The 144,179-nt window shown below is 38.1% G+C and overlaps 1 protein-coding gene and 2 non-coding genes across 6 annotated transcripts; 2 read left to right on the forward strand and 1 right to left on the reverse strand.

The window, feature by feature from the left end:
• Positions 1-29,206: 29,206 nt before the first annotated feature.
• On the reverse strand, positions 29,207-109,341 carry RBBP8 (RB binding protein 8, endonuclease). Of its 4 annotated transcripts, XM_043889299.1 has the most exons (20): positions 109,212-109,341; positions 89,934-90,034; positions 86,360-86,565; positions 76,880-76,922; positions 73,624-73,719; positions 66,249-66,361; positions 61,861-61,927; positions 53,820-53,995; positions 51,655-51,762; positions 50,179-50,264; positions 48,509-48,621; positions 45,119-45,998; positions 44,910-45,036; positions 42,647-42,735; positions 41,630-41,744; positions 37,979-38,122; positions 35,797-35,866; positions 33,787-33,883; positions 30,955-31,096; positions 29,207-29,609 (listed from the first exon to the last, which is right to left on the reverse strand). In XM_043889299.1, exons 3-20 carry the CDS (start codon positions 86,466-86,468, stop codon positions 29,512-29,514), a joined length of 2,673 nt encoding a protein of 890 aa, XP_043745234.1. In that variant the 5' UTR covers positions 86,469-86,565; positions 89,934-90,034; positions 109,212-109,341; the 3' UTR covers positions 29,207-29,511. The 4 variants fall into 4 exon arrangements, with proteins under 4 accessions (XP_043745234.1, XP_043745231.1, XP_043745233.1 ...); XM_043889296.1 differs by lacking the exons at positions 89,934-90,034; positions 109,212-109,341 and adding an exon at positions 89,312-89,519; XM_043889298.1 differs by lacking the exons at positions 89,934-90,034; positions 109,212-109,341 and adding an exon at positions 89,212-89,519.
• On the forward strand, positions 36,144-36,250 carry LOC122685119. Its single transcript, XR_006338284.1, has one exon. It is a non-coding gene; the product is annotated as a U6 spliceosomal RNA (small nuclear RNA).
• Positions 109,342-116,460: 7,119 nt separating the features above from the next.
• On the forward strand, positions 116,461-116,567 carry LOC122685126. Its single transcript, XR_006338290.1, has one exon. It is a non-coding gene; the product is annotated as a U6 spliceosomal RNA (small nuclear RNA).
• Positions 116,568-144,179: the final 27,612 nt, after the last annotated feature.

Genomic DNA, 144,179 nt, shown 5'->3' on the forward strand with positions numbered 1-144,179 from the left:
CAGATTTGCAGCAGCACTATTCACAATAGCTAAATGGTGGAAAGTAGCCCAAATGTCCATCCATGGATAAACAAATCATCGTATACACATACAACAGAATATCATAAAAGAGAATATCATCCCATCATAAAAAGGAATGAAGTAGGGGTACTCTTCTGGCCCCCTTCTGATGCCTATGTCAGAAGCTTTCTCTATCTCCTTTATACTTTAATAAAACTTTATTACACACACACACACGCACACACACACAAAAAGAATGAAGTATTGATGCATGCCACAATGTGGATAACCTCCAAACCATGATGCTAAATGAAATGTGTGACTTCATTTATATGAAACCTCCAGGTTTATTTACTCTCATTATTTATAAGTAAATAATAATATTTATTTATTACTTGTAAATAAATAGAGACAGAATGCAGATTGGTGGTTGCCAAGGGCTGGGGAAGGAGGGCAGGGGAGACATTGCTTAATGGGTACAGGGTTTTACTCTGGAATGATGGAAATGTTTTGGAACTAGAAAGAGGTGGTGTTGTACAACACTGTGGATGTACTAACTACCTCTGCATTGCTCCCTTTAAAACAGTTAATTTTCTGTTACATGAATTTCACCTCAACAAATTATTAAAAAACAACAACAACAAAAAAAAAAATAGGCAACAAGGTGCATATGGCCCGTGGACAATAATATGCCAGTTCCTGTTACAAGAGAGAGAATAGGATGGTTCAAAGACAGAGTTTTTATTGTCAAGCATGTTTGTTGTTATAATTATTTATCCTATCAAGGAACAGAAATAAAGCCATTTTCCAGGTGTACTATTTTCAGGGCTAAGAATATTGAATGAGAAGAGGTCTCCAGGTGGGTTTTGGACAAGTTTCAGACACAATTTAAATCCAATGACTCTTTGGGTAATGACCACATTCATGTGGATGGGCTTTAACTATTTTTAGAACCTATTGGACATCTCCCTTCCCATTCTGGGGAACTAAAATAAATGTTTGGGGCTTTTTGTCAACTTCCTGTTTCTAAGGAAGAAGAACCTAGAAAAGTCTAATGTAAAATGTGCCAGATGCTTTTGGAACTTCAAAGAATTCCCAAGAAACAAGGGAGTTTGTTCATTGTAGAAGAATCTGAAAGAAGACACTAGATAATTTTATTTAATAAATACACAAGATGACCCTTTCTCAAAGATAATTTAAGGGACTTAATCCATTTGGGGTTCAGTGACCCCTAAGCCATGTCTAATTCAAGCACGAAAACAAGCTGAGAAGTCCATGGAAAGATGAGAAATTCTCATGTGAAACTGAACAGCTTGGCCTGATAGGGCTCCCTCCTGTTTGAATTCACTTCAACAGTTAGGAAACATGAGACAAAGAAGCTTTTTTTCCAAAAGAGAAGAAGGTAGAAAAGAAATGATGTCTGTGGTTTGACTTGTGAGTGCCAGACCAGCTTTCCCAGGTGATGGAGGTAGCAGAGCGCTAATTCACAGAGAACAAGCCCCTTAGGTGGCTGGTTCACAGAATAGCCATGTCTCAAGTTACAACAGGATCTATTCAGGCTTTAAAAGTCACTAACAAGAAGGGCTGCCTGATGTTAGAATGGCTTGTTCCTGAATGAGGACCGTCTTTCATGGCATCCTGCTTCCTAATTCAGATGCCTAGAGTTATGGACTTCCCCCCACTTTCTCCTTGCAGAAACTTCAAACAGACCTCATTTACATTTTAGTGTGAATGAATTTAAGGCAATGGGTATTTGTCCTTAGGCAAATTTCACTGTGAAATGACAAGTGCTATTTCCTGAGTTTTGGTTGTAGGGAGTGGATTGAAACAGGTATGTCTGGACACAAGCTTCCTTGGGGACCCTTGGACATTCACTTTATAGGGGCTCCCAGCTCTGCTCAAGACTAAGGCTGGCACAGGAAGGGTCAACAGGGGCTCTGGGATTGTGGATGAGGAACCCTTGGCGTGAAGGGCAGACACCAGAACACTTAAGGACATTCCTTGATCCTAGAAGATTCATTTGGCTCCAGATTTATTTAACTTTAGGTTGAAAAGCTGTTCACAGCCAGGTTGGAGGAGGTTATTTGTGATTCTTTTCTTTTTCCTTTGCGCTTAGCTGCATTTTCTGTAATGAGCAGTATAACATTGTTTGTATGTATGTGTTAGTTGCTCAGTGGTGTCCAATTCTTTGTGACCCCCATGGACTGTAGCCCGCCAGGCTCCTCTGTCCATGGGATTCTCCAGGCAAGAATACTGGAGTGGGCTGCCATTTCCTTCTCCAGGGGAGCTTGGACCCAGGGATTGAACCTGGGTCTCCTGCATTGCAGGCAGATTCTTTACCATCTGCGCCACCAGGAGAGCCCATCCAAGCCACCAGGAAGGCAAACTTTAGTAATCAGGAAAAAAAAAAAAAACACTGAAAAATGTAAAGTTAAAAACCATTTTCTTCCTATAAATTATTTTCATTGGTCTGCAGATTTTCATTCAGTTTGTCATTGCCGTCCTTCTGAAACTGCTTCTTAAAATAATTGCAATAGGCACATTCCAAGAATTGCTCTGGCTATAGCTTTTGCTCGGATTGATCGATGTTTTCTGTCTACACGGCCATGGAGATTTGGAAGGATTAGATGTTCCGATCACACTGGGGCGCGGACAGATCACCACGCTTGGTTTGATTGAAAGAGACAGTTGGAATAGTTGTTGGAAGGATTCTGCCCCTGTGTGCAGGCACAGTCTTACAAATAGATGGTCTTTTGTACCCCTCCCCACATCCTTAAGCTGAAAAACCACAAACAACCAGCTCATTGTTTACAATCTTATCTGATTGAGGATAAAGGGGAGGGTTGAGTGAATGAGGACATCAGGATACTGTATCATCATGAATTTCAAGAAGATATGGATTAGAAGGAAAAGGAGCCTTTAGGAAATACATATGCTAAATACGTATAAATGAGATATAATAAATATAGATACATTTAATAGTTTAAAAATACATCCATGTCGATGCAATGGGGTCTCCATTAATCCATCCCTAAGAATATATTTGGAGACGGTTGCATTGTCTTTCAAATCCTTAGTATGTACTGTTGATGAGTTTTATCCTCAATCTCCATATTTTATGCTTTCGTTGCTATAAGCATAGACGTCTTAGATCAGTGTCAATGTCTGGAAGAACGAAGGAATATTTTACTGTCAAAGAAAGTTGTTGGGCCTCGCTTTACTGTTGAGAGCTACAATAAAGTATCTAATTACCAAGCCAGACTCACTTCACCAGCCACTTTCATGTTAGTGCAGTAACAGCACGCCAGCCCATCCTGCGCCTGCTGGTTTAGATTATGTGAGGGCAACGGACGGGTGATCCACATGCCACAGGCCATCAGCTCAGGACTCATCAGCTCAGTCTGCAATGAGGCTGAAAGCTGTATCATGTCAGAATGGCTATAATTCTGTTTTGGAGATTTACGTTTTGTAGTAGGAGTATAGCATCAATGGCTCAGGCTTCAAATCTTTCATTGATGACTTTTTGTGTGTGGGGGGGTGGGGAATGGGGGTTTCTCTTCTTTCCTGGGAAGTTAGGATCCTTGCCAATGCATTCCCCATCTCATGCTTGAGATCTGTGCCTGTATCTAGTGGAAGGCATCTTTGTTTCTATTTATGAAAGGCAAGCATGAAAGTAAAACTTTCAGATTGAAACAGTTTGCATTTCTGCAGGAACTGGCCATTTGAACTCCACCTATCACTTCTCTCTTCCATTTTGGATTTTGCATATTTGGAGCCTAGCATCTTGCAAGGAAAGCATGACTTTGATTAGCTGCCTGGGTCAACCAAGGGCTGGAACAGATGATCTCTTTGGTAATCAAGAAATTTAAGTGAGAGTCCAGCCATCTGTTTCAGCCTGGCACCCTCAGGGTGACTGTATGTTGGAAGAGTCACCACATTCCCCACTCTTAGCTTTGCAAGTTCAGATACTCAGCATCATCAGATCCCCAAGGGCAAATCAGGCTTTGGGAGACCGATCCCAGTAATCAAACTCACAAAAGTTTGATGGATAAACCTACCTCATCGTGTGCTTGTGAGAATTAAATGAGAATTTCGTATAAAACTTACTTACCTCTGACCTGACACATACAGTAAGTGAAAGAAAGTGTTAGTTGCTCAGGTGTGTTTGACTCTCTGCGACTCCGTGGCCTGTATTCTGCCAGGTTCCTCTGTCCATGGGATTTCCCAGGCAAGAATACTGCAGTGGGTTGCCATTCCCTTCTCCAGGGGATCTTCCTGACCCTGGGATCTTCCTGACCCAGGGGATCGAACATGGGTCTCTCGCATAGCAGGTAGATTCTTTACTGTCTGAGCCCCCAGGGAAGCCCGGCACATATGGTAAGTGTCCTATAAACATTGGCTTTCCTTTTATCCTATGATCTGTCAAATAGTATCTACAGTACAGGATAAACACTGACCGACCAGTAGTTACTTTTTGGCTTGTTCTCCCAGTTCTAGAATTCAGACATAGCCCCATCCTTCTAATGAGCAGTCAGTCATGATGTGATAAAATAGGTCATTTTTTTAAAGTTCCAGGGAATTCCCTGGTGGTCCAGTGGCTAAGACTCTGAGCTCTGAATACAGATGGCCCAAGTTTGATCTTTTGATCTTTGGTCAGGGTACTAGATCCCACATGCCCCAACAAAGATCAAAGTTCCCGTGTGCCACAACTAAGACCAGGCACAGCTGCATAAATAAATGCATTGATACAAAAAATAAAAAGAAAAAAGTTACAGTCCTCAGGAGGCGTGGGCACCCAAACTCTAGAGACACTTCAATCCACTAGCATTCATGGAAAGTGGCTCTGGGGGAGGCTCTCTGCTGATGCTGTGGTTAAAAGATGAAATACCTCTCGTCTTCTAGGAAATTAGCATTGAATAAGGGTAACATTGGTCTGTATAGAGCTCTAGTTTTGACAAGCAACAGCAACCACACAAAACTAAGGATTAGAATCAACAAAGAAATATAGGATCTAATTGAAAAAATGGGCCAAAGGTATAAACCAGTAATTCACAGAATAAATAATAAAAATGATCAAGATTTATATACACTGGTGCTCAGCCTCACTTTAGCGGAGGAAATTCAAATTCATTGAGTATACTCATGCTCAGCTGGAGGGAATATGGGTGTGAGTACAGCCAGTTAAGAAGTCATTCTGAAATTGAACAGCAATAAATAATATTTAGTCTTTAAAAAAGAGGTCACTTTGTATAACCCACTACCCTGAAGTTCTACTGTTAATTGCTACCCCAGGGAGAAACTTAAATCATGTGCTGAAGGAAGCAAGTACAAGCATCTTCTTAACTGCATTGTTATTTGTAACAGTGGAAAAATTCAAAACAAGAAATATTCATAAAAACAGGAATGGCTAAATAAATAACTGTGCACCGCTTTTATAGAAGACCGTGTGCTGCTACATTCTAAAATGAGGTATACCTAATTGTACTGACATAGAAAGTTGTCTAAGCCACGTTGTTCAATGAAACAATAGATGGATCACTTCTGTTAAGACACACACACACACACACACACACACAGATATCTTTCCTAGGGGCAACTACTTAAAGAGAAGCCTGGAGGCATATACATTATATTGCTAACAGTGACTGTTTGTAGAGAGGGGACTAGACTTGGAGGCACTGGAAAGGGAAAACAATAACAAAGAAAAAACCCAAACAAAACCCATTGATTTGCAAATCACTCTTTCCTGTAAACTGTCACTTACTCTTTTGTTGTTGTTTAATTGCTAAGTCCTGTCCCACTCTTTGTGATGACCCCATGGACAGTAGCCCTCCAGGCTTCTCTGTCCTTAGGATTCTCCAGGCAAGAATACTGGAGTGGGTTACTATTTCCTTCTCCAAGGGATCTTCCCAATCCAGGGAAGGAACATGAGTCTCCTCTCTTTACCACTGAGCCACTAGTGAAGCCCCACATACTCCTTACGTTGATCTCATAGTGTAAGCATCATTTCCACTTACCTATGGGGGAACCACAGCTAAGAAAGGCCAAGCAACTTTTGCGAAGTCACACAACTAGTCGACAGAGACATCCCTGAGCTTGCTCCCATACTTTCCAGGTTCCAGAAGGAATCGGCAGTTAGGTTAATTGGAATCTGATGTCTTTGTCACTTCTCACTTTTAATTATTTCTCACTGTTTCAAGTCAAAGGCACTTCGAGGTACCTCAGATAGCCCTCTGTGTATCAGAGTGAGAGGGGCAGGAAAGGAGACAATTTGCAAGTGATCAGAAGACAGTCCTGATATTTAAGATTCTCTTACTTTTCATTTTCCGGGTGAGGTCTTAGATTCTCTTACTCTTCATTCTCCAGATGGGGTCTTAGACATCTCAGGGCCAGGTGCCAAAGGGCCAGAGTATCCACAGCTCGACTCTCTCACTGCTGGGGTCTCCTACCAGGCTGGAAGCTTGGGGTGGGGTATGGAACTCGGCCCTCCAGTCTTAGGATGGCCAGGAAAGAAGAAAGGCACTGGGAACAAAGACTGAGCTTTGACTTGATGGCAGCTCAGCTCCCGTTCCTGCAGTGGCCATGGGCGCCGGGGGTGGGGGGCAGTTAGGGAGGGCCCCTCGGTGACTTGCGCCTTGCCTTCTTCATAAACTCCAGTCTAGTCTTATGACAGCTGCAAATGAGGTTAGGCATACAGTTGTAACCATTAATTTGTTAAATGTGAACAAAATATATCACATTTTTGGTAACTCTTAGCACCTAGCAATTTTCTTCTTTCTGCTGTCCCTCTGCTTCCCCTCCCTCCTTCCGTATCCATTCTCTCTCTTTTCTCCCTCACCCACTCCCTCCATCCTTCCCTCCTTCATTCATGGAGGATTCCTAGTACCTTTCCTTTCCTTTAATTTCATCCCAAGTTTGCTAGAGATTTGTTAGTGTAGCCTCTATTGGCAGTGTACTTGCTATTTTAAATCTTAAAAAAAAAGTTGTAAGTGGATGATGGATAGTTTTGAGATAGTAATTTGCTTTATTTAGTATTTATTTATTTGGGTACACCAGATCTTAGATGTGGCATGCAAACTGTTAGTTGCAGCATGTGGGATCTTGTTCCCTGACCAGGGATGGAACCTGGGCCCCCTTCATTGGGAGTGCAGAGTCTTAGCCATTGGACCATGGGGAAGTCCCAAGTTCTGTTTTTCTCCATGTTTTCTTGTACCCATTGACCTTCTCTTACCACTGGGAACATGGGGTAGGAGCTTAAATGTGGTACCCTCAGGAGAGAGTTGACCGAGAGACAAACTCTTAGCTCTGAATTCTATAACAGGTAAAATAAAAGACAAGACTTGAAAGTCAAGGCTTCTATTGTCAAGAGCTGGATTTTTAAGACAGAGAAAGATTTTAAATTCTGGAAGTTTGGCTTTGACTGTCAATAACCAGTGGCCTCAACACCCGGGGGCGGGGGTGGGGGGGGTGCCTGGGTGGGCCTGCACCTATTCCTGGGAGCTGACTGTAGCCTCTCTTCTCAACTTCTCATCCAGTAGCTTGAAATCAGCCGTGGCAGAAGTGTCTTTAGCACAGAAGTTGGCAAATACCACAAACCTGGACATTTTTTTTTTCCTGGAGGTCTGTCATTGAGGTTTCTGAAGGAGGGGAAGTAGGAAAAGAAAGCGTGGATGAACTGCTGGGTAGACTTTTCCTGGGCTGAATCCAGGGGAAGGGGTGGGCTGCAGAAAAATGTTCAGACAGGCCTGGAGCTAGGAGGCTGAGATACCGCATCTCTCTTTCCACCTGCAGCTCTGTGAGAAGGTGGCAGCTACGCAGAGAGCTTGTGTGAAAAGGCAGAGGTGAGAGCAGGGCAGGTCCGACGGCAGTGAGGACGACCTGGGAGAGCTGGTCTGCTGCTCCTTGTCCCCCCAGCTTCCCTCGAGTCCGTTGGGGCCGAGCAGTTCATAGAGACTTCTGTTTGGACACCAGGATGGGGCGAGATCCGCTCGGAGACTTGGAGTGCATGGCCAGTGGGGTCGAGGACCTTCCCTCAGGCTCACTAACTTTTTCCTCTGATTCCTTCTGTGCTGTGTTCTCACAATAATGAAACCCCATTTAAAGGGCAGCCATCCCTGGGATCCTCCTGGAGGAAGACATGGCAACCCACTCCCGTATTCTTGCCTAGAGATTCCGAGGACAGAGGAGTCTGGCAGGCTACAGCCTATGGGGTTGAAAAGAGTTGGACACAACTTAAGCAACTTGGCATGCACGCACGCACAACTAAATACATTATATTTAAGACACAAAATACTAAAAACTCATCATGTTCTAATAATTTTAGCATATTTACTATCTATACATCTATCACTCTATGTCTATTGTGTGAAAATACTATGCAGTGGTTGTCACTGCATGAAAGTGAAGTGAAAGTGTTAGTCACTCATTCATGTCGGACTCTTTGTGAGCCCTCCCCGACTGCCTTCAGTGACTTCACATTGGTAGATTGAAATCAGCCACAGTAGAAGTATTCACACTGTGCAAATCAGCAAAGGTTACAAATCGAGGCTTAAAAATACTGTTTTATTGATTGCTTAGATGCAGTAATATGGCAGAGACAATAATAATATAGATTCAGCTTAAAAGCATGTTGTGCCTGTGGCTGTTACATTCTGAATAACACAAGAAATTGAGGAAATATTCTTCCACTATTCAAAAACCTTCATCCGATTCATTTGAAAAATTGCTTACATCATTTCACTTGTGTCTTATTAAAATGCATGAAAATATCAGTCAACATTTTCAGTAGAACTGTACTTGTGTATCAGTTGCCACTATCATTGGCTGCAGACACAGGAGTTCTGCAAGTCAGTGAAATTCCATGAAAATCAATTGCTTTGTGGAACTTAGAATGTTGTATGTTTTATTAGCAGTAGCAGTAATAAATTCAGTAACTCATTATCCTTTACATCAGTAAAATTTATACTAAACTTATGTACCAATATTTGCACGTGAGTATTTTTTGTTCTTGTTGGAGAGCCCATTGTTAAACATTTACCAGCTCATCACTGGGTAATTAAGTCATTAATCATTGCTTCATTTAGCAAGCATGACACCCAGAAGCCTTCCTTTAGAAAAGGACCTGGAGGCAGTGAAAAACATAAATATATTTAACTTCCTTTTTAAAAAATTATGGTCAAACATACATAACATAAAATTTAACATTTTAACCATGTTTTTCTTTTTTTTTTTTTTTAATGAAGAAAGGCTATTTTCTTTTTAAAAAAATATCTATTTATTTATTTGGCTAGTTGCAGCATGTGGAGATCTCTAGATGTGGCATGAAAACTCTCAGTCATGGCCTGTGGGATCTAGTTCCCTGACCAGGGATCAGACCCTGCCCCCTGCATTGGGAGCACAGAGTCTTAGCCAGTGGACCATCAGAGAAGTCCCCATTTTTTTCTTTTTCCCTGATATATTTATCTTATGGGAATTGGTATATGTAGGTATCTATAATGAGGAATACTATTATTTCTTATTTTTATTTTTTAAGTTAAATAACAAACTTTTTAAATTAGATTTTTCTTTTTAATTGAAGTATAACTGACATACAATGTTATGTTAGTTTCAGATGTACAAAGATTCAACATTTGTATACATTGCAAAATGTTCACAATAAGTCTAATTACCATCTGTCATCATACAAAGTTACAATTTTTTTTTCTTGTGGTGAGAAAAATTGCAAGAAAAAAAGATTTTCTTTAAGATTTACTTTCTTAGCAACTTTCAGATTTGCAAAACAATATTATTGACAATGATTCCCATGCTATGCATTACATCCCTTTGACTTATTTACTATATAACTGGAAGTCTGTATCTCTTGACCCCCTTGATCCATTTTGCCTAACCCCTAACCCCCTTTTCCCTCTGACAACCACCAGTCTGTTCTCTGTATCTATCAGTTTGATTCTGTTTTATTTTTTCATTTGTTTTGTTTATTAGATTCCACATGTAAGTGAAATCATATGGTACTTGTTTCTGACATTTCACTTAGCATATCCCTCTTAAGGTCCACCACTGTGACCATTTTAAGTTTGTAGTTCGGTGGCATTAAGTACATTTACATTATTATTGCACAACCATCACCATCATCTTCAGACTATTTCATCATGCCAAAATGAAACTCTCTACCCATTAAACAACTGCATATTCTCCACTTTCCCAGCCCCTGATAACCTCTAGTCTACTTTTTGTTTCTGCAAATTTAACTACTCTCAGTACCCTACATAAGTGGAATCATACAATATTTGTTCTTTTTGTATCTGGCTTATTTCATTTAGCATGATGTCTTCAAGATTCATCCATGTTATAACATATATCAGAATTCCTTTCTTTTATATGATTGAATAATATTCTGTGGTATATATATATATATTTGGCATTTTAAAAACTGAAGTACAGTTGATTTATAGATCCCTAGGTTGGGAAGATCCCCTCGAGGAGGGCATGGAAACCCACTCCAGTTTTCTTGCTTGGAGAATCCCAAGGACAGAGGAACCTGGGGGGATGCAGGCTATAGGATGGCAAAGGGCCAGACATGACTGACGCAACTTAGCATAGCTGATTTATAATATTGTGTTCAGGTGTACATCAAGGTGACTCAGTTATATATTTATGTTTTTCAGATTATTTTCCAGTATAGGTTATTACAAGATATTGACTATAATTCCCTGTGCTATACAGTAAATCCTTGTTCCTTATATGTTTTATGTATAGTAGTTGTCCTTTGCCTTTAGTTAAAGGCAAAGGAGAAAAGGAAAGATATACCCATTTGAATGCAGAGTTCCAAAGAACAGCAAAGAAAGATAAGAAAGCCTTCCTCAGTGGTCAATGCAAATAAATAGAGGAAAACAATAGAATGGGAAAGACTAGAGATCTCTTCAAGAAAATTAGAGATACCAAGGGAACATTTCATGCAAAGATGGGTTCAATGAAGGACAGAAATGTTATGGACCTAAGAGAGCCACCAGGCTCCCCCATCCCTGGGGTTCTCCAGGCAAGAACACTGGAGTGGGTTGCCATTTCCTTCTCCAGTGCATGAAAGTAAAAAGTGAAAGTGAAGTCGCTCAGTACGAACAAAGCTAGTGGAGGTGATGGAATTCCAGTGGAGCTGTTTCAAATCTTAAAAGATGGTGCTGTGAAAGTGCTGCACTCAATATGCCAGCAAATTTGGAAAACTCAACAGTGGCCACTGGACTGGTAAAGGTCAGTTTTCATTCCAATCCCAAAGAAGGGCAATGCCAAAGAATGTTCAAACTACCGCACAACGGCACTCATCTCACATGCTAGCAAAGTAACGCTTAAAATTCTCCAAGCCAGATTTCAACAGTACGTGAACTGTGAACTTCCAGATGTTCAAGCTGGATTTAGAAAAAGCAGAGGAACCAGAGGTCAAATTGCCAACATTCGTTGGATCATCAAAAAAGCAAGAGAGTTTCAGAAAAACATCTACTTCTGCTTTATTGACTATGCCAAAGCCTTCGACTGTGTGGATCACAACAAACTGTGGAAAATTCTTCAAGAGCTGGGAATACCAGATCACCTGCCTCCTGAGAAACCTGTATGCAGGTCAAGAGGCAACACTTAGAACTGGACATGGAACAAGAGACTGGTTCCAAATAGGGAAAGGAGTATATCAAGGTTGTATATTGTCACCTTGGTTATTTAACTTCCTTTTTTTGAATGCCTTTAATTCTGGAGGCCCTGGAGGGCAGATGAGAGCTGGATGGGTCAAAATGAGGCCCTAGGGCCCATCTTATCTCTGTTCTCCCTACACACTTGCTGGCTGTTTCTGCTCCCTCTTCTCCAATGAGAGGCTGTGTGCTTTGGGAACAGCAACCCAGAGAGGCCAAAAGCCTGGCCACTGGTGCGTGACACCACCTCGTGCCTTTGCTGATGGCTGGGTTACATTCAGTAGCCCCCCAGTGTGAACCAGCATGGCCCCCACCACAGCCACCCTGAAACTGCTGACAGAAGCCACGGAGGAGTGGAGGGCTGGTGAACGAAATGTCTTTGGTATTGTGATAGGCAAGTGTCCCCAAGGTTTGAGGGTTATAAGTTACTCCGTTGTGTCTCACTCTGTGGCCCCATGAACTATATAGTCCATGGAATTCTCTAGACCAGAATACTGGAGTGGGTAGCCTATCCCTTCTCCAGGGACTCTTCCTAACCTAGGAATCGAACTGGGGTCTCCCGCATTGCAGGCAGCTTCTTTACCAAGTGAGCCACCAGGCAAGCCCCAAGGGATGAGAGGAGCAGCCAAGGGCTTGGCCCCTCTTTAGGGTCAGGAAATGCCAATGACACTGAATGACCAGTGCAATGTGGATCTAAATAAACTTTTTTTTTTTAAATGCTGGAAATAATCCATCCTGATTCATGCCTGGTTGTTGAACATGCCATCGGCCTTTTCCCAGATGGAACAAATTATTTGCTATTAGAAATTCTTTTAAAAATAGCATAACCAATCAGGGTGTTTCCCTGTCCATGTATCTTCTAAGAGGAACTGAAAAGAGAGTGCAAATGGGAAAAGTTTTGTCTTTTTTAATTTTTTTTCTTGAAGGAGAAAGCAGACATCTTCAGTTCCTCTGAGCAAGTGGTAGAGTTGTGTTCAGCAGGACAAGGTCAGAGTGACGAATCTTTTTATGTGACATCAAAGGATGGGCGGACAGTGGAATCAACGCTTGCAATGAAGAGCACTTCCAGATCCATTTTTAAAGTCTTTTGTCAGGCTTAGAAAAGCTTTCCACATTTTGGAGTGCTGGCTGGTGCTGATATGGTAAGAGCCTCGATAAGGTAGGTAGCGGCAGAGAACTGAAGGATTGGGATTGCTGACTAAGGTCGGATAATACACACCAGTCACCTTCCTCCACGCCGACTGCTCTCCAGTTCCTAGCCTCCAAACCCTGAGTTTACAGGCATCTGCCCTCCATTCCTTAACTCTTGTCCACATCCCTTGGCCATGTGACTTTGGAAGCTGAGTCTTGTCTGGGCCCAGTTTCTACAGAGTGAGCTAGTGATCACCTGGGAGGACCCTGCTCAGCTGTGCCCAGGTGATCCTCAAGCCCCTCACTGTGGAACAGAGCGGGCAGGTGCTCTGGGCAGAAACAAGCTGCTTCAGTCTCTATCTTCACCTGGGCTTGGCACCCTTTTGCTCAGAGAAATGGGTATAAATCAGCAGAGTTGTGGGAGTGGTGTGTGTGTGTGTTGTGAATCTTTATCTCTAGAAGGTGGGAAAACTTAAGCATCTAAGGAGTCAACATGCTTTATTGTTTTCTGATCCTATCTTAAAAACTGGTACTAGGACTTCCCTGATGGTCCAGTGGTAAAGAACCTGCCTGCCACTACAGGGGACATGGGCTCAATCCCTGCTCTGGGAAGACCCCACATGCCACAGAGCAACTAAGCCCCTGCCCCACAACTATGGAGCCCAAGTCCTAGAGCCTGGGGACGTAACTACTGAAACCCGTGAACCTACAGCCCATGCTCTACAGCAAGAGAAGCCACTGCAATGAGAAGCCCAGGTACCACAACTAGAGAAAGCCCTTGTGCAGCTATACACCACAGCCAAAAAAAAAAAATGATTAAAAAAAAAACAATCCTAGTACTTACCAAGCGGGCATAAACAACCCTCAGCACCCCCTCTGAAACTGCTCTAGGGTAAAGCTAACTTCCAGTTAAATGAATTTTACAAGATGGACTTCCTAGTGAGAAAAGTAAGCAAATTTCCACTTCAATAAAAACCAATTTTCAACAGTTAAAAAAAAAAACCCAATAGGAAAATGGGCAAAAGCTGTTCTGAATACAGATGATATACAGATGGCAAATAAGCACATGAAAAGATGTTCAGCATCATTAGCCTTCAAGGAGATGCAAATGAAAACCACAATGTGCTATCACTATGTATCTGCTGGAGTGCCTAAAATAGTGACAACAATTTGATGTTTGGTGTTGTTGACAAGGATGAAGAGAAGTTGATCACTCATACATTGCTGATGAGAATGTAAAAGCTACAACCATTCTGGAAAAGAGTTTGGCAGTTTCTTATAAAACAAATCATGCTATTATCATACGATCCAGTAATGACACTCTTGGGCATTTTCCCAGAGAAATGAAAGTTTGTGTTCACACAAAAATCAGTGCGTCAATGTTCATAGCAGCTTTATTTGTAATAGCCCTTAAGTGGAAACAGCCCAGATGTCCTTCAACAGGATAAACAAACTGTGGTCCATCCACACTGTGGAACAGCAGTCAGCAATAAGAAGGAATGAAGTATTAATGTGTGCAACAATTTAGATGAATTATGCTGAGTGAAAAAAGCCAATCCCAAAGTGTTACAGGCTATATATTCCACTTTATGTAACATCTTTGAAATGAGAAAAGCTTAGCAATGGAAAACAGTTGTCAGGTGACTGTGGTGGATACCTGAGCATATGAAAAAACTGTAGAACTAAATACACACACACACACACACACACACACACACACACACACACAGAGGTGTACAGATGAAACCTGGGAAATCTGACTAAGACGGGAGGCTAGTATTGAAGGCAGTATCCTGGCTGTGATACTGGGCGATAGTTTTGCAAGATGGTACCATCATGGGAGCCCAAGTTAAGTGTTCATGAGGTCTCTGTGTAGTATTTCTCACAACTGCAAGTGAAGCCACACTTATATCATTACGGTTTTCACTAAAAGAGCATAAATCGTAAGTGTGACAGCTGGGCTTGCAACTCAATTGTACAAGTGCTTTACCTCAAGACAACCATCTCTATACAGAATATTACAAAGGTGATACAATTTAATACAATTAATATAGATATTTTACTGCTTCAGCAAGGACACTTGTAAAGATTAATTTATTGTTTACTTATTGTTGGCTGTGCTGGGTCTAGCCGCGTGCAGTCTTTCTCTAGTTGTGACGGGCAGGCCTGCTCTCTCACTGTGGTGTGAGGGCGGCTCACTGCAGTGGCTTCTCTTATTGTGGAGCATGGGCTCCAGGTATGCGGGCTCAAGGGGGTTGCAGCTCTCGGGCCGGATTCCACTCCACTGCAGTTTCTCGGTAATTCCCTGATCTCTCTGCTCCACAGAGAGTACACCGGACCTTGTATTCTTCTCTTCAGCTGTCACCATCCAGAAAACCCTGCCCCAAAACACCTTTCTCCTTTTTCAACGTGGCAGCTGGTTCCCTGAGAAATGAATTGCTGTCCTGCTGAGAATGACCATTAGCGTGTTCTGGGTGGGAGGTAGGCACGCTCACATCTGAACAGGAGCCTCCTGGAGTTCTGTAGGAAACCGACCAGAAAAAAAGAATTCTGTGACGAGGAGCAGTTCACTAGGATCACAGGCATATGGGGGTGATTCTGGAGCCCTGAAGTGGCATCAGGGGTCTGACAGCTGAGAGCAAGTCAGAGGAATCGACTGATTAAATGATTGGAGGAGGGAGAAGAAATCCACATAGCAGTGGGTTATCTCCTTGTGACGAAAGGCTGTAGGTTTTTATTTCAGCTGCTAATGAATGAAAAACATGCAATATTTACATGGTCAAAGGACACGCAGATCCACGATGTACATCTTCACTTACACAGCTGGTTTCCCGGGTGATCATATTTCTAACATTTCCACACTGTTCTCCCTTGAAGGTGTTTCTTTTTTTTTTTTGCTAGTTGCTCAGTCTTGTTCAACTCTTTGCAACTCCATGGGTTTGTAGCCCACCAGGCACCTCTGTCCATGGGATTTTGCAGGCAAGAATACTGGCGTGGGTGGCCATTCCCTTCTCCAGAGGATCTTCCCAACCTGGGGATCGAACCCAGGTCTTCTGCATTGCAGGTGGATTCTTTACCCTCTGAGCCACCAGGGAAGCCCTTGGAGGTGTTTGGACATTACTTATGTAGGTCATGTTTTAGTATTTTGGGGGGAAGTCTCCTTGACATACCTCCCACTGTAGTTTTCCGGATGAGGAGGCTTTCGTCTGTTTTCTGTGTCGAAAGAGGGGGCAAGGGTTGTGCCAGGGAATGTCTAGATAATTCAGCATCTGTGTCAGGTTAGCCGAGCTACCCCTGTCCCCCAACTTACTTTCCTGGGCATGCCAGCAGACACTTTGTACCTGAAATGCATACCCATGAGCTGAGTTATCAGCCTCCTGAGTGCTGCTTCTGCAGATAGGCCACCTGGCTTCTCTTTCAAGCCCTGAATTATAAAACAAGGTTGTACACGTTTTGGAAAATCCCTTTGTGTGTGTTCTTCTAAAAGTGCTGCTGCTGCTGCTGCTAAGTCACTTCAGTCGTGTCCGACTCTGTGCGACCCCATAGACCAGGCTCCCCCGTCCCTGGGATTCTCCAGGCAAGAACATTGGAGTGGGTTGCCATTTCCTTCTCCAGCACATGAAAGTGAAAAGTGAAAGTGAAGTTGCTCAGTCGTGTCCGACTCTTAGCGACCTCATGGACTGCAGCCTACCAGGCTCCTCCGTCCATGGGATTTTCCAGGCAAGAGCACTGGAGTGGGGTGCCATTGCCTTCTCCGTCTAAAAGTGCTACTTTGGTCTTTTTCATCTGTGCCTGGGAAGACATTTCTACTTTTGCCTTTGGTCTCTGCTGACTTTAATATGACCTAATGAGTAGTGGTCAATTCATATCTGTGGAATAAAGTTTATAGAACTAAATTAATTTTTCAAAAATGGCAGTATTTGAAATGACTCTATGGCTTAGAAGTGACACCTGCTCTGTATCCATCCTCCAGAGTTTGAACATTTAGGAACATTTAGGAAGTGGGGAGGATCCAGTGGCTTAGAGAATATTGGGGTCACAGAGCCTCCTTTGTGCAATTTTCCTTAGAGATCTCAGCTTAAGCACCCATGTGTGGCCTATGGGCTATGACTTCCTTGGTCTCTCCCACCTGGTAATTCTCTTTTCCTTGGAGCCCCCACCACTGCCTGAAATACCCCTCTTGTTCTCCTGCCTCCATGAACCTTTTCCTGTATGACCCCTGTCTCCCATCTTGCTCCCCTGGTTCTCTGTAAATCCTGTGTGTGTGTGTGTGCACGCGCGCGCTCACTCACTGAGTTGTGTCCACTCTTTGTGACCCCATGAACTATAGCCTGCCAGACTCCTCTGTTCATGGGATTTTCCAGGCAAAAACACTGGAGTGGGTTGCCATGCCCTTCTCTAGGGAATCTTCCCAACCCAGGGATTGAACCCACATCTCCTGCAACTCTTGCATTGGTAGGCAGGTTCTTTACCACTAGCGCCACCTGGGAAGCCCCCTCTAAATTCAACCTAGTTGTTAAGGCTCAGCTCAAATTCTGACTTCTCCAAGAGGCTTTCTGGTTCATCACTACCACCTCTGCAATACTGACAATAATGATAACAGCTCTCAGTACTTAAAGAGTTACTATGTACCAGGCCCTGTAGTAAGTTCCTATAGTATCTCACTCAATCCCTGCAATAACCTTGTACCTTGAAGGTGCAGAAAACTTGGAGAATTTGCACACACTGGCCATGTCATACTCTAAGTGACAGAGCTGTAACTCCTGCCCTGGTTTGTCTGGCTCTGAAGGCCATTCTTTTAACTCCTCTACAGTCTGCCCTCCTGAAAAGTGTCAGTTATTTCATTGTGAGAAGCTGATGAAGCTAGGTGGGACTGCCAAGGTCATATTGTCCACTCTTCTCATTTTACAGTTTTTCTGGTTCTCAATCTTGCTCATCATTTATTCATTCAACAAACATATATAAATCCTTCCACATTTAAGGCATTGTGTTGAACCCTGAGTGTCTTTCCTGCTGCATGCTCTCTGGGGGCTCCTTTTGTGAGCTTAATGAAGCCACACCCAAAGCCATCTTAGATCGGGGATTGAGTGAAGCCCCCGCCTCCTCTGAGTGTGGGTCTGTGCAGAAGTGCCATGCACCACTGATGCCGCAATGTGGAACCCTGCTCATCAGCCTGTCTCACACTCAGAGCAGCTACATTGGAGCCAAAAACTCTGGAGTGACCCCTAACTCTGGATAAGGGAGCCTGGTGTGTGGCAGTCTATGGATTGCATAGAGTTGAACATGGCTTAGAGACTAAACAACCACAACTAACTCTTCATTTACCTTAGACCTTTTAAAATCACTCAGGGCTTCCCTGGTAGCTTAGTTGGTAAAGAATCCACCTGCAATACAGGAGACCTGGGTTTGATCCGTGGGTTGGGAAAACCCTTGGAGAAGAAGATGGCAACCCACTCCAGTACTCTTGCCTGGGAAATCCCATGGACTGAGGAGCCTGGCGGGTTACAGTCCATGGGGTCTCAAAGAGCCAGATGTGACTTAGTGACTAAACCACCAGTAAATCCTATTGATGCTCAGCCTTCAAATAACCAACTCTTAAACCACCATCTTGCACAGGACAGCTGCAGTAATCTATGACTCTCTGCTCCCACTGTGCCCACCACTGCCCCCCAACCCCCACCCCGTTATCTCAGCCCTTTCTCGCATAAGCTTGAATAATCCTTTTAAAACAGGCCAGGTCAAATCACATCCTCTCTCCTTATGATTCCATTTATCACTTAGACTAAAGCCCAGCCTTTTCGGGACACAAGGCACCACATCATCTTGTCCTTGCCTTTCTGACCACATCTCCCCGCAGATTCGCTGGTTCGCTCTGCTCCAGGTAAGAGCTGAACATGCCAACAACACACCCCTACCGCCTGGGCTCAATGCCGCTATTCTGTTTGAGAAGATCTTCTCCCAGAGATTCCCATGTTCACCTCTCTTCTTTCTGATCTTCTCAGCAAGGCCTTCCCTCACAGCCCCTGTTCCTATGTCACAGTCCACCAGGCTTTCCAACTAAGAGTATGGTAGTTAGTCAATCTACTAAGTTAGATAACTGTTTCAACTAAGAGTCATGGGAAGTCCTGAACTTTGTTGGTCTCTTTAGCATCTTGTGGCTCAGTGGTCAAGAATCCACCTGCCAGCACTGTTTATAATAGCCAGGACATGGAAGCAACCTAGATGCCCATCAGCAGATGAATGGATAAGGAAGCTGTGGTACATATACACCATGGAATATTACTCAGCTGTTAAAAAGAATTCATTTGAATCAGTTTTAATGAGATGGATGAAACTGGAGCCCATTATACAGAGTGAAGTAAGCCAGAAAGATAAAGAACATTACAGCATACTAACACATATATATGGAATTTAGAAAGATGGTAACGATAACCCTATATGCAAAACAGAAAAAGAGACACAGAAGTACAGAACAGACTTTTGAACTCTGTGGGAGAAGGTGAGGGTGGGATGTTTCGAAAGAACAGCATGTATATTATCTATGGTGAAACAGATCACCAGCCCAGGTGGGATGCACGAGACAAGTGCTCGGGCCTGGTGCACTGGGAAGACCCAGAGGAATCGAGTGGAGAGGGAGGTGGGAGGGGGGGATCGGGATGGGGAATACGTGTAACTCTATGACTGATTCATATCAATGTATGACAAAACCCACTGAAATGTTGTGAAGTAATTAGCCTCCAACTAATAAAAAATAAAAAAAATTAAAAAAAATAAAAAAAGAATCCGCCTGCCAGTGCAGGAGCCGCAGGTTCGAAACCTGGATCAGGAAGATCCCTTGGAGAAGGAAATGGTGACTTGCTCCAGTATTCTTGCTTGGGAAGTCCCATGGACAGAAGAGCCTGGTGGGCTATAGTCCATGGGGTCACAAAGAGCTGGATATGACTTAGTGATTAAAACAACCACAACCACAAATTAGTATCAAAGATAGTCTTGAAAACTTAAAAAAAAATTTTTTCTTACTGTGATAAAATCCATAAAGTTACCATTTTAGCCATTATCGTAAGATTTTTAGCACAGCTTTTAGCCTCCTTCTAGTGTAACTTCAACAGGTGACTGACACCTTGAGGGGAAAGCTGAAGGAGCTCCTCAGTCTCCAGTTCTGTCCCTGCAGCCTTGGGAGACCCCCAGCGGTCCTGTTGGGCTCTTCCCTCTTCCTGGAAGAGACCCTCTGATTGGCAAGGCCTGGCAGCCTCAGCCTCCTCCCCAGGGAAACATGGATAGCAGAATACAGCTCCCCTGTTGGCATCTTGTTTCTCTATAACCTTAGTATTTCCAGCCATTGTCTCTTCAGCAGCTCAAGGGCACTTAGAGATGATTTTTGTCTAATCTGTCCCATTTGGAAATCTGAATTCCCTTCTCTCATTTAAATGTAGAGGCTTTCTCTAGCTTCCCTGTCTCTCTTTTTCTAAGAATTACTGACTTAGGTTTGTTAAACCATAGGCTGGATCACTAGAAACCCCTTTGACCCTTATTTTGAGTCCACTTTTTTTCCCTCTCAGCTACCTTACTGAAGTATATCGTCTGGTCCGTATGGTCAGGCCATTCAAGGTGACTGTTGTCTTGCTCTTTGTATGGACTAGCACCCTGCTCATGTGAATGGGATTGCCTTCTGTCCAGGCTAGTGATCGTTCTAGTCTTTAGGCCAGAACGACTCCACCTGCTAGTTTTTGAAAGGGAAATATCTACCCTTGTGATGGTGGTTAACCTGAGGGGCTGGGAGAGACCTGCCCTGGTAGTTGCCCTGGTAACTGATGAGCCAATCTGAGGTCAATTCCCCCTATAAATAAATGGTAGCTTCCTCCCCCAGGTGGCAAAGGTCGGTACCGTGGCCTGCCTGCCCAGAGAGGGTGGAGTGTCCCTCCAGGACCCTTTGTTTTGGATGAGTAAGATCCCCCTGTCTGATAAGTCATTGTCTCTGGGCTTTTTTTCTAGCTTCAAGGCTGGGCAACCATAAGGCTTTCAGACCTTTGGGGTGCAGCCCAACAATTGGTGAGCAAATAGGAGGCTGAGAAAACTTGTGTAAACCCTGAGATGGTGGGAAATAAAGATGAGGAATGGGACATTGCTAGGGAAATCCTGAGGTGGCCGTCTACTAGTATATGGGGCCCTGTGGCAGCTGACCACCATGGGAGATGATGGAAGAGAAAGCTCTTCCATTATACTGATGATAGCCTGTTAACCTCAGAGTCTCTTAAGTTTAAAAGTAGCAGCACCATCGCTTGTGGCTCATCTGACTGCAGGCTGATGGCTGGTGAATACAGACCAGATGCAAGGATCTGTACTGTCTAATCAAATAATTGGGTGTTCCTTGGTCAGGTGAGACACGCATACCCCGTCAGACCCACCAGTCCTAAACAATTACAGACACTGGCTTCAGGGATATTAACCCAGGGCCAGGCTTGTGGATGTGGCCAGAAGGGTCTAGTGGGGACCTGAGGCACTGGCAAAACAATGAATGAGTACTCTTGGGCTTCTGGTCCCACCTCTGAAATGGGGCAGAGCAGTGACAGAGCATGACGGGACAATAGCCATCTGTTGCCTACACTGTGTCACAACAGGTGGAAGACGTTACAAAGGGCCTACTCGAGTTGTTGAGCAACACGAAAGCCACCATGTGGGGTCTCGAACAGCTGTGCATGACATATGGGACCCCCTCCACCCACCACCATCACTATGGGCATAGACGGGGACCAAGGAACCCACTTCACTGATCATGAAGTTCAGGAATAGGCTGATTAAAAACAACGTTCACTGGTGTTCCTTATTATCGCCCTGCTGCTAGGCAGTGGATGGGCTGCTTACTGATTACTTAATGATGAGACAGGAACCCGGCTCTCAACACGAGACATGTCCCAGGAGCAAGAGCCTCCACTGCATTAACCCAGAAGCAACTTGTCAACACAAGCGGAGATCACCCGTTGACCACTGAAGGACTGTTGCCAGCTGTTGGTCAGGACAGTATCTTACCTTTGTCCTCGCCGTAGGCCTACCCACCAGGGGAACATGTTATCAAGTGGCCTTGGGATTGGCAGGTAAGTCTGGGTGCTTTATGTTTGTTGCCCCAGAGGAAGAAGATTAGAAAGGGACTTACAGATTTCACCTGTCTTCTACTCGGCCCCACGTAAGAGTGCTAAAATAATCTAGGTGCCCTTTGGGAGAAAGGCACCGCTGTACCATATTAACCTGTGGCTGGTTGTCACACCACCTCTCCAGCCTTCGGACTAAGGGCAGCTGAGCTGTACGGGTCTGCAGGCCAGGACTTGGTTGCAGAGGTGGTATAATCTCAGAATGCTGAGACTGCCGGTGTTCTGTTTACTGGTCATGACCGTCCCTGAAATGAAATCTTAAATTTTATCCCTAGTCTGAGCAGAGGGAATCTATCCGTGGAATGAGCAACAGTGGTGGCCTCACTGTGAAACTGAGTTTGACTGCTGGAACCAGAGTGAGATTCTGTATTCTGGAACTCCTTGAAAAGTGACCTGACAAGCCACGGGGCTCTGCAGTTTGTCCTCTTTCTTAGATTCTTGATACTCGAGAGCTTATGCTGTCTTATTGCCTTTGCAGTATTTGGTTGCAGGGCACAACTATGTATTGACTCCACGGAGGGATATCTCAGAAGAGGGTTAATCAAAACTGTAAGGGTCATGCAGGGTATGTGGGATGGAGGGTAATGGTCAGGCCACTCAAGATGGTTGTTCTCTTGCTCTTTGTACATTCCCTGATCAACCAGTCCCTGCTTACAGGAACAAGCTTGTCCTCTGCCCCAGCTAGTGATTCTAGTCCTCGGGCCAGAACAGCTCCAATTGCTAGTTTATTAAAGGAAAACAGCTACCTTTGTAATGGTGGTTCACCTGAGGGGCTGGGAGGGACCCGCCCCAGTTGCTGGTTTCCCTGGTAACTGATGAGCCAACCTGAGGTCAGTCCCACCTATAAACAGTAGCCTCCTCCTCTGAGTGGAGAAGATTGTTGCCATGGCCTGCCTGTCATCTGTCATCCACGGTAGGGTGACCCCTTGTCTCAGACAGGTAGGATCCCCTATCCAGTAAATCACTGTCTCTCTCCCTGTCTTGGGGCTCTTCCTTCAGTCTCGAGGCTGGGCAACTACAAGGCTTGTAGGCCCGTGGAGTGCAGCCCAATATGACCTGAGGTTCGTCTGAGTTTCATCTCTTATTAGTTCTTACCAACCTTCGGAAACGTTAAATAAAACTGAAAGGGCCCAGAGTCAGCGTGAATGAGTGATTATCTGAGTCAATAAATAATAGAAGGATAAATACTAAAGAAAAAAATGTCTCTTGGACATATCTTCAGCTGGATAATAGGCATCCTTGAATTTGAGTGGAGAGTGACATTTGAGAGGGAAATACCTTAGAAGGGAACTCGAGGCCAGCTGTTGCTGCCCTATACGTTAATCTGGGCTATGATTTAATAAATTCCTTTTGTTGGGCAAATGTTCATGAACTGTTGCTGGATCCTCTAATATGTAAAACTTTGCTTTAGAATTAGAGATGCATCTAAGTGTTTTACAATATAAATGACGTAAAACTAGGGTCTCTTCCCATTTCCAGTGGGAGACCCCATCCAATTGATTCTATTGCCCTAGAATCTATTGATTCTATGTTATGTCCCTGGTTACCACTGAGTTAATTATCAGCTCACTGAGAAACTGTCATATTCATCTTCATATCCTCCCTCAGCTGCCAAATTCTGGTAACAATCAGTAAGTGGTGGCTTAAATTTCTTCTCCATTCCTACTGCCATGTTCTTGGTCCAGATGGTCTTCTTCCTTGGTGTGCATGCTAAGTCTCTTCATTTGTGTCCGACTCTTTGTGACCCTGTGGACCGTAGCCCACCAGGCTCCTGTCCATGGGGTTCTCCAGGCAAGAATACTGGAGTGGGTTGCCATTGCTTTCTCCAGGGGATCTTCCCAACCCAGGGATCGAACCCACGTCTCTTATGTCTCCTGCATTGGCAGGCGGGTTCTTTACCACTAGGGCCACCTGGGAAGCCCGATTCCTTGGCAGATTACTAAATTTGTTGTTGTAGTTCAGTTGCCCAGTCGTGTCTGACTCTCTGTGACCCCATGGACTGCACCATGCCAGTCTTCCCGTCCTTCACCATCTCCTGGAGCTTGTGCAAACTCATGTCCATCGAGTCCGTGATGCCATCCAACCATCTCACCCTCTGTCATCCCCTTCTCCTCCTGCCTTCCATCTTTCCCAGCATCATGGTCTTTTCTAGAGTCAATTCTGTGCATCAGGTGGCCAAAGTACTAGAGCTTCAGCTTCAGTCCTTCCAGCCGGACACCAAACAGTAGCAGTAATGTGCGTGATTACTCCTTTTTCCATACACAAACTCATCTTATGTATACGGCTGCCTGATGATTATATCTAAATGAACACATTATTACCCAACTCAATCTTTTTGTCAGAGGATGTTTGAAAGTTCAACATGTTGCTATTTAGTTTTTGCTGTTGTCTTAAGCAGTATTTCTTAGATTTGACTCATAGTAATCTAAGAATTTTAAAATTCTCACAAGCGAGCCCAAGAATCTCTATTAAGTATCTGGGTGACTTTCATAATTAGGTACTTGTGGTTATTTAGTATCATCTGGGAACAGTAGGAAAATGTAAATTTGGGGCCCCTTCTCCCTTTGGGGTTGAGCAATCTGATTTAATAAATCTTCCATGTGATTCTGATGTACACTAAAGTTCAAACACAATGTAACTAGCCTGCAACAGTGACTTAGGGTAGTGGTTCTCAGATGTGGCTGCACACTAGAATCACCTAAGAAGGTTTAAAAAAAAAAAACCCAGAAAACTGATGCCTAGACCATACCCCCAGATACTCTGATTTAATTGAATTGGGGCACAAGAAGCATTTGATTAGGATATCATGGATGCTGAGGCTGATGTAACCAGCCGTCCATAATTCATCTCAGAATTTTGTGTTTATCTAGCCTCAGTGATTGGGGCTTCCCAAGTGGCTCAGTGGTAAGGAATCTGCCTGTCAATGCAGGAGATGCAAAAGATGCGGGTTCAATCCCTGGGTTAGAAAGATGCCCTGGATTAGGAAGAGGCAACCACTCCAGTATTCTTGCCTGGAGAATCCCATGGACAGAAGAGCCTGGAGGGCTACAGTCCAGGGTTGTAAACAGTCAGACATGACTGAGTGTGCGTGGGTGCACACACACACACACACACTGATTGGATTTATAAGGGGACAGATTTGAATGCTTAACATAAATATGTGCATTTAAAATACTGATTACTGATATTCTGTGTAAACTGATTTAATTTGAATAATGGGATCTGCTATTAACAGTTTGAAAACCACAGGACTACGGACTCAAATCCAAACTCTGTAAGACTTGCCTTTAAAACGCAAGTTTGTTGCCTCTCTCGCCAATAACGCCACGTGGCCCTGCTCTCAGGCTCTAACTTATCTGTGGGCAGTATGCTTCAAGGGGAAAGAGCACCAGACCGAGGCCCCAGACTAGTGTTGCTCCAGGCTGTTGGGACCTTGCAAGTCACTCTCTTTGGGCTTTTCTCTCCTCATTACAAAATGAGGGGCCAGAACCAAATTATGTCCAGAGCTCCTTAGTATTTTAGCATTTCCACATTTGGGTTCATTTCCCAACTTAGACTGTGTTGTCTCTTCTTCTTGAGGTTAACTCATCCGAAGGCATGGTTCAAGTTCTAATTATCCTTAATATTTCTTTGGCACTCAGTCCAAGCTTCTTTGGCCTCTTGGGCATCTTTGTATGTTGATGTCTGGTCTTCTACTGGATAATAACTGATGTCACATATCTCTTGTATATAAATGCCCAGTGCGTAAGTTCAGTTCAGTTCAGTTGCGTCCCACTCTTTGCAACCCCATGGAACTGCAGCATGCGAGGCCTCCCTGTCCATCACCAACTCCCAGAGTTTACTAAAAATTCATGTCGCTTGAGTCGGTGATGCCATCCAACCATCTCATCCTCTGTCATCCCCTTCTCCTGCCTTCAATCTTTCCCAGCATCAGGGTCTTTTCCAGTGAGTCAGTTCTTCGCATCAGGTGGCCAAAGTATTGGAGTTTCATTTTCAGCATCTGTCCTTCCAACGAATATTCAGGACTGATTTCCTTTAGGATGGACTGGTTGGATCTCCTTGCAGTCCAAGGGACTAAGAGTCTTCTTCAACACCACAGTTCAAAACATCAATTCTCCAGTGCTCAGCTTTCTTTATAGTCCAACTCTCACATCCATACATGACTACTGGAAAAAACGAAGCTTTGACTAAATGGACCTTTGTTGGTAATGTCTCTGCTTTTTAATATGCTGTCTAGGGTGGTCATAGCTTTTCTTCCAAGGAGCAAGCGTCTTTTAATTTCATGGCTGCAGTCACCATGGGCAGTGATTTTGGAGCCCCCCCAAATAAAGTCTGTCAGTGTCCACTGTTTTTCCATCTATTTGCCATGAAGTAAGGGGACCGGAGGCCATGATCTTAGTAAGTACATGTTTGTTATTTTTTTGTCAGGACCATGAATTATTTGCCTGTCATTGGTTTAATCAACAACAACTATGTCGAAAGCTTTTTGCTAAGTGAGCTCTCATTACTGTACCAAATTTCTAATTTATATCCTATTTAGCCTATAAATTTTCTTCTATAATAGTGTTCAGTCCCTAGTTCCCATTGATTATTTTCCAAAAATAGCTCTCTTGTGGCCTCTGCTGGTTTGACAGCAGACAACTGCTTCACTAATTCCTTAAGTGCATTGTAAAGAATCCAAGTGTAAGGACACTTCAGTTTTCTAAGGAACCATTCTAACAACATCAACTCAGCAAAGAGAAAGATTTTGAGATGTCTTAAACTGCCAAGGCTTGCTGATAATACACACCTGAATGGTAAAGCTTATTTTAAATGCCTATTCTGAAGTGGCATTTTTCAGAATTAAACTCATGCTTGTTAGGGTGTCAGGAATAACTGAGTAAGATACACAGGTGTGTTCTTTAAAACTTGCCCCTTTGGGAAAAAAAATTGTCAAGATTTGCCTGATTCTAATACTTGTATGTATTATACCTCGTAAAGATAAACGTGCTTTGATGAATGCTTAAGAAACGTGTTGTTCATTCACTAAACTGTGTCTCTTTGCAACCCCATGAACTGCCAGGCTCCTCTGTCCTCCACCATCTCCCAGAGTTTGCTCAAATTCAGGTCCACTGAGTCGGTGATGCTATCTAAACCTACTAGTGTTATGTAATAGCTTTTTGCAACACTATTTCTTTTTGGCAATTTCATTATGAATTAAAGATGACCTAGGGAGAAATCTTTGCAGTCTTTCAGAGTTGTTTTAGAGGGCCTAAGAATGTTCTCCAAGTTTTTAAATACATAAGCTAGATGCAATTTAAATTGAGTTCCTAATACGTTAAGCCTACTAACAGCTGCCTTTCCAGTTGGATTTGGGGAAATTTTTCACTACATGAAAGGTGTTAGGAATATTCCTCTGCTTCACTTGTTCTTTTCTCTAGGTAGCATGTTATTATCTTCTGTATGTATCTGGGTACCATGATTAACTCATTCAGACTACTACCTCTGACAACCTTAGGTTTCAAATGGTTTAATCAGAATGCCTGTCACAGGCAAGAAAAGTGTTAATCTAATGTTAAGTGCTAACAGAGGTTTTGCATGTTTTCAAACATTTAAATCACAGGTCTTCAACTTTGAAAAGCTCACAGGTAACTTGAAACTATGTAACTACATACAAACAGTGACACATGTTTGTATGAAAATACAGTTTAACATGTATGATGCTTTACAAATGAAGACAGGCTTTTCATACATATTAAATACCAAACTGTACTTCTCCATTTAAATGTGACAAGTGTTTTTAAAAAGTGTCTATTACTTCATTTAAAGAGAGCTGATCAGCGGCAGATAAGAGACCTCAGCTTACCCAATCTCACAGAGTAATTGAGGAAAAATGAAAAATGCTGCTTAAGGGGTTGGAATGCTGTCAAGTCACTATCAAGTAGACAATCTCCTATTGTCCCTGCTTATGCTCCCTTTAAAAAAACCAAATCACTAGACGTATACAGCTATAACTGCTCATCCTGTGGTGCCCTGTTCCAATTCGGGTGTTTCTGACTCCTGCCTGTCAGAAGCACTACACTAAACAAGCTGATTCTTGAATCAGGCAACCCTGAGCTCTAACTTCACCTGTTATTAGAGGCAGCCGAATCACTGGGAAGGGCCTTCTGGAAAACTTTCTAAAGAGGGACAAAAACAAATGATGTGTGCTTTTTTTCTTTTCTCTTCTACCTGCCTAGAACATGGACATGATGCTAGAGGTGGCATAACTAATAAAAGAATGGAGGCCACATATATAGTATGAAAGAGCAGAAAGCTAGAAGAAATCTGGGTCCACCATGAGGGCACAGACCAGCTTTGGACCACTGATCTCCAAACTTTTCAACATTAGAAAAAAAAAACTAGTCATTTGTTATTTAATCTGATTTTGGGGTCGATTTTTTTCTATAGCTTAGTATTAAGTTGATTCATAAATTCACAAGATTAGTTGAAGATTAAAAAAAAATATATATGAAAAGTGTAGCACAGTTCCTGGCACATAGTAGGTGACCAGTGAATGGCTATTATTGGGAGAGATTAGTTGATTGCCAGCAGAGAACAAAAATCAAACACAGGATAAATAATCTGAGAAGGGAAGAGAAGAGAAGTGCTGAATAGAAGCTATAATAGAGCTGTTTAAAAAAAGAACTAAGATCACATTCAGAGCCAAACAATGTACAAAGAGGGTCTAACATATAAGTAGATACTAAATATAAGTGATTTCTAATCCTGTGAAAACATAAAACTGATGTCATTTAATTCACATGAAAACCCTGACCAATGAGGAAGATGAGGCTGGAATATTATGATCAGAAGATGTTAATCTATAATACATGGCAAAGGAAAGAAAGTTATTTGTAGTCACTTTGAAAGGAATTCACTACAGAATACTGTGTGTGTGCATGCTAAATCTCTTTAGTCGTGTCTGACTCTTTGCAACCCTATAGACTATAGCCCACCAGGCTCTTCTGTCCATGGGATTCTCCAGGCAAGAATACTGGAATGAGTTGCCAGTTCCTTCTCCAACAGAATAGTACTTGAAGTTAATGAACGAAAGAAGCTGAAAAGTTAAAGGAGTATTAAAATTTAGCATTTTTAAAAAGACTTGAAAGTTGGGCATGAGAATGATCTACATAGGAGAATAAAAATCTGTAATGTTAACATGAAGTCACTGCTGAATGTGAATAGCAAGGGAAGATGGAGTAAAAAGAAGAGAGGAAACAAATCAGACTATAGCTATTGTATTTTCAAAATTGTAATTAGGTATTACCAAATAAAGTAATATACAACTCTTAATTTAGAGTGCAAAATAAAAGCACCTCGTTATTTACAAGGTGCAAAAACAAGAAAATACAACATAAACTTATCCACATTTTTAAATAGTTGTCTGTGTGATGAGTAAATGCCATTTAAAAACACTTTCAATAGAAAAATGATTTATAAACCAGTTTACAGAAGATCAAAAAAAATCAACGTTTAACACCAACTTTAACTATAAATAACTAAAAAGAAAATTGTCCTCTCTTCTGTTTTTGCTTCAACATTTATGTCTTCTGCTCTTTGCCTTTTGGAGAAAACATTGCATTGTAAGGCTGCCGTCTTTTTGGACGAGGACAAGGATCAAGGTCTTCTTTAATGTAACCTTAAAAATAAATCACAAATTCAGAAGACTATATTTGCAACATACATATTTTAGCATATATCCAGTCAACATCTGTCTCATGTCATGCCTTTTAAGTTCACATGATTTTTCTATTAGCTGCTTGTGATGATGAATGATTTTACTACTTAGCATCAGTTTTCTCATTTGTACTAAAAATAAATGCAGACATTTATCAAATGTGCTGTATACAACATTGTCTGGGATAACTCACAGTCCTCTGCAGTAGCTTCCACTACGCCTATTTCACAGCTGAGCTTATGGATACCCAGGGAAGTCCGATAACTTGCTCAAGTTTCTAGAGCTGGGAAGGAAGTGAGTGGGGACTCTGCCAACATCTCACTCCAGAACTGGGGCTCTTAGGCACTTTCCTATTCTACCTCCCATTGGGTGCAAATGGGGACAAGTATTAAACATGATCTTTCGATTATAAGGATAAATTTTGGTGCTTATCAAGAAGACTTTTTTTCAGTAGCTATTCGATGAGATGACATGGTCCCTATACTCTTCAGACTATTTGATTCTCCTAAGGGTGTAGTTTTCAGGAAAGACTGTGTCTGCCAAACCCTGAGATGTAGTTTTCAGGAAAGACTGTGTCTGCCATACCCTGAGACCATATCAGGGGTGCAAACACAGGCTATATCCAGACTAATTCTATCTGATGAGCAAGCAGAGACATCACGTCAAAGAGGACCTGCTAAAAGGGAGAGTGGAAGTATGGTAACAGCTATAATAGACTTTGCATCTTTTGGAAAAGTTTCTTATGGCTAAAAAATTTGGAACTTTAAAGCTGCCTATGTTCTTCAGTTCTATTAAATGTAAGCACTGTATTTGAAGGAGTGAGTTGCATGCTAACAGTTTTCCAAACAAAAGTCTTTTTTACTCAAATATGGTTTATAAATAACTAGCATTCTTGATTAAGTGAAGTTTTAACATCCAAATTCACAGCAGCCTCTTAAAAAAAAAAAGATGCTTTTCAACAATATAAATTTGGCAACTTTTGTAAAGTTACTTTATTAAAAGTCATTTCAATGACTAGACAGAAGAGAAATTACTTTCCAAAATTTGAATGATAAAAAAAGCAGGTTAACACATACACAGTTCATTAACATGCTTGTAAACAATGATTCCAATGAAGTTATTTGAAGAGTTAAACGTAAACCTTTTATCTTTAGGAAACTGTATCTGTGCCACAGAACTGGCTCTCAACTTATAGCAGAAGGTAAAGAACCATGAAGAAAAAGTTTAATGTTTAGACTTGGGTATATATATGTTATACACAGTATTTTTTTAAAGAGTTCCAAAATGTCATAAGCTATACTCTCACCTCTTTCCATACAAGTCTGAGTAGAAGGAAAACCAACTTCCCAGAAATTCTCTGGTGTGTTGGGTGGAATGTAGCGAAATCGGTGTCTTGAGCAGGAAGCCAACTTCTTTTCTCTTTCTTCTGCTGGAAAATCTGCATAATACTGATAATAAAACTGGTTAGGTTTTCCACTGAGGAATAATAAATGTAGTGTTATGCTTATTGATTAAAAACCAGAAGCTAAAAAAACTACTAATTATTATTCAGCAAGCTAAGGAAAATGAATTCTTATGGATAATATTAGTAAGTTATACCACCTACCAGTAAATTACTACCTATAAATTACTGATAATAATTAGTGGTCTGTGAAATGTTTGCTCCACAAAGAAGAGGGCTCGTATAACAGTGTCAGGAAACATGCTGTTTCCTTCATCAATAGTATCACAATTAAAAAAAAAAGCCAGCTGAACTTTACAGTGAGTGTGCTCAGTGGTATAGCAGATTTACATACATACAAACTATTAATTTCTCTCAGACCAGTAACAAAAAAGCCAAGACCTGTGCTCTGAACAGCATATTTCTCAACTGTTATTTGGATATAGCGTGTGTTTTGAAGTAATTTTCCTTTCACTACAATTTTTTAAAATAAAAGTTTAGCTTTGAAGGTTGTAGGCTTCAAGACTTTGCCCCTTTAAACTAGATCTATCAATTAGGATCAAAAGCATATTATTTTTTGCAACTGTGACCATAAAGAACCTAAACTTCATGCAAAGAAAGATAAAACTTGTATGTGAAAACTATACAGGTCTTCAAGCTCTAGATCCAAAGAAAACAAAGCAATGGTGTAAAGTTTGATAAAACACAGATGACTGGATCACACAATCCAGCTAATTCTGTTTTACACTTGAGGAACTGAAAATCAAAGTGATATTTTACCAAAGGTATCACCTATTGAAAGTGGCAGACTTAGGATCAGAATTTTTTTTTTGAAGTGAGGGTTTTTAATATATTTTTCTTTCACACAGACAAAACAACAATAGGTGAGGGTGGCTGTAACACAGCGGGCAGGTGGAAGAGTGCTAGAAGATGAAGTCAGGAAATGGGGTGTGAGTTTGTTGTCCTTGATAAGGGCTTTGATTTCATTTCTTAGAGAAGACGACATTTAAGGATTCTGGGCAGAAGACTGACATGATTTAACTTTTATTCTAAGAAGATCATTCAGAAGAAGAGACTATTTATTGCTGTGTTCAACATACAATCAATAGCATTTGCTGACAGATCCATTACTGAGATATGAGAGATGAAAGAAGATACCTAAAAGATCTCTGGTTTAAACAACTAGGAGAATGGACATATAGAAGGCTCAGAGGTAAGGGCTGAGAACAGGAGGTAGAAAGTGTATGCTCGCTTTATGATGTGAAATTTGAGGTGACTATTACACAGCCATACATGTGCTGCATGTTCACTGAATATTTCACAGGGAATATGAAATAGGAAATAGTTCAGAACTGTAAGTAGATAGATAGTATTTAGATACATGTGACTGGCACTTTCACTCTTGGTCATGAAGGAATAACAGGGAACAGATTTATACTCTATCTTAAAAAACTAAAAAAAAAAATGGAATAAAACACATGAAACAATGTTTTCAGAAACTGGATAACAGCACAAAAAAATGATTTCTGAGAAGGAAAGTAAACTGTTTCCAGTGAAAGAGTTTTTTCTAATTGGTAATTTCAGTTCCAGTTATAACTAAAAACTGGAGGTTCAGTTAGTATAGATCACATGATATATTCAATTTGTATTATGAAAACTCATGATACATTGAGGGTTTGCTTGTTATCTCCAAACTGCTTTCCAAATTAGTGATCTCAGTGTACACTCTCACTGTTAGTTTATGAGAGCACGTCTCACCAAATGCTTACCTGCACTGTAACCTATTCACACATAACTTTAATGTGCTTGTGTGTGTGTGTGTGTGTGTGTGTGTGTGCATGCACTCAAAGTCACTTCAGTCGTGTGCGACTCTGTGTGACCCTACGGACTGCAGCCCACCAGCCTCCTCTGTCCATGGGATTTTCTAGCTATAATTTTTAAAAAGAAAATTTAAGGGGGAAATAAATACATTGCTGGAAACAAGTATCCAACAGCTAAAGGACAGCAAGGGAAGAAACAAAAACAGCAAGTTTCAGAAAAACACAGAACCTCCTAGGACTCTTTAGTAACAGAACAATTAGTGCAATCTACTTCAAGATACACATCTAGTCCAAGACACCCAAAATAAAAAAGGAAAATGCAGGTGGGTTCTAAGGATGGAGTAGAATCTGTTCATTCTATTTTTAGAAAGGAAAATGTTTAGGGGAAAAAAAAAGAGCTTATGGTTATACTGGTTATTTAGAAAAAACAATCATGAGTATACCTCATTTCCTGAGTGCTGATGTTTAAGTAAAAAATATTACAGCAAAGTTTCTGACTGAAATATCAAAATTTTCCCCAATAGTATATGTATTAAAGTCTCCACTATAATATAACACAAGGGGAAAAAATTAAAAGAAATACAAATAAATATAGAAAAAACAAATGGCATAAATGTCTTAAGCTGGAAGTAAGAACTAGTACTGAGGCTCCACATTCACTTAAAGAGAATCTAAGAGAAATGGAGGGCTTTCCTTTTCATCTATCTATATCTCTCAGGTCCCAGCCAGTCTGTATACTCTATGTATTATTCTGTTATTCTTGGCTCAAACTTGTTTCTAGATACAAATATGGTTTATATCTATGATTTTTAAATCATGCATATGAAGTCATAACTTCAAAAAAACCCCAAATGACAGTGTTTACATTTGTACTTACAATTTCACATTCCTTACATGTGTGTCCAAGTAATTTTCTTCTCTCTTCTTTCTTCCGAACAACCTCAATATGAGGAAAATTTTGTAATTCAGTCTCTCTGGGGGAAAAATAAATTAATGTTACTATAGAGACCTTTGGTTTACATTTTAAATTAGCAAACGTGAGCATCCAGAGGAAAAATAATCCCCATTCATTCATTTTATTTGAAATGCTTCTTCAGTATGTGAGAGACAAAAGCATTTCTTCATCTCTCTTCACTAAAATATTAAGTGCCTACTACATATCAGATATTTTTACAGATACTTTTCTCTAACTGAAAAAGATAACTATTACTTCCTATTTTTGCCTCTGGCTGGCTGAAATTAGTTATTAGGTTGTGTGGTAAACTATAAAACAACCTAATTAAAAAGGAATGCTGTATTATTAAACTCAGTAACTGGTATTCAATAACATAACTGAAAGAGACTACTGCCTCTGTTGACTCAGTTTCTAGTACTATGAAACCATATATCAGGGCTAACCTGCTTCTCCCCAAAGAACAGATTCATTTGTCTGCATGTAATTTGCTATTTTCTCTAACAATTTCTTTTGTTGCTTCTGTCCACCACCTTAAATTCTTCAAAATATTAGACACAACTATCATTTGTGCTTGGGTGGCTCAGATGGTAAACAATCCGCCTGCAGCACAGGGGACCCAGGTTTGATCCCTGGGTCTGAAAGATCCCCCAGAGAAGGGAATGGCTACCCACTCCAGTACTACTGCCATGGAGAATTCCATGGACAGAGGAGCCTAGTGGGCTACAGTCCATGGGGCTGCAAAGAGATGGACTGAGTGACTAACACTTTCGCTTTAAATGGATCAGATCCTACTATGAACCACTGGAAACCTAGGAAGGGTCAAAGTTACTGAGGTATTACAGATTAATGAGGTATGCAGTACTTTGGTCAGAAAAAGCAATCAGGAATCTTTATTAATATACTTGTGTCCTGCTTTAAGAAGCCCAATATAGAAGACTCAAAACTTAGAAGTAAGTGAAGACTTACATAACATCATCATTTGTTTGTAATAGAAAATAACCCCAGTGAATTTAAACAGTCTGACTAAAAAAAAAAAAAGATATTTTAAAATGACTTGTGGGTATCAGATCTACTCTTTTGAGGTATTTTGATAGGTGGCAGTGCTGTTCTTCAAAGGAAAGCTTTAAATGCTCTATTTCAAAATGTGTAAGGTTCGAGGTCCTTACTGTGCATAAATCCAACAACTCTCAATTATGGATCAACAGTGAACTTAAAAAGGAAGACTAAGAAAGAAGAGATAAAACAATATTGCTACAACTATACTTTCTTTCAAACAGTTTATGGACTCCTAAGTTTATACAGAATTTAGTCATGTCCTTTGCTCAAAATCTCATCTGTTTCTGTTTAAATTTTTTTTAAGATTTAAAAATTCTCCTAAAATAATTCTGAAGCACAAACCTAAGGTTTGCCACCTAGTTAGTGAGTGAAAGTCACTTAGTCTTAGTCGTGTCCAGCTCTTTGCGACCCCATGGACTATACAGTCCATGGAATTCTCCAGGCCAGAATTCTGGAGTGGGTAGACATTCCCTTCTCCAGGGGATCTTCCCAACCAGGAATCGAACCCAGGTCTCCCATACTGCAGGCGGATTCTTTACTAGCTGAGTCACCAGGGAAGCCCAAGTTACAGTATTCAACAAATTCCTGAAGTTCAAATACAGTTCACAATAAAATAGGATAAGAATGAAGTATGTTATAATAAAGCAGAAAAAATAACTGTCACCACCATCCAAAAAAGGGTGTGATGGTAAAAAAAAAAACTTCCTTATTTTAAAAATTTGTCATTTTTTATACCTGAGTTCCAGTTTTGTTATGGTCGGAAGGGGCATTCTATTTTAACCAAAGTAGCAATTTTCACAGTTCAGAGATGCTCTGACAAAGATAGTTCTGTTGTACTTCCAATCATATTGCTGGTATTAACCAAGGCCAACATACCTATCATCACCTTTAAAATATGGCTCCACAAATGCTTTCTGTTTGACTTTATCTTGTTTATCACCAGGAGCTATAAACAAAACAAGCATACCACAAACTTATTGTAGAACTTACTGAAAAGTAATTTGGTTTTTCTGTGGGGAAAAAAAAGACATATGCCAAAACATCTATTTTTATTGGATTTCATACTCTAGGCCCTAGGCAATTAGTTTAAGTTCTCTGTAATGAATTCTTTCCTTTCTTTTTCATCTGCCTAATAAGAAGAGTGCTGATTATCTCACCTCAGAATTACTGAAGAGATAAAAATCATAACCATAAAAATATTTTAGACTTTAAAGAACTACTTAGTGCTCGCTTCGGCAGCACATATACTAAAATTGGAACGATACAGAGAAGATTAGCATGGCCCCTGCGCAAGGATGACACGCAAATTCGTGAAGCGTTCCATATTTTTAGAAGTATCTAAATAAAAAAAAAAAAAAAAAAAAGAACTACTTAGATGCCTATTATCATTTGGCACCAAATGACAATAACAAGACAGGTTTTAATCTGTTCACTTATTAGTCCTGTTGACTTTTATAATGTGACTTTAAGGTAGTTGATAAATAGGAAATAAAAAGATTTAAAAATTTTTATTAGAAAACTGGTGACAGAATAGGAATGAAAGCCCCTGGACCTGAATTTCAAGTTGTCTAGACTCAAATAGCTAATTGCTATCATCTGTTCAAATTATGAAAATTTATTGAGCATTGTGCTAATGTAGAACTGGGGAGGCCAGGTCTGCCGTCTTCATGGAATTTACACTGTAGTGAGGGAAATAGACATTAAGCAAGCAGACAGCTGAGGCTACCTGAATATCTCAGGTAATAACTGATGATTAAAGAGAAGTCAGTCATGACAAGAGTACGAATGGTGAATGTTCTAGGTAAAGGTCCTCAATGGCAAAAAGTCTGGTACATTATACAATGTATAAGGAGGACAGTGTGATTAATTCAGCCAAAAAAGGGAAGTGTTGGGAAAGATGGGGGCAGGGTTAGGTGTTGGGTGGGCAGGTACCCAACCATGATGGGCCTTGGGAGCCAAGAGAAGGAGTTTGAATTTTAAGTGCACTGGGAAGCCACTGAAGACTTTAAAACCATCTACTTTATTGAGGCATAATTTACATATACTGAGTTTAAGTGCACTAAGATGAATTTTGACTAGTGTATATTCCAGAGTAGAAAGTGAAAGTGAAGTCGCTCAGTCGTGTCCAACTCTTTGCAACCTCATGGACTGTAGCCTACCAGGCTCCTCCGTCCATGGGATTTTCTAGGCAAGAATACTGGAGTGGGTTGCCATTTCCTTCTCCAATATTCCAGTGCAACTGCTACGCAAATCAAGATACTAAACATGTCCATGCAAGTTACCTATTCTGTTGTCTCTCACGCACAAGAACATTCTCTTATGTCTCTTCCCTCCCCTACAGTCACTCATTTAATTTCTATCACTGTAGCTTAGTTATGTCTGTTTTAGAACTTCATATCAATGAGATGATATACCATATATTCTTTTCCATCTTTTGCATTTGTCTAGCTCAACAAATTTTGGAGACTAATCCATGTTGCTGAGTCTAGTAGTTACCGCCTTTTCGTTGTGAAGTAGTATGAACATGTTTTCATTTTTTGTGGGTATACACCGAACAGTGGAATTGCTAGGTCACAACACAGGTATATGCTTAACTTTACAAAAAACTGACTGACCTCAATAAAGCTGTTTAAAAAGCCCCCTGCTGAACTGGTTTCCAAAGTATAACCAATTTTCTACTCCATTAGCAATGCGAGAGTTCCAGCTGCTCTTCACCCTTGCTAGAGATACATGTTATCCACCTTTCCAACCATTTCTGTGGGTGTGAAGTATTGTCACCATCCCTGATGTTCAAGAGTGTTGACCAGCTTTTCATGTGCTTACTGGCCATTCAAATATCTTCTTTTCATTGAGGCATAACCCTCTGAACTATTTTTGGTAACTCTTCTATTACTCTGAAATTATCTTTAAAAAAAAACTGAAAAAAAATTTATTCAATAAACATCAAGTTTTAATTGTTAAGATACCTCATTAGGCCTCTGTTAATAAGACTGATAACTTACTTTACTAAAATCAGTGTAATGGAAAAAAAACATAATTTGAAAGAAAATTGCCTTACTGTTTGTTTTTTTTGTAGTAGTTGACAATTCCTTCTCTTCATCTGCTACCTGGGGGAAGCTCTCTGCCAAACAGGACTTATATTCTTCATGTGTCGTCCGATCAAACATGTCTTCCAAGCTATCATTCATCTTTCTTTCTCCATCTATGTGAAAGAGCATCGGCTTAGGCCACAAGTAAGTGTTTTGCTTTCTAGGTAGACTAATACATAGAAACTTGTAAGAACTGCCACAAAATAATTTAGATGTGTATTAGGCAAGAATAAACCCCAAGTCTGGGTAATTACTGTACATTTACAAAGGTTTTTAATGTTATGCCTTCAACTGTCCTTTATTTATGTGAAGAAAATGCTGGTTTTTTGTTACTGTCATTATAAATGTTAAAACATCTTTTTCTATCAGCTCATGTATAATTCATAGTAAACCAAAAGGAACTACCAAAGGAATTGTGAGGAAGAGAAAATACAGCAATAATAAATGGTGAAAACTATGAAGTTTAAATAAACTGTATAAATAACTGACATAAAAATCTCTATAGAGTTTTGTTTAGTTCTTTTTCTAATGTAGCAGAAAAGTATGCTCTTGCATTATTATGAACACTTGGTAGTTCAGTGTTATAGAAATAGTGAATTCAATTCCATATTTGATGTGCAAATGCTAATTTCATCTTCAGAGTACTAACTGTTAGGTGGGCCAAAAAATTTGTTTGGGTTTTTCTGTAAGATGGTATGGAAAAACCCGAATGAACTTTTGGGCCAACCTAATACATTTCCACTATATAATCACATTTTTAAAAACACCAGTTTACCAAAAATAGAAAGAAATTCAGTTGGCTAACAAATGTGACAAAACTGGAGCCTGCCAGGATTACTCTATATAATCACTACCGCCTCTCCCAGTGCAGATGCTCTAGCGCCTCAGCCCGTTTTCTCTTTCTCCAGCACTTACCATCATCTAGCACTTAACACTTGTTTCTCCCCTATTACAACGTAAATTCCATGAGAGGCAGGTACTTTTGTTTACAATTTGCTCCAGTTCCAGATATAGAATTGTGTCTCCATAATTATTGAATGATGAAACATTTGTTCATTTTTCATTCTGAGGATTAAATTTGTAAGTAAAAATAATTCCTGTGTGCTAGGCATTCCCAAAGCATTCTGTATATGCTGTCAGTAAATCATAGTAAGTTAATGATTTCTTTTTGTTGCTGACTTCTGACTGTAAAATGCTTGAGGACAGACTACATCCTTTTTTGATATATAAGGATATATATCTACCATAGCATCTACTAAGTCAAACACAGATATAAAAAATTTTTTTTGAATTGAATATTAGCAGTACCATTTAATGGTATGTTTCATCTTTAAGTTTATATTTCATCAATTCTAAGTATGAAAAAAACCCACCTTATGGGTAAAATGGGCAGATTGTTTTTTCCTAAGTATGGGCTCAACAGTATCTCCTATCCCACCTGCTGTTCTTATAAATGTGATCATGGCACTCCTCCTATTGAGTCCAGATCATAAAAATGCTGTGCACTTCTACCTTGCTCTTTGGGGATGCTTACTCTGGGAACCTAGTCTCTGTGCGGTAAGGAAGCTCAAACTAGCCCACATGGAAAGACTGTATGGAGAAACCCTGAGACTGAATGATGAGAGAGCAGCCAAGAGTCTCCCATCTATCTAGTCCTCTGCTGTTCCAGCTCCAGCTACTATCTGTATGAGAGAGACCCTGAGATAGAACCACCCAGCCCAGCCCTTCCTGAATTCCCGAGGCACAGAAACTATGAAAGATAAAAAAAATCGTTATTGTTCTAATCCTCTGCTTTACTGGAGTGACTTATTGTACAGCAACAGTATTATGCCTTATTTAGCCGAAATTATCTCCACTCATTAGCTTAAGTTCTAATTTCACCTCCATAAGTTACTTGTTTCAAATGTATTTGGGAAGCTATCATCTTCTTAGATTAACTAGATAAATTAGAAGCCAAAGCTGCCATACTTTAGTTTTGCCCTTTTCTACAAAACTGAGGAAAATATCAGGAACTGGTAGGAACAAAATAATCTTAAAAGCAAAATCATCTTCTTAAGAAGAAAGTTACGTAAGTGTCATTCACTATAAAAAGACAGTAAATCACTGTTAAGGTTTTCCTTTTAGTAACTACTGTCCTTTTCACCATAGGCAGCCAGCTGTTTGATTGTATGGATAATTATTCGTTACTAAACAAAGAATTAAGGAAAAGGCTGTTAAAATTTTCTTACTTACTGCATTTACTGAAGTGAGAGATAAGGTTTTTTTTTTTTTTTTTTTAATATTGTAGTGGTTTTTGTCATACATTGACATGAATCAGCCATGGATTTACATGTGTTCCCCATCCCGTTCCCCTCTCCCACCTCCCTCTCCACCCGATCCCTCTGGGTCTTCCCAGTGCACCAGCCCTGAGCACTTCTCTCAGGCATCCAACCTGGGCTGATGATCTGTTTCACCCTAGGTAATATACATGTTTCGATGCTGTTCTCACGAAACATCCCACCCTCGCCTTCTCCCACAGAGTCCAAAAGTCTGTTCTGTACATCTGTGTTTCTTTTTCTGTTTTGCATAAGAAGCAAGAACAAGACCTGGGACCCTGAGCAGGTAGACTGGAGAATACAGGAAATGCACAAACAGTCTTGAGTGTCCTCAGTTTCTAATAGAGGATCATTGGAAAATGCCTCTGCTTTTAGCCCTGCATCCTGATATGGCAGGTCCTAACTCTTCAACACGTGAGGGTGATGAAGGACAACTATTCACAGTCTAGTTGATCTCGTGTCACATGCCTCTATATCAGAAACATTGCTAAGGTGGTGCCAACCCAAATCTTTCCACTGTTCCCACCTCTTTCAGAAAATCAAGGCTTTAGATGAAGAATTATCAGTTTCTTACTACAAAGGGCTGTAGACCCCCTAGTTTAGCCAAATCTCCTTTTCTACAGAAAAAGAAAATGGCAGAGTCACTCATCATATACACTATTAGTCTGAGTTTACCGCTCATTTGCAAATCTGTACTAAAGAGTGTCAAAAGAGTTGGACAAGACTTAGCAACTGAACAACAACAACTAATACTTCTACGTAGAATCCACCCTTTTTCTCCTTATCACATTGCTTTGGAAAATAATATTTCTAAAACAGGACTCTCAAGATTCCCTTTATACCTTTTATCGAAAATATTATCTTAACAAGGGATCAGGAAACTTTTTCTTAAAGGGTCAGGCACTAAGTATTTTAGGCCTGTGGGGCCATAAGGTCTCTGCAGAAACTACTCAATTCTGCTGCTGTGTCACACAGGCAGCCGTAGGCAATAAATTAAACAAGTGAGTGAGGCTGGGTTCCAGCAAAAATTTACTGACAAAACTGGCAGCTGGTTGAAGTTTGCTGACCCCTGGACACAACTTGAATTCTTTTGAAAATAAAAATATTTTTTACTAAAGGTTTTTGTTTGCTGAAATATGGAAACTAAGTTTTACTAAAGAGAAGTCTACTATTAGTAGAACGGGGGGAAAAACTGATTTATGGTGAAAAGGTCATTTATGCTCTTCAGTGCAATGGTATGACTATAAACTTCCTTCCACTTTGTATTAAAATTAAAAAACAAACAAACAAAAAAACAAATCTTACTTGGACTCTCTTCTCGCTTCTGCTCTTGCTTCTTCAGTTTTAACAGCATGGTTTCACTAACCAACGTACAGTCCATGTCCACTGTCTCTCCTGCTAATCTTGACTGACTGCCATCCTGAATAAATGTTTAAAAATTCAAAATTTTAACCGTTATCCCTTTATGACCTTATAGTTACTTTTTGGTGGAGGGGGGTGGTAAAAATATACATAACATAAGTGTTACCATTTAAACCATTTTTTAAGTGTACACTTACACTTTAGTAGCATTAAGTAATATTTACTTTTACCCAAAGGAATATAGATATATTATATTTTACAGGCATTTAAACCTAATGTATTAGCTTTGATATACAAGCATCATCTCTCAAGTCCAGGAAAAGGACTGCTGCCAAGGAAGAGAGAACTGTATGTTACCAAAATCCCTGGAGCTTCCTTCCTCCCTAATCTGCTTCACAGAAATGAACATCAATGTACACTGAAAAGTTCGTAAGTCAAATTTGACTTCTTGATGGCTATGGATTACTCTAGCAACTGTTAAATATTTTATTAATATGCTACCATGTGCAAGAGAACTTCTCAAACTATGTAGAACCTAAATACAAGCCAAAAAAGTAATTTCTGCTATGAATGTTAACTAAAAAGAAAATACACAGCATTTAAAGAAACAGCCAACTAGGAAAAATGAAATTTTTTTCTTGAAAGTATGTTTAGTTAATCAATGCATATGATAGTTTTGATAAAAAATTAAATTATTTAATATGTAATTAGCATTTGACATTATTTTAAAACTATATTTTTCAGCAAACGTTTCTAAAAAGTCAGAAAGTATTATTACCCTTTCAAAAATACCATAAAATTGGAAAATAAATGTTATTATTTTGTAGTTTTCTGAATAAATATATGAAGGTTGTAAGAGGTGTGTGACTATCTCAAGGTCACAGAATGAATCAGGGGAGCAGGGTGACTAACAATACACTAGAATAACCACATGGGCTCTGATTCTACTTTCTAACTTACCTTTGTATCATCTACAGTAACATTTGTTTTATACTGAGAAAGGTCTGCTCCTGGATCTATACTCCACTGGATATTTTCAAAGGATACATCTTAGATAAGGAGAAAAAATACACAATTAAAAACTGATTTTTAAAATTCTCATCACTTTAAAACATTACAGGACTCACAGAATGAGAAAAATATTTCCAAATCATGTGTCTTAATAGGACTTATACTGAGGATACATAAAGAACTCTCACAATTCAATAATAAGACAACCACTCCAACTGAGAATAAGTAAAGGACCTGAATAGACAATCCTTCAAAGAAAATGAAAATGGCCAGTAAGCACATGAAAAGAAGCTCAACATCATTAGCCATCAAAGAAAAGGCAAACCAAAAGCACACGAGATATATTAATAACTTCACACCCATAGGATGGCTAGAATCAAAAAGACAGACAATGAAAACAAGTGTTGGTGAGAATATGGAGAAACAGGAACTCTCACATGCTGCTGGTGGGAATATAAACTGATGTAGCTCCTTTGGGAAAAGACAGATAGCTCCTCAAAAGGCTAAACATAGAGTTAGCATGCATGTGCTGTGCTTAGTCGTTCAGTCCTGTCCGTCTTTTTGCGACCCCGTGAACTGTAGTCCGTGAGGCTCCTCTGTCCATGGGGATTCTCCAGGCAAAAATACTGGAGTGGGTTGCCATGCCCTCCTCCAGGGGATCTTCCTAACCCAGGGCTAGAACCCAGGTCTCCCGCATGGCACGCAGATTCTTTACTGTCTGAGCCACCAGGGAAGCCCCAGAGTTAGCATGTGGCCCACCAATTCTACTTCTAGGTATAACTCAAGAAAAATGAAACTTACATCCACACAAAATTGTATATCAATGTTCAAACCAGGATTACTTGTAACAGTGAAAAACTGAAATAGTGAAAGAAGTCATGAAATATCATATATTGTACAATTCCATTTATATGACTACTTCAGAATATGCAAATCTATAGCGACAGAAAGTAGATTAAGTGGCTGCTTAGGACTGGGGAAGACGAGAGAGAAATGGAGGCTGACTGCTAGCAGGTACTGTTCTTTGTATGGTGATGAAAATGTTCTAAACTTCAGAGTACAGTGATGGTGACACAATTGTGACTACACCAAATTATACACTTTAATGACTGATTTTTATTTCAATAAAAAAAAAATTTAAGTTAAAACTAACCCTGGAGGAGGTTTCAATGTATGTTAATATACATGACAACTACATAAGGTACAGTTATAAAGTGGTACAGTATTAACTCAAAGTAGATTGTGAAAGGTTAAGTAAGTATACCACAATCCCTAGAGCAACCACGGAAAAAATAAAAATAAAAACAAAAAGATTAAAAAAAAATCAGGAATAAGAGTTTAAAAAAATGTTTTCATATAGAGACCGAAACCCTCACTGGAAGAATTACTAAAGAATGAGCTTCAGGAAAAAAGGAAAATAAACGTTGATGAAGGAATAAGTTTCCAATAAGGAATAAATACTGCATATGAAGTAATGAAAGGGCAAACAATGTTTTCAAACAAGAAGTTTAAAAACCCAAATAAATTTGTATGTACAAACAGTTGAGAGAGAGAGATATATATATATATATATGAAAATACAAAAAAAAGGACTGGCTATCTATATGGTGAGGAACAAGGTTTGGATGATAAATTTCTACTTTTATAAATTTTAAAAATCTGTATAGTTTAAGATCACCAGCCCAGGCTGGATGCATGAGACAAGTGCTTGGGCCTGGTGCACTGGGAAGACCCAGAGGAATCGGGTGGAGAGGGAGGTGGGAGGGGGGATCAGGATGGGGAATACTTATAAATCCATGGCTGATTCATGTCAATGTATGACAAAAACCACTACAATATTGTAAAGTAATTAGCCTCCAACTAATAAAAATAAATGAAAAAAAAATTAAAAAAAAAATCTGTATAGTTTAAATTTTTAAAGCTTTCTTTTTGTAAAGAAAACAAGAAACAACTACATAAAAGAATTAAATCTATAAAATTACCTATAAAAGTAGGTATTAAAGATGTTGATTTATTTTTTCAAAAAGTAGAAAAGCAGGAAAATTTTAAGATGAAACCAGTAAGAATTGTACTATAAACACAGAAACACGCAGGGATAAACTATTTTTTCCAGAAACAATTAAATCTATCCAAAGAATGTAAATAATAAATTATAATACTCAATATAAATTCATTAAAAAGAGGGTGGAAATGCTATTTATAGTTTACATACCTTGGTTGTTTTGTAGAGGTTTTGTTTTAGCAATTCTACATGGATTTAACTGAAGAACTGATGCAACTTCACATGCTCCACGGATGGATCTGGTTTTTATCTTTATAGGCTCATGAGAACCAGCACCCTAAAACAGAAAAAATTATTAGCATCTAGGAAAAATCACAAACCATCATTTTAATCAAAACCCTTGAATACTGAACACATACCTTTGTGTCATTAAAAAGATTCTCTGTCTCCAAACTTTCACGTGGACGAAGAGGGATTTTAAATACTGGGTTTTCTTCCTTTATTTGTAACAGTGTTTTATTATCTGGAGATTTACTCAAGGACTGGAAAAGGGACTCCTGTAAACAGGGCTCTTCTGGGGAGTCTTTGGTTAGCTCACAGCTCCTGCTCAAGGCCTTGCAGCTTGAGGAAGAGTCCCTTGGAACGGGCTTCAGAGCCTCATAGAGAGTCACTTGCCTAAATCTGATTTTAGAGTTCTCACTTCCTTGGATCTTCTCTTGACGTTGGATAGCTGAAAATCGATCAGACAGATCCAGAGGTTTATCCATCACATAGTCTCCATTCATGGAAGAATGACTATCCAGTGGAAAAGGAAAAGCATTTTCTTTATCAAAGGAGGCTTGGGGACAGATTACTTCATCTTCACTTTCTTCCTCAATTTTCTTCCTTTTGGTTCTGCCTCCCAGTGACTTCAGGGGTACCACATGTTTATCTTTATCAGTATCTTTAATGTGATCAATACTATCCTGCTCACTTAGGGGTTCACTTGTATTTTTATTTATAAGCATCTGCTTATTAGAAGATGACTGATTAGGGATCTTGTTTACTTCAGTCCCAAGAAGATGATGTGTCATAAGGGCGCCGTCTTCAGATTTTGACCTAGGTTTCTCTAGTCCAGAAGCACAAGTGTTGCTGAGGGGCACTGTTTTCAGATGGGTTTTTTTCCCAGTCTCTAAAAGAGAAGGGGACAAACTTGTATTCAAACCTAAACTACTTTTCACGTTAGAGGTAGCTCCAAATACAGGAGATGATACCCGATTAGTCAATTCTTCTTGAAGAGGAGTCTTTGAATCTGAAAACCTAAAAAAATAAAGAGTGGTAAAAGTTTTTTCCTATTAAAGAAACAGGGTAAAAATTAAAAGATAAGCATAATGAGAAAACTTTTGCTAATACAGAATTATTAACAGTAAGGTCTTATCTACATATTAGAAGCAGATCATTGACCAAAATTTAAGATATGATTCAGCTGCTGGCTTCTCTTTATTTGGCTGACAAAAAGCAGAGGGAAATGATACAGCAAACCTATCTCAATAACCATGATATTCCTATCTATAAATATTTTTCCAAAGTAACTTAAATAAATACACTATATAAGAAAATATTTGAACAAATCCCAAATTCTTTTGTTGTTATGAAATCTTATCAAGAGTAACTTCAAGAAATAAAATTCTTATACTACAAAATAGAACATAACTCGTGACCCAGCCTGCCTGTAGCAGAGGAGACAGCTGGGGTAGTAGAAAGATCACTAGGGTTAAGTTTGAAGAAGTAGAATGGCTAAGAGCTCCGACTCTCTTACTTAAATAGTTGTGTGTGCAGGCTAAGCTGCTTCAGTCATGTCCAACTCTTTGTGACCCTATGGACTGTAGCCCACCAGGCTCCTCTGTCCATGGGATTCTCCAGGCAAGAATACTCAATACTGGAGTGGGTTGCCATGCCCTTCTCCAGGGAAAATCTTCCTGACCTAGGGATTGAACACGCATCTTACATCTCCTGCAAAAGCAGGCAGGTTCTAAAGAACCACTAGCACCACCTGGGAAGCCCACTTAATAGTTGTGTGGTCTTCACCTCCCAGAATATTGGAAATAAAAGCAAAACTAAACAAATGGGACCTAATGAAACTTAAAAGCTTTTGCACTACAAAGGAAACTATAAGCAAGGTGAAAAGACAGCCCTCAGAATGGGAGAAAATAATAGCAAATGAAGCAACAGACAAAGGATTAATCTCAAAAATATACAAGCAACTCCTGCAGCTCAATTCCAGAAAAATAAATGGCCCAATCAAAAAATGGGCCAAAGAACTAAACAGACATTTCTCCAAAGAAGACATACAGATGGCTAACAAACACATGAAAAGATGCTCAACATCACTCATTATCAGAGAAATGCAAATCAAAACCACAATGAGGTACCATTACACGCCAGTCAGGATGGCTGCTATCCAAAAGTCTACAAGCAATAAATGCTGGAGAGGGTGTGGAGAAAAGGGAACCCTCTTACACTGTTGGTGGGAATGCAAACTAGTACAGCCACTATGGAGAACAGTGTGGAGATTTCTTAAAAAACTGGAAATAGAACTGCCATATGACCCAGCAATCCCACTCCTGGGCATACACACTGAGGAAACCAGATCTGAAAGAGACACATGCACCCCAGTGTTCATCGCAGCACTGTTTATAATAGCCAGGACATGGAAGCAACCTAGATGCCCATCAGCAGATGAATGGATAAGGAAGCTGTGGTACATATACACCATGGAATATTACTCAGCTGTTAAAAAGAATTCATTTGAATCAGTTCTAATGAGATGGAGGAAACTGGAGCCCATTATACAGAGTGAAGTAAGCCAGAAAGATAAAGAACATTACAGCATACTAACACATATATATGGAATTTAGAAAGATGGTAACGATAACCCTATATGCAAAACAGAAAAAGAGACACAGAAGTACAGAACAGACTTTTGAACTCTGTGGGAGAAGGTGAGGGTGGGATGTTTCGAAAGAACAGCATGTATATTATCTATGGTGAAACATCACCAGCCCAGGTGGGATGCATGAGACAAGTGCTCGGGCCTGGTGCACTGGGAAGACCCAGAGGAATTGGGTGGAGAGGGAGGTGGGAGGGGGGATGGGGAATACGTGTAACTCTATGGCTGATTCATATCAATGTATGACAAAACCCACTGAAATGTTGTGAAGTAATTAGCCTTCCAACTAATAAAAAATAAAAAAAAAAAAATAGTTGTGTGGTCTTAAAAAGACATTTGATCTCTGTGGGGTTGCATTTTTGTTGACTGTAAAATATGGGGGTAATAAAACCTACCCTAATGACTTAGTATAATGACAATTAAATGTGATATATGTATTTAATACTGAAAACTCTTTTAAAAAGCAAAATGCTACATAAATATAGTATTGTTAGTTAATGGATGTTCTAAAATTAGTAAAAGCAACAGTGTATCCCAATCTTGAAAGCTCATCGGAGCTAATGATGGATTTCATACAACATTCAGTCTTAGAAAATACAAATCCAGGAGGGATGACTGGATCCTAAAAAGAGATGAGGCCGGGACCTCTGAAGCACTGCTTGATAGAAGTACAGAAAGAACCTAATAGTAACATCCTGATCTCTACATTAACGCAAAACGCCCTCAACAGGTCATAAACTGGGGGAAATATTTTTTTTAATAAAAATTAATACAACCAGAATAACAAGCTGAGGGAGAGAAATAGTTTAAATCTGTGGAACTCATTGCAATGGAATTTCATTGACAGTTTATAAGTTTTTACCAAAGTGCCCCAAATTACCTTAAATTATCTTCACTATTTCTTCTACATTCCTCAAAACCTTGTTTTTTGTGATCCCCTTCCAGACAGCGGTAGAGTTCATCACCAACAGGGCTCCGAGGGCCTTGAGATTCCTTCAATAATAAAATATAAGGTACATAAATACAATGGAGGATTATTCTTAAAAAGGAATGAAATACTGATACATGTTGTGATGCGGATGAACTCGAAAACAGGCTAAGTGAAAGATGCCAGACCCAAAAGCCACATATAATTCCATTTAAATAAGTTATCCAGAATACGTAAATTCTTAAGGACAGAAAGCAGACTGATAGTTGCTAATTCTAAAAAACCAGATTAGTTAGATGATAGGAAGGGAACAGAGATGATTATTTATACTTATAGGAGATGAATTTAAAAGGATCTTTAAAGAGCAAGTGCTTCCCAAACTTTTGCATACACACAGATCAACTGAGGGTCCTATGAAAACAGAAGTTCTCGTTCAGTAGGTCTGGGCTGGGTTTAAGATTTTCTATCTCTCACAAACTTCCAGGAATGAAGATGCTGTTGGCCTGTGGATCACACTTTGAGCAGCCAATCTTCAGAGATCAGTTCCCTCAATGGATTTGGTGTCTAAACTACTGACATGCCAGGTTTATTGGTAGGAGGGGATTTTAAAAAGTTAAAACATGTTTAGAGTTCAAAGGGTAAAAACTAACCACCATCACTTGAAGTTAGTTCTAAAAGTAGAAAGAACCTCACCCCACCCCCTGCAAAAAAAACATTCAAATGTAATCAAAAGTCAATTCAATTTTGGAAATTCAACAGCAAGAAAACTTTATAAGAGCCTATATAATTTACTGACTAAAGCAAAGGGATATGTTTTAAAGCTGTAACAAAATGAAGCTTCCTTAAGATTGATGAATTCAAGGCTTCCATTTTTTAGAGACTGGTTAAGAAAAAGAGTAAATGTTTCTGATGTAAGGAAGCACTAAATAATGAAAAGAAAATCATGGGGTCAATTTCTCAGTCAATCCCTAAGGATGTGGTCTAACTGGATTGGCATTTGTAAGGACAAAGATGAATTAAAGCATCTGTAGTAGACCCAAGAATTTAGTCTGTTTTCCAAATCAAAGCCCAGTTTAAAGGATGTCAAAAAGATCCAATAAACTCTGAACTCAATCTAAAGGTTTAAATCTTCTCTTTAAGTTGTAACAGGGTAGGGAGGAGAGGGGATAGGGAAGAGGTTTGGCTAAATCCTCTAAGCCATGTAAGTTTTTTTTCATTATTTAACTTTTTATTGGAGTATAGCCGATTAACAATGCTGTGATAGTTTCAGGTGGACAGCAAAGGGACTCAGCCATATATATACACATGTATCCACTCTCCCCAGACTCCCCTCCCGTCCAGGCTGACACATAACACTGAGCAGAGTTCCCTATTAAGCCATCTAAATTCTGACTCAACCGGTAACCTATATCCAAAGAATTCTCAAGACTTGATAGAGTTTTCTGTAACTGCCTGGAGTGAATAATATAAATGAGCCTTTTCTAGTGACATCAATTTTGTTCTAGGCCTTTATCTAATAATCATTGGATAAAAATTTTTTTTCTCTTGCTTAATTCTCTAAAAACTGACCTCAAAGGACACTAATTAATTCATATTTATTACCAAACTAAACAATTACTTACAGATTCTTCTTGAACACAAAGTCCAAGTGTTTCAGCAACTACTGTAGCTAAACTATCAGGAGGATAACTGCTTTTTCCATGTGGTTCTAAGTTTAAGGAAAAAAAAACACGAACAATTATACAACTGTAGACACTAGCCATATGAAAACGTACAAAAAAGCAAAGAAAAAGCTCAAAGGACCACTTTACAAAATGGCACTGAACAATTTTAAAAATTATGTTTTATAAAGCCCAAAATACTTACTATAAATTGCAATACGTTGCAGGCTTATTGCCACTGAAAAAATTATCATTAAAAATATTTAATTAAATGGATTTCTTGTGCTATATTAAAATTCCATGGAGGAAGTAATTGGAGGGGAAAAAAAGTCTAAAATGGCCAGATGGGAGTGACAGTATAATACAGTTGAAAATCATTCCTTTCCATGATGGAGAGCCTTGTGCCTAAGTATTGGAACTACTTCTCCTCCCATCATCATTCACTTCCTTGGCAATCTCACCCAGTCTCATGGCTTCAGATCTCCCCTACATGCTAACAACCACCTCTATCCCAGACTCATCTATATTCACATTCACCTACCCATCAAAATCTTTACCTGAATGGCTACTCAGTATCCGAAACAATGTATTTTCAAAAACAAACTCCTGATTTCTAACCACCCCTACCCTCAGCTCCATCCTGCAAACCTCCAGCTACCAGTCTCTTTCCTCTTAGAGTTGCCCAAAACAATCTCCCATTCACTCACTCTGCCCTGCCCACAAAGGGCTCCTTAATGTTCTTCAAACAAATCAAAGAGCACCCTCACCCCAGGGGCTCTGTGGTCACTGATGTCTCCACCTGGGATGCCCTTTGCCCTGAAATCCACATGACTCACCTGCTTCCCTCAGTCTCTGTTCAAATGTTACTTTATTTTAAGGTGAGACTTTCTAAAATCTCTTCTTAGCCTGCTTTATTTTTCTTCAGAGATCCTGCTTCATCTAACATATATTTACTTTCTTTCTCCCCCAATGAGACTGTAAGCTCTATGACGTTAAACATTTTATTTTGTTTAGTGCCCGGTATACAGTAGGCACTCAAATATTTGTTGAATGAATGAGTAAACCACGGTAAAGGCTTATTTACTTAAAATTACTAACAATTTGTATTAAAATGGATAAGGCTCCTCAGTCCATTGACTTTTCCAGGCAAGAATACTGGAGTGGGTAGCCATTCCCTTCTCCAGGAGATCTTCCTGACCCAGGGATTGAACCTGGGTCTCCTGCACTGCTGGCAGATTCTTTACCATCTAAGCCATCAGGGAAGTCCATGGATATTAATACGAACTCATAACAGAATACATTACTGTTCAATATGAAAAAGACTATTTAAACAATTAATACAAACAAAATTACATGGAAAATATTTTAAAATATTGTCTAAATTCACATGGTTGGCCACTCTTGCCCACCAGTTTATAATCTTAGTATCTTGCTTACTAGCCACTGGAGCTTGACTCTGATCACAAGTGTCAGCCACTAGAATTTCACTTTCCTTATTAGGCTTATGTTGTGGATGAGCTGAAGACTTTGGTACTTTTCTCAATTCTAAGGGAAAAAAACAGGAGAGATTACAAATAAACATACAATCATGATAAAATTAATATGCCAATACAAATCTATCTTTAAATCCACTGGAAGTCTATTTTATTGATATAACTTCAGCAGTCTAATAAAGAGGTTATTCCTTTAGTTTCATTAAAGTTGGAAGTTAAGACAGTGGGGGAGAAGAGGACTGGAACAGATAACCTTCTTCTGACCTAAGCCTACTAGAGTTGTAATATTTTAAGGTGACCTTTCCTTGTGTAATGCTGGAAATCAGTGGGTTCATCTGCAATGAATGCTGCATCATATTGCTTTTCAGTCTTTATTTCAGAGTTTTCATTTTCTGGAAGGAAATCTGAAACATGCTTTATCAGAAATCATCCCACTACCTAAGGATTTAATTCAAAGAAAACCAAAAGAAGGACAAAGTAAAGGGGAATAGATTTTTACTAATTATAACTAGAAATTATCATTAAAAAGCATAAATGACAACCTACTCCAATATTCTTGCCTGTAGAATTCCATGGACAGAGGAGCCTGGTGGGCTACAGTCCACGGAACCACAAAGAGTCGGACACGACTGAGTGGTTAACAGACACACACACACACACACACCATTTTAAAATTAACAAGCATGGGTGTTAGAAAAAGAAAAGGAGTAACTAGTCATTAAATTAGTTTTAAAATAATTTGCATGGCTCAAAAGTGGTATTTTAAAACCAAAATTTCATAGTCCAAGTAAAAATGATCAGAACAAGATTAAAACTGACATGGTTTTAAACAGTTACAAGTTATTCTCATAAAACAAAGAGATAAACCAAGAGCATTTGTACAAGATGACTTTCCTGAAAAAGAAAATTGCTGTTTTGTTTTTCTGGATATTCTTTCAGATAGATTTAAACATGATCTAAACTATGCTGATGCTTATCTGTGGTTATTCATGTCCTATATGATATTAGACTAAAAGGCCCACAAGTGTTCATTCTAGATCCAAGATGTTACATTTTACTTTAGTTCTTAATTATGTATAAGATTTTTAACAATTCTTTTGTTTTCCACTAGATGGTGATGCAAGCTCATATAAAATGGGGAAAAACTGTGTCAATTTTCTAATATCAAAAATTAAGACTACTATTTTTTTTTAAAAGGCAGAGCTACTGTCAACAATTTACCTGCATTATAAAAATATCTCTAGGACTAGATATACTCCTTCCCCTCAAATGCTTTCCTTGTTACAAACAGTTTAGGTTAAAGATGGAAGCTCTAAATACTGATTTACTTTTAGATCAATATTAAAAGGAATTAGCACTGTGACACACCACAGGATAAATTTCAGGACTATATGAAAATGCAGTTTCAAAGTATGTACCAGAAATGGTAAACTGGCCTGGAATTAATAAATATGCCACTGATAAGCCACAAACTAGAAACATTATAAAACCATTTCCTGATTTACCACCAAGTGCTACACATTAGAAAAATTAAAAATAGCTAGTTAAACCTTTGATGGGAGTAGCTATGGATAATACTTCCAAAGTACAAAAATTTAGAGGCAGGAAGATCTATACTTGAATTTTGACTCATCCACTTGACAGGCTATTTAACTCCTCTTAGGAACAAATCGTTCCTCTTCTATAAAACAAAGGTGCTAGAAGCTACCCCACAAACCTGTCGTGAGAATTAAAATACAGTAATAATGTATTCAAATCACTCAGCATAATAACCAGCATACAGGAGGTGGGACTCAATGTTAGCCTACCTTCCTCTTTCATTGTATCCCACTCAGATATACACATAGGGATATTTTTTAAATAAAAAGGAAAAAACTATTCCCTACATTTGTAAAATGTTGAGTGCTTACATATTCAGATGAGCAAATCATGTCTATACATAACACAGGCAAAAGATACCTTCCCAGTCACTTCACTGATGGCAGTTAAGGTTATAGTTGTAACGTACGTTACCCTGAACAGTGACTATCTTCCTAACAATAGATGAATACTCGTTTTTTTTTTTTTTTTTACACAACTAGGTAACTAAGCTACAACTCTAATCCTCACCATGTGCACAGCCAGAGTGCTCCAGTTTAGCATGTGTTTGCTCTACATATCGGACGCGGAGGTTCTCCTTTCTTCGTAGCCGATTAGTGCCAGAAAATGAAAAGGTTGTTATTGGTGAATCTGGAATAACATCTTCCTCGGATTCAAGATCAGTTGCTTTATGTGGCTGATCATTCCTAGAGGAAAATAAGGAAAATTAAATTAGTTCAGTAAATATTTATTAAAACATCTACCATAAGATATGAGCTATAGCAGAACACTCTCAGGAAGATCCCCTGAAGGAGGAAATGGCACCCCACTCCAGTATCCTTGCCTGGAGAATCCCATGGACAGAGGAGCCTGGTGGGCTGCAGTCCATGGGACTGCAAAAAAGGAGGACATGAAGACTGAGTGAATAAACAACAGCCAAACACAGGTATGAAGTTGGAAGAGAAATAACTCCTTGCATCTAACATTCCTAAATACAAGGATCAGAGAAATACTCAAATGACTAGAATACCAGATGGAAAATATTGTGAGAGGTAAAGTAGAAAGTGTAGCTGGTGGTACTTGAGGTGAAAATTAAAAGAATTTTAAATGACAGAGAAAATCCACTGAGGAGCCTTCAAGTTTGCGAAAGGCAGGCAGTAGTACCATGTACTTGTGTTAGAGACGGACATGCTGGAACTACATGAAGGAGAGCCTCGAGTAAGTATCCACATCATTTAGAAAGCAAGAAGAAAGGAATTAAGGTTTTAGAGATGGCAGTAATGTAACAACCTAGCCAGCAGGACTGTGCAAGATTGGCTGGGACAGAAAGAAAGGAAGCAGTGGCTGTAATAGTCCAGGCAGGAGCATCTGCAGGTTTGAGCTGGAATTCTGAAGATAGGTATGGAAAGGAAGGGATCAGTGTTAAACACTGTGACAATAGAATCAATAAGTTTTCATTTCAGTTCAGTTCAGTCGCTCAGTCGTGTCTGACTCTTTGCGACCCCATGAACCGCAGCACGCCAGGCCTCCCTGTCCATCACCAACTCCCGGAGCCTACCCAAACTCACGTCCATTGAGTCGGTGATGCCATCCAACCGTCTTATCCTCTGTAGTCCCCTTCTCTGCCTGCCCTCAATCTTTCCCAGCATCAGGGTCTTTTCAAATGAGTCAGTTCTTCACATCAGGTGGCCAAAGTATTGGAGTTTCAGCTTCAACATCAGTCCTTCCAATGAACACCTAGAACTGATTTCCTTTAGGATGGACTGGTTGGATCTCCTTGCAGTCCAAGGGACTCTCAAGAGTCTTCTCCAACACCACAGTTCAAAAGCATCAATTCTTCGGTATTCAGCATTCTTTATAGTCAACTCTCACATCCATACATGACTACTGGAAAAACTATAGCCTTGACTAGACAGATCTTTGTTGGTAAAGTAATGTCTCTGTTTTTTATTATGCTGTCTAGGTTGTCTAGGTCATAACTTTCCTTCTAAGGAGTAAGCGTCCTTTCATTTCATGGCTGCAGTCACCATCTGCAGTGATTTTGGAGCCCAAAAACATAAAGTCAGCGACTGTTTCCCCATCTATTTGCTATGAAGTGATGGGACCGGATGCCATGATCTTAGTTTTCTGAATGCTGAGCTGTAAGTCAACTTTTTCACTCTCTTCTTTCACTTTCATCAAGAGGCTCTTTAGTTCTTCTTCATTTTCAGCCGTAAGTCCACACTTACGGACTGATGTGTCATAAGCACATCTGAGGTTATTGATATTTCTCCCAGCAGTCTTGATTCCAGCTTGTGTTTTCATCTAGCTCAGCGTTTTTCATGATGTACTATGCGTATAAGTTAAATAAGCACAGTGACAATATACAGCCTTGACGTACTCCTTTTCCTACTTGGAATCAGTCTGTTGTTCCATGTCTACTTCTAACTTGCTTCTTGACCTGCATACATCAATAAGACTGGCAAATGACAAATTCAGTGTCTGAGATAATACGAGGCTGTATACTGTCACTCTGCTTATTTAACGAATATGCAGAGTATATCATGAGAAATGTTGGATTGGATGAAGCACAAGCTGGAATCAAGATTGCCGGGAGAAATATCAATAACCTCAGATACGGAGATGACACCACACTTATGGCAGAAAGTAAAGGAGAACTAAAGAGCTTCTTGATGAAAGTGAAAGGAGAGAGTGAAAAGGTTGGCTTAAAATTCAACATTCAAAAAACTAAGATCATGGATTCTGGTCCCATCACTTTATGGAAAATAGATAGGGAAACAATGGAAACAGAGAGAGACTTTATTTTTTTTTTGGACTCCAAAGTCACTGCAGATGGTGACTGCAGCCATGAAATTAAAAGACGTTTGCTCTTTGGAAGGAAAGTTATGACCAACCTAGACAGCATATTAAAAAGCAGAGACATTACTTTGCCAACAAAGGTCCATCTAGTCAAAGCTATGGTTTTCCTAGTAGTCATGTATGGACGTGAGAGTTGGACTATAAAGAAAGCTGAGCGCTGAAGAACTGATGCTTTTGAACTGTAGCGTTGGAGAAGACTCTTGAGAGTCCCTTGGACTGCAAGGAGATCCAACCAGTCCATCCTAAAGGAGATCAGTCCTGAACATTCATTAGAAGGACTGATGTTGAAGCTGAAACTCCAATACTCTGGCCACCTGATGTGAAGAACTGACTCACTAGAAAAGACCCTGATGCTGGGAAAGATTGAAGGCAGGAGGAGAACGGGACAACAGAGGATGAGATGGTGGGATGACATTACCGACTCAATGGACATAAATTTGAGTAAGCTCCATAGTTGGTGATGGACAGGGAGGCCTGGTGTGCTGCATTCCATGGGGTCACAAAGAGTCAGACACGACTGAGTGACTGAACTGAAGTAATACGAACACTGATAACCACCAATGTTAGTTGCAGGTTTGCAATGGCAGGCACTCTTCAAAGTGCTACATGTATCAGTTTAAGCATAAGATATTACTCTCACTTTACAAAGGGAAAAATTAAGATATAGAGATTAAGTGACTTACTAAAATAAAAGTAGCAGTAAGTAACAGAAACAGGATCTAAACCCTGGCAGCCAGACTCCCAAAGACAATACTGTTATCCTGGGTATAGACCATGGGACTAATGACTGACTACAAGTAGGACTCAAACAGTCCCATTAAAACAAGTCATACTATGCCACTCTTCTGATTAAAATCTGCCACATCTTCCCACTTAACTGAAAACACAAGCCAAAGTCCTTAGAATGATTGGTTTATCTCTCTCCCCTTATTACCTATCTGACCCCTTTCAAATTATATTCTACTCCCGCCACCCTCAATGCCCCAAGGCTCCTCAGACACACCAGGCACACTCCTGCTTTATGTTCTTTGCTCCAGCTGTCCCATCTGCTTGGAATGCTCACCCCCAGATATCACAAGGCTAATTACCTCATCTTTTCCAAGTGTTTACTGGAGTTTTACCTGCTCATCATTGCCTGCCTTAAACGTGCTATTTAAAACTGCAACCCCCTTTCCACACCCTAGTACTCCTGTTCCTTATTCTTATTCCGATGTAACTTTATCTGCAGCAGTCATTGTTTTCTAACCTAGTACATAATTGGTTTGTCTACTGCTCATTGGCCAGAACTGTGAGCTCCAAAAGGCTAAGGCTCTTTTTGGCTCACTGATACAGCACACGTATCTGCAACAGTGGGTACCTGGTACATGCTCAATAAGTATTTATTGAATGAATGAATATGGAAGATTCCCGATTCCACTAGAAAAATAAATTCGTACTGATCTAGGCATACGTTCTTGCCCAATTCAAGACTGAAGATACACAAAGACTGGGTTATGACTGAATTGTGGGTATTGAGTAAAATAATTCATTTTAACTCAACTGACTTTCCCATGCCAAACCATTTTGGACCTTATGTGCCAACAATTTTTATCAGTCTGTCAGGCATTTAAGTTTTACATGACAAAACCAGTCTTTTCTAATATAGTCCTATCAATTTGTACGACTACATATTTCCAAACAATGAGATTTTTATAAACTATGACCAACATAGTTTTTTTAATTGAGATTAATTTTTCCTAACAGATTTATATCTAAATTTTCTAGATAATATCAGTATTATTGTGGTCTATAATCCTATGCTACATTCCAAGGAAAATCTTTAGAACTAATATCTACCTACAATTACCATTTTATTCTGGAAAAAACAAAGTAAGCTAGTCATATGAGAAACTCTTACAAATTAATGGAGTGTGAAATCTATCTGACCTTGCTTTAACTAATCACGTCATAGGCTACCTGCCTATTAGTCATAAAAATTCAACCTGAAACATGAATGAGTCACGAGAAGAAATTGATTTCCTGGCAGTCAACCTAGAAGTAGCTGGGATCACAAAAGGGAACCCCCCCCGCCCAAAACCAGCTCTAACTAGAGGTGTCTAAACTAAGTAAACAAGTACTGGCTTTGTCCTCCTTTGTCCTTTGTCATAAAAGAAAAAAGGAAAAATACAACTTTCCATGTCTTAACTAAATTAAAGCATTACGTCTCATTCTGATTTTCTGAGAAAAGTTAAAAGTTTATGCCACACCTTTTGGTTAATTAGGGATTGAACACAGGTCTCTTGCACTGTAGAAGAATTCTTTACCATCGGAGCCACACTTACTAGTCATGTTGGGTAAGTTAGCTAACCTTTCTGAGTCTCAGTTACCTCATCTATTAAATTAGATACAGTACTGTACTTTCCTACTTCATTTTTCTGGAAAAGTTGAAAGAAATGATATATGTAAAAATGTAATGCAATGCCCAGAAAATAGTATTTAATCAATATTGCACTTATTTTACAATGAAGACTCCTTTGACGTAAGGTTTCTGCAACAACTCCTACAAAGTCATGACTCTAAAGTCCTGTATTTTTATACCACCACAAAAAGTCTACAAGTAGAGGAGAGGAGAAGACTTTGACTTGAAGGTTCTAGTTAGCAGTAAACCCAGTAAGGTCAAAATATACCTATCTTGACCACATTAACATTAGGGCTTCCCAGGTGGGTCCGTGGTGAAGAATGCGCCTTTCAATGCAGGAAATGTAGGAGATGCAGGTTTGATCTCCACATCAGGAAGATCCCCTGGAGGAGGAAATAGCAACCCACTCTAGTATTCTTGTCTGGAGAATCCCATGGGCAGAAGAGCCTGGTAGGCTACAGTCCATGGGATCACAAAGAGTTGGACATGACTGAACAACTGAGCATGCAAGCACATACAATATAAGTAAAGAAACAGAAAAATGGAGTGGGCAGTACTACTCTACTGGTCAGACTATACCTAGAAGACTGACTTAATTAAAATATTGACAAACTGAAACATTAAAGAGAAATAATTGGAAGAGTCTTCAAGTAATGTCTCATGAGGAATAGTTAATGAACAGAAAATATTTACTCTGCATATTTACCTACTTATGATGAAGACACAGGAAGGTCCCATACCGATCTTTAATGCACACAAAGGGCCATCAAGTAGAAGGAGGGGTAAACTTGTTCCAGATGGTCCCAGAAGTTAAAATCAGAATCAACAAGTATCACTCCGTACAGTGATCTCTACCCAGACTTAGAACTTTCTAACAGTATCATCTCACTAAAATTAAATACACTTGGGAGACAGCAAACCTATATAAAAGGTATTTAAATAATGGCGATTTAAGTTATACAAGGAATTCAGTTTAAAAGAGAACAGTGAGGGAACTTCCCTGGCCCAGTGATTAGAATTCTGCACTTTCAATGCCGAGGGTGAGGGTTAAAAAAAACAAACAAAAAAAGAAGACTCCTTTGACTTTCACTCACCCAGGACATTCATTTCCCAAAACAAAGTGAGTCATGTCCTCAAAACTTAATTATTTTCTTTCTGTGACGGGTACAGTTGAATATATATTTTTAACTTCATAACAGCAAAACTTTTTCTGAATAATTTACTATACTGTCATTGAACAACTGTCCTACCTTAAAAGGTATCTGTAACATCTAACTCAGATTAGGTGAATCAGAATTACAGCATTTAGCAAGAAAAAATATAAATAAAATAATACTTTCTTTCTAATGATCAGAGAAACTTCAGACAAGATAATACTTGCTTTTTTTCTGATTGAAAGCAAAAGGGAATATGTTTGAGGAGAATAGCTGGCTTTTGTGAATAACTGTCTTAAATTTCAGGAGAGAGTTGAAAGACACAGCAGATTATCCCCTATACTGTCCTGAGGGAGGCATGTACTAAATAAAAAATACATGCCCTAAACTGATTGATATGATTGGGGTGACCTTTACTTCACAGAACATAAATTAATGTAGGTCAACCACCACTCATCTGAAATCTTTGAACCAGATGCAATTCAGAACTCAAGTTCTTTTTAAAAGTGAAGGGTAATACAGAGAATATACAGTTTGTTACAAAACACGTTCAGTGGAGCCTGAGGTACCCCCTGCAGTCAAGCACACAGATCTTATCACAGGAAAGCACAGGAATGCTCACAGAAGTGGGACAGATAAGGAAGACAGTAATAAAAACCGGGCTTCCCTGGTGGCTCCGCGGTAAAGAATGTGCCCGCCAATGCAGGAGATGTGGGTTTGATCCCTGGGTCAGGAAGATCCCCTGGAGAAGGAAATGGCAACCCACTCCAGTATTCTTCCCTGGTAAATCCCATGGATAGAGAAGCCTGGCGGGCTACACTTCATGGGTCACAAAGAGTCAGATGCGTCTTAGGAACTGAACAACAATAATAAAAAGTATCTTGTCAGTTGAGGTGAGGGTATGTTGTAATGTTTCAAAAAAAACATTTGAGGCTTTGGAATCATATAGAAATGATTGTGAACTTGTGTTCTAGCCTCACTTCAATATTCAGCACAAGTAAAATCAGTAAGTGCTGACATCTTCATACACACTTGTTTAATAACCTCAATCTGGCCCCAAATCCTTCTTTCCTCATTTGTTATCCCCCCTCAAAATTCTCCTTGGCTACCAATATTCAGTGGACTGCTAACATGGCAGGAATATCAAAATCTTTTTGGACACCCACTACTGAAAAAAAGCACTGATATGATAAAGATGCTAATTCCACTTGGGACATGTGTTTATACATAAGATAATAACTAAGGCAAAATCATGTTATGTCTACATAGTTCAGCAAAATTTTCAAAGATGTCCACTTAAATGCAACAGTCTTTAAAAACCCTGGAAACCATTAACATGATCCTGAATTGTAACTCTTAAAAGATATTACATAAACTTGACATAAATGGGAACTAAGAACTGGCCATATCTCTTGCTCTGTATCAGACTAGATCCAGAAAAACAGATTCTTTTTTTGAGACACTGTCAAATAATGGAGAGGACAGAGTCTTCTAAGTCAGAAGATGGGGTTCTGAGTGATGTCTCGTTATCTACTAGTTGTGAGACCACGGCAAGTTATTTGACTTCTGTAAGATGTGGATTCCTTGTCCATAAAGTAGAGACAATAAAACTACCTTGAAGAATCACAGTGAGGATTAGAAATAATAAACACAGAACACCAAGAAGAGTAACTGGTATACAGGATAAAAGTTATTATTTTTATTAACAAAAAGTGGGGGAGAGGGGGAGAGGAAAAAGAAGTTCTTCAGGCCTGAGAAATGTGTAAGAGGACATAATCATTCATATTACTTTTATTAAGTTTCTAGAACAGAGCTGGAAAGGTGGTAACAAAACTCAAGTATTTGTTTAAAATAGAAGTATTTCAAATTATTTGAATAATTTATTTATAATAGTTATAAAAATGAAAATGCTTTAAAATGTTTTGATACTTTATACATTCAAATACTAAGCTAAGAGATGCATACAAAGTCTTCATATATACTTCCAAAACAAAAATACAGCGATTTTCCTTGTATTTTCAACTGCAGAAGAGTTTATAATTTTTAAAAAAGAAATCTTTGATTCTTAATATACCTTTACAGTTTGCATAGCTAAGTAAAATGAAGAAAGAGAAGGTAGGGGAAAATAATTTTTTTGCCACAATTAAGAAAAAATACTTACTCAATTTTCTGCTGCAGCTGTTCAGAAAGCTTTTTATTTTCTTCCTGCAGAGTGTTCTTTTCATTCACTTAAATATAATGTGAAAAGAAGGCATAAATTATAGCTATATTAGGATGCATGTCAGGCTCTTTCAATAATTTCAACAGTCATGGAGAAATTAGGATTTCAGATTCTAAGTCATATGTTAGTCAGGGTTAATGCTACTATTCAAAACTAATTTGTTACTAGGTAGTGATTACTACACCTCACACTGTGCCAGTTTCACATAAATGATTAACTGATAATTTTATGTAATGCTTGTGGGCAAAAAGGAAAGAGGACCTCATGTACTGGGCAGTATAGTTTAATTATTCATGTGAGGACAAGAAAGCATTCCATCTGGTTACTCAGTCCTACTAATTTCAAATACCATTTTATTGAGTCATTTATCTCAAAATAAATCTAATCATAAAATATAACAGTGAATATCAGTGTAATTTTTTATAACAGAAGCACACTTAAGTAAATTTTCTTTCTTAGTCATACTCTATGTTTCATGAATAATTATGGTATCAGTAACTTAATATACCACTGAAGCAGCATTTCCTTGTTTGACTCGACCTTGGCTAAATTTTCCTATCCATCCTTATTTATAAAGCAAAAACTCAATTTGGGGCTATAATTTCTATGGCTGCCAGAACAAAATTTTTATTAATCCTTGATACTATGTCACTGCTTAAGCATGTGTTTTACTAGGAGGAATATATCAAAGAGATCAAGTCAGAATAAGTTCAATTAACCTTTCATAAAGAAAGTTAATCACACTCCAAAAATCTGTTAATAATTTAGTGGTTTACAATCTCAACATATTTTCTTACATTGAGTAAATAAAAATTTGTTGACTATATACAATATGTGAGGGCTACTAAACTGCCTCCTTTGGAGGATCGGGGAAAAAACTCCAAAAAAACCTTAAGATATGACAGTGACCTAAAGGAAAGTACAGTCTAATAAGACACAAGATATTATATAAACTATTTTTTTTTAACTGCTGAAAGTAACAAAGATGTTAAGAGAAGCACAGATAAAATACTAAATGAAATTCCAAGGAAAAAAAGGTTTACTTTGGGCTGTTGAGAAAATCAGGAAAGGATCCGAGAGGACAACTGAGCCAGACACAAAAAGAGACATCCAGGAGACTCCCACACCACTGCCACAATCAACAGCAAAAACAAAATGTGAGTGAAACCCAAGCAGAGTAAGCAAGTGGTTGTTGGTATCAGCACTGGTGGAGGGACTGAACTTGAAATTTCCAGTTCAAGCCTGAACTCCTGAGTGATCCTAATTCAATGACCACTACAGTCAGTAGAAAATGACTCATATATAGATTTCCAAGTATTTCAGGTAACAGCATTATCTTACATAATAATGAAATGTTTAAAGATTTAAAAGACGGAAGACCTCGAAGTAACATGATAGAAGTGATTACCAAAAGAGAGTAGGCAGACAAGACTGAGGTAATCAGTATCAATAAAATAACATAACTGACACACTACATACATAAAATTCCACGTGTCTGTTATGCTCAAAACAGAGAAAGCCCACTCACCTCAAAAGCAAAGTGAAACGTAACATATGCAACACATAATACCTCATTTGTCACCATTGTAGGTAACTATTATATAAGATCTTATTCTGAAAACTGGCAAAAGGGAAAATATTAAGATGCATCATGCCTTTCTAGTAGGAACTACATCCTACGGTAACTAATAGCCCTAACTGATGAGGGAGAATTCTTGTTTATAGAAGAATGCCAGCATATGAATGTAAGAAGAATAACAGAAATGGAAAATTATCATTTTGTAATCTGTAATTAAATAATTGATTCAGGCCAGAATCAACAATAGATACTAAAATTACTAAAGAAAGATTGAGGGAGAATTGTATTTTTGCAAGATTTCAAAATATCACACATCTATCCTTCCAACTCAGACTACTTGGTACCAGGGGAAGATTCAACTGTATAATGGAGAAATCTGACAGTCAACCCCAAAGAGTGGAAGAACCTGACAATACCTACATCCTGATAGGATGCAATATAAAGTAGACAATTTTACCCATGAAGTACTGCTGTCAAAAAGGTTTAATTTGGACCTATCAAGCTTTCAGATCCAGTTTCTATTTTATAGGAAATAAAGAAACAAGGTAAAGAAAATGATGAGGATTATTCAGAGGGTGGCATAATTTTAGGAAAACAGTCCTACTTCTTCAAGAAGTCAGTGTCATAAATGTAATAGTTTTCTACTCACTGATAACCTTATACTCCTAAATAAATGCATGCATACAAGTATTCATACACACCACAAAATCTATGGGTCTAAACCTGCCTCTTGAGAAACCTGTATACAGGTCAGGAACCAACACTTACAACTGGACATGGAACAACAGACTGGTTCCAAATAGGAAAAGGAGTACATCAAGGCTGTATATCGTCACCCTGCTTATTTAACTTCTATGCAGAGTACATCATGAGAAACGCTGGGCTGGAAGAAGCACAAGCTGATATCAAGATTGCCGGGAGAAATCTCAATAACCTCAGATATGCAGATGACACCACCCTTATGGCAGAAAGTGAAGAAGAACTAAAGAGCCTCTTGATGAAAGTGAAAGAGGAGAGTGAAAAGTTGGCTTAAAGTTCAACATTCAGAAAACTAAGATCATGGCATCTGGTCCCATCACTTCACGGCAAATAGATTGGGAAACAGTGGAAACAGTAGCTGACTTAATTTTTTTGGGCTCCAAAATCACTGCAGATGGTGATTGCAGCCATGAAATTAAAAGATGCTTACTCCTGGGAAGTAAAGTTATGACCAACCTAGCTAGCATATTAAAAAGCAGAGACATTACTTTGCCAACAAAGGTCCATCTGGACAAGGCTATGGTTTTTCCAGTGGTCATGTATGGATATGAGAGTTGACTGTGAAGAAAGCTGAGCACCGAAGAATTGATGCTTTTGAACTATGGTGTTGGAGAAGACTCTTGAGAGTACCTTGGACTGCAAGGAGATCCAACCAGTCCATCCTAAAGGAGATCAGTCCTGGAAGGACTGATGTTGAAGCTGAAACTCCAATACTTTGGCCACCTGATGCAAAGAGCTGACTCATTGGAAAAGACCCTGATGCTGGGGAAGATTGAGAGTGGGTGAAGGGGACGACAGAGGATGAGATGGTTGGATGGCATCACCAACTCAATGGACATGAGTTTGGGTAAACTCCAGGAGTTGGTGATGGACAGGGAGGCCTGGCGTGTTGCGGTTCCTGGGGGTCACAAAGAGTCAGACACGACTGAGCGACTGAACTGAACTGAAATATATAAACATGTAACAATTTCTTACAGTCTAAAACAACATATGTCAGAACAAGAAAAATATTTTGGAGATGATCCTTTTAAAATTTAAAAAAGGAGAGAGAGGAGGGGGTAAAGTGAAGGACAGAGGTAAACAAAAGATGGACAAACTTGGACCTGGAAAGATATTTATTATGTTCTTAATAGTAGTTACCTCTGGGAGCAAAACAAAATTATGTTTTTTCTATCTCATTTTATAATAATGAGAATATACTCATATATTCTGCTTGAGGAACCAGAGGACAGCAATATAATTAATAGAAAAAAATAAAGTCAATATATGGAATTAGTTTGGAAAGGAAGATAAATGTAAGAAAATCCTACATGAAATGGGGAAGTAGACTAATCTGAAAATGATATACTTGGGAATCCCTGGTGGTCCAGTGGCTAAGACTCTGCGCTCCTGATACAGGGGGGCTGGGTTCGATCCCTGGTCAGGGAACTAGATCCCACATGCCACAACTAAGACTCTATGCAGCCAAATGAATAAAAATAAATGTTTAAAAAAAAAAAAAAAATGATATACTTGTAACAGTGTGTAAAAAAATAGTGAAAATCAGGAAAAGCATACATCTTTGTACTACATTGTCTGCTTTGTGTCTATATTTACTAAATATAAATAATCAAATTACATGAAATGAAACCAAAGAAGCAAATATGTATATATCCAAAGAAAATGTGCTTCTTGTCTTACAGCTGGTAAGACTTTAAGGCCAACATGGACAGTATTTGTATAACCTTTCTACACCCTCAAAAATTCCATGGACAGAGGAGTCTGGTGAGCTACAGTTCATGGGATCACAAAACAACAATCTATACCCTATTTCTTACTAAAATAAGCATGAGATTACATCTACAAAAAGGGAAAAAAATGACTTCTGACCTTGTGTCTAAACGAAGAAAACATGTAAACAACCCATCTGGTTGTAACCAATTTAATAATAGGTGTTTAACAGTAGCATACTATGTTTTAAATACTTAGTAAGTGAAGAAAGGAAACTCACTAAGCTCTGTGATAAGTTTAAGATTCTGCTGCCGAATATTTTCAAACTCTTGTTGCTTCTTCCGCATATGTTCTTCAGTTACTGCACAGCGATCACACAATCCTGCTCTTAATCTATGAAACAAAAGCAAAGTATTTTTAGAGTACAACTAAAATGTTCTCATAAACAAATAAACATAAAAAATATGTGAGGTGATGGATGTATTAATTTACCAGATGGTAGGGATCCTTTTTACAATCTATACATTTATCAAATCACTATGATAAACATTTAAAAAAATTTATTTATCAATTATGCCTCAATTAACTGAAATAAAAAATATTTGTCAACTACTATAAGATACTGCTCCATGTATTAATTTCAGGATTTTTATACTTTAGGAAGAATTAAAGAATTGAATTGGAAAATACAGAGAAAATTAATTAGTTATAATGCCTTTCACATATTCCCATATAGGCTGAAATCATGCTATATCATTTTCTACAGGCTGCAATTCTGAGTGCAATTCTATAAAAATCTGCTAATTTTAAACTCTATTCGAGGGGAACTTATTTATTGAAGAAACTGACCTTATTTTAATTTATTAGACCCAAAAATTGAACCCAGTCCAGTACCAATGGAATGGATGCAAACTTGCATCTGCTTTGCCCAGCATAGCATATCACACATAATGAGTGTTCAACAACTTTTTTAGTTGAATGAATACTAAAGGTCAAAGAATACAAAGTTTAAAAAAAAGTTATGTTCTTTCAGTTTTAAAAAAAAAGACTCCAGTGTTAGATTACAAAATAGATTTTATTATCTTGAGGGCTGAAGGGAAGAGGGAATATATACATGAAAGGGGTGGGTGATGAAAAGAAAGGTATTTCCCAAAATGTTACTAATAGTTATCTCATAGGTACCAATAAAACAGAAGATTTTCTTCTTAGTATTTTGCTTATTTTTCAAAATTTTTCTAATTTCATTATTTATATAACCAGGAAAAAATATTGTTGAAAAAAAAAGACACATATCCCACTTTAGGAATTTAGCAAATATAAATTCTATATAATAATTTTAACTCAATAACTTAATAAGATACTAAGTATACAGAAATGTCTATGGGAGTAATAGCATAGTAGGACATACCATGAATTCATGAAAACTGTACAACTGAAACAAAAAGAACCGAGAGATTTTTATGTAAAACTCCTATCAACAAGTGTTGATATGGGTATAAAAAATAAAGATTAGAGATCATAGGTTGCATTAATACGACTAAAATGTCTAGAACAAAGGATAAAGAACTCGACGTCATGGTTTAATTGGAGTACATTCTAGAGACAGGAATTAGGACAATCAAGATCTAAGAAAAGATGACAAAGTGAACATTTGCATCTACTATGGCTCCCTCCCCAAATCCCACAAAGCTACAGTAAAGATTTTATATATATATATATATATACACACAGACACATATATATTTTTAAAGACACAAGACTATGAAGATGGAAAATGGGAAAGAAAGCAAACAAATTGAAAGCAATTTCAATTGCTGGTAGATGAACAGAAACTAACTTGAGAATGCTGAATCCTAAGTCAGTACTGGGAAAAGTCGAGAACTGTGGTTCAAAATGGTAGCCACAAGCCACATGAATCTATTTCAACTTAAATAAATTATACTAATAAGAGAGAAGATAAAAACAGAGGATTAGGTGCTCTAGTTGTGATCCTGTACTTAACAGCTGCTGCTACTGTTGTTCTTGCTATTTGCCTTTAAAATTCCAAAGGAAATAAAGATAAAGTTCTCTCTAAACTATTCCAAACCAAGACATTGTTAAACTGTTATAAGAAGAAACTTGGCTGGTGCACTGGGAAGACCCAGAGGAATGGGATGGAGAGGGAGGCGGGAGGGGGGATTGGGATGGGGAACACATGTAAATCCATGGCTGATTCATGTCAATGTATGGCAAAAACCACTACAATACTGTAAAGTAATTAGCCTCCAACTAATAAAAATAAATGGAAAAAAAAAAAAAAGAAGAAACTTAATTTTAACTATTTTAAAAAAATACTTCACATTTCATATTTCTCTTTCAAACATCTATTCAAATTAATAGCTTGGGCTTCATGCAATAACATTCAAATAGTTCTGATTGTAGGTAAATAATTTATTCACTTTAAACTATTAAACTCTAGAACTATTAAATCTAGAGGCCAAAAAGAGCATTGACATTGAAAAGTCACTGAAAAACACTGAAGGAGCTAAGTGGCATTCATCAATTCTAACAAAGTATTTTTTAAACATTACCCTACCATTTTCCATATTGTTTCCAAGAATTCAACTCTGATATGTTAAAATGTCATAAGATATTATGGAACACAACCTCTTGAAACCCTTAGTTTCCAAGCTTAAAAATGTCACTGGTATAGGCAGTCATAAAATGAAGCAATATTCCCCAGCTTGTTTATTACTTCTAGTTTTCTCCAGTTTACTGCCACTTTTAATATTAAAGTATCTGTAAAGAGTCAACTCCTGATTGTTCACTGATCCTAGCTTAAATTTAAATGGATGTGAGAAAATAGGATAGTTCCTATTTCCATCAGTAGGATTCCACTTCTTTCCTCTTGCCTACCTTTAACTGCTGCTTCAGAGAAAGAAAAAACAGCCTCAATTTCATAGGAGAATGCAATTTCAGTAGCTATAAGCAGGTTAAAAGGGAAAGGAGTAATTCTACTTTAACAGCCAAAAAGCATTAGGCATTCTGAGTTATATTCCACCTTGTTCATAGAGATGAAGAAATAGAAGCTTTCATTTTGCAGTAAAACTTACCAGATAAACAAGTATGTTCAATTGTTTGCTATACCCTAAAAAGACTTCCTCAGATTTATTCATTTTCATTGAAAAGGGTTTCACTAAACACCTATAATGAGTACTATCAGTGCTAAAATACAACAGTGACCAAGATAATGTCACTTCTTTTAAAGGGTTTACAGTCTACTAGAAAAAGACAGACAATCAGTTCAGTTTAGTTCAGTCACTCAGTCGTGTCCGACTCTTTGCGACCCCATGAACCGCAGCACGCCAGGCCTCCCTGTCCATCACAAACTCCCAGAGTCTACCCAAACTCATGCCCATTGAATTGGTGATGCCATCCAGCCATCTCATCCTCTGTCGTCCCCTTCTCCTCCTGCCCCCAATCCCTCCCAGCATCAGGGTCTTTTCCAATGAGTCAACTCTTCGCATGAGGTGGCCAAAGTATTGGAGTTTCAGCCTCAGCATCAGTTCCTTCCAGTGAACACCCAGGACTGATCTCCTTTAGGATGGACTGGTTGGATCTCCTTGCAGTCCAAGGTACTCTCAAGAGTCTTCTCCAACACCACAGTTCAAAAGCATCAATTCTTCGGCACTCAGCTTTCTTCACAGTCCAACTCTCACATCCATACATGACCACTGGAAAAACCATAGCCTTGACCAGATGGACCTTTGTTGGCAAAGTAATGTCTCTGCTTTTTAATATGCTATCTAGGTTGGTCATAAGTTTCCTTCCAAGGAGTAAGCATCTTTTAATTTCACGGCTGCAGTCACCATCTGCAGTGATTTTGGAGCCCCAAAAAATAAAGTCTGACACTGTTTCTACTGTTTCCCCATCTATTTCCCATGAGGTGATGGGACCAGATGCCATGATCTTAGTTTTCTGAATGTTAAGCTTTAAGCCAACTTTTTCACTCTCCTCTTTCACTTTCATCAAGAGGCTTTTTAGTTCCTCTTCACTCTCTGCCCATAAGGGTGGTGTCATCTGCATATCTGAGGTTATTGATATTTCCCCCAGCAATCTTGATTCCAGCTTGTGCTTCTTCCAGCCCAGTGTTTCTCATGATGTACTCTGCATAGAAGTTAAATAAGCAGGGTGACAATATACAGCCTTGACGTACTCCTTTTCCTATTTGGAACTAGTCTGTTGTTCCATGTCCAGTTCTAACTGTTGCTTCCTGACCTATAAGAAGTATTTAAAATAAAGCATGACCAGGTGGCACAGCAGTAAAGAATCCACTTGTCAATGCAAGAGACACAAGAGATGTGGGTTCGATTCCTAGATCAGGATGATCCCCTGGCGCAGGAAATGGCAACATACTTCAGTATTTTTGCCTAGAAAACCACAGGAGCCTGGTGGGCTACAGTTCATGGTGTCATGAATTGGACATGACTGAGCAGACACATGTCCAATGCATAGGATTGGACACAGGCATAGGATTCACATTAAAGTGGAAATACAGGACACTATGAAAGCACACAGCAGAACTAAACCTAGTCTAGGAAGTCAGGGAAGGTCTCCTGAAGAATAAATTTAAATTCGAATCTATGAGTAAGAAGACTTAGCAAGACAAAAGAAGACATTTGGTTCAGTATTTGAAACCTAGAGAACCACAAATCCTCTGATTATGAGTACCGATTTTCCCTTTTAACAACAGTTGAAACATGTGTTTCCTATGACTGCCAAAAGAGCTTTTAAAGATATTAAAGTCTATCAGACAACTATGGTTTAACTGCTTAGTTCAGATTTTTTTAAAAATGTCTTCTATCTACTTCTTTAGCACAGTGACTGTTCCTTAGATTAGGGGAAATACTTTGCTTCCTTGAAGGAAAGTCTATAAATGTAATATAATAACAGTACTAGTAAAACACAAACAAGCAAGCCACATTAAATTAGAACATTTTACTATCTAATTTATCTTTATTGCATTAATTCCTTTCATCTAAACCTCTCTTGATGTTTTCACAATATTAGGCTAAGAAGTAAGAATCACTTCATCTTATGAACAGTAAACAGCAAGTTGCAGAACTACCACTAAGAAATTTTAATGAAATACATGTTGTTTTTTAAAGGTCTCAGAAAAACTTGCTCTAGACTATCATTCATTCTTACATATGACATAAAATTAAAGTAAAATTTTAACTAAGTAGAACTTTACTAAATGGTACCTACTTTGACATTTAAAGGTAGCATTTAATTAGTAGCAATTTAAAAGGAAAGTAACCAAAAACAAACCAACCTTCCAATAAAACAAGACTATGATAATAGGCAATGTTGAAGACTTAATATTTCAGAGTACTTGTTTTAGTAACTTGATATCAAACATAAATACTCTGAGATAATCAGTTAAGTTGTAATTTACTTATACAACATTTATAAAATTAAGACAATACATAGCAAACAGTAGAAATCAGGAAGCTTGGGGATCAAATTTAAACTAATTATTCATTAGCTATGTGATCTTGGGAAAGGTTAACTCTTTGTCAGCATTGTTTCCTCATTTGTAAAACTGATTTATCATCTACCTCACAGGGTTAAAGTGAAGATCAAGTTCTGGATACCTGGGTATAAAGTGAGCCCTCAAACCTATCAGATACTGCATTAAAAAAATAATGGTCAGATCTAGATCATTCTCAGTTTCATTAAATGAAGCTTCATAGAATGAGGGACAAACATTAAAGTAATCCCAGAAGGAAATTTTAGTGTTGAAGAACGGAGAGAAAAAGCATGTGAATAAAGGAATGAGCTACCCTCCTTGTCCCACCCCCAGATTAACACCATGTAGTGAATTATAGGCTCACCTGCCTAATAATGTAACGGTGAACAGAATGAAAGACAACAAGAACATTTAGGAATAAGAAACAGTGGAGAAGTGTAATACCCACATGAAATCAGTTACCACAACCAATAAACAGAAAAGAATCATTTTTAAAAACTGCAGAATAAAAATGGTAATTTTAACAATTAAATGTATTCACCAAATAAAGGAGAGTAATTTAGAAAATGCTTCTACAGGAAGTGTAGGGGCACTCATCCACTGTCATTTCTTCTCAGAACGAGACAGGAGAACAACTCACTTAAAAGAAGCATAAGATGCAAAGAATAACAGAACAGCGAAAACTTTAAATCACAAAGTGAAGAAATGTTCTGAATATGTTAAAAAGGAATATCTTCAAAAGCTAAAATGGAAGACAACTATAGCTTGGGGATGAAATGGAGAGCCAATGGTATTAAGCCAATTAATGCAAAACATAATGAAAACTTTATTTTGTGATTTTTTTCCTCAGTGTACTCATCTTGAGTCCTAAGCAATTTGTGAATGATCAACTAAACAGAAAGAGTGCTGGAAATAAATACAATCAGTCTTTTAGTGTGGCAACCACAAAAACATATCTCCTATTGTGGGAAGTAAAATCACTGGTTCCAACTGTTGTGCTCTGAAATCCTTCACCTGTTCAGACAGGTGACCAAACCAAGCATCTCAGTCAGAAGCCAGCCAATGAATGAGCAGAGCAGAACCCCCCACTGGCCTTGTCAAACCTTTCCTAAAATACAATGCAGCCTAAGAACTTCCTTTTTCCCTTTTTCTCAAAAGGGTTAGATGTATGGATATTTGATAGGTCCATGGTATACCTAGAGGGATGGCATTATTCCTAGCCCCTAGAGCAACACCTAGAACATGGTACAAGGCTCAACTATTTATTATTAAATTTAATTAAGGCTATAGTGTGAAACTGGAATTTAAATTCATATCTCTGATTAAAGCATATGGAGTTTTATATATTCCAGAACAGGCTGCTTATTCCAGTAAGTGTACATCCATGGAGATAGCAGTCGTGGATGACAGAGTACTCAACTTCAGTTTGCATGCACACGGAATATTAGACTATTCCACCAGTAAAGGCACAGTGGCAAAATCAAACTACCAGCCCTCTTGTAACATATACAGAAATGATAATAAAGGAAAAATATTAACTATAAATAAAGCAAGAAGAGACATTGTTTAAGTAGTTCAAGGTCCTAAATAGCACTTACAGTTCAGACAAGGGAAAACAACAAAATCTCAAAGTCTTTTCTAATGTAGTGTTAACTTCATAGAAGGGGGAGGAAAGAAAGTCGGTAGGTGGAGGTGAATAGCATTATCTCGGGAATTCTCAGTAAAAAGAATCCCTAGAATGCCTGAAAGTGGAGAAATACGCAAGGAAAAAAAAGAGAATGGCAGGACAGGAGTTAGATAGGAACAGAACTGTGAAGCAGTTGCCACCTATTCAGAAGTAAAAATGGAATTAAAGCATCAAAAGCATTAGAACACTGCTATCCTTGAGCTTGTCTGATATCAAACACCAGATAAAGAAACATCATTTAAAAGATAAACTGATGTAATTGCTATAACTAATGAAAAAACAAACCTGTAAGGGAACATCCTTAATTTCATAAGCTATTTATCGAAAGTTGACCTAAAGTTGGAAAAATATCACTTTAATTAAGCCTCAGAACTGATAACAAATGAACACCAATGTATATTCTCTGTTAAGAGGGAAACCACCTGTTACTCAAGAGGACCCAAGAACCACACTCACCGATCTTCTAACACTTTAATGGTTTCATGAAGGACTTTCTGTTGCTCTCTCAGCTGTTGATTTTTGGTGAAGAATTCTTCTAGTCTTTGTGCATCTCTGAAAGTCAAGCAGTAAGTTGTTTTTTTCCTTTTTAAGGGAAAAACACTCTTAACAGGACTACTCTGTCATTAAGAACTTCAAAGTATGATCTCACCACTTACATATTATGAATCTGTTGTATCAAAACACAAAAGGTGAGATTTGAATATCTTGTTAATCAGAGATCAAATTATATTAGAATTTGCTCTGCAGTATTTTTATGTTCTATAGAAATATCTTCCTAAGCACTAGGTATTCATTACACAATGTTGGAACACAAACAGAGTGAATTCTGATGCCACCACTGACTCAACATAGTCAAAATTACTACTGAACTGTACACTTACTGGTTATTTTTATTATTTTATATACATTTGTCAATATAAATAGCAAGTAACTCTACTCATATTGCTTCTATTCCAACTATGAGGGATTTATACTTTGTGTTTTTACAAAGTTTTGTGTTGCTTAAACTTTTACCTGGGATTACTTTTAAGCCAGGGTCTACTGTGAAGTAGATGCAAACCAACCCTGTTCTGATGCCTCCTAGGTTTGAATCTCAGCTGCCAGGTACCAACTGTGTGACCTGGTGCAAGTACCCTAAACTCTCTGTACCCCAAAAAAGATACGTTAGTATCTACCTCATAAGGCATTTGCAAGGACTAAGTAAGTACTAATGAATACAAAGCCTGCAGAACAGTGCTGGCAAATAGTAAGCTCTATTTAAGTATTTACCATTTTGATTATGGTCAGGAAAAAACAAAGACATCTAAGATTTTCTTCTGGTAGGCTATCTAGTTATTTTCCAAGGCTGTGCCATATTTTACCCCTCCGTCATTATTACCTTTCAGGGAAAAAAATCACATATATAAAATATGCATTTATTTTATGAAAACCCATTAGAAACTGAACTGGGACTCTCTGTGTGATGTGGAAGCTGAAAATACAAGATAAGAGAGTGGTTCAAACACCTTCCCCCTGACCTCTCAAGGGTCAAAAATATCAAATCAAATAAAGGTGACAAACAAGGAGATGTCCATATGATGGTATCAAAATTGCTAATGAATGTAGTATCACTGGCAACAAAACAGGTGAGCAAAACAACTAAGTCAAAATGTCAGATACCAATGAGGGTATGTCTTAAATATTGGTTGAATATTTGATATTGAATGACAAACCAACACATCTAAGAAATATTGTTCTGGTAGCATATGTATAGATACTAAATTTTGGAAGTAAGAAATAGCTGAAACTAGTAATTAAAAAACTCCCAATACTTCTTGAAAATATATTTAATTCAGAAGCAGCACTAGGTTTTCACTGATTCTATTTTGGAAGCATTCAACAAAAATTCAACAGTCAACATTTCTACATGTATAATTTTGTAAATGAATTTGTGTAAAAGAGATATATTAGCTATATACAGAGACAACATCAGAACACAGGCCTAAAGCAATACATGATAGACAAATATAATATAGTTACTGATTTCTTTTCTAACTGCTTCTTTCAGGTGGGAATTCCTAAGGACTGAGATAGTTTACAAATAAAGCTGTTCTAACAATATGGAGACCAGACATCTTGTTACTGTACCACGGCAGTCTATTGTAAAATATACTTGGAAAGGGGGGTTATGGTAACACAGGCAAATCCAAGTTCCTGGTCCCACAAAGCAATGACCTATCCTTCTGAAAAATGAAGCATCCCTTTACTTCTCTGATTACTCAGAGGGATTTAGTTACTTACCCATGCTTCCAAAATGTGTAACCCCAAGCTACCTAAGGTAGGCAAGGCACAGAGTAATCACAATATATATTAAAAGGCTGCTAAGAAGATCAAATGACTGTGAATCATACAGTGAAGTAAAGCATAGATTTAAAAGTGTTATAGGTGACTTTTGAGAAAGTAATATTCAACACTCATTTACAAATTTAAGATTTTTCCTGTGGTTGTTTGGTTAGACATGTGGAAAAATACCTCTTGTATAAAAAACATATCCTAACTAATAAGATACACATCCTGAAATTTAAATGTTTAAAATGACATCTTTAAGGTAGGAACATGTTGACTTTCAACATGCAAAGTATTTAAAAGTGCCACTAATTAAGAAGAATCATAAAATTATTCTTTAAAAAAAACGGTTTTAAAAATTTATGATTTCATATTTCTGTATCTAAATCATCTTCCAAACATCACTTTCTAGTTGTAATGGAAAACTTCACAATTTCTGATTTCAGATTATAATAGAAAAAATAGTGAGGCATGTTTTGATGAGCAGTTGGTAACTCCAGCTTCTGGTTAAAGCCTTGGAAGATTCAGGAATAGGAAAGAACTGAGACCTACTGGTATATATACTGTAAAGCAAGTACAACATTATTAGTCACAATGATGTTAAATTTTGTTGTGCATAATAGTATTCTACTAGGCCATCTGTTTCAGATTTCTGAATGTAGATGTTCTAAAAAACGATGAGTAAAATCTGCTCCTGACTTAGAAAATCAGATCTGATTCTGGGGTTAATAACCAAAACAATTCAGGGGAACTGCTGGGAATTTCAAACTAGTTAAAAGGTGTCTCAGAATATCCATTTAGTTCCCATTTCTTATGAGTTAGAAATCCCACAATTATTCTGCTCCCCATCCTGTAGTACCTTAAATTCCAGGTATTAACCACAGGTGAGAAAAAAAATGCCATTAACAGATCAAAATGATATATAGATCAGTTTCCATCATAATAAGTTTAAGGAAAAAGATTATATATATATACTAAAATTATATTAAAATATAAATATATTCAAATACTACCTAAGGCTGAAAGTGAAAGAAAGTGAAGTCGCTCAGTCGTGTCTGACTCTTTGCGACCATGGACTGTAGCCTACCAGGCTCCTCCATCCCTGGAATTCTCCAGGCAAGAATACTGGAGTGGGTTGCTATTTCCTTCTCCAGGGGATCTTCCTGACTCAGGGATCAAACGCGTTGCATTAACCTCTGAGCCACCAGGGAAGCCTTACCCATACTCTTATTATTTATAATTATTGATAAATTATTATTCTTTTTCCTTTAGAATTTTGAGTAACTTGCTGTCAGCTATATAAGGTGCACACTAAATAGGTCAAATAGAACATCAATATCAATTACCCCATAAATAAGACACCAGTATTATATATACTGATACTTACAAAATTCGTTCCTTTTTCAGTTTGGTTACTTTCACTTGTAAACCTGAAAAAGAAAAAAAACCCCACAGTATTTTATTTATACATTTTATCATTTCTAAAGCAGTTAATCTAAGGTTCTTTATGCCTCTAATGCTACACTATTAAATCACTTGAGTCTGGCCTCTGAACAATGAGCCAAGTCCCATTAGTTTGAAGAATATACTTCCCTTATTCACACCCCTAAGTCACAAAATATCTGCAACATTGTTGCTCCGAGTCTATTGTATGACAGCCAAATAGAATGAAATTTTCTCCACCAAAGTTACTTCCTAATAGCATGAGCAAGCATATAATTAGATGTTCACTATGAATGAAGGTTTATGTTCTGGCATAGCCTATGTATTTTGCTAACAGCAATACTGCTTATATAGGCTCAAATCTTCTGGGATTAAAACAGATTGTGTCAGGAAGTCCTGGACTAGGAACACAACTGCTGACAAAAACATACTTAACAAAAGGCACTACTGTATCTAGTTCAAGATATGTATTACATGTGTTATATGTATTTTTGAGTCAGATAACAAAATATAAAACTACTCCCTATGCTACTGTGCTGGGCTCAGTCGTGTCTGACTCTTTGCCATCTCATGGACTGTAGCCTGCTAGGCTCCTCTGTCCATGGGACTTTCCAGGCAAGATACTGGAGCAGGTTGCCATTTATTTCCTACTCCAGGGGATCTTCCTGACCCAGGGATGGAACCCACGTCTCTTGTATCTCCTGCACTCCAGATGGATTCTTTACCACTGAGCCACACAGGAAGCCCATACAAGATGTTATCACCACTGGGGTAAACTGGGTAAAGGGTATACATACAGTGTGAATCTGTAATAAGTTCAAAATAAAGAAAATTTACGGAAAAGTATTGAGAGAGTTGGAATACTGTGAAAATGTAAAGCATTATAATAAAAGGAAAAATTTTTTAATGTTAAAAATAAAAACTGGTATGATCTTTTGATTTTCAAAAAATCTTTTCCATCTGTCAAGTTAGTTCCCTAGCTGGGGAAGATTTCTTCTTTTTCAGGTAATGATGACAACTCAGAAGACCTTTAAAGTATTTAATAAAGCATTAACTCATTTTTGAGGAATTAAGAAAAAAACTTGTTACCCCACTAGGCCAAAGACTAGAGTCAGCAGTTTTCTACTCTCTTCTACCCTCCCCAAAGTGTGTGAAAATTTAATTTTGGCTGACTTCTAAAACCCAGGTCTGCCTTTAGAAGTGAAAAGTAGCACCCAAGATGAAATGGATTATTGCTATGAACCATTTTAAGAAAAGGAACAATGAGATAGAAAATCCTTAAAAACTTCAAAAGAAAATTCTTGGGAAACATGGAAAGACTACTCTTTTATCTTGTAAGCATTCAACACCTGCGAGGCATTTGTTCTGTCATGTAGACCAGCCCTGAAGCAGGTTTATGTTTGTATGTGTATGTATGTGTGTTTAAATTTTAGCATTTGCTATTCATCAAGTCAATTAGGCATCCACAATTAGAACCCCTATAAAGTGTGCTTTAATCCTGCTCCACACCCATCGGAAGGAATGAGGCTATACGACAATGCAGCTCCTGTATGAACAGGCAGTCTGTTCAAAAAAGTATTTGGGATTGTTAACGCTGGAAACCTGAGACACCTAATGAGAAAACAGTGCTCAAAAGACCAAAAGCACTGTACACCCAACACCCACATGTATATGAATTTTGGACAAAATGAAACAATTAAGGGCCCACATGTGTACTCACGTAACAGAAGAAACAAATTTAAGTAAGAATTCAGAAATAAGGCAAGAATTCAACTTGTCATGAACAAAATCATTGCTATGCTAATTTATACTCATTTTCGTTCACTACCCAGAACAAACCATTTATGTATATACTTTCACTGTAAAACAAGTTATTTACGGTTTTGAATGACAAATTTTAAGTCCAGTAACATTTTTCTTGACAAATAGTGGCTTTACATATAGCTTAAATAATTAAACTTCTACCAAAAACATTACTATTTCGGTAACTGCCTAATCAATTTCAGCTCCAAAGTAAAGACATTTGTCTTTATAAAACGCAGCCACTTTTAAGGTTTGTTTAGTTTACTTTTAAGATTTAATCATATCAAAATGGGTAAATTAATTTTTTGCAGATTTTACTGAGTTTGTTAATACAAATGGAAAAATAATACATGTGATAGTTAATGCCAGTTTTCTTTTTCAAACTGAATTACAGTTGATGTACAATATTACGTTCTTGTTTGTTGTTGTTACAGGTGTATAATTAGTGATTCCCAATTTTTAAAGATTATACTATAAAATATTGGCTGTATTTCATGTGTTGTACAGTATACACTTGTAGCTTATTTTATTTGTTCTTTATATCTGTGGGTCTACATCTTTTTTTGTCACATTCACTCATTTAATTTTTTAGATTCCACACAGAAGTGATACCATACATATCTGCCTTCCTCTGTCTGACTTCTTTCATTTGGCATAATACCCTCTGAGCACATCCATGTTACTGCAAATGGCAACGTTTCATTCTTTTCATGGATGACCAATATTCCACTGTGTGTGTGTGTATTTACACGCATCTTTATCCATTCATCTGTTGATGGATACTTAAATTGTTTCCATATCTTGGCAATGGTAAATAACACTGCTATGAACACTGGTGTGCATTTACCTTTTCAAATTAGTGTTTTTATTTTCAAATATAAACCCAGGAGTGAAATGCCTGGGTCATATGGTAGATCTACTTTCAGATTTTTGAGACACCTTCATACTGTTTTCCACAGTAGCTGCACTGATTTATATTCCCACTAACAGTGTATGACAGCTCCCTTTTCTCTACGTCCTCACCAACATTTGTTATTTGTGTAAAGATTATGATGTCATTCTGACATGTATGTGGTGATGTCTCATTGCCCTTTTGATTTGCATTTTCCTGATGACTAGCTTTTCATAATAATGAACAGGACACTGATGTTATGGACCAAAATTACTTGTTATTCCTTTCATTGCTAATTTGTGTAGTCCTATTTTTATTTTTTTTTTAATTTTTTTTTTATTAGTTGGAGGCTAATTACTTCACAACATTTCAGTGGGTTTTGTCATACATTGATATGAATCAGCCATAGATTTACACGTATTCCCCATCCCGATCCCCCCTCCCACCTCCCTCTCCACGCGATTCCTCTGGGTCTTCCCAGTGCACCAGGCCCGAGCATTGTGTAGTCTTAATATGAATTTTATCTTTTTGGAATTTTTGATGAAACATGGGAAAATAAATGGAGCAATCCAAAAGTAAATCAAGACATATTTATCCTATCATATTAGAGCCTCCATACTTTCCATTTCTTCAAAGGGGTCCAATTCTGTCCTCACAAATCTGCCTCACTTTCTATGAAAATGATTACCATATTTACCAGATACAGAAAATATTATGAGATGTTGACGGCAGAATGTAGCATGGACAAAAAACTATTTATTAAAATGGCATCACTCTGAAAAATATTCTAAATTCCATCTTATAACTTGTGCTTTTAAAATAATAAACCAGATACTGACAGGGATTTTAAAAAGTTAAAAAAAAAAAAAGCCACCCCAAAACCCCCTGCATTCAAATGAATTCAAATGTATTTAAGTTCATATGCATATCTAGGAAAAATTATATAACTCAAGTACTACATTTGTAACTTTTCCTTTTTTTTTTTAACCTGGGCATGAAGGTTTAGAAGTAATGAGTCAATTTTGATTCCTGTATATACTTCAAAACCTGCGAAGTCTGGACAAGTCCATGTTTGATGTCTTTCAAGTGGCCTCTTACACTGGTTTCTCCAAATGGATCCTCTACTTTCAAACAAAAAAAATAAAGTATCCTTTAGGCATGTCTTTGATGTTATAATAAGAGTCACAGGGCCTCATTTTACACGGAACTATGTGGAACACACTGACAAGGGACTGTCAGGAGTCTTTCTTTCAGCAAATTTGCCAGGCCCCAACCAAAATATTTTTAAATAACATATGTGTGCTTAGTCACTCGGTTGTATCCGACTCTTTGTGACCCCATGGACTGCAGCCCGCCAGGTTCCTCTGTCCATGGGATTCTCCAGGCAAGAAAACTGGAATGGGTTGCCATGCCCTTTTCCAGGGGATCTTCCCAACCCAGGAATTGAACCCAGGTCTCCCACATTGCAGGTGGATTCTTTGCCATCCGAGCCACCAGGGAAGCCCAAATACTAATTTTTAAAAAATAGTGCTCAATCATTTAGAATCTTTAAGAATCCATAAGTAATTTCAAAATTGGTAAAAGTTGCCTAATCAATATATTAAAATGTGCCAGAAGTTATCTTCTCTCAACTCAAACATATATCCAATGTTAGATATGTTTGATATATCATGTATATCAAATGATTCATAAAGCACAAATATTAATAGAGTTTCCTGAAGAACCTGAAACACCAAGAAACATGAAGAAATCTAACAAATATTTTATCCCTGTTACGAACCAAAAAATAAAACTGTCCCAATTTTAAATGGGTATGCATAAAAATTCTAAAATGGTGATGATTATGTGCCACATGAAAAACAAGCAGTTTGGTTAACAATAACAGCAAAAATAAGTCACACATAGAACAGTATGTACATGGATCACAACAATACAACAAGCTACATGCATTTCTCTTAAAACTAGAAAAGAATAGACAACTGTCATTCTTATAAAATGATGCTTTTACAGTATCACTGAAAAATAAAAAATTTAAAGTAAATGGGTAGTAAAGTATTTCAGGGTTTCAGAGACAAAAAATTTCGATATTTTCATATTGTATGGAAATTTTTTTTGGCCATGCCACAGGCTTGTGTATTAGTTCCCTGACCAGGGACTAAACCCAGGCCACGGCAGTGAAAGCTCTGAGTCCCAACCACTGACTGCCAAGGAATTCTCTTATGGGATTTTAAAAACATGTTCAAGAAAATGTTCCATTGATGCAGATATAAACGATGCAGTTCATTCGGATACCATTTACTAATTTCTTACTAGGTGCCAAGCACTTTTACCTATGGAAATGCAAGTAGAAAGATGAGTAAGATATGGACTCTGTATGATAAAATTTTAATGATCTTAAAAGCAGTTATAAAACAGAAAGTAATTATTTGAAGGATAAAGAATTTAACCTTATGCTTGAAGATGGCAGAATGCTAATTCTCTATCAAATGTTTAATAAAAACTCAAGTATGTCTGGTCCTATTTAAATCATTTGGAGATATTATGTCTGTTTTATCTCCAGGTCACAAAGAATAAGCTTTTATATAGTGCATTGCTCCTATAATAATTTAAACTTCAAGTTGTTCCTACAGGTAAACTTGCATGGTGGGGTCACGGTATTATAAACCAAGAGGAAGATAAGGCTGCTCTTCAACAGAAGTTGGGAGATGTTATTATTCCTTTGCAGATTTAAAAGTTCATGCAGCTGATTACATTGTTATTATCAGTGTAACCAAGAGAGAGTGTCTTGTATTTGGCTTATTTTTGTTATCACTTCATTATATAATTATACTGTATTAGTATTTTCCTAAGGAGAAAAGAATACAATGCTCCCCAAACCCACTATATCTTCTTCATGGTTATATCGTCAGCAACTGCTATGATTCCCGATATATAATTCAGTAACTACTCACTGAATGAATAGCAAGTCAGTACTAAAATTCAGAATCCTTCCTCAATGTTTCACACTATATTTTCTGGGGGAAAATAGTGTAGTCAAGTGAAAAGTAGAATTAATGTAAAATACTCATATTTGTCCCTGGACATATGACCACAAGCATAGTCACTTTAAAATCAGATCTTTATCATTAACAGCAAATTTGAATTTCTAAATTTTTAAATATTTGAAGTCAATAACATGCCTAAGATATAAACAGCTCCTATCAATTGACAGGGAAAAGGCCAACAACCCAATAATCAGGTATATAAACAGTTCTTAAAAAAGAAATGCAAACCACCCTCAAACATTAGCAAAGATGATTAATCTCACTCATAAGGGAAATATAAATTAAAACTACACTTTTCAGTAGATATGTTAATAAAATACAACATGGAGATATGTTTCAGATACATATTAGAACAAACTAACTATAAACAGACATTTTAGGTAACTGGGTAAAGTTGAACATGACCACCTAATAGGTATGAGATGACATTAAAGAATTTATTTAGTGTGATAATGGTATTTTCTGGTTTAAAAAGACTACTGGAATATACTGAAATGTTTATATATGAAATTATGTCAGAAACTCCAAAGTAATTGAGTGGAAGAGGGATAAAGATGCAAATGGAATATGGGTAAAACAGGACTGGCCATGTTGGTTGAAGCTGAGTGATGTGTAAGTAGGAGTTCTTTATACTATTTTCTTTACTTCTGTAAGCGAGTAATATTTCCTAAAATTAGTCTTAAACTTCAAATTAAAAAAAATAGAAAACAACATAAAAGGTAATAAAAAGTGGTTGCCTTTAGTGTGTGGGGAGGACAGGGATAAATTTTTACTGTTTATTTTGTACTTTGACAATTTTAGAAAAAAAGTTTAAATAATAATAAAAAAACACAATAAAACAATAATAACTCCACTGATACCCGGATTTCTAAATGAACACTAATGTACCTAGACTACATCAGCAATCCTAATATGCTGAAAGAGAGCTTTAAAGGAAACATGGATCAGAATAATTTATCAAAGAATGAGCATAACAGAGCAGTAAAGTATGCAAGTGAAGTGGGAGATGTATTGAAACCAACCTTTCATAATAAAATTAAAGAGTTTTTAATGTTTATCTCAGTCATGAATTTAAAAACTACAATTAAGAAATAGTTTCAGTAAAGTCGTAGGATACAAAGTCAACACACAAAAATCAGTGGTGTTTCTTTACATTAACAATGAGCAATCTGAAAAGGGAATCAAGAAAATTTCATTTACGGTAGCATCCAAAAGCATCCAATACAAAATTAAGGAATAAGCTTAACCAAGGAGATGACACTTGTATGATGAAAACTACAAAACATTGCTGGAAGAAATTTTAAAAAGGAAAGACATCTTATGTTCATGGAACAGAAGACTCAACATTGTTAAGATGTCAACACTACTCAATGTGATCTACAGATACAAGGTAATCTGTATTGAAATCCCAATGATATTTTTTGCAGAACTAGAAAAATCTGTTCTAAAATTTGTATGAAATCTCAAGGGACTCCAAATAACCACAACAATCTTGAAAAAGAACAAGGTTGGCCATCACATATTTCTTGACTTCAAAACAAAATAAAAAGCTACAATAATCAGAACAATGTGGAACTGGCATAAGGACAGACATATAGACCAATCAGAATAGAGCCCAGAAATAAACTCTTGCAGATATGATGAAATGGTTTTTAGAAGGTTTCCAAGACCATTCAAAGAAGAAAGGGCAGTCTTTTCAACACATGGTGCTGGGCAAGTGAAATATACACAAGCATAAGAAGGAAGTTAGACTCTTACATTACACTAAATACAAACTTTAATTCAAATGGAACAAGGACCTAGACATAAAAGCTAAAACTGTAAAACTCTTAGAAGAAAACACAAGGGAAAAGCTTAATGGCAATGGATTTGGCAATGATTTCTTGGAACAAAAGAGAAGTATAGGCAACAAATGAAAAAAAGTAGGTAATTTAGACTCTACCAAAATTTAAAACTTCTATGCATCAAAGGACACAACTGAGTGAAGAAGCAACTCAAAGAATGGCAGAAAATACTTGCAAATCATGTGTCAGAGAGATTAATATCCAAAATATACAAAGAACTTCTACAACTCAACTACAACAAAAACCAATCTGATTAAAAAATAGGCAAAGAATTTGAACAGACATTTCTTCAAAGGTACACAAATAGCCAATAAACAGGAAAAGATAATATACCCAACAGGCATGAAAAGACATTACTAATCATTAGGGAAACAAAAAGAGTATGGAGTTTTCTTAAAAAACTAAAAAAAGAGTTACCATATGATCCTGCATTCCAACTCCTGGGCATACAGCAGAAGAAAACTAATTTGAAAAGATACATACATCCTAATGTTCACAGCAGCACTATTTACAATACTCAAGATATGGAAGCATCTAGTGTGCACTGACAGATGAATGGTTAAAGATGTGGTACAGATATACAATGGAATATTACTCAGTTATAAAGAAGAAAGAAATAGTGCCATTTGCAGCAATGTGGATGGACCTAGAGATTATCATAGTAAGTGAAATAAGTCAGAGAAAGACAAATATCATATCACTTATACATGGAATCTAAAAAAAATGATACAAATACAAAACAGAAATAGAGTCACAGACACAAATAACAACCTTATGGTTACCAAAGGGGATAGATGGGGTGAGATAAATTAACAGGTCGGGATTAACATTAACACATTACTATACATACTATAAACAGGTAAACAACACGGACCTACTGTATAGCACAGGTGACTAAAATTTTGTAATAAACTATAATGGGAAAGAATCTGAAAAAGATTCTGAAAAAGAATCGGAAAAGAATCAGATTCTGAAAAGAATCTGAAAAAGAATACATATTTACATATAACTGAATCACTGTGCTGTACACTTAAAACCAACACAATTGTAAATTAAATATACTTCAATTAAAAAAAGAAAAAGCTATGTGACTTACAAAGCACTGTATTAGCAAACCTATGGTGACAACATATAATCAAGAAATACATGTAAAACAAAGCATTTCCACATACCTTAGATAGGTATACTAAGGTTTAATATCAAACTTGAGATCAGCTTTCACAGTACATTTTAACAATCACATATAATATTTATATACTTATCCAACCACAACAGCTCAATTGTCTGTATGCTCACTGCATTTCATACAAATGTTTTAGTTCTTATTACACTGTAATTATCTGTTCACATGACTTTATCTCTACCAAAATGCAGGCTCTCTGAAGGCAAACTGCTATTTATTTTTGGATCACAGGGCTTGGTGGCAAACCCAAGCACTGAGAAACAAATTCTCAAGGTTTACTGAACTTAAGTATATAAAAAAATCCTGTAAATAAATTCACAGAAGAAAATTAAGTGTAGTGGTTATATAACTTGGCTGAGATCACAGAGCATGTAGATAAATGAAATCAGAATTCAAATCCAGATCTTCAGTCAACAATTTCTATGCCCCTTCCACCACACCATACACATTACCACAAGTAACTACAAGTTGTGTAAGAGCTACATCCCATGGTAGTTGTCTGTAGTCAAAAAGCAACAACTCAACAATAAATATGAATCCCCCAAAATTAGAACAGTAAAGGTCCCTTAGGAAGGAGATCTTTGAACTGTCACACAGACTAGTTATTACTACTATGTCTCAGCAGAATAATGCTATAGGTATTTAAGAAAAAAATTACCTTGTACTTCCTTATCATGATACTCCTTCAGTTTTGTCCAAAGATCCTTGAAATCATTAGATACATCTGCAGAACTAGGACTTCCACAACTGCTTCCTGAGAGGTTCATCTTGCTTAATATGCGCCACGCTTCTATTGGTTAATGTTTCCTGACCTTTTCTGTTACATTATATAGGTCTGAAGTTGCCTTTGGCCAGTTTAAATACCTGAAACAACAGATTACAACATAAATGAATTCTGCATTTATCTTTATGTGATTTGAAATCAGGATGACTTCAAGCCCAGCCAGCTATACTCAAGTTTTCCTTCTTAACCTATGATCAATCACTTTAGAATTTGAGGAGGCAGAAGAGAGGGAAAACAGATGATTATGGAGAGAAAAGTCCCAATTTCAGTTATCTGGCCTTAAGTCACGCAAATTTTTTTCAGGTGAATTTTTTCTTATTCTGCCAAAAAGGAAGCAATTACCTACATTGTGTTACATTGAAAGGACTCTTACATAGAGAGGTTTGTAATCATTCATGGTCAGAACCAATTCACCATTCTTAAAGAATTTATTGCTTTTTAAACTTCTGAGCTGATATGGAATACAACATTTTGAACCAACAACTGAAAAGCATTCTGAAGTATTCTTGACTTCGGCATTTACATCTAGACAAACACACACTGTAAAAGAGCAAGAAAGATGATTGACAAAACACAAGTATCTGAAGAGCTTTTTCATAAGAGAAATCCGTGAGCAAGACACACACAGCAAAGATCTACGGATACAGAAACAACTAATAATTAGGCAACTAGGGAAAAGTTATTTTGTGCCTCTCAGAGTAAAGGTGAATGATTAAGTTTATTATTTGTGTAACCCCTGAAGGAAGCAAAAGGCTATTAGGAAGTTCAAGTGAATTAACAAATATTTTAACATGTGTTCTTAAACTGAAACCATCAACTAGTTACTACTAAAAAAAATTAAATGATTAACAAGTCTACTAAACCTCACATTTGGCTCCTTAGTCAATGCCTTACCATTGCTAACAAGTGCCCAAATAGATTTAAGTGTCCCTTGCTAACCATTTCTTGAGGTCTCTGATGAAGAGGCTAAGATAAGCAAAGGCCATTTCCAAAGGGAGCAATATATGTGCAGAGTCACTTGGTAAACTATAAAGCACTAAAGAAATAAAAATACATTTATTAAGCCTTTCCAAAATTGTGACTACACTTTTTAAAGATAGTGAAAACTGAACAAGTACTAGATTTTAAAAGTTAATTTTTTAATTTTCTTGTATATGATAATAAGATGATCATGTTAAAAAGAAAGCCCTTTCTTTATCTATTAAAGGGATAATACTGTGGTCTCTATAGGTAAACTGAAGGTTCACTGGGACTTGCGTTAAAATACTCCAGCGAAAATAAATAAATTTTGGGTGGACAGATAAATCAAGAAGGGCTGAACTATCACAGTTATTGAAGCTGGGCAACCAGATAGGTATATGAAGGTTTCATAATTCGTGTTTCTCTAGTGTGTATTATATTATTATTATTTACACAATATACATTATACATACTATATAATATAGTAACATATTAGGTATTATATATATTATTACTATAATAATGTATTATTATATTATTTATATAATAAAGTTTTAAAAAGTGGGTGCATTAATACAGCTTTATCTTCAAAGAGGCTTGTTCTACAAGAAGCAATGGGTCTCTTTTATCGTCAATAAAAGCCACCATCTATTAAGTGTTCATTATATACCATGGAGTGTGCCATTTTCTATTCTTTTAATTTAATCATCAGAGCAACTGCATGAAACAGCCACTATTACTGACTTCATTTTAGAGTTGAAGAAAACAGGTTTAAGAGATTAAGTGACTCGTCCAAGGTCACACTACGAGGCTACATCACGGCTGGAACTCAAGTTGTGATGTCAGTGAACTTCAAAATACTTCTAAGAAGCCAAAAAAAAAAAAAAAAGTAAGTTAATTACTTCTATTAATCAAAAACTTCAAATCAATATTTGTTACTTTAATGAACAATTTAAAATTGTATATTTTAGTATTAAATGGCTTAAAGCCAATAGTGTAAAATAAACTTCCTTTAATAAGTATATCTTCAGAGATAGTAAAAAGGTTGTTTTTTTTCCCCCCGCACATTAACAATGTATCAATACTAAACTTGCAAAGTCTGGATCACAAAACCCTCTCCACTCTAGTTTGCAAGCTTAGCACTTATTGCTGGCGTCTCTTTTGATATTGAACCGTTATTTATTGGCATGACGTTGCCCTTCAACTTCTCAGAAATGTGCATCTTTCCTCTCAAGTTGCATTCTGGGCTGAAAAGCTGGCAATCACTTAACACATTTCAACGCATCCTGCTGCAGGGTAAATCATAAACCACCACACTGAAGGAGCTCAAGAGATTTCTTTCCTGTCACACCACGCATATGCTTACACAGGTGAGGTAAGAGCGGCGCCTCGGGGTCATACAAGGGTTCTGAACACACTGAACAGGGACTCTGAATCGTACTCTCGCGGGCAGAGCAGAGGTCAGAGGCTCCCATCCCAGCACCCTTAGCCATCAGCCTCCTCTCCCGCCCCTCGAAGGGCTGGTGGGCCGCCCTCACTGAAGCGCTCCACAGAACTGGCGCGGAGACCGCGCGGGGCGACCCCTGGCGCAGATCGACGCATGCGCGGGGCGGGCTCACGCAGGCAGCCTAGCTCTCAGCTGGTGAGGAGACCCAAGAACTGCACCGAGCGGTACCCCGTCCGCGCTCAGGTCCACCACCCGCTGAGTTTAGGCATGCCCCAGCCTGCTCCTCGACTCAGACCCAGGACCAAACAGCCATCCTCACCCCCGGGCCAAACGCCTTCGGTCAGCCCGCAGCTGCGGACCGGAAGTAGTCGCCAGGACTCAGCGCTCCGGGTCGGGGGAAAGGGATTCCTTCTACTCACAGCTTACAAGACGGCCTCGAGATTCTCCAAAGCCCCCAGCTGGGAAGCAGGCACGCTCTGAGACTGGAGAGTTTGAGACGGCCGTTTGCTTTTCTCCTCGCTCCCTCACTAACCTACCAAACTGGCGGCGGCGAAGCCGCCCCCTCGGGGCAGCCCGCGCTTTCACGGGTTGGGGGAGGGCCCGAGGGCTGCCGGCCCTGCTCGCCCCGCCCGGGCCTCGCGTGACGTCATGCAACGTCGCGTGGGAGTTCCCTCAACGTCACGCCTCTTCCTCCTCCTCTAGGGCGGTGTGAGGCGTTGCTCCCAGGGGAGGAGCGGGGTCGGCGGGCAGTCCCACTACCGTGGGCGGTGACTGGCGATGGGGGCGCCACTTCCGAGCGGTCGGAAGGGGCTTCGAGAGCTGGCGGCCGCCACAGTGATTCTGAGATCGCCCGGAGAAAGTTCACGCTGTTCTAACTGCGGAGCTTCGAGTTCTCCTGAGGAGTTTTCAAATGTGTCGGATTTAAGCCCGTTTCTGGGGAAGCACGTTTGAGTGTCCTATACCAAATGTAAAGTTAAAGATAATTGAGGAGTGAGGGGACACGTATCAGTCTAACGTCGCTCTCCGCCACGTAGCTCTTACCTAGTCTAGTGATGCGACGTGACAGGACTGGGTAGCGAGGCCGCGTAGCAAAATGAATGCGGTGTATATTATGCTCAGGTTCAAGGCGGTTTCTGAAGAACCTGAAATGAGATGGAATCAAATTACGCATTGTTTGTTGGAACAACATGCTGTTAGGTAATCTTTTTAAGTCGACGTTTACTGTCAGTGCTTGTAAACATTGAAATTGTTACTATGTTTTCCTATTTATTTTGGTTTCCAAAAGAAGCGTTTTTAGTATTAGAAATTCTGTAAATAAAGGTGAAGGAAATAAACAGGATAGACTAGAATCACAATATCTTTTAAACTAGTTAAATACTTTTAACACTTATAAGACCTGGGAGGAAGACAGAGGATAACATCATAAACTTTAAAAAGTTAAGTTGTAAAAAAAAAAAAAAGAAAAAAGTTGTATTTAGGAAATCATAGGTATAAAATGTAAAAGTAATTTTCCCATTCTTTCCCGGTCTTAAGGGGTGAATATCGCAGCTTACTCCTTGAGAGTGAGCACAACAGGACGTTTCTGTACCTTGCTAGCAAATGCTGTTGGTATCTTTAAAGCTGCTGAACATTCATTACCCTGTTAAAGTAACTCTCATTGACTTCCAAATTTTATCTTGTTTTAGTCTTTTTTATTAGATCCTCTTAACAGCTCTCTGTACTACTGACAGTTAGTGCAGTTTTCATTATTTAATTCTGTCTCTCCACTGGACTCAAGCTTCCTAAGATCAAAACCACATCCTGTTCACTTTTTTTTTTTTTTAATCACCAGAAACTAACTGGTTTCACAAATTTTACGGCTTAGAACAATGCTTTCCAAGCTTACTGGGTACCTGGGAAATGAATACTTGTATTACCTATTGTAAAACAGATCAGACTGCTTCCATCCAGAGGCAACAGAAATTAGGATTCTAGCGACCTGACGCCCAGCTCTGCCACCTTGAGGTCTGGGAGTTTAATGTCCTAGTATATATATAACCTATTAGAGGCGCTTAGAATGCTTGATTTAGAAAGTGTGTGAAGTGGTTACATCCTAACTTTTCTATATGTACATTTAATCGAAATAAGGAAAACCATGCACTAAAAACTTTAGGATTCTTAGAAGTGTACACTTTTGAAACTGTGTAGATTTTGAAGTCATCTGTATGCATGCTGAGTGGCTAAGTCATGTCTGACTCTGCAACCCCAAGGACTGTAGCATGCCAGGCTCCTCTGTCCATGGGATTTCTCAGGCAAGAATACTAGAGCAGGTTGGCATTTCCTTCTCCAGGGGATCTTCCAGGGATGCAACCTGTATTTCCTGTGTTATAGGTGGATTCTTTACCATTGAGCCCCCAGGGAAGCCCTGGAGTCATCTAACTCAAGCCATTTTATAACTGAAACTCTTTCTTGATTCATTCTACAATCTGCTTAACTTCTATAGCTGGGTAACTGAGGGTTGTGAAGGAAAAGTCACATAACAGGTTAGACTGACATCACTAAAATTACATGGTTTAGACTTCATATAGTGTTGGTCCTTTAATAGACCGGAACCTGGTGGTCCGGAGTCGGCGATAAGAAAGTAAGAGAGAGTGCTTGTTGGTCCTTTAATGGACCGGAACCTGGTGGTTCCGAGAGAAAGAGGCTGATGTCCCCTGGTTTACCCAGAAAGCCAATAGAGCCCTGTTCTTAGGGCTCGCGCTGCTGCACGTAGGCACCAGGCGCCCTCTCGAGTGGGTGAAGGCACAGTGCGCCTTCTCGAGAGGGTCTTAGAAGCCCAGGCAAGAAAGTGAGCTCAGCGGGCTTCCGCGCTCCAAGGAATTAGCCAGAAATAGAGAGAGAGAGAAGGAATAGAAAGAAAGACACGGGGACCAAAGCTCTGATGGAGCAAAGGTGTTTTAATCAACATGGCGTGGGCATATATACTGTAGTAATTCTCAGCAAAGATAAAGGTTAAAATTCCAGACTTACAAAACATAGGATGATCCCTATCAAAGAGAGAGAGTTGCAAACAATCATCTTTTACCATTTGGCTCATAAAAAGGAAGTGGGTACTTATCACTGTAATGAGAAATCCCTGGATTCCTCAGCCCTGGGAAAGGCGTGCCTCTCCTCTTAATTCCTGAATATTCCGGAATCAATAAGGGCCAGAGGGTTCCTGACAGATCCAAAACAGCACACTGGAAGCCTCTTGTTAAATGCTTCCTGACAATATAGGGCACCAGTTAATCTCTAAGGTAGCCTTTATACAGCTCCTTCTGTTTCCTTTGCTGTCTTCCAGACCTTCAGTTTTCCTCAAGCCTCTACAGAGTACTCACTCTCAGCTAACACCTTCACCTCCTGATTAAACAAGACAGTTAGACTCTACAAGTGTGATCTTCCTGAACTTTCCTTTTCCTTTCTCAACTCTGAATTAGGCAATACCATTTTGCAGTGAAATTGCAACCCTAATCCAATTGCTTCTCATCACCTTGTCTGTATCCACCCTGGGCCTGTCCACCATCATCTCAAGCATTTTCTGAAGCAGTACATGCTCAGTTGCTAAGTCATGTCTGACTCTACAACCCCCAAGGACTATAGCCTGTCAGGTTCCTCTGTCCATGGGCTATCTTAGGCAAGAATACTGGAGTGGGTTGCCATGCCCTTCTCCAGGGGATCTTCCTGACCCAGGGATTGAACCCACCTGTATGGCCTTCCTTTGAAAAAAAAAAAAAAATCAACTATCTTTCTACTTACACTGTTTTCCCTTTACAGTGTATTCAGCAGCAGCAGTCAGAATGATCCTTTGAAACCTAAGTCAGAACATGACACTCCCCTGCTTAAAACATTCCAAGGTCTTTCCATCACTTTAGAATAATAGCAACTCCCTTTCTAAGGAATCAGGACAGGTCAATTACTGTATTCTACTGATACTATCTTCTAAATAGAGTTCTGAACTAGTGCTTTCCTTTCCATCCTCACTCTTATTGCCCAGCTTGAGCTCTGATATTTCTTACCTAGACCATGCTTCCAATCTTGCTCCTAAATGTAGTTTCCACACAGCTGCCAGAGAACCCAACCATTGTTTCTGATCTTGGTACTCCCTTGCTTAAAACCCTTCAGAAACTCCCCATTACCTAAAGATTAAAATTCAATCCCTGGGAACTTCCCTGGTGGTCCAGTGGCTAAGACTCCTTGCTCATAGTGCAGGGGGCCTGGGTTCAATCCCTGGTCAGGGAAATAGATCCCACGTGCTTCAATAAGACTTGAAGATCTTAAATGCAGCAACTAAGACCCAGCACAACCAAATAAATAAATAATAAATATTAAAAAAATAAAATTGACCATTTAAAAAAATGTCCAAAAAGTCCTTCTTAACCTTGCACCTCTAACCACACGTCATCCCTTCCCTCTAAAACAGGTTGATGTTGTTCAGTTGCTAAGTTGTGTCTGACTCTGTATGACCCCATGGACTGCAGCACACCAGGCTTCCTTGTTCTTCACCATCTCCCAGTGTTTGCTCAAATTTGCGTCCATTGAGTCGGTGATGCCATTCAGTCAAGGAGGCTGCTTATATTCCTCCTTCCAGCTCCTTGCTATTTCTTTGTCTTGGCTCATATAACCCTCTTCTCTTGAAATGACCTCCACCCAGATACTTTATATTTCTTTGTAGCCTTTAAGACTTAGCTCTGGCAGGGCAGCTTCCGGGAGACTACCTTAAGATCTCTCATCACTGCTCCTTCCTACCCTCTTGCTTAAATATCCCTCCTCATTCTCCCATACTCCTCTGTGTATGTATCTTTGTCACTGCATTTAATGCCATTATACTGTAATTATTTCTACAGCTTTTACCCAACTAGACTGCAAGGGGTTCCGTGATAGCAGAGACTGTGCTTTCTTTGTTCTTCTCAGTATTCCGAGTTCTTACCAGAGTCTTGTGTGTGTGTGCTTAGTCGCTCAGTTATGTCCCTTTGTGACCCCAGGGACTGTAGCCTGCCAGGCTCCTCTGTCTGTGGGGATTCTCCAGGCAAGAATACAAGAGTTGGTTGCCATGAACTCTTCCAGGGAATCTTCCCAACCCAAGGATCAGATCCACGTCTTCCACGTTGCAGTTGGATTCTTTACTGTCTGAGCCACCAGAGAAGCCCATGAATGCTGTAGCGGATAGCCTATCCCTTCTCCAGTCTTAGCACAGCATTATCTAATAAAGCCACATATATGATTTAAAATTTTCTAGTAGCCGCATTTAGAAAGGTAAAATACAGCAGGTGAGATTAACTTAATATATTTTGTTTAACCTAGTTTGTCTAAAATATTATTTCAGCATGTAATCCATGTACAAATTTATGAATGAGACCTTTTACGTTAATTTTATTCATTAATTTGAGTCTTCAAAACCTGATGTGTCTTTTACTGTTAGAGGACATTTAATTTGGGCTAGCCACATTCCAAGTGCTCAAAGACACATGTGGCTAGTGGCTGCCATATTGGACAGCCCAAGACTATCATGTATAATGAACAGATGAGGTTCCATGGTTTACCTGAAGAATCAGGATGGAGCTGATTCATAGTCTAAGGCTATTTCTGCTCTTTGTCCTGGCCATGTCCCATCTCTTCTCCTACTCTATACATCATGTTCTCCTCCCCTCCCAGCACTGAAGCCTGTATCCCCAGGCAAAAAATTTAGTGATTAAACCCATTTTGATTGTTTACAATAAAGTCCGGCACTTCTAAAATGAACACACAATACTAGGGGTGAGTTGTATCTCTAGAGTCAGAACTATTTTAAGAACAAAACAAAGGAGATAATAAGACAGAGAGAGATAAAAATAATGAGGTTAAGTATAATGACAGAGAGAAGAGGGGAGAAAAGTATTAACATAATAGAAAATTGTGTTAACTGTCAAAATTTATGTCAACCTAAATGAACACTTGATTTAATTTTTAAAAAGTTGTTTACAGTAATTATTAAGTGTTGTTTGGGAGTAGGGGTATACATCAATTAGTGATCTTGCCCCAAGTGCCAAAATGTTTTATGATTTGAGTGGATGGTGCCAAGATTCCAGTTAGGTTGAGCAGTTTTATAATTGTTTTAAAGATATAGTTAACATTCATGGAGGATGTCAGTATCACAGTTTTTATTTTGATAGTCTTAGGTGGTCATTAAAGTGCTTATAACAGACATTAAAGATTATACATTGCTTTCTAATTAGAAAAATTAGCTTCATTAGTCTAGCCAACTTCCAAATTTATTTTGATAAAGAAGCTTTATTTATTTTGATTATCACTATGGCTACATAGAGCATCTTCATTTCCCATTATAAGCTATTAAAGTTGTTTGTGTTTTTAAGTACTTAGCTACTTCATTTCACATCAGCAATGGGCAAAGTTTTATTAGATACATAATTTTCCCAATTTCAGAACTATCTCTTTATACTTGATAGTCTTATACAGTATACTGTGTGCTTGCCTGTTGGCATAGGTTTAAATGATGGTTGGCTGATCAAGAATGTTAATGATCTGGTATTGCAAAGTGACTTATTGTCAATGGAAAGGAGTGTCTTTTTCTTCCAGATCATCTGTTTCTATATAGTGGCTGCTTGGGCAATATTTTATATCTCTGCATGCAGATTTATAAAGCCCAGAAATTTTGTTGGATAGGCCTTAGACCCTTTTTGTAACACTGACATTTGTAAGAACCTTAGAGCTCAACTGCTACAGAGATGATAAAAGAATTTAAGAGTGATCACTAAGACTGTGGGGTGATCTGTAGAGAAAGGATTGTATTTTTGGAATCTTGAGAAACTAACATTTCAATTCAGCAGATGTCATTCTATACAACATTGTCCTGTGTGTGTGTGTGTGTGTGTGTATATGTATATATATGTATAATGTATACACATATATATACATATATTTATGAAGTTTATGATGATAAAAATACAAATTTTTATATATATATATAATGTGTATATATGTATAATGCTACCATGAAGGCAGCTGTGGGAACAATATTTATTTACAGTAATGTAAGTGGAAAATAATATGAACTGTAGGAACAAATCACTGACACTTGGAGTCTATTAATTAAAGCATTCCTTGATAGGTTCACAAGAGCAAGCACATTTAATAGTCATTGCTTTGTCCACTTAAAAATATAATGATTCACATTTCAAATAATGATTTTTCCATCAGTAAACTGGTGAATTTATTCACTGAGGGCAAATAGTTGTGACTTTTAATGTATTCATGCCTCACAAATTACACATATGTCTTCAAACACACTGGCTGACCGCCCCCCTCCCATATTTTCTCTATTCTAACTATGTTTGAGAAAAACAGACTTTTTAAAAAATAATGACTTTTTCCTTTTCCTAATCCATGTTAGGTTAAGGAAGCTTTGAATGTTACCATTCCAAAAATGTTTTATGTTCAAAATTCAGCTCTTAGAGACCTTCAGTTTTAGCCAATAGCTTTCAATTTTACTTAAGTTATTAAATTATGTTTTAATTCCCTTCTCACCCTTTAGGACAATTTGTTTTTGCAGGCTATTTAGGATAGATAGAATTCCTCTTCCCAAATCTAGTACACTTCTTGTATACAATGCTCATATGCCTGGCTTACCATCAATAGTTCTGGTTAATGTCTATTCTTCTGGCTTAGCTATTAACAGGGCTCCCATTTACTCTAAAAAATATCCTGGTTTGAGTGATAAGTCAAATGGTCAGAAGGTTTAGGGAATTAAAAATATAGCATAATAAAAAAGGGAAGATTCAAATGACCCTTTGTTGGCAGAAATATTTCCTTCTCAATTATATGCAGATCTATCTAAATTTATTTTAAAGAATATTGTGATATAGATAATATAAGCCATAAAAGAACCGCACTTTTTGATTTATTGATAGTACTTTGAAATTCCCATTAGTGGAGAAGTGGTTTATTTAATTCTGTTAGAAAATGGATTTAAGAAAAGTTTATGATGATAAAAATACAAAGTACTGTTCCTACTTATCTTCTCTTTTGAACCTAAAAATAATTATGTCATAAAGGTGTAACAGGTGCAGTTTTCATCTTTTCAGAGAAGTTGATAAATGAGGTGGTGTGACTAGCACTGTATGTACAAACTGGTAGATAAGTTGACCCAAGACTCCAAACCGAGTTTTCTGGACATGAGTCCTGTATCTATGATCTTTTCAGTACACTGTGCTATTTTTGAATAATAGACTCTATATGAAGCTTATTCTGTGCTTTTCTTTTTTTAATGTAGAAAATATTTTTGAGAAAATAACCAAATAAAGTTTCTGAAAAGTTATTCAGAAATTATTATTACCTAAATGCTAATTTACAGTTCCAGTGCATTTTTCTATTTACTTCAGAAAGATTTACATTATACGAGTTTACTAAAAGGACTTTTAAATTTAGTAGCAATTTAAGTCTCATTGAGAAAAGGAAAATAAACTGGGTTCTCTTGGTCAGGGTTGGAGTGAAGCACTTTCATCTCAGTTTTTAAACTGTTTTGCAAAAACAATCTTATTTCTTGGTAACTATGGCACATGTGCTCTTTCACTTGGCTTACAATAGATGTGGACATTTGAAAGAGGAATATAAATTGATTTCTAATGGAATTAGTGAAAGTGTTTATTCTAGCTTTCCTAACTAGATTTTTCATGTAGTAAGATTTTTCAATCTATTTGAAAACTAAATAGATTGAAGGGCCTTGAATTATGTTGTAACCTCAGAAGGGACCAGAGTAGGAAGTGCCCCAAAAAGCTGTAGCCTTGTTCTACAGTCATTGATGGCATATGGCCATATTCCCAGCCTGTGATACTGTGTGAGTCCTGAGCTGAGAAGTGACCAGGATTTATGCTCTGGCCCTGCCTTGGGTTATTTGTATGTTTCCTAGTCAAGTCTTACTTCCTCCACTGGAAAATGAGAATACTCATCCTTACTGTGTCCAAAAGGGTTGTTGTAAAAATGACATATTATTTGTGAAACTTCTTAGAGAACACATCACAGAAGTTTGAAGCAGCTTGCCTATTGGGAACAGAGTGGTAGAAGGCTTTCTAGGCAGAAGGCATGTGCAAATGTTCTGCTGTGGGAAATTGCTGTGAGTTCTGGAAACTGTAAATGTAATGTATTTATGTGGGCTTCCCAGATGACGCTAGTGGTAAAGAACTTGCCATCCAATGCCAGAGATATGAGGGACACAGGTTTGATCCCTGGGCTGGGAAGATACCCTGGAGGAAGGTATGGCAACCCACTCCAGTATTCTTGCCTGGAGAATCCCCCATGGACAGAGGAGCCTGGTGGGCTAAGACCATAGGGTCACAAAGAGTCGGACACGACTGAAGCAACTTAGCATGCATGCATGCGATGTATTCGTGTAGGTTGATAGTGGGAAATCAGCAGCAGCTTCACCTAATTTTTTGAATAAATTATAATTTTTAATTTTAATCTTCTTTAAAGCAAGTAATTTAACCTATCTGTGCCTCAGTTGTTTATCAGTGATATGAAGATAATAATATCTACCTTGGATATTTCACAGGATTGTTAAGGACTGAATGGTTCTATGTGTTGTGCTGTGCTTCAGTGATGTCCAACTCTTGAAGACCCCATGGACGATAGCCTGCCAGGCTCCTCTATCCATGGGGATTCTCTAGGCAAGAATACTGGAGTGGGTTGCCATGCCCTCCTCCAAGGGATTTTCCCAATCCAGGAATCAAAGCCAGGTCTGCCACATTGCAGGCAGACTCGTTTGTTTTTTTTTAAATTTTTTTATTTTCTTCTTTTTTCTTTGGGTTCTTTATCTTACTTTATTTTTTATTTTTTTCCATTTATTTTTGTTAGTTGGAGGCTAATTACTTTACAGTATTGTAGTGGTTTTTGTCATACATTGACATGAATCAGCCATGGATTTACATGTGTTCCCCATCCCGATCCCCCCTCCCACCTCCCTCTCTACCCGATCCCTCTGGGTCTTCTCAGTGCACCAGGCCCGAGCACTTGTCTCATGCATCCAACCTGAGCTGGTGATCTGTTTCACCCTAGATAATATATATGTTTCAATGCTGTTCTCTCTGAACATCCCACCCTCGCCTTCTCCCACAGAGTCCAAAAGTCTGTTCTGTACATCTGTGTCTCTTTTTCTGTTTTGCATATAGGGTTATCGTTACCATCTTTCTAAATTCCATATATATGTGTTAGTATACTGTATTGGTCTTTATCTTTCTGGCTTACTTCACTGTATAATGGGCTCCAGTTTCATCCATCTCATTAGAACATTCATCTCATTAGACCATGATTCAAATGAATTCTTTTTAATGGCTGAGTAATATTCCATGGTGTGTATGTACCATAGCTTCCTTATCCATTCGTCTGCTGATGGGCATCTAGGTTGCTTCCATGTCCTGGCTACTATAAACAATGCTGCAATGAACATTGGGGTGCACGTGTCTCTTTCAGATCTGGTTTCCTCAGTGTGTATGCCCAGAAGTGGGATTGCTGGGTCATATGGCAGTTCTATTTCCAGTTTTTTAAGAAATCTCCACACTGTTCTCCATAGTGGCTGTACTAGTTTGCATTCCCACCAACAGTGTAAGAGGGTTCCCTTTTCTCCACACCCTCTCCAGCATTTATTGCTTGTAGACTTTTGGATAGCAGCCATCCTGACTGGCGTGTAATGGTACCTCATTGTGGTTTTGATTTGCATTTCTCTGATAATGAGTGATGTTGAGCATCTTTTCATGTGTTTGTTAGCCATCTGTATGTCTTCTTTGGAGAAATGTCTGTTTAGTTCTTTGGCCCATTTTTTTGATGGGTCATTTATTTTTCTGGAATTGAGCTGCAGGAGTTGCGTGTATGTTTTTGAGATTAATCCTTTGTCTGTTTCTTCATTTGCTATTATTTTCTCCCATTCTGAGGGCTGTCTTTTCACCTTGCTTATAGTTTCCTTTGTTGTGTAAAAGCTTTTAAGTTTCATTAGGTCCCATTTGTTTATTTTTGCTTTTATTTCCAATATTCTGGGAGGTGGGTCATAGAGGCTCCTGCTGTGATTTATGTCAGAGAGTGTTTTGCCTATATTTTCCTCTAGGAGTTTTATAGTTTCTGGTTTTACATTTAGATCTTTAATCCATTTTTAATTTATTTTTGTGTATGGTGTTAGAGAGTGTTCTAGTTTCATTCTTTTACACGTGGTTGACCAGTTTTCCCAGCACCACTTGTTAAAGAGGTTGTATTTTTTCCATTGTACATCCTTGCCTCCTTTGTTGAACATAAGGTGTCCATAGGTTCATGGATTTATCTCTGGGCTTTCTATTCTGTTCCATTGATCTATATTTCTGTCTTTGTGTGCAGGCAGACTCTTTACTGACTGAGCCATCAGGGAAGCCTGAATGGTTATATATATGTATTCAAATAGTATAAGAAGCTGTTAATAGAGAAATGCAAATCAAAACCACAATGAGGTACCATTACACACCAGTCAGAATGGCTGCTATCCAAAAGTCTACAAGCAATAAATGCTGGAGAGGGTGTGGAGAAAAGGGAACCCTCTTACACTGTTGGTGGGAATGCAATCTAATACAGCCACTATGGAGAACAGTGTGGAGATTTCTTAAAAAACTGGAAATAGAACTGCCATATGACCCAGCAATCCCACTTCTGGGCATACACACTGAGGAAACCAGATCTGAAAGAGACACGTGCACCCCAATGTTCATCACAGCACTGTTTATAATAGCCAGGACATGGAAGCAACCTAGATGCCCATCAGCAGATGAATGGATAAGGAAGCTATGGTACATATACACTATGGAATATTACTCAGCCATTAAAAAGAATTCATTTGAGTCAATTCTAATGAGATGGATGAAACTGGAGCCCATTATACAGAGTGAAGTAAGCCAGAAAGATAAAGACCAATACAGTATACTAACACATATATATGGAATTTAGAAAGATGGTAACGATAACCCTATATGCAAAACAGAAAAAGAGACACAGATGTACAGAACAGGCTTTTAGACTTTGTGGGAGAAGGTGAGGGTGGGATGTTCAGAGAGAACTGCATTGAAACAAGTACACTATCTAGGGTGAAACAGATCACCAGTCCAGGTTGGATGCATGAGACAAGTGCTTGGGGCTGGTACACTGGGAAGACCCAGAGGGATGTGATGGAGAGGGAGGTGGAAGGGGGGATCGGGATGGGGAACACATGTAAATCCATGGCTGATTCATGTCAATGTATGACAAAAACCACTACAATATTGTAAAGTAATTAGCCTCCAACTAATAAAAATAAATGGAAAAAAAGATGCTAATAATAAATAAATTTAAGAGCTGTAGATAATCAAAAAGATGTTTCCAGTTGCTAATGTTATGTAATTGTAGTGAAATTGTTGAATTGGTATGCAAATTTTGAGAGATTTATAACTATAGAAGGGATTAAATAATAATTTGTTAAGTGGTATTACATATCTTACTTGATTCAAATGATTAAGTTTAAATAAGTCAGATAGTTAAATAGTCAGGTAGTTATTATATTATTATTTCTGTTATATTTTAAGTGTTGAAGTGTTAGTCACTCCGTCGTGACTGACTCTTTGAGACCACATGGACTGTAGCCCACCAGACTCCTCTGTCCATGGAATTCTCCAGGCAAGAATACTGAAGTGAGTGGCCATTTCCTTCTCTACGGAGTTTTTAACAACTGCCCAACTGCAGAATTGTAAGGAAAGGGGAAACTAATTTATTCATTTATTTCAGAATTTGGTTGTTGTAAGGAATCATTTATTTAACAGAGATTTATGATCTATTCAGCTTCTTGGGAAAGGGAACATTGGTATCAAGTTGATTGTGACCTGAGCTAATTTAGTGAAGATCTGAGTATGTTTGATAACTCCTTTTGAAAATAGTATCTGCTATTATTGGACTTTGTTCAGCAGTTTATGTTTCCACTTTTTCTTATTTCAATGCCTTCTTCAGTCTAGTTTCCCTTTTTCAATTCATTAGCTAATTTAACCACTTTCTAAGAAAGAGTTATTTTTTAAAATTCAGACAATTATTCTATTCTGACATAATTCAAATTAAATGGAAAGAGGATATGATTTTAATCAGATTTCTTTTTCAATTGTACCTATTTCTTCCCCATTTTCTCTAAGCTAAGTTTCTATCATTATGCAGACAGATATGGTATTTACTCAATTAGAGTACATAACTGGCTATTTAGTTTTCTATTTTTAATCAACTTGATTAGAGCCTTCATCTAACATATTCTTCAGAGCCATGCTCCAGGATCACATTAAATGTTATAATGAATTAGTTCTTGTAACCAGACCCTATTGGAAATAGTCCAAGACAAACTTGTAGTATTCAAAATTCTGTGTTTTACTATAGTGATAAGTGTTATTTGAGGATGCAAGGTAGTCAGTCTGTTTTTGCTTACAGTTTTACCAATGTAGACTTAAACAGTAAAGTCCTCAGATCAATGCTGGACATAAAAGTATTTATAAAGTACATACTAATTGTTCATTCTGTGACTGTTTGGCTCTTTAAAAACTGGCAGCCAAATTCAGGAAATGAAATGTAGTTTATTAGAAAATACCTTTCTCACAGAAGATCAAGTTTCCGTGCATCTCAGGTTTTGTGGGAATGGATCGAATACATCAGACAAAAATAGGCTAAAGTTCCTCACTTTCCATTTGAAATTGCTATACTCATTTCTCAAACAATCCATTTTAGTTGTACAGTGTATTAGTTAAGCATATATTGTTAAACTAACGAAAAAATAGTTTTACCATGTTTATTCTGTAATGTATCTGGACTCCTCTTGGGCCCAGGTCGCTCCAGTCATTGCAGTGCCCACAAGTTTCCTGTCGGGTAAAACCTGACAGCCCTCATCTGACTTCTGGTTTTAACATTTAGTATTAACATGTGGTTTGTTGTGGTACCAAAGGAACTGCTGAGAATTTAATTTATACTAATGTTTTTAATTAACACCTACTGGTGGAACTAGAATGACATGTCATTCATCTTAACAAGTAAAACTGTGGGAAAAGAGGTTGGTATTGTTGTGCTGAAATGGACTGAACAGCTTTTCTTGCTGAATGGCCTATTGCCAGTTTCCAGGTACAGGGTTCAGGTTCCTGGCCAATAGTCAGGTTCCAGAGGTTGGTTCTATATTATAGTTAAAAGACCGTATACTTGTTCCTGAGCAACATTTATCTCTTTTAACTTTCATTAAACGAGTGCTTGGACAGTGACTAGAGCAGAAGATAAGGGCTCACTGAACTTCTATGTAGATGGGTATTTACCATTCAGTGCTTATTTGGGGGGCTTCCCGGTGGTGCAGTTGTAAAGAATCCACCTGCCATTGCAGAAGATGCAAGAGATGGAAGTTCAATCTTTAGGTGAAAGAAATGGAGAAAGAAATGGTAACCCACTCTGTTATTCTTGCCTGGGAAATCCCATGGACAGAGGAGCCTGATGGGCTACAGTCCGTGGGGTTGCAAAGAGTTGGACATGATTGAGGACTGAGCATACATGCACACTTATTACAATATATGATTGAAAATTGATCACAATATTAATATTTTCAAAAGTGCAAATAATCCTTATATCTCAGAGTGCATTTCATCTACTTTCAGTTAGGAGACCTCCCAGTGTAGACCTGTATGAATGGTCCTTGACTTAAGATAATTTGACTTTATTTTTTGACTTTACAATGGTGTGAAAGCCATATGCATTCAGTATAAACCATAATTTTAATTCTGAATTTTGATCTTTTCCTGGGCTAGCAATATGCAGCATGATGTTGTCTCATGATGCTGGGCAGCTGCCTTGAGCCGCAGCTCCCATTCAACCATGTAATCATGAGGGTTAACAGTCGGTGGCCTTAAACCATTCCATATCCAGACCAACATTTCTGTTTTTCTCTTTCAGTACAGTATTCAATAAATTATTTAAGATATTCAACACTATTATAAAGTAGGCTTTGTGTTAGATGACTTTGCACACCTGTAGGCTATTTTAAGTATTCTGTGCATATGCAAGGTAGACTAGGCTAAGCAATGGTGTGTAGTAGGTTAAGTGTATTAAATGCATTCAAAAATTTTTTTAAAAAATTATTTTCTGGCCACAGCATGTAGCATGAGGGGATCTTTGTTCCCCAACCAGGAATTGAACTTGTGTAGTGGAAGCAGAGTCTCAACCACTGGACTGCCAGGGAAGTCCGTAAACGCATTTTTGACTTGTGATATTTTCAGTTTACAGTGGATTCATGGAGACTTAAGTTGACAAATCATTATAAGTTGAGGAAAATCTATATATGGTAAATGTAAATTTTTTCCTCATCACAGAACTCTGTAATATTGCTCTATGTCCATGAATATTATACTGCAAGCCACAGAAAGTTATCAATCATTATTTCTTAATGTTATTGAAAGTTATCAAAACCTTATTTCTTAATGTTTCCAGATTCATTTCTTCATTTCAAGAAATTCATTCGGTTTAAAATATTCTCATTTTGGAAGTGTTTCTCACTCCTCATTTAAATCATTGTAGAGACAGACGCAGACCTTCAAGGGAATAGACTTAGGAGATAGTACTTTGAAAAAAAATTTTCCATGTAAGTTGTATTTCCACTTTGTCAATAATACATAATTTCTAAGTTAATAGTTTTCTGATTATTTTTAAAACTATATGTCTTTAACATAATGAGCTACACCATTCTCTAATTCCCAGTTAGTTTTTGATGCATAGCAAGTTTGGTTGTTAGTCCTGTATTATTCAGATTAACTATTTATAGAGAAACATTTAAAAATTACATGTGTGCTTTTCAATTGTTTATAGAAATATCCACTTTGAATGTATGAAAATTAAATGGAAATTAAATGCTAATTTAATGAATAGTCATATAAGGTTTAATTGCTTATGGATGTAATAGTTTTAGTAAGAATGTATAGTTAGTGGGCAAATTGGTGAAGTGCTTTTTTTGTTTTTAGGTATACACATGAGCTTTTCAGTTTAATGCATTTGCCATGGATATAAATTTGAATTATATTTTTCCCATAAAACTTATTTGTATAGCAGTTAAACATCTTTCAGGAAGTTAAAATTGATTGCAAAGGCCCAGTAAGATGAGTTTGTGTTATAAAGTGGATCTGTTTGTTGATTTAATATCAAGTCATAATCTCTTTCCTGTTCCTTCTTCACACATTGGAAGATGTGTGACCCAACTTCCATTAGATAAGATTTTAAAATGTTTTATCATACTATTCTGAACTCCTTTCTGACTAATGAGATGAGATATCTCATTAGTGAACTTTGTTCATTGGCTCCATTTCCTAATGAGTTTATCAATCTGTGGCTAATTTAGTATTATTTTTAGAACATGTTGAATCCTAGTGTAGCTTACTTCTTACATCCAATTTTGGACTCACTCTTCCTATCATTATCTACTATCAAGGGAATGCAATATAATTTCATATTAACCTACAGTAAATGAACTCATCAGAGAATCTTTGGAGGAAAAAAACATACGCTCTAGCCCTAAAGAAATAGTTCAGTCAGCAGTAGAAAGCACAATCCTTAGAGCACATGGAAACCCTTGGCCAACTAATCTGATGCGAAATGATATATGTAAATAGATGTGAAATGCCTTTGAAGAGCAGACACTAGGAACGAGTAAGGCATAATTTGCACTATCTTCGTCACATCTTTGTCACCATCTTTGTTTCCTTTGGTAGAGATGACTGAATTTTTAAAAATTATCCAAGCCTTTTAATCACATTGGTATGTTGCTCTCAAAATACATTTAACAAAGGTATCTTTGAAATGATTCTTTAATTGGGTTCAATTATATGGGTTTCTAATCTTTTTAATTTAACAAGATTAAAATATTAAATCTTAATGCTTTCCAAGATGGCTGATTAAATTTTATCTCTGACAAAAAAATGTATATTCTAAGTTAAAGCTTTGACTTCTCTTACTCAAGCTATTTGTTGAAATTTATTATGTATTCTATTAAAAAGGTAGGAAGAATATTGACTGCTATACCTACTATGTTCTAGAAACTCTCCTAGGTATTTATATACAATATCTCATTTGATTCTTCCAACTACTCTTAGAGAATGATTTCCATTTATTTCCTTCATTTACAGATGGAGAAAAGAGAACTCAGCATTAAATAATTCCCAAGGGTAAACTAGTTTGTAGTAGAGTGAATATTCAAATCCATCTCAGTTTGGCTCAAAAACCCATATGTTTTTCAATATACTACCTTTTCTCTTGAGTATAAAGATAAGAAACAAATTATTTTCTAGAGTCCACTTGGACTGAACTAAATTTACCAAATTTAGAAATATCCTCCTGGTAAGATTTTACTTGTGAAAAGATAAAGAGCTTAGGAGAATTAACTTTTAGCTTGAAGAATGAGAATTGAAAAATTTACAGCCTTTTTTTCTCAAGCTTTCTGTTGTCCTATTACCTTGGAATTCCTCAAGTTAAAAACAACTTAAAGCATTTTTGAGTGCTTGTGTACAAAGCACTGTATTAAGATATCACCCTTTATATAACAGGTTCTATCCCCTCTAAGATGGGTTTTGAGTCCTGTAATCCTGGGCTTCATCTACTTTTTGAAATGTTTTTGTCACTTCTAATCAAATTTTAGAAGTACAATCTTCTTGACAAATTCTAAACTGTATCCATGTAAGAGTGACTAAAATAATACAAAAATACATACATACTAAACACACATACTAAGAAAATAAACAGTTGAGACAGTATAAAGTAAGAGTAAGTTAAAAAATGACAGCAGTATCCACAAATAATCTGGATAAAGATGGAGTAATGTGAGGTACTCATCAGTTTGATACAACATTCTGTGATGGTCTTATGAGATTAGGGTTTGAAGAGGTAGTCATCTTCCTTACCAAAGGCAATCCCATAAATTTGGCCACTATACCAAAAAAAGTTAAGGGGCAATAATTATATAGATTAAAATACAAAAGCAAAGAGTTTCTTGGTTCAGCAGATACTCCTTAACATAACTTATACAATTTTACCTTTTTACGAATCTTTCAGAACACAGAGTAGATTTTATGTAGTACTCAGAAGAATCAGTGTAGAGTGGTGAAAAAATATTAGTCTGGGCTGGTATCAGGAAGCTGGGGTGGTCTAGTACCACCTCTATCCTTAGACTATGTGATTCAGCTACATTTGGGGGCTTTTCATTCAACTAAAAAGTGAATTCATCAGTCATTCTTAAAGAGTCCTTCTAGCTCAGAAATGTCATGATTCTAAGGGCTTTTGATAGGAAACCCATGAATACATTCAGGAAAGAAGGAGGTTATAGGTGTTAAGAAAGCTAGCATGGTTGACAAAAAGAGTCATTGTGTGAAACTGTGTGGCCAGCAATAAAGATAAAGGAATGCATCCCCAGCTAGACTTAAAGAGTAAAAAGGTTATTAAATGACTAGAACAGTTTTTGACCTAGGCCCTCAGATAATGCAGGGCTATATAAAATATATATGCATACACAGACTCTTAATTTGATTGATAAATCTGTATATGCTTAATTTTAATCAAAATATCAAAATGTATCAATATTTTAAAGGAATCAATTTAAAGAAAATACATAAAAGTCATATTTAATAAGAAATCATATATTTGAAACTAAAAATTCCATTAAGTGAAAACTGCAGACTCCCTCTCCAAAATGTAGCATTAGACTTGAAATTTTACCCACAAATTTTATATGAAATATATATCTAGTTCCTAAATAGCTTTCCTCAAAACCATAAGCATAAAAAATGCCTAGTAAATAAGCTGGAATCCCAAATTAAGTTTATCTTTAAAGAATAAGCTCTGTATTATAAATATAGTAAGATTTAAAAATTTTAAGTTACTAGGTATAATATATTTACCAGAAACAGTGTAAGTATACACTATTGACATATATCTATATTTAGCCTGAAAACTAATTTAAAAGAGAAAAATTCAATCAACTGAAATTTTTGATCCATATTTTCTTCAAAAATTGTCATACTACAGTTTATGCTGAATAAAATTAATTTTTTGCTTTGCTGAATCAGCACATTCCTTTTGCAGATTCAACATTACATAGCTTTTTATAAATTCAGCTGAATATCAGAAGCTTTATGCAGAATTGCCTTGGAGTAGGCAAGCATCTAAAAGGTTTCCCTGCAAAAACTGAATCTCATCTGAACATTTACTCACTTAAAAAAAAAATCTTTATTATCATTCTGAAGAAACTCTTACAGCCTTTGAATTTGAAAATAATGACAAAGACTCTAAAGGGACAATGAAAAGAATGCATCAGTCTTGCTCAGTTCAAGGTGAGTCATATAATGATCTGCAGATAGTCTTTGAGAGAAAAGTATTTAGTATAAATCTATGTTTAAAAGTAATTTTTAATTCCACGATAAAGTTCATATGTGAGCTGTTATATTAAATTGCCCAGAAGATGTGTGCATTCAGTTCAATCTAATACTAATAACTAAGGAGTAGGTTGGTATGCCAACATAAATCTAAAGGGTTTGGTAACTTTCATTTTAAATGACACAAATTACTAAAATAAATTAATTGGATCAATGAAAAAGAGAGGTAAAATAATTATTTTAAAATATAAACTAAAAGGAGATCCAAATATTCTTTAACCTAAAAAGGTTTTCAGACCTAATAGGCATGATAAAACCTGTCTTCATTCCTTTCTATTCAGCTCAGCAAGTGCTTTTGAGCTCCAATAGTTAATCAGTTACCAGATTCCACAATCTTTGTTTTTCGCACTCCTCACTTCTTGCTGTGAATTGTTCTGTTAATGTGCTGAGGATCACCAAGAAGAATAGCACTGTTGTTGTTTTTTTTTTTAATGCCTTAAAAAGGCAATTATTATTTTATCCACAATTAGATTTGCCATATAAAATGTTACCATATAGCAACAGCCTGTAAAACATAATAGTATATTATCAAAGGAGTAGATGGCTTAAGATGAATCATTAATTAATAGATGAAATATATTTAGCAAAATTATTCAACCCAGCTTTCTTAATGACCATAACCATGCATGACTTACCAAAAAAGTATAGAAAAGTATATTATATGCCAAGTAACCTTTATCCAAACAAATCAATGAAAATATATGTATGCAAGTACTATGAAACAATATTTAAGCAAATTTATATAAAAGGTATTACCATGTTAAAAAGATATCATCTAAAACTTAATTTCTTAACCTTCTAAAAGTGCATAGAAAATTGAGAAAGATAAAAAAATATATTAACTTACCCTTCAATTTATTTAGAAAACTTCTGCTCTTGGTCAAAAGCAGGTGTTTCACTGCGGACTTTCCCTGAAGCTATGAACTTACACAGTAATCAGTGGGAGACACCTCCCTGGACCATGCTAGAGTTTGCTAGACACCACTGCTGTGTGGAAGAGTTGTGCTGCATCTAAGCTATATAAGGTGTGCAGTGGATAACCTAATATGCCTTTCATTTAACTGGCTGGGCAGGTTTCTACCGTCTGTGGAACATGGAATCAAACCAGAATATGTTGGCACAACAGGCCAGTCAGACCGGTTCTTCTGTAGATCCAGAACCCGTCCAACCAGTCTCCATCAAAGGCTAGCCCAACAAGCTGCAGCCCAACAAGCTCAGCTCTGCTAAGCTTGTACAGGTGAGTTATCCCCACCTCCCGTCAACTCCCAACATACTGCTCAGAATGTTGTAGCCTGCAGCAAAATAATTCAGAGTTCCAGTGGGAGGGGAAGATCTGTGTCAGGTACAGCAAGAGTCCATTGTTACAAACCTCTCATTGTAGATAACTTGAGTATATCTCATCCTCAGAGGTAGGTAATCCTTTTTAAAAATTTACTTCAAGGCTCTTCGGACTAAAGCCTCTAGAAAGAGATTACAATGAAGAAGAATCCATAATGCCTGACCTTTCCACCAGTCCACTTGGTCTAGCTCGGCCTTGAGGGGATGTTTATATTCCCCAAGAGGGCAGTGGCCCTGAGAGTTCCAAGGAAGCTTTTCTAGAGGGAGGAAAACAAGGTGTGGGTGGACCAAACATTTGCTTGGGTGTGTTATCTTCCTTGTACTCAAAGATCCTCATACCATTCCAGTCTAAAATTGGAAAAACTCCTATTCTACATACTAGGACAACTTAGAGAGATTTTACTTTGGATAGTCAGGAGCTGAATGCAAATTCTTGATAACTACCATGTGCCAGACTGTGCCAGGTACAGGGTTACAACAGCGAAAAAAGGACATCTCTTTGGTAAGAGATGGGGAGACTGTCCAGGTTCACAGTTAAGCTTGTCTAATAGTCTTTCGGATGGAGGAAGTGAGCAACGCTCACTTCCAAGATCACAAGATCAGGTGTTTTTTAACTTTTCGTGGGCTTCCCCAGTGGCTCAGTGGTAAATCTGCTTGCAATGCAGGAGACGTGGGTTCAATCCCTGGGTCTGGAAGATCCCCTAGAAAGGCAAATGGGAATCAACTCTAATACTCTTGCCAGGGAAATTTCATGGACAGAGGAACCTGGGCTACAATCTATGGGATCACAAAGAATCAGACACAACTTAGTGACTAAACAATAACAACATAACCAATCAACAATGTGATAGTTTCAGGTGGACAGCAGTGTGACTCAGTCATACATATACATGTATCCATTCTCCCCCAAATTCCCCTCCTATCCAAGCTGCCACAAAATGTTGAGCAGAATTCCCTGTGATATACAGTAGGTCTTTGTTAGTTATCCATTTTAAATACAGCAGTGTGTACATGTCCATCCCAAACTCCCTAGCTATCCCATCCCCTCACTCTTCCACCCTGGTAACTAAGTTTGTTCTGAGTCTGTTTCTATTTTGTAATTAAGTTCATTTGTACACAAGATCACATTTTGACAGAAATTAGTTTGTATTAAGGGAGATCATGTGAGATTTGTTCTTACTTTTTCATAATACTTGCACATTTAGAAACAGTCTTTCCTATCTACTGATGGAGTGATTCTACAACATTCCTGCTAAAGTATAATCTGAAGTTTATACTGGACCTTACCACCACTTACTTACTTACGTCTTCTCTGGTGGCTCAGACAGTAAAGAATTTGCTTGTGATGCAGGAGACCTGGGTTTGATTCCTGGGTTGAGAAGATCTCCTGGAGAAGGGAATGGCAACCTACTCTAGTATTCTTGCCTGGAGAATCCCATGGACAGAGGATCCTGGCAGGCTATAGCCCATGGGGTTGCAAAGTATGGGACATGACTGAGCAACTAACACTTACTTACACCTCCAGGGATTCTGATGAGTAGAGATTTACCAAAGTACTTACAGTGATCTTGCTGCAGTTGTTGCAGGGACACAGGCTCAGCCTCCATTGCTCAGCTTCTTTATATTGTTGTACCTAATTAAATAGACTAGATATTAATCACAAGTTGCCATATTCATCTTTATATTTCTGGTGTCTAGCACAGATGCTTAGAAAATGTTTAATAAATGCTTATTGAGTAAATATGTACTCAGGGGCAACATTGCTAGATCCTAGGGGGAATCACAATTAGTGTTACGTGAATCAAGCTGCATTAAGTAGAATAATTAGAATAATTGAGATAGGAACAAAGAAAAGGGAGCCAGTGTGACTGAGTATGGGAAAGACTTCACAAAGGAGATTGGTTTAGAGACTTTCCTTTTTAATCTTGACCAAAGATTGCTATCTGCAGGATAACCAAAGCTTGAAGGAACAATAAAAAGAATGCCTTTGATATAGCAACAAAAGTTGTAGGTACCTGAGTACACCATGACCTCAAAACTTAGTAATAAGGTTATTTTCTGTTGCAGGGGTCAGCAAATTTTTCCATAAAGGATTAGAGATGAAATATTTTGGGGTTTGTGGGACAGATTGTGTCTGTTTTAGCTACTCAAATCTAACATTGTAGCTCAAAAGCAGATATAAAGGGTAGTCAATGAATGAGGATTGCTGTGTTCCAATAAAATTTTATAAACAAATAGCAGGTTGGATCTGACCCCTGCTCTAGAGTGTAACTTGTGAAAATTAGCAAGATTGCATAATTGGTTAGGAAAATAAGCTTGTAAGTCAAAAAGACTTGGATTCCATCCCAGTTCTTTTCCATATTAGCTTTGTCACTTAAACCAGGAAACTCTTTTATTTATAATATGTGAATGAAAGTGGCAGTAACTAGCCCTTAGGGTTACTGTGAAGTTCAAATAATATAATTCACATGAGGCTTTGTCCAAAAATTTAGTACACAGTGTGTGAGTGCACGTGTGTGTGCTCAGTCATGTCCGACTCTTTGCTTAGTATACAGTGAGGGTCCAATAAAAGTCAGTTAAAAATAAAACTAGTTAAACATGGTAGTTGAACATGGATGTTTATTTCCATTATTTCATAAAATTTGATAAAATGATAGTAAAGAATCAAAACAGCGTGAACTCAGACTTCACTGGTGGTGCAGTGGATAAGTATCTTCCAGCCAATGCAGGGGACACAGGTTTGAGCCCTGGTCTGGGAAGATTCGACGTGCCACAGAGAAACCAAGCCTATGCACCGCAACTACTGAAGCCCCCACACCTAGACCCTGTGCTCCGCAATAAGAGAAGCCACCGCAATGAGAAGCCCACAAGCTGCAATGAAGAGTAGCCCCTGCTAGCCTCAACTAGAGAAAGCCTGTGCAAATATCCCAACAAAGAAAGACCCAGTGCAGTGGAAAAAAAAAAAAAACACATAGAAAATCAGCATGAACTCTTAAGGATCAAGAAGAATGAGAGAAGTAACAGGCAAGAAGTGTCCATAAATTTTGAAAGAAGGAATGAAGATGAGTGGTCATTGATATAGCAGGATAGAGAAAGGGGAAGTCTACTTGCAATAATAAAAGCAAGTCTGTCTCCTCTGCAAAATCTTGGAAACCTTCAGGAATTGGAGGTACAGGTACTTCTAAACAGTTTGGGGGTATAGGTTGTGGGGGGTACACTCAAAATGGAGGATTAGTTGAAAATATACTTAAAGTTTGCTCCCTAGATCCCTTCCCCAGCCCAGAAGCCTGGAGACTGCCCCTCTTCAACCTTGACGAGCAATAGGTGGCATTTGTTGAATCATGCTGGAAGAGATTGTCTCAGGTTGATTTTGGACTTGAGAATAGCAAACAGAGCTGAGGGTGAATGGTAATGAGATTGTATCTGTTTCCTATGGCTGCTGTAACAAATTGCCAGAAATTCAGTGGTTTAAATGAACCCAAATTTATTATCTTACAATGCTGGGGGTTGGAAGTCCCCCCAATGGGTCTCGCTGGGTTGAAGTCAGCAGGGTTGACATTCTAAGGTATAGTAAGTCAGCAAGGTTGAGTTCTTTTCTGGAGGCTCCAGGGGAGAATCTGTTTTCTTGTCTTCCCCAACTCCTAAAAGCTGCCTGTGCTTTTTGTTCATGGCCTTTTTCTATCTTCAAAGTTAGCAATGGCCAGTCCAGTCTTTCTTACATTGCATCATTCTGACATTTGTTCTGCTGCCTTCCTCTTTCATATTTAAAGCCAATTGTATATTCTGGTGTAATCTCCCCATTATAAGGTAAACTGATTATCAATCTTTATTTTATCTGCAGTCTTAATTCCCCTCTACTGTGTGATAGAACATATTCACAGGTTCCAGGATGAGGATGTGGACATCTTTGAGAGACCATTTTTCTGCCTCCCTTAGAGATTAGGTCAAAGTTTCTCTATTGAGTGGTGAGATGCCCAGATCCATTCCTCTTCTTGGCTTCTGAATGCTGATGACCAGGTTCATGTTCCTCACTCCAAAAGCAGAAAACTGGAGAATTTCCCTCCAAAAATAAAAACTCTCATCACTCTAAGGCAGGGGTTATTAACCAGGGATGATCTTGCCCCCAGGTGCCATTTGGCAATATCTGGAGAAATTTGTTACTGTCAACAGGGGAAATAGGGGAGGTGTACAGTACTGGCATTTATCAGATGGGGGCCAGGGATGCTACTAAACATCTTACAATGCACAGGACAGCATATCTTCCACCTCCCTCACTACCTCCTCACATGATTATCTGATCCAAAATTTCAGTGGTGCCAAAGGTGAGAAACTCTACTTTAATGTTAAGCCTACCAGTCAACACCACCCTAATATAAACAAGTAAGTCCTGCCTTGGCACACAGATTTGCAAATCAGCATTCTTGTGCCTCATTCTAAAATATAGACAGTATCTAACATGAAGGAGACAAAAAGAAACCTGTAGATGAAAGGAACTTACAGAAAATAGTCAGTGTAGGGAATAGAATAGTAATAATTTTAAATATCTACTATATTAATTTCTTCAAAGAAATAAGAGGAGATACTGATTGCATGAAATAAGAACAGAATCTTATCTAAAAGTAGAACTTCTGGAGGATAAAAAAGAGATATTGGATGACCTAGAGGAGTCAGTTGATGGGGGTGGGAGGGAGGCTCACGAAGGAGGGGATATATAAACATAGCTGGTTCACATTGTTGTACAACAGAAACTAACACCACATTGTAAAGCAATTATGATCCAAGTTAAAAAAGATAGACTGCTAAAAAAGAAGAGAGATATTGGAAAGTAAAAATATGATGGCAGAAATTAAGTCAACACGAGTTGAAAGATACAGTTAAGGAAATCTACCAGAAAGTACAATTAAGAAAGTACTGAAAGATGGGTCACAAAATAAGAATAAATTGGAAAAGATGAAAATATGGAATCTGGAAGTAACTCCATTTCTTCTCTTAGCTTAAAGTTCAACATGGCCAACCACCAGTTCTAAGACCACAGCACACTAGTAAGTTTGAAGTGTGAAGAATCCATGACTTTTACTTCAAATTCACATTGCCTATGATTGAGGGAAGAAAAGGGAAGGGGGCCAGAGGGAGAGAGACAGAGAGAGAGAGGTAGGGAGAGGGAGAAGAGGAGAGAAAGAGATCTGAGGATTAGTGTTCGGTTATAGATTTAAATGTAAAAGATTTTCTTAAATGCAAGTAGTCACTTACTTTACACTTTACGAAGGGTTAATATTCACAGATCATAAAATGAGGAAAGCAGATGAACTGGTACAAGTACAAACCTGCACCTGCAGAAAAAGTTTGCACAAACATTCATATCTGCCAATATTCATAAGTAAAGGTTTGCAGCATACTATCCAACAGCTAGTAAAACCTGATCACAGTGAAATTAAAAGCATGTTTTACCTGTATAGGCCAAATCAGGAAACCGATTTTGAAACTTGCCTCAATTGTCCTTAGAGTATGGAAACATGGGTTAGTTAGTTATTTCACATCCTGAGCCTCAATTGCTTCGTTTATTAAAAGAGCAAGTTTGGTTGGATATATTCTAGATATCTATTCAACTCAACACTTTTATTCTAAAGTTCTTTGGGGCAAGTGAACAATTCAAAAAATGTGAGAGCAAAAGCAAGATAGACCAATCAAGGAGACATTTTATAGAAGAGCAATTTAAAAATGCAATTTAATTTTAGGATGTATTCTCCAAAGGTTGACACTGAAATATGTATTCACGTACAAGTGATTTATTAGAAATGTGCTCCCATATGAAACTAGTTAGGGAGATAGGAAGGCAGGACCAGAAAGGAGAATAAGAAAAGCATGGGTATGATTTCAGCATCAGCCTGGTCCCAAGGAATTCTGGAGCATAAATTGTAAAGAAAGAGTTTATCCCACCTAGAGGCAAAGGAACAGGCTTTCATATCCCTGAACCAGGCACTGGGTCCTGGATGCTCCAGAAATTTGTAGGCTTCCAGGCACTTTCATTTCTGCACGAGAAGTGGTTCTAGTAACCTGAGAATATTCTTTTGAAGAAGGTTGTAGGTGCTATAACATTAAAAGTAAAGGATTAAGATTTCTGCTTCCAACCAAGATGGAGTTATAGGAATCAGATTTACCCTTACCAGCTAAAAAAAAAAAAAAAAAAGTAAAATGTATAAAACAATGGTTTTCAAGACATTGTACATCAGTCAACAGAGAACAGCTATCTCTAGAGAGACAGTAAACAAACGAGTCCCACAATCATTCCAGCTCAAAGAATAACTCAAAAGGGAACTTAGAAAATCATAAAGCAAATGAAAATGGAAACACAGAACACCAAAATTTACAGGATGTGGCAAAAGGAGTTCTACGGGGGAAGTTTATAGGGACAAACACTTATATTAAGGAAAAAGAAAAAGCTCAAATAAAACAACCTAACTTTATATATTAAGGAACTATAAAAAGCCCAAAGTTAACAAAAGGAAGAAAATAACAAATATCAAAGCAGGAATAAAGAAAATAGAAACTAAAAGAGCAATATAAAACATCAATGAAACTAAGAGCTGTTTTTTCTAAAGATTAAAACAATTGACTGACCCTTAGCTAGACTAAGAAAAGAAGAGACCACTCAAAATCAGAAATGAAAAAGGAAACATTAAAACTAACAAATACTAAGGATCATTAAGAAACTACTATGGAACTTCCCTGGTGGTCCAGTGGTTAAGAATCCACCTTGCGTGCTCGCTTCGGCAGCACATATACTAAAATTGGAACGATACAGAGAAGATTAGCATGGTCCCTGCGCAAGGATGACACGCAAATTCGTGAAGCGTTCCTTATTTTTAGGACCAACTCCTCGCAGTGTTTTGTGGGGTTTGTTTTTTGTTTTGCTTTGTTTTGTTTTTTACTTTTCTAATAAAGTCACGTCTCCCTCAAAAAAAAAAAAAAAAAAAAAGAATCCACCTTGCAATTCAGGGTACACTGGTTTGATCCCTGGTCCGGGAAGATCCCACATTGCCTGGAGAAGGAAATGGCAACCCACTCCAGTATTCTTGCCTTTAGAATCCCATGGACAGAGGAGCGTGGCCTGCTGCAGTCCACTGGATCACAAAGAGGCGACCACGACGTAGCAACTGAACAACAATAACAATAAAGTGTCAGTCCTCCAACTCTGTTCTCCTTCGATGTTGTATTGGGACTATAGCTTTTTTCATAATAATAACTAATATTTTAGGATATTTGTCACTTCTAAGCAATTTTTGTATAGTAACTCAGTAATTACCGTAAAACATTTTAAGTTAGTCATTATTTGGAGTGCCTCACTGGTGGCTCAGATAGTAAAGAATCTGCCTGCAATGCAGGAGACCTGGGTTTGATCTCTGGATTGGGAAGATCCCCTGGAGAAGCGAATGGCAACCCACTCCAGTATTCTTGCCTGGGAAACCTGGCAGGCTACAGTCCACGGGCTCACAAAGAGTCAGATACAACTGAACTGACTTAGCACACAAGCATGTTACTTAGAGTGAGGAAATAGAGAAATTTTGGCAGCTTATCACTAGAACGCGTGTGTTTAATCATTACATTTTGCTGCCTTAGAGGTGAACTAGATTTTGGTCCTCAAATTGATCTTTCTATTATTTAGCTACTTTTATTTATATTTGTTATTGTTAAGGAGATAATTACTTTTAAAGTTCCTTTCAATAACATACCTTCTTTTTTTCTGCCACTCAATGAGTAGGAAAGAAAGGTTTTATATTCACCCCCTTCCAAAAAAGAAAGTCTCTTCTACTGCTTACATGCTATTTATTCTGTGTTAGTATTTCCCAAACATATTTGACCTCAGAATACTTTTTTTTTTAATAGCGTACTATCATACTTGTTAACCTCCTACCCACCACTGTGTGAAGTAGTCTTTGGGACACTGGTTTGGAAAAATTAGACAGTATCATTACTCATTGTATTGCTGTAATATCAAATATTCTCCCTGGAATAGCAGCAGGCATGATTTAAATATCCCATGATTACCTACCTGGTTTCGCTGTTTACTTTTCGTGGCCCTAAGATTTTACAAATCTTAGTTAAAATTCTTTTGTTATAAGTGAAACTAACTAGAGATACTTTAAGCCAAAAAAAAAAAGCAGAGATTTATTTTGAGGTTGTAAAGGTATCCTAAGAAGAATAAAGAAACGTAGGTATTTCAAAAGCAGGGAGTCAGTCTGGTCAAATGAGGAATTTGAACCAGGAAATAGAAAGTCTCATGACTCTCATTTTCTCCCTCTTTAGAGCACATGATCTTTCATTTCTTCACTTATCTGCTTCATTTTTCTTTCTTCGCAGATCCAAATGTCAGCTAGAATATCCCAGGATCTGAGATTTAGATACTGTTGGCATTAACCACATTCCGCACCAGTGGAGACTCTGGAGGCCTCCTATGTGATTTCTACAGATTTCTGAGTGAGGGGCAGTGAGATAAGGGGCTGGGGAATGTCAGACTGATGCTCTCCTGGTCACCCCTGGCTCTGGGCCCCTGTTTCCACATGTCATAGACTCGTTGAAGATTGGGGGGCGGCTTACATCACAGCAATATCATCAGTACTGTTTGCCGAGAATACCTACCTCGAACCACTCCTGAAGAAATTTCCTTTGGCCCTTCACTCACCATAGTCCTTCCACTTCAGACTTCCCCTGCTGAATTCTTTCTCCGTCTCTTTTCAGGAGAGAGTAATTTTTTTCTGATGTCAGGCTGAGTAGCCTTACTATTTCCTTTGTTTCTGTCTCTTCTGATACTTATGCCCTCAGGGTTCTTAAAAAATATTTATTTGTCTGTGTCGGGTCCCGGCTGTAGCCGACACATTGTGTCATGCAGGATCTCTGGTTGTGGACTGTCTAGTTGTAGCGTGTGGGTTCCAGAGCTGTGGTGTGTGGGCTGGGTTGCTCTGGGGGCACATGGCATCTTAGTGCCCCAACCAGGGATCCCCCACACTGCAAAGTGGACTCTTAACCAGTGGACCACCAGGGGAGTCCCGGGGTTTTATGCTCTATCCTAAGCTACTCAAAGACACATCCCTGTATGGTTTTACTAGCTTGCTAGGATGAGATGGTGAGAGAGCATCACTGACTCAATGGACGTGAATCTGAGCAAACTCCAGGAGATAGTGAAGAACAGGGGAGCCTGGTGGGTTACAGTCCATGGGGTCGCAAAGAGTTGGATACAGCTTAGCGGCTGAACAACAAGGACTGCCATAATAGATAGCACAGACTAGGTGAGTTAAAAAACAGACATTTCTATTCTCAGTCTGTAGGCTAGAACTCTAAAATCAAGATGCTAGCAGGCTTGGTTTCTTCTGGGGGCCATGAGGGAAGAATCTGTTCCAGGACTCTCTCCTTTGCTTGTAGGTGGATATCTTCTCCCCACACCTTCCTTTTTATGTATCTCTTTCCATAGTTCATGGTTTTATGAGGACACCTATCATATTGGATTAGGGCCCACCCTAATGACTTCATTTTAACTTAACTGCTTTTTTAAAGATCTGTCTCCAAATATATTTACATTCTGAGGTATGGGGAATTATGATTTCAACACATGAATTTGAATGAGGGTGGGGGACACATAAATCAGCTCATAGCACTGGTATTTGTCTCTAAAATAGTATAAGTTCTACCTTTGTTACTTTTGCTTCTTAGTGTTTATTGGGGGAAAAATCCTGTCTATAGCAAGTCAGTTTAAGCAACAGCTTTATCTGATTAGAATTGGGTTCCAATTCCAAATTCTGAGGATCAGATTGACAGAATAGAGATTATGAACATATCCACCTGTGATCAGTCAGCATTGACCAGCATGAGATTATTTAGTACAAATCAGGTTGACGGGGCCCATCGTGGTTGACCAGAGACCATTTCCAGTGAAGTGAGAATAGTTAGGAGTTAGTCAGTCACCTTAAGCTTTACCTACCACTAAACCAGTCAATCCTAGAGGAAATCAACCCTGGATATTCATTGAAAGGACTGACACTGAAGCTGAAGCTCCAATACTTTAGCCACCTGATGTGAAGAGCTGACACATTGGAAAAGACTATGATGCTGGGAAAGATTGAAGGCAAGGGAGACTTCCCTGGTGGTCCAAAATCTGCCTTCCAATGCAGGGGGTGTGGGTTCTATCTCTGATTGGGAAGCTAAGATTTCACATGTCTTGCAGCCAAAAAACCAAAACACAGAACAGAAGCAATATTGTAACACATTCAATAAAGTCTTAAAAATTAAAAGCAAAAAACACAAGATACAAGAGATGTGAAAACCTTGCCTACCTGAATGACTGTGGTTTGTGGCAAAGACTGAAGGCAAAAGGAGAAGGAGGTGGCAGAGGATAAAATGTTTAGATAGCATGATGGATTTAATGGACGTGAATTTGAGGAAACTCCAGGAGACAGTGGAGGAGAGAGGAACCTGGTATGCTTCTGTCCACGGGGTTGCAGAGTCAGACATGATTTAGAGACTGAACAACAACAAAACCATTAAAAACCAGCATAAATAGTGTAAATTAAAATGTACTTAGAATTGAAAAGGGCAATATTGTATACGTTCCAATTTTTATGACTAAAACTAACTTAAATAATAGAATAAACCCTTGAGAATTTATTAGTGAGAACATTTTATGATTGATCAAGACTTAAAAGAGAAAGAATGTGAACTCAGTATTTTATATCTGTATTTAATGTTGATGTAATTGGTGTACTTAAACTTCTAATGTGAAGTCATGGAAGTACAAAGCGAAATGAACTTATGGCTAAATATTGCAACTTGCTTTGTGCAAAATTACCTAAGTACTACATAGGTGCTAATGAATTCTCCAACTTGAGGAGACATGAAATGAAAATTGCATCACTCTGGTTCTAAATGCTGCTGTAAGCAGTGATTTTTTTTTTCCACCCATAGTTTTTTCCTTTAAATTGCTACCTTGTGCCAAATTAAGAGATATGAATTTGCAAATAGCTTCACTTTACGTGCCAGCAGTAATTACTAGACTCACCAAGGAAAGGTAACCTCAACCACCTTTACAAAAGTTCATATAGCATATATATATTTTTTACTTCATGCCTGTGTATTTTTTGCTGTGACACATATTAGAAAGAGATTTCCAGTGTCTGAGAGTGTAATGACCAAGTGTCTTTAGTGCCAGAGAAGTTATAATTAGCTTGGAAACATGGCTGGAGGTAACATTTTCTAAGTAGCACCATGCTTTTATTTCTGGCCTGGAAGGCAGTGGCAAACTTCTCTCTTCCTACCACTCCAGGTCTTTCCTCCTTGGCGTTATGGTGTAGTTGAGAAAGGCCTGGGTTCAAATCCCTTTTCAACCCTGTGTGTTAGTTGTTAAATTCTTAGGTAAATTACTGGGCTTCTGAGATTAGTCACATCATCCATGAAGAGGGATAATAAGATTATTAAAAGGATTAGATGGGATATTTGCAATGTGTTTAGCAAGAGTCTGGCATGAGGTCAATGTTTTAAAAGTAGTAGCAAGAGTTACAAATAATGCTAATTATTATTTTCAGTGCTAGGCCTGGGGAAACAAAGATGCTTGAAGCACAGTCCCTGTCTTGAAGGAACACAGACCAACAGAGTTTGAGACTCTGAAAGTATCAGTGTAAATGTATCTTTATATACAGAAGGTGTTTGGTACTTGACAGTTGGTTCTTAGTTTTTCCATTAAGGCTACATGATTATTTTTTAAAGCACCTGTAAATAAAGTTTATTCTTATCTTTAGATTTTAAGAACTTTATCCCCAGAGCAAATTCTTGTAAATGACTTATTAGAGCTATAGGTGTTGTCCTTCTTTGCCCTGTTCTGAGATCTGTCCCAGCTGCACAGTCTACCAGGCTCTTTCCTAGGTACCAAGGACAGGATGGCCAGGTGGGTATCAGGATCAAAATAATGAACCATATCAACCTGGAATATTGGCTCTGGTCCCAGCTTTGGAAGTTGAGCTAGAATATGAGAAGGCAACTCAGGCAAACTATCCAGAATTGAGGCAAAGAAAAACAGGTGTCAGGTTGTCCAGTTGGTACCCAAGGCCAGACTTCCTCCAGGCACCTTGTGGGAAGAGGAAATAGAGAAACTTAGGAACTCAAGGGATCTTGCTGAGACTGAAGCTCCAATACTTCCACCACCTGAGGTGAAGAGCTGACTCATTGGAGAGGACCCTGATTCTGGGAAAGATTGAAGGCAAGAGGAGAAGGGGACGACAGATGATGAGTTGGTTGGATGGCATCACCGACTCAATGGACATGAGTTTGAGCAAGCTCTGGGAGATGGTGACGCATGGGGTGTGCTGCAGTCCATGGTGTCACAAAGAGTTGGACATGACTGAGCGACTGAACAACAGCAAAGGATCTTTGAAGGCTTCTAATGAATCTAATGTGGGAGTAGGGTAGGGTAAGATAGGTGGAGAGAATGGTGCTGGCACAGTGGTCTCTAAACCTTTCTGATTGTTGATCCTTGTTGTTGTTGTTCAGCCACTGAGTTGTGCCTGACTCTTTGCGACCGCATGGATTGCAGCATGCCAGACTTCCCTGTCCTTTACCATCTCCCAGAGCCTGCTCAAGTTCATGGCCATCAAGTCGGTGATGCCCTCCAACCATCTCATCCTCTGTCACCCCCTTCTCCTCTTGCCTTCACTTTTTTCCACCATCAGAGTCTTATTTATTCATAAACTATATACATGTAGCTGTATTACTAGTAACATCTCAGTGCATAATAAAATTCATTGTTAATGATAATTGGAATTATTTAAATAATTGAAGAAGTAATTTAAAAGTTATTTTGGCTGGCTTCTTGCCAGATTTGATTATACTGTTTCTATTTTTAAATGAAGGTAGGCTGATGAAGAAGAGACTTATCTACTTGTTTGGTTTTGAGTTTGCTTTGTTAGTGTTATCTTCATTTTGCCTTTCCTTTGCCTTTAAAAGCCATCATTTGAGGGTTATGTTTAGTAATCCATAAATGCACTTAATTAGGCATGTGTAGAACTGAAATATGGAGAAGGAAATGGCAACCCACTCCAGTACTCTTGCCTGGAGAATCCCAGGGACAGAGGAGCCTGGTGGCCTGCCATCTACAGGGTCTCACAGAGTTGGACACGACTGAAGTGACTTAGCAGCAGCAGACAGAAATATGTCACCGTATACTTCAAGCTGATTTTAGAAAAGGCAGAGGAACCAGAGATCAAATTGCCAACATCCGCTGGATCATCGAAAAAGCAAGAGAGTTCCAGAAAAACATCTATTTCTGCTTTATTGACTATGCTAAAGCCTTTGACTGTGTGGATCACAATAAACTGTGGAAAATTCTGAAAGAAATGGGAATACCAGACCACCTGACCTGCCTCTTGAGAAACCAATATGCAGGTCAGGAAGCAACAGTTAGAACTGGACATGGAACAACAGACTGGTTCCAAATAGGAAAAGGAGTACACCAAGGCTGTATATTGTCACCCTGCTTATTTAACTTACATGCAGAGTACATTATGAGAAATGCTGGGCTGGAAGAAGCACAAGCTGGAATCAAGATTGCCGGGAGAAATATCAATAACCTCAGATATGCCGATGACACCACCCTTATGGCAGAAAGTGAAGAGGAACTAAAGAGCCTCTTGATGAAAGTGAAAGAGGAGAGTGAAAAAGTTGGCTTAAAGCTCAACATTCAGAAAACTAAGATCATGGCATCCGGTCCCATCACTTCATGGCAAATAGATGGGGAAACAGTGGAAACAGTGTCAGACTTAATTTTGGGGGGCTCCAAAATCACTGCAGATGGTGATTGCAGCCATGAAATTAAAAGACGCTTACTCCTTGGAAGAAAAGTTATGACCAACCTAGACAGCATATTAAAAAGCAGAGACATTACTTTGCCAACAAAGGTCTGTCTAGTCAAGGCTATGGTTTTTCCAGTAGTCATGTATTGGATGTGAGAGTTGGACTGTGAAGAAAGCTGAGCACCGAAAAATTGATGCTTTTGAACTGTGGTGTTGGAGAAAACTCTTGAGAGTCCCTTGGACTGCAAGGAGATCCAACCAGTCCATCCTAAAAGAGATCAGTCCTGGGTGTTCGTTGGAAGGACTGATGCTGAAGCTGAAACTCCAATACTTTGGCCACCTGATGCAAAGAGCTGACTCATTGGAAAAGACCCTGATGCTGGGGAAGATTGAGAGTGGGTGAAGGGGACGACAGAGGATGAGATGGCTGAATGACCTCACCGACTTGATGGACATGAGTTTGAGTAAACTCCAGGAGTTGGTGATGGACAGGGAGGCCTGGCGTGCTGTGATTCATGGGGTCGCAGAGTCGGACATGACTCAGCGACTAACTGAACTGAACTGAATACTGAAATCTAGTAAAAAGAAATATCTCTGTCTGTAAAACTGCTCCTCCATCAGGTTACCTCGCCTATCGTACAGAACTTGTTTCCTCTCCTAACATTTAAGGGTCAAAGTTACGATATAATCCTTTTGCTTTTTGTGAACTGATGTTAGAAGAGTTTGGGAGGAGTTAGGAAAGTAACACTCTCCTTTTTATAAAAGAGAAGAGAGATAGATTGATGTATAAGGGCTGCAGAGAAGAAGAGAAAGAGTAGAGCTTGAAAAGATATAGCAATTACTAGAGGGAGTGAATTTTGGGATAAATAGATTAATAAAGGATCTTTTCAGGAGGTTTTTCTATGTGAAATTTGTGTGGCCTGTCCTTCATATCTCCATATCTTTTATTCTGGTTACACATTTTTTACTAAGTAAGAAGCTGCATTCCTTAAAATGTCTTTGTTTTTTCCCTTTTTTCTCCTTAAAGTTTCTTAATGATAGAGTACATACAACACTATATGCTCAAAATGCTTTTCCTTGCTACTTGCCTATCCAAATCCTGCCTAGCTCAATATCCACCTTGTGTTTACCCAGCTAAACATATATTTAACATGTAACCCAGCAGTCACACTCCTGGCATTTATCCCAGAGAAATGAAAACTTATGTTCACACAAAAAACTTTACATAAATGCTCACAGTGGCTTTATTTGTAAGAGCTCCAAACAATCAAAATGTGCTACAGTAGGTGATGAGTTAAGCAAATGGTGGTGTATCCATACCAGAGAATACTACCTAGCAATAAGAAAGAATGAATTATTGACACATGCAATAGCTTGGATGGACTTCAAGTGCATTATGCTGAGTGAAAAAACATCAGTCTTAAAAGCCCACATACTGTAGAATTTCAGCTATACAAAATTCTGGAAATGACAAAATTGTGAGATAGAGCTAACAAATTAGTGGGTTGCCAGGGTTCAGGGATGGTGGGAGAGGGTGTGACTATGAAGGGGTAGCACAAGAGACTTATTTGTGGATGATGGTTCAGTTATTAACATGGTGATGGCCCCATGAATATATATGTGATCAAATGTACACATGGGAATATATACATGTGACAATGTCACTATCTTGATTTTGGGTAACTATATACAGTTAGTTACTAGGGGATTCCCTGGAGGCTCAGACAGTAAAAGAATTTGCCTGAAATGTAGGAGACCAGGGTTCGATCCCTGGGTTGGGAAGATCCCCTGGAGAAGGGAGTGGCTACCCACTCCAGTATTCTTGCCTGGAGAATTCCATGGACAGAGGAGCCTGGCAGGCTATATAGTTCATGGGGTTGCAAAGAGTTGGACACAATTGAGCAACTAACACATACAGTTACTAAGGTGAAACTATTAAAGGGAACTGAATGAAGGGGAGATGAAACTTCTCTGTACTACCTTTGCAACTTTTTGTGAATCTGTGATTATTTAAAAATAAAGGTTAAAAGAATGCAAAAGACAATTTAGATTAGACCCTCATCAGCCTGTCTCCACTGTTCCCTTGCCCCTGGAAAAGGCAGCAGAAGGGTGTCACAGAGCACACCAGAAATGTTTTAAATTTACCTTGTGAATTTTTTCTTTGATCTTAATATTACATGTATTTGTGTTATTTAATTTAAAAATGTTTGTGGGTCTCCTAGATATCTTATTATAGTTAATTTCTAATTTAATTGTGTAAGATTTTAAACTTTTGGAAAATGTTGAGGATTTATTTATAGCCTACTATATATCTTACTTTAGCATACTTTCCATGTACACTCGAGTAAAATGTGCATTCTGTAGTTATTGACTAGAGTGTTTTATCAACATCGATTAGGTCAATATGATTTATCAGTTACTTCCTTTTGAGTTTTTTGTTTACTTGGCTAATCAGTTACTGAGAGAAGGTTATTAAAAATGTCTAATACTGTTTGTGGATTTGTCTATTTCTTTAACAAATTTTTTTTTTAATTTCTGTTAATTTTTGTTTAATGAATTTTGAATCTTTTAGTAGGTATGTACCTATTTAGATTGACTGGTCTTCCTAATGAACCGTTCTTTTATTTTGGCTGCACCACAAGGCTTGTGAGATCTTAGTTCCTTGACCAGTGATTGAACCTGGGCCCTTAGCAGTGAGAGCAGAGTCCTAACCACTGGACAGCCAGGGAAGTCCCCCTGAACTGTCCTTTTATCATCAGGAAATTTCCCACTTTATCCCTTGTAATATTCTTTGAATCTTAATTTGTCTAACATTAATATAGCCATACCAGCTTTCTTACATTTCCTATTTGCATAGCATATATTTTTCTATTCTTTCACTTTCAACCACTTTGTGTATTTACATCGTTTTTATATTTGTTCTTCTCAGTGTATAATTTCTATTGATTTGTCTTTATGTTCACTGACTCTTTCAATTGTCATATCCAGTGTGCTGTTACGCTCATTTTGTCAACTTTTTATTTAATCCATTAAAAAACAATAGCTTTATTGAGAAATAATTCACAAAATGCAATTCACTCATTTAAAGTGTACAAGTCAGTGGATTTTTATTTTGTTTATTTGTTTATATTTGGCTGCGCTGGGTCTTCGTTGCTTTGCACAGGCTTTTTCTACTTGCAGCTCGAGTGGGCTACTCTTCATTGTGGTGCACAGGCTTCTCACTGTGATGGCTTCTCTCCTTACAGAAAATAGGCTCCAGGTATGTGGGCTTCTGTAGTTGTGGCCCCAGGCTTTGTTGTTCCAAGGCATGTGGAATCTTCCAGCACCAAGAATCAAACCTGTGTCCCCTGCACTGGCAGGCAGATTCTTATCCATTGTGCACCAGGGAAGTCTCTCAATGGATTTTAGATAAGGCACCAAAAATATGTGCATCAATCACCACAATCATTTTTGAAAGAATTACATCACCTCAAAAAGAAGTCCTGTATCCTTTAACTATCACCCCCAGCACCCCACCCCCTAAGGCCTAGACCATTAAGTTACTTTCCATCTCAATGGATTTGCCTATTCTGGACATAAACTGAAACACAAAATGTTTTTTTGTTTCTTTTTTTTAAGGTCTGACCAGGGTGGAGTGGTCATCAGAATTTCATCCCTCTATATTGCCAAATAATATTCCAGTATACAAATACACCACATTTTGTGTACTCATTTGTTTGCTGATAGACATTTGAATTGTTTCTACCTTTTGGCTATTAAAAATATATTGCTGAAACATTTGTGGACAAGTTTTTGGGTGACTATACATTTTCATTTCTACTGAGTAGAAATCTAGGAGTGGGATTACTAGGTCATATGCTAACTCTATGTTTAACCTTTTGAGGAAGTATGTTTTCCAAGGCAGGTACATTATTTCATATTCCCACCAGTAGCATGGGAGGGTTCAGATTTCTCCACATTCTCACCAACACTTGTAGTAATTATTTGACTTTTTGATTCAGGTCATCCTAGTGGATGTGGGATGATATCTCATTGTGGTTTCGATTTCCACTTGCCTGGTGGCTGACGATGTTGAGCATCTTTTCAAATGTTTCTTGGTTTTTCGTGTATCTTCTATTCTGATCCTTGCCCGTTTTTTACTTGGGATATTTGTCATTACTATTGAGTTGTAAGATATTTATATATAAATCCTTTATCAGATATGTGATTTGTACAGGTAACTATACTCAATATTCTGTATTTATACAGGAAAAGAATAGGTGGATGTGTATGCATAACTGAATCACTTTCCTGTACACCTGAAACGAACGCAGAGCTGTAAACCAACCATATTCCAACATAAAATAAAAAACTTTAATAGTGATATGTGATTCATAAACCCTATACCTTGCTGTTCTGCAGATTATCTTTTTATTTTCTTAATAGGGTCCTTTGAAGCCCAAACATTTTTTATTTTTGGTTATTCCTAGTTTGTCTAATTTTCTTTTGTTGCTCATGATTTTGGTGCCATGTCTAAGAATCCATTGCCTAATCTAAGAATAGATTTTATTGTTTTTATAGCTTATGTTTTCTTCTAAGATTTATTATCTATTCACATATTAAGTCCATATTCCCTTTGAATATATTTTCCTCTACATCACTGAATATGTTTACAATAGCTTCTGAAAATCTTCATTAAATCCAACATCTGGACCATCTCAAAATTGATTTATATTAAAAAAATTGATTTATATTGACTGTTTAGTTTTGTTCTTGTCTATAGGCCACATTCTCTTGCTTGTGCTTTTACTCAAGTCCTTACAAGTTTAAAGATCCAGGTGTTGGCTGGACTATCTGTTAATCCAAGGAGCTGAGATCCTTTTTCAAGCTCATATGGCTGTGGCAGAATTCAGTTCCTTGTGGTTGTATGACTGAAATCCCCATTTCCTTGCTTGCTGTCCAAGTATGTCATAGAAGTGAAATCATAGAGCATTTGTCCTTTTGTGACTGGCTCGTTTCCCTTGGTGTAATGCCTCCAAAGTTCATCCATGTTGTAGCATATTGCAGAATTTCCTTCCTCTTTTAGGTTGAATAACATTCCATTGTACACTATCCACTTTTGCTTATCTCTTCATCTGTCAATGGACATTTGGATTGCTTCTGTGTCTTAGCATGACTAATGCTGCTATGAACTTGTTCAGAGTACTCTCTTATAATCTTTTTTATTTCTGTGGAATTGGTAATAATATCCTCATTTTCATTTCTCATTTTATTAATTGAATTTTAGTCTATCTAGCTAAAAGATTGTCAGTCATGTTGATTGTTCTGAAGAACCAACTTCAGGTTTCATTGATTTTCTGTATTGTGTTTTTAGTCTTTATTTTATTTATATTTGCGCTAATCTTTATTATTTTGTTCATTCTTCTAGCTTTGGATTTAGTTTGTTCTTTTTTAGTTGGCTTCCCTGGTGGCTCAGAGGGTAAAGCATCTGTCTGCAATGCGGGAGACCAGGGTTTGATCCCTGGGTCGGGAAGATCCCCTGGAGAAGAAAATGGCAACTTACTCCAGTATTCTTACCTGCAGAATCCCATGGACAGAGGAGCCTGGCCGGCTACAGTCCACGGGGTTGCAAAGTGTTGGACACGATTGACCGACTTCACTTTCACTTTTCTAGTTCAGTAAGTTGTAAACAGGTTGTTGATTAGAGATCTCTCTTGTTTTTATTAAAAAAAAATTTTGACATCAAGTTGAGACTTAGACATCCATCATGTTTCCTTCTAGACAGTCCTCTGCAAGTATTATTCAGTGAGTGAGGTTAACTCTAGCAAGTTAGTCTTGTACGTTATTTTTCTCATAGTGTTAGCAATTCTATACTTGATGAGAACTTGGCAGAGGTTTGTTGATTAGATTTAAGTTTTTTCATTCAGCAAATATTTTATTGAGCATCTTTTGTGAACCATGTACTGCTTTTTTTTTTTTCCAATTGGAATATAATTGACATATAACATTATATGACCTTCAGGTATACAATATGGTGATTCGATATTTGTATATATTACAAAATGATCGCCATAAAGTCTAGTTAACATCCATCATCATATATTACAGATATATTTTTGAAAGTGTTACAGATCATTTTTGAAAGTGTTGTCAACTGTCTCAGACCAGGTGGACCCCAACTGGTCCTTCTCTTGCCTGGTGCCAGGTGAGCCAATTGAACATGACCAGGTTTAGCAAAGCAGAGCAGAAGCTTTATTCATTGATCAACGAATGGAGAAGGGAGAGCTAATGCTCTAAAGACCCTTTCTCCCAGAAGGGAGAAAAGTGGGGAGTTTTATGGGGTAAAAGGAAATTGTGTCATAAGAAATTGAGGGAGAGAGTAGAGATTTCCAGAAATAGCTGGGCCACATGCAGTCCCTAGCATATGGCACTAATGTGCAAGGAAGATATCGTGCCTAGCAAGATACAAGGCCTTAGGCAGAGATCTTAGCATGGTAATGAAGCAAAGGCAACTTTTGGACATTTCTAGGATTCCTGTGCACTGGGGCTGCTCTTTCAAGTTAGGCTAGAACTGGTTCAGGGCAGTTGGCTGTGTTTCCTTTAGAGTTGTAATTGAAACACATCTTTGACAAATATCAGGTGGTTTGGAACAAGAATAGGAATAGGTTAAAGTAGAGATCTTTGAGTACCATGGGATATGTATGGGTGACAGAAGTACTTCAGTCAGAAGAAAACTGAATGTAGCAGAAAAGAGTGAAACGTATTGGTAAATTTTTATAAGTGCTAACCATAAAAATATAATACTAAGAATACTCCTGTACGGTAGTTGGCTCTCCATTTTTACAGATGGAGAAAGGCAGGGAGGAGAGGTGAAGTATCAAACTTGCATGAAGTCACACAGCTGAAGAAGACTAGAGCCAGAAGAACACTCTCTTGTTCAGAAATAGCATGAGATCTAAAAAGCAATGTTAGCAGTCTCTGTTCAGTCTTTGAGTTAAGTTGTGACTCAGAGGGCTCTTGTGTCTATGAGCTCTAGAATGTATAAGAAAAACTCACTCAGGTATTATCCTTTGAATTAAGGAGAACATGGAGCAAGAAGACCCACTAGGACTTCCCTGGTGGTCCAGTGGTTAAGAATCTGCCTGCCCTTGTAGGGGACACAGGTTCGGTCCCTGGTCTAGGAAGATTCCACATGCTTCGGGGCATTTAAACTCCATGCACTATAGCTATTGAGCTGCGTGCCACAGCTACTGAGGCCCACATGCCCTGTAGCCCATGCTTTGCAACAAGTGAAGCCACCACAACGAGAAGCCGCCACTCGCTGCAATGAAAGTCCGCCAGCAGCAATGAAGACCCAGTGCAGCCAGGAAAAAATAATAATAAATTTTAAAAAGACCCACTCAAGATAAATTGTGAAAGTTTATCTTACTTGAAATCGCAATCATGCAGAATGATTTTTTAGTCACTTAGCATGATTAATAAACTTGGAGAAATATGGAGTAACTGATGGCAATATGACCATACTAAGAAACCAAAGGCCGAGAGATAAACCAGATTGAATCAACAAAATTACTGTATTAATAAAATTAGTAATAGCAAAACGTAAGAGTTCCTCTGTATTTGGGGATAAATTCTAGGCAATACACACATATGAAGTATTTTTAAGAAAATATCACCTGATTTGTTCTTTAACCAGGCTTACAAGCTGCAATGTAATCTTTGAAAATTATAGGTAATTACAAGAAGGCACATTAAACCTCAGTTAATCACAGTTGTTTCAAAAATATGTCCCTTCTCTTAACAAAGCAGTAACCCAGCCAAAGCTTGGATAAACTGGCATTTCCCTAGATCACATGTTTCATTCCTAAACACAATGCCCCTTGTGTTTCTTTCAGGTGTCCACACTTTCTCTGAAGAATGGATCTCCCCTTCCAAAGCTTGAGCATTATCTGTTCTTTGTTTGAAAATAAATGCATTGTTCGTGTGTGGACTAGTAGCGCAGGTGTTTTACCTCTCTTTTCCCAGTCAGGCTGATTCTTAAGCCTCTCATGAAATCAGTTAAGTTAAATCTCTGACATCCACTTCTCATTGCCATTTCTCATTATGGCCGTAAGATAAGCCCCACATACAACCAGGTTGACTTTCATTCCATTATGTTTACATTTTTTATTATCTCTGAAATTGCCGACGCTCCACGTCTTTCTCAGTTCTTGAAGGCTAATTCCAGGACAAGGCCAAAGTTCTCATCAAGCATTAGCAGTCTGGGTTGCTTTAGTTTTTTCCTAAACTTCCAACTGCTGCCTAATAATACTGTGTTTGCTCCTATCACTGGAAAGCACTATCTGAAAGCTTTGCATGAAATTAACTCCCTGAGGTGTAACCAAACTGAATGAAACCACAGAAGCGTGTACTGAAACAACTCTTTTTCCTGAGCAGGGCATGTGAAACACTGACATTCTTAACACAGTGAGGACTGGGATTAAATGTCAGGTAACTGATTCTGTCTTCTGAAGTATAAGGTTTCAAACCTTCATTTTATTTTCAAACAATCACTTTCATGTTATTCCTTGGAGAATGAGGACGGTATGCATATCAGATCACTGGACAAGCTATAGCTGAGAAGGGGAAAAGGAGGACAGGACTACTTAAAGACTTCATTCCCTTCAATGCAAAAGACAGTAATTGATATTACTAATCAAAGTTTCTATTTTGTAGCTGTGTAATTTGAAGTTTCAAGCAGTTTCTTACTGTCATTCATATCTCTAGATTTTTTTTTTTTTGCATAATCCCCCTTTTCTGTCATTTACCGAGGTGTACTTAAGTAAATACAGGGCGTATTTTACGATTTCTTTATTCCTATTCCTTTCATGTCTAAAGGTATAAAAATTTCATCTTCCGTTGTAAATGTTAGAAACTGTGTATAAAAATAGTGAATAATCAGCTAGCCTCTTTACTCTAATTCCAGTGTTTTGCTTAATTCCAGTGTTTTGCTTTGTTAGTTAAAAAGAGGACTGTAACACACTGGGGGATGTGTATTATTGCCTCTTTGTCCAATTTACCAAATGTAACTGATCTGAACTTAATTGTGAAACACATTATTCTGTTGTGTCTGTAGACTTTCTCTATGATGTTGCAACTTCATTTTAAAAAATAAATGCACATAGCTTCAGTTGTGTGAGAAAGCTATTTTTGGAGGAATTAACAATTTCAAAATCAGTTTTACTTGATATTTTAGGGTTGATATTCCTGTAGCTTTTAGACCAGAGTTTGGCATTCATGTTACTACTAGCAGTCCTCTGTAACATGGTGGCTACAGTGTTGACATGGACTATAGAATGGAACCTACACGGAGGTACAATTTCTCTTTTTATAGTTGTGCTTGAGCAAAGGTTCCTGATTTCTGCTTGAGCCGGCTGATTTCAAAACTCCTATTTAACGTCCTCTAAGAAAAGGTCTACACACTAGATACATGGGAAATAGCACTCTGAACTCCTTGAGATAGAAAAAGGTAAAAACTCTATTTTTCCAATGTCCTGGGGTTAATATTTGAATATATAATTTATACAAACTGTCTAAAGAGTTTTACTTAAGCTGTAAATACTACTGGTAAATTGATTCAGCAATTACCTTTTCAACTTCACTGAGGAAAAAAATTTTTTTTTCTCATTATTTTATTTTATTTATTTATTTTTTTTTATTAGTTGGAGGCTAATTACTTCACAACATTTCAGTGGGTTTTGTCATACATTGATATGAATCAGCCATAGAGTTACATGTATTCCCCATCCCGGTCCCCCCCTCCCACCTCCCTCTCCACCCGATTCCTCTGGGTCTTCCCAGTGCACCAGGCCCGAGCACTTGTCTCATGCATCCCACCTGGGCTGGTGATCTGTTTCACCATAGATAATATACATGCTGTTCTTTCGAAACATCCCACCCTCACCTTCTCCCACAGAGTTCAAAAGTCTGTTCTGTATTTCTGTGTCTCTTTTTCTGTTTTGCATATAGGGTTATCATTACCATCTTTCTAAATTCCATATATATGTGTTAGTATGCTGTAATGTTCTTTATCTTTCTGGCTTACTTCACTCTGTATAATGGGCTCCAGTTTCCTCCATCTCATTACGACTGATTCAAATGAATTCTTTTTAATGGCTGAGTAATATTCCATGGTGTATATGTACCACAGCTTCCTTATCCATTCATCTGCTGATGGGCATCTAGGTTGCTTCCATGTCCTGGCTATTATAAACAGTGCTGCGATGAACATTGGGGTGCACGTGTCTCTTTCAGATCTGGTTTCTGAGGAAAAATTTATGCACAATAAGTACAATTTGTCTCGTGTCCCCATTCACTGTGTTTATTTAATCATTTATGTATGTTAGTAGTGACTCATGTATATTTATTTTATAGTTTGGGATTACAATCCAGCACTGGGTTATTTATTTTGGTGCTCAAATAGTTCCAGCTTTGGTCGATGGGACCTCTTACACGTTGGCTCCTGTGTTGCTTTGACATGCCCCAGCCTTTTGTTTTTTGTCAGCTCCCTTACTTTCTGTTGCTACAAGGTATTCCAGACTTCTCTTTTATTTTCTTTTCCTGCCCCCACTGTAGAATCGACCATTTTCCCAAGGATCCCTAGTTCCTTTTATTGGAAAATGGTATTTGGAGACCAAGAAGTGGGTTCTGCATTTGCTCTTTGCTGCTGAGGTGTGATTGTTTCCTGGTCCTCTCAGTAGACTGAGCTGGGTAATATATTAATATGTACACATACTAACCCATGTATGCATATACACTTATAATTGGTCTGTATCTCTCTCTCTCTGTATATAAATTAATTGAAACATGAGTTCCTACTGATGTCTCAGACTCCGATCCAGCACCACAGGGTTCATTCCATCCTTCCCTCCTTGTTTATCTGTCTCTTTCATCTCTGACAGTGAGAAACCTGGCTCATCCACATTCTGTTGGCTTAATTGTTAAACTGCAGTATACATGTAAAGAGGTTACTATCAACATCTTAATTGCGGTTCTGTGCCTAAGAATTTATCCTACCATATATTCACACTGGTATGCAAAGATACATAGACAAAAACCCTTCATTAGAGCATTGAATTCTCCCTTTTCCTGTCTATTCCTTTTCTTTTAAACTGAATTAAATTACTTTTGATTTAAAAAAAACTTTTAAATTGTGGACATTTTCAAATATATACAACAATAGAAAAATATTCTGAATTCTATGTCATCAAAGTTCAACTCTAACAATTTTTTGCATTTTGCTATTTTCATTTATTTCTTATTCTTTTAGAATGTATTTTTACTGCAAATATCAGATATTATGTTATCTCACTTATAAATAATTCAGTAAGCATCTCCAACAGATTGCTTACACTAAAAACATAGCCAAAATGCCATGATCATACCTCAAAATTAACAGTTCTTATATATGGTGCCCAACCTATGGTCATATTTTCCATTTCTGTGAAAACTGTCTTTTTAAACAGTTTCTTTGTTTGAATCAGAATCTGCGGTAGACAGAATAGCGCCCTTTTATTCCCACCCCTCCTCTCCCATCAAATGTCCTCATCCTAAACCCTGGAACCTGTGTTACATGGAAGTAGGGGCTTTGCAGATATGATTAACTTAAGGATCTTGGGATGAGAACATTATCCTGGATTATCTGGGTGCTCAGTGTAATCACAGGGTCCTTATTGAGAGAGGTAAAAGGTCAGAGTCACAGACGGAGATGATGGCAGAAGTAAATGTTGGGGTTGTGTCGTTGCTGGAAGGGGACCACTGAGCAGAGAATGTGGATAGCCCTCAGAAGCAAGAAAAGGCAAGGGACTGATTCTCCACTAAAGTCTCCAGAAGGAATGCAGTATCAACACTTTGATTTTTTACCATGAGAAGCCCATGTTTGGCCTTCTGACCTTCAGAAGATAATAAATTTATAAGATAATTGGTTGTTGTTATTGTTCAGTCGCTAAGTCATGTCCAACTCTTTTGAGACACTATGGACTGTAGCCTGCTAGACTCCTTTGTCCATGGGATTTCCCAAGCAAGAATACTGGAGTGGGTTGCCATTTCCTTCTCCAGGGGATCTTCCTGACCCAGGGATTGAAACTGCATCTCCTGCATTGGTAGGCAGATTCTTTACCACTGAGTCACCTGGGAAGCCCAATCTAATCAGTTTGTGTTGTTTTAAAACCACTAAATTTCTGTTAATTTGTTACAGCAGCAGTAGGAAAACAAGATCCAAAGTCTATATATTGTGTCAGGTGGTTATATTTCCCAAGTTTCTTTTAATCTGTAATTGTCCTACTTCTTTGTCTTTTCTGATTAGTTGGACAAACCGGTTCATTCCTCATAGAATCTTATGCATTCAGCCCATTTTTACCTCCTGGTGTCATTTAACTTGTTCTTCTATATCCTGCACTTCCTAAACACTGGTATTAAGTTATAGAGACTTGTTTATAATCAGGTTTGATTTGGGCAGGGGCAGGATGTTTCTTGGATGGTGTCTTTTGCTTCCTATTACATCACATCAGGAGATAACTAACAACTGTCCCATTGTTCGTGCTGCTTGCCTGATCCACTCACTAGAAAACTTTCATTAGCTTTTAACCTAGGGTTTAGGTTAGTACCCATTGATGGTTGTTGCTTACATCCATCATTTCACTAGGGTTCCAAACTGGTGATGAATTAGCTGGAATTCTATAAAGAAAAGCTTTCCCTAAAAAGAAAAAAAGAAATAACGAAAAGCTTTCCCTTATGAATTTTTTGGTTCTCTAAAATAGAATTTATGTATGGAAGCAGGCTAAGTGCTTGGTTCTTTCCTTTTATTCATGATTTTTTTTTTTTTTTCGAATAATAAGTTTGTGTGCCTTAGCAAACCTCTAATGGTGACAAATAATGTTTTTAAAATTAGTTTAATTATGAAATAATGGATTTATATATATTTGTTGGAATTTAATTGGTTGGAGACAATGTTATTTTTTCATGCTCAAAATATCTTTTGTCCAATGAAAACTCTTCAGAGTGACTCCTTTTCCTTTTGATGCTGTAAAATAAAGTACAGAGAAATTCTGTTTCCATGTCCTTTCATTACAAAAGAATGGAATTTCTATCCTGAGCCAATTCCAATATGCACAAATTCATGCTATTTTAATTTTTTATGCAGTCTGATGAGTGGATGAGTTCAGGTTTTAAAATTTCAAAAGCATGTTTATTATAATAAGAATTTTTTTTCATGCCTAAGAACATCTTTTTTTTTTTTCCATTTATTTTTATTAGTTGGAGGCTAATTACTTCACAACATTTCAGTGGGTTTTGTCATACATTGATATGAATCAGCCATAGAGTTACATGTATTCCCCATCCCGGTCCCCCCCTCCCACCTCCCTCTCCACCCGATTCCTCTGGGTCTTCCCAGTGCACCAGGCCCGAGCACTTGTCTCATGCATCCCACCTGGGCTGGTGATCTGTTTCACCATAGATAATATACATGCTGTTCTTTCGAAACATCCCACCCTCACCTTCTCCCACAGAGTTCAAAAGTCTGTTCTGTATTTCTGTGTCTCTTTTTCTGTTTTGCATATAGGGTTATCATTACCATCTTTCTAAATTCCATATATATGTGTTAGTATGCTGTAATGTTCTTTATCTTTCTGGCTTACTTCACTCTGTATAATGGGCTCCAGTTTCCTCCATCTCATTACGACTGATTCAAATGAATTCTTTTTAATGGCTGAGTAATATTCCATGGTGTGTATGTACCACAGCTTCCTTATCCATTCATCTGCTGATGGGCATCTAGGTTGCTTCCATGTCCTGGCTATTATAAACAGTGCTGCGATGAACATTGGGGTGCACGTGTCTCTTTCAGATCTGGTTTCCTCAGTGTGTATGCCCAGAAGTGGGATTGCTGGGTCATATGGCAGTTCTATTTCCAGTTTTTTAAGAAATCTCCACACTGTTCTCCATAGTGGCTGTACTAGTTTGCATTCCCACCAACAGTGTAAGAGGGTTCCCTTTTCTCCACACCCTCTCCAGCATTTATTGCTTGTAGACTTTTGGATAGCAGCCATCCTGACTGGCATGTAATGGTACCTCATTGTGGTTTTGATTTGCATTTCTCTGATAATGAGTGATGTTGAGCATCTTTTCTTGTGTTTGTTAGCCGTCTGTATGTCTTCTCTGGAGAAATGTCTGTTTAGTTCTTTGGCCCATTTTTTGATTGGGTCATTTATTTTTCTGGAATTGAGCTGCAGGAGTTGCTTGTATGTTTTTGAGATTAATCCTTTGTCTGTTGCTTCATTTGCTATTATTTTCTCCCAATCTGAGGGCTGTCTTTTCACCTTGCTTATAGTTTCCTTTGTTGTGCAAAAGCTTTTAAGTTTAATTAGGTCCCATTTGTTTATTTTTGCTTTTACTTCCAATATTCTGGGAGGTGGGTCATAGAGGATCCTGCTGTGATTTATGTTGGAGAGTGTTTTGCCTGTGTTCTCCTCTAGGAGTTTTATAGTTTCTGGTTTTACATTTAGATCTTTAATCCATTTTTAATTTATTTTTGTGTATGGTGTTAGAAAGTGTTCTAGTTTCATTCTTTTACAAGTGGTTGACCAGTTTTCCCAGCACCACTTGTAAAAGAGGTTGTCTTTTTTCCATTGTACATCCTTGCCTCCTTTGTCGAAGATAAGGTGTCCATAGGTTCGTGGATTTATCTCTGGGCTTTCTATTCTGTTCCATTGATCTATATTTCTGTCTTTGTGCCAGTACCATACTGTCTTGATGACTGTGGCTTTGTAGTATAGTCTGAAGTCAGGCAGGTTGATTCCTCCAGTTCCATTCTTCTTTCTCAAGATTACGTTGGCTATTCAAGGTTTTTTGTATTTCCATACAAATTGTGAAATTATTTGTTCTAGATCTGTGAAAAATACCGTTGGTAGCTTGATAGGGATTGCATTGAATCTATAGATTGCTTTGGGTAGTATAGCCATTTTGACAATAATGATTCTTCCAATCCATGAACACGGTATATTTCTCCATCTGTTTGTGTCCTCTTTGATTTCTTTCGTCAGTGTTTTATAGTTTTCTATGTATAGGTCTTTTGTTTCTTTAGGTAGATATACTCCTAAGTATTTTATTCTTTTTGTTGCAATGGTGAATGGTATTGTTTCCTTAATTTCTCTTTCTGTTTTCTCATTGTTAGTGTATAGGAATGCAAGGGATTTCTGTGTGTTAATTTTATATCCTGCAACTTTACTATATTTGTTGATTAGCTCTAGTAATTTTCTGGTAGAGACTTTAGGGTTTTCTATGTAGAGGATCATGTCATCTGCAAACAGCAAGAGTTTCACTTTTTCTTTTCCTATCTGGATTCCTTTTACTTCTTTTTCTGCTCTGATTGCTGTGGCCAAAACTTCCAACACTATGTTGAATAGTAGTGGTGAGAGTGGGCACCCTTGTCTTGTTCCTGATTTCAGGGGAAATGCTTTCAATTTTTCACCATTGAGGGTAATGCTTGCTGTGGGTTTGTCATATATAGCTTTTATTATGTTGAGGTATGTTCCTTCTATTCCTGCTTTCTGGAAAGTTTTAATCATAAAAGGATGTTGAATTTTGTCAAAGGCTTTTTCTGCATCTATTGAGATAATCATATGGTTTTTATCTTTCAATTTGTTAATGTGGTGTATTACATTGATTGATTTGCAGATATTAAAGAATCCTTGCATTCCTGGGATAAAGCCCTCTTGGTCATGATGTATGATTTTTTTTAATAGGTTGTTGGATTCTGTTTGCTAGAATTTTGTTAAGGATTTTTGCATCTATGTTCCTCAGTGATATTGGCCTGTAGTTTTCTTTTTTTGTGGCATCTTTGTCTGGTTTTGGAATTAGGGTGATGGTGGCCTCATAGAATGAGTTTGGAAGTTTACCTTCTTCTGCAATTTTCTGGAAGAGTTTGAGTAAGACAGGTGTTAGCTCTTCTCTAAATTTTTGGTAGAATTCAGCTGTGAAGCCATCTGGTCCTGGGCTTTTGTTTGCTGGAAGATTTCTGATTACAGTTTCGATTTCCTTGCTTGTGATGGGTCTGTTAAGATCTTCTATTTCTTTGTGGCTCAGTTTTGGAAAGTTATACTTTTCTAAGAATTTGTCCATTTCTTCCGAATTGTCCATTTTATTGGCATAGAGCTGCTGGTAGTAGTCTCTTATGATCCTTTGTATTTCAGTGTTGTCTGTCGTGATCTCTCCATTTTCATTTCTAATTTTGTTAATTTGGTTCTTCTCCCTTTGTTTCTTAATGAGTCTTGCTAACGGTTTGTCAATTTTGTTTATTTTTTCAAACAACCAGCTTTTAGCTTTGTTGATTTTTGCTATGGTCTCTTTAGTTTCTTTTGCATTTATTTCTGCCCTAATTTTTAAGATTTCTTTCCTTCTACTAACCCTGGGGTTCTTCATTTCTTCCTTCTCTAGTTGCTTTAGGTGTAGAGTTAGGTTATTTATTTGGCTTTTTTCTTGTTTCTTGAGGTAAGCCTGTAATGCTATGAACCTTCCCCTTAGCGCTGCTTTCACAGTGTCCCATAGGTTTTGGGTTGTTGTGTTTTCATTTTCATTCGTTTCTATGCATATTTTGATGTCTTTTTTGATTTCTTCTATGATTTGTTGGTTATTCAGAAGCATGTTATTTAGCCTCCATATGTTTGAATTCTTAATAATTTTTTTCCTGTAATTGAGATCTAATCTTACTGCACTGTGGTCAGAAAAGATGACTGGAGTGATTTCAGTTTTTTTGAATTTACCAAGGCTAGATTTATGGCCAAGGATGCGATCTATTCTGGAGAAGGTTCCGTGTGCACTTGAGAAAAAGGTGAAGTTGATTGTTTTGGGGTGAAATGTCCTATAGATATCAAGTAGGTCTAGCTGGTCCATTGTGTCATTTAAAGTTTGTGTTTCCTTGTTAATTTTCTGTTGAGTTGATCTATCCATAGTTGTGAGTGGGGTATTAAAGTCTCCCACTATTATTGTGTTACTATTAATTTCCTCTTTCATACTCGTTAGTGTTTGCCTTACATATTGCGGTGCTCCTATGTTGGGTGCATATATATTTATAATTGTTATATCTTCTTCTTGGATTGATCCTTTGATCATTATGTAGTGTCCTTCTTTGTCTCTTTTCACAGCCTTTATTTGAAAGTCTATTTTATCTGATATGAGTATTGTGACTCCTGCTTTCTTTTGGTCTCCATTTGCATGAAATATTTTTTTTCCAGCCCTTCACTTTTAGTCTGTATGTGTCCCTTGTTTTGAGGTGGGTCTCTTGCAGACAGCATATATAGGGGTCTTGTTTTTGTATCCATTCAGCCAGTCTTTGTCTTTTGGTTGGGGCATTCAACCCATTTACATTTAAGGTAATTATTGATAGGTATGGTCCCGTTGCCATTTACCTTGTTGTTTTGGGTTCGTGTTTATACAACCTTTCTGTGTTTCTTGTCTAGAGAAGATCCTTTAGCATTTGTTGAAGAGCTGGTTTGGTGGTGCTGAATTCTCTCAGCTTTTGCTTGTCTGTAAAGCTTTTGAATTCTCCTTCATATCTGAATGAGACCTTGCTGGGTACAGTAATCTAGGTTGTAGGTTATTCCCTTTCATTACTTTAAGTATGTCCTGCCATTCCCTTCTGGCCTGAAGGGTTTCTATTGATAGATCAGCTGTTATCCTTATGGGAATCCCTTTGTGTGTTATTTGTTGTTTCTCCCTTGCTGCTTTTAATATTTGTTCTTTGTGCTTGATCTTTGTTAATTTGATTAATATGTGTCTTGGGGTGTTTCGCCTTGGGTTTATCCTGTTTGGGACTCTTTGGGTTTCTTGGACTTGGGTGGCTATTTCCTTCCTCATTTTAGGGAAGTTTTCAGGTATTATCTCCTCGTGTATTTTCTCATGGTCTTTCTTTTTGTCTTCTTCTTCTGGGACTCCTATGACTAGAATGTTTGGGCATTTCACATTGTCCCAGAGGTCCCTGAGGTTGTCCTCATTTCTTTTCATTCTTTTTTCTTTTTTCCTCTCTGCTTCATTTATTTCCACCATTTTATCTTCTACCTCACTTATCCTATCTTCTGTCTCTGTTATTCTACTGTTGGTTCCCTCCAGAGTGTTTTTGATCTCAATTATTGCATTATTCATTTTTAATTGACTCTTTTTTATTTCTTCTAGGTCCTTATTAAACATTTCTTGCATCTTCTCAATCTTTGTCTCCAGGCTATTTATCTGTAACTCCATTTTGTTTTCAAGATTTTGGATCATTTTTATTATCATTATTCTAAATTCTTTTTCAGGTAGATTCCCTATCTCCTCCTTTGTTTGACTTGGTGGGCATGTTTCATGTTCCAACAGGTAACTGTTGGGTATTTCTCTGCCTTTTCATCTTGTTTAGATTGCTGTGTCTGGAGTGGGCTTTCTGTATTCTGGTGGTCTGTGGTTCCTTTTTAATGTGGAGGTTTCACCCAGTGGGTGGGGTTGGACAATTGGCTTGTCAAGGTTTCCTGGTTAGGGAAGCTTGCGTCAGTGTTCTGGTGAGTGGAACTGGATTTCTTCTCTCTGGAGTGCAATGGAGTGTCCAGTAATGAGTTTTGAGATGGGTCTATGTGTTAGGTGTGACTTTGGGCAGCCTGTATGTTGATGCTCAGGGCTATGTTCCTGCATTGCTGGAGAATTTGCATGGTATGTCTTGCTCTGGAACTTATTGGCTCTTGGGTGGTGGTTGGTTTCAATGTAGGTATGGAGGCTTTTGGATGGTTTCTTATTACTTAATGTTCCGTGTAGTCAGGAGTTTTCTGGTGTTCTCAGGTTTTGGGCTTAAGTCTCCTGCCTCTGGATTTGTTTTATTCTTCCAGTAGTCTCAAGACTTCTCCAACTATACAGCACTGATAATAAAACTTCTAGGTTAATGGTGAAAAGATTCTCCACCATGAGGGACACCCAGAGAGGTTCACAGAGTTACATGAAGAAGAGGAGAGGGAGGAGGGAGATAGAGATGAGCAGGAGGAGAAAAAGGGGGACTCAAGAGGAGAGAGACAGATCTATGCAGTTCTCTGTTCCCAAAGTGTTCTCCGTAGCCCAGACACCCACAGAGATTCACAGAATTGGATTGGGAAGAGAAGGGGAAGGGAGGAAATAGAAGTGTTCTGAGGTAGAAAATGGAGAGTCAGAAGTGGGAGTGAGTAATCAACACACTCCTGAGTAAAAATGGCTACTGAATATTGGATTCTTAAATGTCCAAAATTGATATCAAATACTGAAAAACAAAGATTAAAAATCTAGAGTAGAGGTTAGACTCTTAAAAATACAATATTAAAAACAAAAACAAAAAATTTTAGAAATATATATGAAGTTCAGTTTAAAAATATGGCTTCTTTTTTTTTTTGCAAGGTTATAGTGAAATGAAAATGAAAATTAAGGAGTAATAGAGCAGTAATAGAGGACTTTAAAAGAAAATAAGAGAAAAAAATAAAACAAGAAAAAATTTTTTTTTCCTAATTAAAAAAAATAGTAAAAATATATGAAAATGAAAGTTAAGGAGTAATGGGGGAGTAATAGGGAATTTTAAAAGAAAATAAAAGAGAAAAAATTAAAAAAGAAAAGAAAAGAAAAAAAGTTTTTTTAATTAAAAAAAAAAAGTAAAAACATATCTAGGAATTTATCTGGAGCTGTTGCAGTCAGTGTGGGTTCGGTTCAATTTCAGATAGTTCCTTGTTCCAGCTTACACTTCTCGATATCTATAGGCCCCTTACGTTGTAGTCGGTGTTATCTACAGGGATTTTAATCTGTTGCGCTGGTCCCTTCTGAAGCGGTTCCCTTTGTTTATTTGGCTTCTGTTTGCCGGTCTCTTCAGTGTCTAATTTCCTCCCTGACAAGGCGGGCAGAGGTGGTCTCTTGTTTAGGTTCGCTTGTTCAGTCCTGCTGCAGGGAGGGAGGGGCGCTGCAGACAGATATCTCTGGCGTGTGTGGGGAGCACTGACAGTGTTCTGGCCACACTGGGTTTGCCCCGCTCACGGGTGTGTGTTTTCCCTGTCTACACTGCTCAGGCTCCTGGCTGCTCTATATGGAGCGGGCCCTGCATTGCGTGCGGTTCCAGTTTTCGGGTATTCCACAAAAGCGCGGACTCGATTGGGCCTGCGTTTTGTGCCTTCCCCAGCTGGAGCAGCTCAGGCAGCCAGGAGCTTGATGGGCGCACTCTCCCCAGGTGCGGTGAGTCTTCTCCCCTCCACAGTCCCAGCCTCAGTTTCCGCGTGCGCCAGTCAGGTGCATGCGCCTGTGACTATTCTTGGGAGCTGGCCTCTAGCTCTGACCCTCCCGGCGGATGTCGACCATCCAGAATCTCAGGAAGTCTTTGGTTAGAAACTGGAGGCCTGTTTGCAGTTTGGTAGGGGTGCCATCTCTGGGGCTGAGTTTGCCCCCTTCCCCTCCCCCCTGCCTCCTGCCTCCGGCGGGAACGGGCTGGTCCGCAGTAGGCTAGCTCTTTTCTGGAATTCCTCAGTCCCTTTGTTCTGCGAATGGCCGGCAGTGTGTTCGGCCGGGCCGGTTAATTTTCTCTCTCTCTCTCTTGCTATCCCCCAGTTTAAGTTGCTATCTCACGTTAGCTCCCTCCGATTGCCCTCAGGGCATTCGGGCCCTTA

Source organism: Cervus elaphus, chromosome 27, assembly GCF_910594005.1.
Source record: "Cervus elaphus chromosome 27, mCerEla1.1, whole genome shotgun sequence".
Lineage (NCBI taxonomy): Eukaryota > Metazoa > Chordata > Mammalia > Artiodactyla > Cervidae > Cervus > Cervus elaphus.

Excerpts from the sequence above, each read along its gene's own strand:
- RBBP8 (XM_043889299.1), bottom strand. The coding sequence starts at position 86,468 with ATGAACCTCTCAGGAAGCAGTTGTGGAAGTCCTAGTTCTGCAGATGTA. Across the intron at positions 53,996-61,860 it reads CAGCTGCAGCAGAAAATTGA|GAATGATCAGCCACATAAAG; the intron begins GTAAGTATTTTT and ends ATTTTCCTCTAG. Across the intron at positions 50,265-51,654 it reads GAGTCAAGCTCCAGTGGCTA|AACCACATGGAAAAAGCAGT; the intron begins GTAAGCAAGATA and ends CCTTAAACTTAG.